The 126,384-nt window shown below is 43.9% G+C and overlaps 2 protein-coding genes across 2 annotated transcripts; one reads left to right on the top strand and one right to left on the bottom strand.

Annotated features, from left to right (window-relative positions):
* The first annotated feature begins 9,139 nt into the window (after positions 1 to 9,139).
* Positions 9,140 to 19,318, top strand: PGAM5 (PGAM family member 5, mitochondrial serine/threonine protein phosphatase). The gene is given in 7 exon segments (XM_030217696.1): positions 9,140 to 9,300; positions 9,302 to 9,316; positions 11,417 to 11,595; positions 13,259 to 13,384; positions 13,664 to 13,752; positions 16,833 to 16,966; positions 17,619 to 19,318. Coding segments are annotated over 7 exon segments (828 nt in total). The 5' UTR covers positions 9,140 to 9,166; the 3' UTR covers positions 17,770 to 19,318.
* A 7,476-nt stretch (positions 19,319 to 26,794) lies between these two features.
* On the bottom strand, positions 26,795 to 126,117 carry ANKLE2 (ankyrin repeat and LEM domain containing 2). Its single transcript, XM_030220213.1, is given in 24 exon segments — positions 26,795 to 31,302; positions 41,784 to 41,915; positions 61,028 to 61,189; positions 61,191 to 61,329; positions 61,332 to 61,497; positions 61,499 to 61,773; positions 61,776 to 61,796; positions 64,063 to 64,156; positions 64,158 to 64,251; positions 65,379 to 65,485; positions 66,563 to 66,741; positions 68,702 to 68,768; positions 69,066 to 69,097; positions 69,100 to 69,153; positions 69,156 to 69,186; positions 73,108 to 73,170; positions 73,173 to 73,224; positions 73,226 to 73,296; positions 75,848 to 76,041; positions 77,604 to 77,738; positions 77,741 to 77,770; positions 77,773 to 77,793; positions 86,074 to 86,562; positions 125,323 to 126,117. Coding segments are annotated over 24 exon segments (3,033 nt in total). The 5' UTR covers positions 125,537 to 126,117; the 3' UTR covers positions 26,795 to 31,091.
* Between the last annotated feature and the right edge of the window lie 267 nt (positions 126,118 to 126,384).

Below are 126,384 nucleotides of genomic sequence, written 5' to 3'. Positions count from 1 at the left end.
GAATAGCTAAAAGAAAAATTATTGGGGGGGGGGGGTAGGAGGGATGCCAGTTTAGTTCTCATTCCACTCTTATTTCTTGTAGTTCTATTGGACTCAGACTGGGTTTTGGTTCCACGGGTTTACATTCATAATACCTGGGGATTTCTCCTTAATCTTGTTTCTCTCCCTACATGCACACACTTTAGCTGAGCTATTGTAGCAGAAGGACATAGAGAATGTCTCCCTTTGGATATTGGGCCAAGACGGCATGTTGAGTAGATGTGCGTGAGGGTACTTGTCGGTGCATTGCAATTTACCTGATAGATGCCTTCTTTGAGGCAGATGGGGAAGAGAAGGGGAAAGACCCAACAGCAGCCTCCAACTTCGGGTAGTTCCCAGTTGATGAATCAATCTATGCTTGATACCTTTCAAGCTCCAGCACGAGCATGGTCAAGAGAGGAGACTGCTTCAGCCATGCCGGAGGTGTTATCTTTTGGCAGCAATGCTAGCTCCACAATCCAGAAGCTCTTTTGTGGCCGGTCAGAGGAGCAGACAGGTAGAGAGAGTTCTCTTTCCCTTGCAGCGCTGGGGAGCTCTGTCGGCAGCCCTCGCTGTTGCAGCCCCTGAATCCATTGACAGTGAGTACTGTGCCAAAGGGGGAAGGGGCTCCTGTGTAACTGGTGAGCAAACTGGTTTAAGTTGATGGTTGTTACAACGGACACACTGTGGAATGCTCTACAGACTTTGAACTCCTTCTTGAGTAAAGTGGTGGTTAATTTTCCTTCTGACTTAAATTCGTTATCAGGGATGTTGAACATCCAGGCCCAAGCTCTGGACCAGCAATCTGCCAAAGTGGTTCCTTTAGAATCTAAGGTTTCTGAATTACAGGGGATTTGTGGAGCACTTATTAAAGACAAGAATTTTACTTCAAAAGAAATGGAGTTTATGGAGAATCAATTAAGGAAAAACACTTTAAGGTTCTTTAACTTTCCAAGGTCAACACTGATAGCACCTATTGAAATGTCCAGGAAATATTTCAGAGAAGTGCTTGAATTGCCACCATTAACAAGAGCATATTACCTGGTTTTTTTTTTTTTTGTTTTCTTTTACCAGGTATTAAGGAAGGAACAGGCCTTCAATGGCCAAACTTAACAGATTTCCTGGAGTCTTCTTTACATAAAGAACCACACTGTCAGTCACATTTGCTTTGGAGCCAGACAGAGATACTGTTCTGAAATAATGTTTTTGGTGTATGGATCAGAATTTTCTGGTTTCTAAGGTTAGAGTTTTCCCATATATTTCTAGAAACTGAATGCACAGGCTCTTGGGATGAATTTTCTTCATCCTTTTCCTTGTTCATATTGTACACTTTTTCAGAGTAATTCCTATATTTTCTCTGAATCCAAGCAACTCCTAGAATTAGTGGTTTCTAGGGAAGAGTTCAAAATACAGATATGATCCTACAGTCTTTCTTTTTTGTGGGGAAACTTTGTCAATGCTGATATTGGTAATTTTCTGACTTTCGTTCTTGCTTTTTGATATTATTTTTCCTTAATCTATTTTATCTTATATCTTTGTCTAATTACCTAGATTTGTGTATAATATTTATTTATTTACTAGGATTTATTTACCGCCTTTTTGAAGGAATTCACTCAAGGTGTTGTACAGTAAGAATATTTAGAAGGGTTCAAGGGGGCGGGATAATCTAGTGGGAAGGGTTGGGTGGTGGGGTAGTATTAATGGGGGAGAGGGGAGAACTCTTGTAGGGATGGGAAATACAGGATGCAGGGTTGAGATCCAGTTAGTGAGATTTTGTATTATATATTGGTTGTAATTGACCAATGTACTTTTGATAGAGGGATGTTATAATTTTCAAATTTTCAATAAAAAATTTTAAAGTAAAAAAAAAAAAAGAATAGATCAAGCATGAGCAATAAGCAATTACAGCAGTAAAAATATTCAAATAACAATACAAAGTATGGCATGGTATACTACTTACAATGTCAACACAATACGTAATAGAACATTTTAATTGATAGTGAAGGGTAAAGCAAAGATGGAACGTATAGATAGGTAAGAAAGTAAGAAGAGTTAGAAAGTAAGGTGACTGATTTAAAGGAAGTTGCACATGAGGTCAGAGAGATGGTTAAATATTATCTAAGCTAGGTTAGGAGTAGATAAACATGTCCTGCTGCAGTATGTGCAGCCCGTGTCACTCTTGTGTGTATGCGTGAGACTAACAAGTTAGTTTCTTCTTCCATTAAAGGCTTGGTTGAAGAGCCAAGCTTTCACCTGCTTCCTGTGTTAAGCGGAGCCTTTCAGGCAATGCATTCCAGAGTGTGGGGGCTACTCCGCTCGCTTGCGGGTATCACATCGTGTAATGTCTTTTGGAGAGGATGTGGTTAGTGATAGTCCCCTTCTTCCTATTTTTTTTCCTATTTCATCAGTTGCATTTGTAACAATGTGATTGTATAATTTTAAATTAAAATAAAACAAACAAACAAACGGGAGAATGTCTTTGGAAACTGACAACTATGAGCCTCTAATGGGCTGCCAGGTATCACTCCATGCTCCAGCTGAATAATAGGGTCTTGCTCTGGACAGATGTGTGATATTTTGCCTTCATAAACTGGTTGCAGTTCATGCTGTAGGTAGAAATACACTTTCCAAAATGTGCAAGCACTGAGCTCCTAATTTTCATGAAATCCAAACGCACTACACAGCAGGAGCCTCTCTGTTTTAGACTGAAACAGTTTCACCTTTAAAATATTTCAGAAACATGGGCCAGAGCGAGCAGGTGGTTACATGCAAATGCACCATACATATGTATTTATACTGCCTTTCTCTTGCTTTGTCATAATACAAGTGTGAATTATGGCAATTTAGCACCTATAATCAGACTGTGAGCAGACAAAAAAATAATAGTGAATGTTATGTTCCCATTAAAATAATCCACAGTGCCCAGGGCTGATTCACAACACAAAGAGGGCCTTTTACTAAACTACAGTAACATTTTGCACTTTCTGCATGTTAGCTGCAAAAACACTCTGCAATAAATGGGGGTGGGGTGGGCATCTGTTCTGCATTTACTGCAACTATCACACAAGTACCGTGTTACACGCAGTGCTGGCCCAATAATGAAGCAGTAGCACATCTCCCTGATCTGTTCCCATCCTCTAATAAGCCCTCTGATCTGACCCCCCCCCTTTTTAACCTTTCAACCAGATTTGAACCTCCCCTTCAAAATGCTCCCCACCCACAATGATCAACTGAAGCCCTGACCCTTCACAAAGCCCATCTCCCTCACACCCATCTGACCCTCCCCCAACCCCAACTCCTCCAAGCACCCCCAGGACTTACCTGGGGGTTATCCCTGGTGTTCTAGCAGCATAGGGTCCCCCTCTGCACCTGCCATGTCTGGCTCTAAATGCAAAATGTTGCTAATGACACCTAGTGGTGCCCTTATATGGAAGGCTGACCCCTAACAGTAATTGGTATTGGTGTGATTTTGCACGCAGAGCCAGATGGGGTGGAATTGCTCCTACCCTCCCTGTACCCCTAGACCACTATGGATGACTCCACCCCACCAGGTCTTGGAGAAGTCAGTAAGCAGGGGGCAGATTGGATAGAGGGAGGGGCTTTGTGAAGGGATGGGGGCTTCAGTTTAAAATTTGAGTGGGAGGGAATTTTGAAGGGGGAGCAGAAGGGGAGGAACAGCTACCTCGGGGGGGGGGGGGGGGGGGGGCTTATTACCAGCACTGGGGCAACTGCACACACATGCTAGCTGCTTAACACAGCTTAGAAAAAGGGTCCCAAATTTGTTCACTCGCAGAATCCTTGGCCTAATACAGTACACAGTATAGATATGAAGTTCCTTCCCTTGCAAACAAGCTCCTTCTCCTCCAACAATACCTAACCTTGTTCCCTCAGTGATGTCTACTAATTGTTCTTTTAAACTGGCTCTATTTTATTCTCTAAGGGGTCAAAAATGTAATGGTGCAAAAGAACACCTAGCTGGGGCTCTCAAAGTACAAGCTGCATCTTTAAAGATAAGCACAGGCAAAATAGGTTTGAAATTATCTCTCATGTAAAGAGGGGGTCATAGCTGCTGGGGGAAAAAAACCCCAAGGATATGCAGATTGTGACTTAGCCTTAACCACTTTGTTTTAGAAGTGGAGGAGTGGCCTAGTGGTTAGAGCACCGGTCTTGTAATCCAGAGGTGGTCAGTGCAAATCCCACTGCTGATCCTTGTGATCTTGGGCAAGTCACTTAACCCTCCATTGCCTCAGGTACAAACTTAGATTGTGAGCCCTCCTGGGACAGAGAAACATCAAGTGAATGTAACTCATCTTGAAAAAGGTGTGAGCAAAATCTAAATAAATAAATCTAGACTTTCAAGTTTAAACTCTACTCCAGTAGCAGAAAGGGTAAAGTCTTTAGCTGCTCATACTTTGGGGCTAATTTTTGAAAGAGAGAAATGTCTAAAAAGTGGCATAAAGCAGCATTTGGACATTTTTCTCACCAAACATCCGAATCAGTATTTTCAAAACCCATTTTCCAGCCATTTTTCAATGCAGTTTGTCTGCAGTGTGTCCAGATCTCAAGGGGATGTGTTAAGGAAGGGGTGTTTTACAGGTAATGTCCTGGACTAAAACTAAGAGATTTGAGATAGACCTGTTTATTAACGATTAAAACATTTAAAAAGTGCCCTAAATGGTCAGATGACCACTGGAGGAATAAAAGAATTATCCCTCTTACTCCCCCAGTGGTCACTAATACCCTCCCACACCCCCAAAATGTGAAAGGAACAGTACATATTAGCCTCTATGACTGCCTCAGATGTTATAGCCATTCCTATTAGAGCAGCAAGCAGGTCCCTGGAGTAGCTTGGTGCAGTACACTGTGGAGAAGGGGACCCAGGCCCATATCCCACTCTACCTGTTACACTTCTGGTGGAAAGTGTGAGCCCTCCAAAACCCACCAAAAACCTACTGTAGCCACATATAGGTGGCACCTGCAGCCATAAGGGTCATTGTAGTGGTGTACAATAGGTTTTTGGTGGATTTTGGAGGACTCCCCATACAATATAAGGGAGCAACGGTGATATATCTACCTGGGAACTTTTATGTGAAGACCACTGCAGTGCCCCCTAGGGTGTCCCACTGCTCTGCTGGGATATCTGTGTGGCCAGTCTACTAAGAATGCTGGCTCCTCCTATATTCCAATGGCTTGATTTTGTGCATTTTTCACTTGGACTTTATTTATTTTTTAGAAAATGGACCAAAAATATAATTGCATAGAGCACAAACATCTTGCATGTGGCCATAAAAAAAAAAGATGTTTTGCTGTTTCAAAAATGGCTATATTTGCTATTTGGATACTGGACGTTTTGAGGAAAATGTACAAAGTCAGACTTAGACATCATATTGAAAATGCCCCTCTTTGTGTGCTGCAGCCCCCAGAAGCCAGAAAGGGAAATGAGTGAATGGCTGTATCAGGCATGCCATGCTAAGCAGCATTCATACATAGTCCACAGTGCCCATGTATCTCTTGCTCTCTTTCTTCTGGCAGTGACAAAACATTTAGGGGTTAATTTTGTACAGGATGTTTAAGTGAGAAGTCCAAAACAGGTGCCTACCTTTATAAACAGGTTCGCAGGACCAGCCTCTGCAGCATTCAAATACCATGCTCACCTTCACACCTGATCTGAAGTTAGCAATGCATATTTATTTATTTGCACATTTATACCCCACGTTTTTCCCCCAGTTTGCGGGCTCAACGTGGCTTACAATGCACTGAATGGCTATTGCCAAATCAGAGGTGATATGGTTACAATCAAATTAGATAGACTAGAAGATACAGAGAAAGTAGATAGTAGGGAAAGGTTAAAAGAGACTAAAATGGACCGTAGATATGTTGGGAGGAAGAACTACAGGTTAAAAGTTGAATCCGCGGAGTAGGCTGAACCTCTTATGGCTGGAAGAGAGGTAAATCAACTGGATACACCAAGATGACCACTCTAAGCATGTACCTGCATATAAAAAAAAATTATGGTCATATGCAGAAAAACCTTTATAAAATAATCCCCCTTAATATGCCCTACCAAAAACCTTGTGTGTTCCTAGAATGTATTTTGAACACCAAATGTCCGAACTGTAGTTCAACATGTTGACTGCTCATTGTCTCTAATAGTGAGCTTCCAAATTGGTTTAGGAGACAGCCCTCTGCCCTTGTTTACCTTCCATATAATTAATATATGTGTGTGAAAGCAATAACTAAAGCTAGTCACAAATCTAATAAGTTAAATAAAAGGTTATCTCCTATAATTTGTTGACTTTTATGTCTATATATCAAATAGACTAACACAGCAATCACACTGCTATTTACGCTGGATTCGTTCACCACTTTTCATTAGTAGCTTGTGCAAGTTTGTCCTAATTAGATTGTAAGCTCTGTGGAGCAGGGACTGTCTCTTCATGTTCAAGTGTACAGCACTGCGTACATCTAGTAGCACTATAAAAATGATAAGTAGTAGTAGGATATTTTGCTGTCTCAGCAAGATGTACAATCTAAGGGCTAAATTTACTGAAGTGCTCTACTGTGTTAGCATATATTATTACTAAATAGGTCCTTTTGCATATGATGGGATCGACAACAAATAATGGGCTCCTTTTACTAAGGTGCATTAATAGATTTAGCACACACTAAATGCTATGAAGCCCATTTCATTCCTATGGGCATCTTAGCATTTAGCATGTGCTAAATCTGTTAGCGCACCTTAGTAAAAGGAGCCTAATGTGTGTAAATGCTTAGTAGAGCACTTCAGTGAACCTATCACCAGGGCTTTTTTTGAGGGGTTCTTGGGGGTACTGAGTAACGGCACCTTTTCCATTGTCTGCTAAAATTGACCCATGATCCCCAAGTTTTAATGAAAGAGCTCAGGTTCTACACAACAATTCTGCCTTGTCATAGATTCTGTGACTGGTTGCAGGGGGCCTGGCTATTATGGGGTGGGTCCCTCAGTGTTCACCCCACCCCTGAAGGATGGCCTGGCATTTGAGTACCGGCACCTTTTTCGCTAGATAAAATGCACTGCCTATCACAGAGCATAAGTTGCTTTTCTTTCCCAGATCTCAGCCTACTGGTTCAAGCCACTAAACCAATTAGTCCAAAGCAGTACAATTTTCACATTGTATCTGAAAGATTGCAATTCACCTCTGGCAGAAAGCAGAAGGTTGAAGATCTGATGTTAAATATAATTTTCAGCCTTTGCTAGCATTTTAAAATAGTAACAGAAAGGACTGGCCCAAGGTTATCCGATGCCCTAGGCAAACCATCATCCATGTACCCCCACCCCTCCTACCTAGTCTATCATCTCCCCTCCCCTATCCCCCTCAGGTCTCCAGTATCCCCCTTCCATATCTATCCTTCCTTACCTCCTTCCACCCCAGTAGGCCAGTATTTCTCCTTCCATACCCCTCTCCTCAGGTGTCCAGCATCTCTCCCCTTCCACCCCACCCCCCTAGGCGTCCAGCATATTTGTTCTTCCTTTGCCACCTTACCTTGTGTCCAACATATCTCAAGCCTCTTCCCTTTTCCTTGACCAAGATATCTAGCAGTTCTCCTCAGGTGTACAGCATTTTCTCCTTCCCACCCCAGGCATCTCTCTCTCTCTCTTTCCTTCCTTCCAAAGGTGCCCAACATCTCCAATCTCTTTCCTTCCCTCGGCTGTTGCCAGAACTAGAATGAAGTCTACATATTAAAAGAAAGGAAAATGTGGCAAGGAGCCTTTGATCAGCTGTGCACTCAATCCCCTCTGAAGACCTGGTAGATCTGGAATGTGTGTGGACAGTCAAAGGCCTGCCTCTGACAGTGGCTTTAAAGGGCTGTGCCACTGCTCCCTGAAGCTTAGTCTGCCTGTTGCTGCTCCTGGTTACAACCTTGCAGTGCAGTAGGTGAAGCTTATTTAAAACCCACTTGTCAGTTTATTACTACCCAATTTCATATGGCAGTTTTCACAATGTTTGAAAAAGGTGGAGTGGAGGAGTAGCCTAGTGGTTAGAGCAATGGGCTAACTAGGAAATCCTGGCTTCAGATCCCACTGATGATCCTTGTGACTTAACCTTCCATTGCCTGAGGTAAGACTGCATGCTCTCGGACAGAAATACCTACAGTACTTCAATGTAAGTGGCATTGTACTGTTACAGAAAACATGTAATCTAAATCCAAGTTCAATTAAAAAAATAGTATAAGGTGATTCCTTTAGTGGACAATGACCTTATATTTTGCATATGAGCAAGGTCTGGACAAACGATCTCAGACTGCAGTCCTCCAACCCAGTGGTGTAGCCAAGGGTGGACTTGGGTGGGCCCAGGCCCACCAGTAGCAGCACACCTATGATGTGGCTGGCAGAGATTCCCATGCTGAAAACTCCCAACAACTGTCCCTCCTGCATATAAATAGCAGATATTCGCCTGCAGGAAGCAGCGACTGATACATACTGCTCACACCGGCCCCAAAGCCTTCCCCTCTGACATATTCCTACCTATGCAGAAACAGGAAGCTGCATCAGTGGGAAGGATGTGGGACCAACATGAGCACTGTGTATTAGTTGCTGCTTACTGCCAGTGAAAATCTGCTATTTAAAAGGTGTGCAGGAGAGGGGGGATATTTGAGAGACCATATGGCATGTAGGCAGAGAGGATGAGACCAAATCACCTGTTGGATGGGGTGGGGTTCTTCTGCCCACCCATCTTGGGCGGCCAGGCCCATCCAAAATTGGGTGTCTGGCTACGCCCCCCCCCCCCCAACCTATGGGAAGAACAAAAAGCCAACTGTCAAATTCCTGTAACTCTAGCTTAAGCCCATAACGATTTACCACACTGCACGCATGAATTTGTAGTTCTGTAGTCCGACTCCTTAGCCCAAGAAAGGGATTCGGAAGAACTACAGTTCCATGCATGCAATGGGGCAAAACCTTCTGGGCTTGACCAGCTGTGAAGTGATAGCTGGCTTAGTTCTAAGTGGAAGAAGGGTTGCGATGTTTGTTTATATAACGCACTGCCGGGAATTCCAAGATCCGAGCTTACTTCCGCACTATCGTCCCTGGGCCTCTGCACCGCCGTTTGGCGCTTAGGATTGTCCCTGGCCGCGCGCCGTAGTCCGACCCGGACCGACAGCGCGAGACATGTCCGTGCGCAGAGCGCTGCAGCTACTGGCCGGGGGCTCGGCAGCAGCGGCGGCGGCGCTGCTGGCCGCGGTGGCCGTGGGAAAGCCATGGGCGGAAAACGGGGAGCCCCGTAGCAACAATGGAGGAACCTGGACAATATTGGGACAAGTAGGGCCCGAAGCGAAGCGTAGCCTACCCTTCTTTGCGGCGCCCACGTGCCGGCCGGGAGCCCCTTCACTCTCCCCTGCTTCCGTGACGTGGCGCTAGTGGGGGCTGGGGGTGATCTGAACACTGAATGTCACTTGCACCCGTTACCGTTACTACCCCAACCTCCTCCAAAGCAGTTTGTGGTTTCGGCTTTTGCTAGGTGGAAGAGGGCGGGCAGCAGGGTTTCCAGAGCCCCGGGAGCTCTAAACTCAGGCGCTTTCTCATCTCTCTCGCGCTTTTCTTTTTCTTTATAAATCCCAGCAACTTTTGCTGCGATTTTCAACTTATTAGCCCCCCCCCCCCACCCCAGATGTGCTGAGCGCCCCTATCCAGCTATACCAGCAAACTGGGTCCTGAAGGTGCTGCAAGACATTCAGGATTTCTACAGTGAACATGCATGAGATCTGTTTGCATTACAATGGGGACAGTCAGTGCATGTAAATACATTTCATGCATATTAATTGTGGAAATCCCGACTAACTAAACCGTGTGGTGCTGTGCTTGCTGGGTATGGTGACTTATCAGGTTTTCAGGGGGTTATGTGTACCTCAGAAGTGGTTCTGTTAGGGGTAAAGATGAGCAGCCAGTGGAATTTTGTACTATGATACTAATCCTGGCCCAAGCTCCAAAGTATTCCCAAGGCAGGGCTTTGGTTATCAAGGTGTAGTAAAAAAATGGAAACCTTCCCAGTTGCATTGTCTAGAAATATCTGGCTGTTGGGTACGGTCTGCTTCATCCAATATTTATTAGGGCTGTACATTGATTAAACATTTTAATTGTATGAGCCAGTGGACACCATCTCCTCCCATCTCCTTCCCCTCCATGGTTATCTCATCCCTTTCCTCCATCCGTGCTCACTGTTTTTTTCCCTTTTTCCTCCCCCCTCCCCCTTCTATGGCCACCATCTCCCTTTATTCTTCTATCCCCTATTTCTAGTATCTGTGCCTCAAACACTCCCCACCCATTTCTCTCTCCTTTTTTCTCTTTCACCCGCCGCTGTCCCCCTCCCCCTGCATCTCTCTTTTCCTTTTTCTACATTCCCCCCTCCCCGCCCATGTTCATCTTTCTCTTTCTTTTATCTTGGCCAGACAGGTTGCTAGCACCTACCACTCCCCCATGGACCTGGGAAGTGGTAGAACAGCGCTCGTTTTTTGTAGCTGTTTCATTGGGACATCACCAATACACAAAGGGGTTAATTTTCAAAGCACTTTTATTTATTTCTTTGTTACATTTGTATCCCACATTTTCCCACCTATTTGCAGGCTCAATGTGGCTTACACTGTACCGTAGAGGCGTTCGCCATCTCCGGTAGAGAAACAAATACAAAGAGTTGTTGTGGTCGAATAAGGTTCATGTGTTATAGACACATTGGGGAATCGTAGAGAGGAAGAGTTATGCAGAGTCTTATTACAAGCTTTGGTTTCGTTGTGTTGCAGGGTTTAGGCACTTAGGTTGCGTATGCCTTTTTGAACAGGTTGGTTTTTAGTGATTTCCGGAAGTTTAGGTGGTTGTACGTTGTTTTCACGGCTTTTGTGTGCTTATGTAGGAGAAGCTGGATGCATAAGTTGATTTGTATTTGAGTCCTTTGCAGCTTGGGTAGTGGAGATTTAGGTATGTTAGTGATGATTCGATTGTGTTTCTTGTTGGTAGGTCTATGAGGTCTGTCATGTAACCCGGGGCTTCGCTGTAGATAATTTTATGGACCAGGGTGCAGACTTACAAAGTGCCATACTATGTAACTTTGTAAATCTAAGTGCTTTGAAAATATGCCTCTTAGAATCAGACGACCAGTCTTTTGTGATTAGCACCGTCTCCGTTCAGTGAGATGTGTTTTGGATGTTGTTGACCTCTGACGCAGGCACTGTTTGCCAAAACATGGCCATCGGGTCTTTTATGTATGTGCCACAGACGCTGGTTGGAATACAGTTATTTCAGTTCTACAAGGGTGTCACTCCATTGATTTGTTTCCTTGTCTTACCCATGGGGACCTTATCTTTCATTGTTTTGCTACTGATGTAGGAATTTACAAGGCCTATAACTGTGAATCTTGTGGTGTTTTAGGCGGGAGCCACAGTCGCTTATTAAACTGAAAAAGCGAAATCAGGAGACTGGTGAAGAGGAGCTAGAACCACAGCTGAACAACTACAGAGCCAAAGCAACAAGGCACATCTTCCTCATTCGACACTCCCAGTACAATCTGGCGGGCCGTAACGATGAGGACCGAATGCTGACATTGCTGGGTATGCAGGACGTGTGGGAGCCCTTCTCTGGGACTTATTGCATATCCTTCTCTCATTCTGTAATCTTGTGTGCACATTTTTGCACTTATCCCCGGATTCTATATAGCGCGACTTAGGTTGCTTGTGCAAAGCCGGTTGTATTTTGGATCTGTGCTTGCAACTTAGTTAACAAGCCAATCAGTGCCGATAATTGCCTATTAACAAGCAATTATTGACACTGATTGGCATTAATTAGAATTTACGCGCACAACTAAGAGTATTGTGTAATGTGATGTGTGTAACTTCTCAATCACATAGTTGAAAAGGGGTGTGTGGCCATGGGCATGGAATGGGCGGGTTGTGGGCATGTCTAAAATCTATGCACATTATAGAATACACCTGGTCCGGGTCTAATTTAGGTGTCGGCATTTACACCGTTTTACTTAGCATAACTGCCCGCAATTAAATTTAATCGCACTGATTGGCACTTGGTATATTCTATAAATCGTGTGGAAATTTAGGCATATTCTTTACGCATACATTTAGGTATACTTTATAGAATACGCCTAGGTGGGGTTTTTTTTCAGCGCTGATTTTTATGGTGCCATATATAGAATCTGGTCCTTAGTGTGCAAAATAGCGTACACAGTTGATAGCAGTGCTTCCCAATCGTTTTTGGATGTGACCCCATAATTACAGCTAAATAAAATGTTGTGACCCCCCCCTGGAGGCGCAGAATAAAAATGTACCTGTGGAGAGCCTGCCTAGGTCGTGACCCCCAAAGACAGGTTTGGTGACCCCATTTAGGGTTCCAACCCACAGTTTGAGAAGTTCTGGGTTACTTTCATAATTGCCTAATTAGGTGCACATTGACACAAGCAATAATCGGCAGTTCCGTGCACAATTACACTTGGGCACTATTTTACAATGTTAGCCATTGGCGGAAAGTTCTACAGTGAGTAACTGAGGGAGGGACATGGGCAGGAGTGTGCCAAGCACTTATGGGTCTTTTTACAAAGCTGTGGTAAAAGGGGCCCTGCGTATGTTTCTGATGCATGGCAAGGCCCATTTTACTGCAGCGGGTAAAAGGCTGCTGATGGGGATGGACAGAAGTCTGCTGTGAACCAATTTTGTGCTATGACCTCCAGAACTTGTAGTATCAAAGACCAGTAAAGCCACCTCTGAATGTCAGTATTGCCATGTTGAATTGTCTAGAAATATCTGGCTCTTGGGTACGTTCCAGCCTTTGTTTGTATTAATTTATTTGAGTATTCTGCATTGTATCTGACTTAGGAGTGGAAGAGTAGACTGATGGCTAGTGCAGTGGACTGAGATCCTGCGGAACCAGGTTCAGTTCTCACTGCAACTTCTTGTGATCCTGGGCAAGTCATTTAACCCTTCACTTAACCCAGGTACAAAAAAAAAAACCCATAGATTGTGAGCCCACTAGGGACAGAGGAAGTATTTACATATAATGTGTACAGTGCTGTGTATGTTTATAGAAATGATTAGTAGTAGTAGTACTTAGGACTTTGCTTTGCAATTTGTATATAAATTGGGCACTCTGCCTAGGACCCGTTAAGCTCCTAGTAAGAGGCGTGGCAGAGATCTCAGAAGTATAAGGAGGTCACATTATAAAACAGCTGTGCATAAAGTTCTTCCTGGTTTTTGTTTCCTGCCTCAGGCCGACAGCAGGCTGAACTAACGGGACAGAGGCTGGCCAGTCTAGGGCTGAAATACAGTGCAATCGTGCATTCCTCCATGACCAGGGCAATTGAAACCTCAGATATAATCAGCAAATACCTTCCAGGTGTGTATCTGGCATGCAGGTAATATATGCAGTGATGGGATCCAAGTAATATATATAATGGGAAAATGCACATCTTGGATGGAATATCATTCTCCTAACAACCTTCTGCACTTGAAAAGAACGTTAACATGAAGAGTGGGGTGGGTTGTTGTGTTTGTATGCTTATATGTGATTTTGGACAAATGCTTAAACTTCATTTGGACTTCAAGTGGGTTTACAGGCTATCTTGGCAAAGTTTTTTTCTTGTGCTCTTACCGTGTGCTTCTTTTGACTGTGCAGGGGTGAAGAGAACAAGCACAGATCTGCTGAGAGAAGGCGCTCCGATTCAGCCTGACCCTCCCATCTCTCACTGGAAACCGGAGGCCGTGGTAAGGGGCCCCTCTTCCACAGGCACTTCTATGAGGCCCCAATGCTCAAAACTCCAGTGCTGTTTCGAATAGCGCCTTAAATATACCATCAGAACAATACCTTAATGCTCAACATTAATGAGATGCAAATATAGGCGCGCTCACAGCATTGAGCTTTAGGGAGTGCAGTGGGAGGATTGTGCTTTGGCACGGGGGGGGGGGGGGGGAGGGGGATTGTGCTGGCACATGAGCAAAAGAGTTCCATGGTAAGCTTTGCTCCCGTGTGCATGTGCCTGGTAAAACCTGAACAGGAAACACACATTGGCGTCTGTTTTCTGTGGCCTAAATATAAGCATTTAACATTTTTTTTTCTAGCTTGGATGCTTATATTTAGATGCAGGTAACAGACGTCAGTGTGTGCTTTAATTAGTGTCCAATGTTCCCGTAATAAGCCATATGGGAACAGATTGATGTGAACATTGGAAACTAAAGGGTTAACTGAGCGGTTTTAAATATTTTTTTAGCATGGATGCTTTAAATTTAGATGCAGGAAACAGACACCAGTGCTTTAAGGGCTTACACAGGCTTCCTTCTGATTCCAAAAGCAATCAAAACTGGCAGATTTTGCAGAAAGAATCATGAGAAATCCTCTCTTCCAACACTGTAGTGCCTGCTCCGACCTGACGTTATTTTTTACACTGGTAAGTTAGGTTTGTTTCGGGCCCTCTTTTCTGAGCATTGGGGAGAAATACAAAATTAACTCATTTACATGAGCTTAATTACATTTGCATGCTCTGCACTAGTGTCTGGCACGCTCGTTTCCCACGCTAGATCCCTCTTAACATTCTGCGCAGGTAGATGCGGGTGCTGGTACGCCATTAGCGCTTACATTTACTTTTGAGCATCGGGGCCTAAAGTGACCTGTCTTTGAAGAGTGAAGCGTGCTGTGAAACTTTTTGGTCATGGCAATGAATGGAATAAATGCATACCAAATACCGTAAAACAATAGCATGTATACAGTCTGTTTCAGCTGTTCAGAATCCTTTCCTGATGTACATGGTATGGTTTCAGAAACATGGATGCAGCCATCTCAAGACTAAATAGTTTGGCTGCACATTCATGGCCGAACAGACTACATGAAAATTGTAAAAGGGGTGAAGTTACAGAAGTGTTATTACTATTACAACTGGGTAAAGTGAGGTGCAGAGAGAGAAGGTAACATGCCTTAGACCGCGGATGGGGGTGAGGAGACTTGAAGGCCCCAGGTGTCCCCCTGACGATTAGCTCAGTGCTTTAAGCACTAGCTCACATTTACTTATTGCAGTAGCATTGATTGTGTAACATTTTCCTCTGTCTTCGTGTTAGGACACACAAGAAGTCTTGCAGGACTAGATCTGCTTTTCTGAGGGACTGAAGGTTGTGGGAGAAGTTGTGAGTGGCATCCGTGTGTCCCTTTCGCATGACTCTTGTCTACATTTAAGAACTGGCAACCAGAACAAAATAGGCGATATGCAGTGATTATTGTGTTTTATGTTTAAATCTATTGATTGCAAACTGTACAAAGTACACAAAAACAGTGATCAAGAATAAAACATAAACATGCATACAGTTTGTATGACGTTTATTGTCCCCCACTCAACCTCTCCCCCAACCACAGTATACTAGAATGCATAATGAAATAAAACTCCAACCCTCCCATCCAAAACTAAAAACTGAATCAAAAACTTATAATAACTCAAAATGAATTTTATGATGGCCATATGACAAGAAAAGCCAGTTAAGAAAAAATAAACCCCATTGTGCTATTGTAGAACAAAGTAAAAGAAAAAGAAATTAAACAGGGAAACTGGTTTCTTAGATTTCCCCGGTGATTATTGTGTTTTTAGTAGGTGCAAAATAATTTAATTGTAGGCTTTCTGTTAAAAATGGGAAGCTCAAGCAGTTCTGCCTGTGTGAGAGAGTGAGTTTTCCTGTGGCACTACTGAAGTGACTTCTCAGTGTAATAATGTCTTGTGGTGCCACTATGACTATTCTGAGCGTGGATATTGGAGTATCAATAGAAATCAAACAAAATAAAACATGGAAAAGAAAATAAGATGATACCTTTTTTATTGGACATAACTTAATACATTTCTTGATTAGCTTTCGAAGGTTGCCCTTCTTTGTCAGATCGGGTTCTACATGGAACGTTGCTACTCTTTGAGATTCTGCTGTGGAATCTTGTCACTCTTTAGCATTCCGGAATCTTGCTATTCTTTGGGGTTCTACATGTAGAGAGGTGTGGTAGCCGTGTTAGTCCACTCTTAAGGTTATCAATAGAAATCAAACAAAATAAAACAAGGAAAAGAAAATAAGATGATACCTTTTTTATTGGACATAACTTAATACATTTCTTGATTAGCTTTCGAAAGTTGCCCTTCTTCGTCAGATCGGAAATAAGCAAATGTGGTAGACGACAGTATATTTATAAGTGAAACGTCCAAGCATTTAATTGAGAGTCTAACAGGGCCCTGTGGGCCAACACTTTACAAGACCAGGACACTGTACCAGTGATTTCATAGTAAGAATCCTGAAAGGTAACTTTAAAACAATACAGGTACGTAAGACCTTTGAAGTCAGAATGATTGAATATTTTGACACCCAACAGACAGGACTTAAGGATCTGGGTTTTCTAGCCCATTATAGACCATAAAGTTGTATTTCTCTGTTTATCACCCTTCTCTCTCCTATCCACACCCATCCTGTTAGACTATCAATGCAATGCTTTGATGTTCCCATGCATACCTGTCAATGAAATGCTTGGATGTTTCACTTATAAATATACTGTCATCTACCACATTTGCTTATTTCCGATCTGACGTAGGAGGGCAAACTTCGAAACTAATCAAGAAATGTATTAAGTTATGTCCAATAAAAAAGGTATCATCTTATTTTCTTTTCCATGTTTTATTTTGTTTGATTTCTATTGATAACCTTTAAGAGTGGACTAACACGGCTACCACACCTCTCTACTTAAGATATTGGAGTAGAAACTTGTTTGGGCTTGAGTATGTGAACCTACCCTGCTGTGTTTCTGCCTGAAACTTTTCCTTTGCTTCCAGCAGTATTATGAGGATGGTGCACGCATCGAGGCTGCCTTCCGGCGCTACATACATCGGGCGGACGCAACGCAGGAGGAGGATAGCTTTGAGATTTTCATTTGCCATGCCAATGTTATTCGTTACATCATCTGCAGGTGCGATGGCAGAAGAACTAAACAACGGTGATATAATGAGGGGGCCGAGGATCTGAGGTTAAATGACGCTGGCTCCCTATCACTTTCTTTCTCAAATGGAAGACATTGGGCAGAATTTGTGTGGAATGCTGTGCTTAGGGTGGCTCTCCAGGGTCTGTGTAGATTCTCATTGAACTGGGATGGATTGCGTTAAACAGAGTAGTTCACATTTGTTTTTTGTTTTTTTAAGAGCATGCGGGTAAGGGAGGACTATACACACCTGTGTGAGAGAAGCAGCTTTCTGTGTCTGTGCATGTCATGTTTGGCTGGTATAAAGACTGGGCAGTCACTGCCACACTAGGTATAGGATGACAGGAATTAGGTGGTAGATGTGATGTTAAACATTCAATCATATAAGAATAGGAACTCGCAGAAAATCGAACTGGCATTTTAGTAATCACTCCATTTACTATATGTCTAGTGAGATGGCTCCTAAGGCAATGTTTTAGCAACTGGAGAAAACAATATTCTCAGTTGAGCTGCAGTACTTTTTAACAAGACCAGTATAATGATGTCATGACCATGGGATCTCAATTAGTGCCTGGCATTCCATTCTTTCTGGATAATATTTATTTTGTTCAGCAAGGGCTGACCAGACTCCTTTCTCTTGCAGGGCTTTACAGTTTCCCCCAGAAGGCTGGCTCCGGATGTCCCTAAATAATGGCAGCATCACTCACCTGGTCATCCGACCCAGTGGCAGGGTGGCATTACGTGCACTGGGGGACACAGGATTCATGCCTCCAGATAAAATCACTCGAACCTGAGAATGCATCGTTACCACTGTTTGCCACAGAACGGATCTTATATGCAGCTGTACAGCGAGATACCTAAATCCCTGAAATCTTTTCTTTTCTGCCCTATATTGCTTCCAGTAGTGGATCTGTGGTTTCTTTAGTATGCAGAGCGAGTAGGCAAAGGTTCTGTTCATTGAGATAAATGGCATGAAAGATGGACTCTGAATAAGTATAGTAGACTCTTGGGTTTTGTATCCCTAAAGATAAGTGAAGGAGCTGTTCAGGCTGTTTTCGGTTATTCTATGGATTGGCTAGTGCATGGGGAAGGTGGTATCTGAAGGTCAGGACTGGGTGTTCCTCCTCAGGTAAAGTCATACAGTAGATGTGTCCTTGTCCCACTCCACATTCCACTGCCAGAAGAAAGTGTATGAACATTTCCAGAAGCTTCTGAATGCTGAGCATCATTTCAAATGTATTTTGTGTAGGGAGGGCAAATCCTGACTCTCTCTGTCAATAAGTGTACAGAATTATGTGGAAGTCACTTGCAGCTGAAAGGTTTAAATAATATGCTGTTGGTAATCCACTGCCTATACTGTATTTGAAAGTGCTTTGTTAGGGGTACTGCATTGGGTGGTGGAGTTCTGGCCCTTTTGTTAGCAGTGTGTGACACAAGCTGGAATGAAACTCGTGTCCTTTCTGTCCTCTTTGACACATTTTTGTAATTGATTTTACCTTCACTCTGCAATATATATATATTTTTTTTATAGAAGAAAATGAGTATCTGTTTTAAAGATATGATAGGAAAGTTTGTCTACAGCCATTTCAAATTTGACATGAAAGGGTCTTTGTTTTATTTAACACCTCCCGGCAGAAGCTGCTGTTAGTCAAGTAAGTCAGTCCAACCTGGTCTGTGCAAGGAGATACCTAGATTTATTTCCAGAATAGAAACATTTACATGCGGCAAAGCTTTAAGAAATTTTTTCTTTTAAGAAGTCATACGGTCAACTTGGTCAAAGAAAAGGTTGTTCTGTGTTGAGGGCTAGTAGCCTAAAATAACCAATGGTAGCTTCCACCCCTGTGACCTTGTCACAAACATCCATAATTCCAGAGTGAAACAGTTCAACAGTCTCCCATTAGAAAGCTATGGTAAACTCTTAAATATTGCCCGGTTGGTGTATTACAATTATGATGATTTTCTATGTATTTTACTGGTTCCAAATTGAATCTTGTTGCAGAAGGTGAGAGATGTGATGGTTAGCATAATGAATTGTATCATCTTAATCATGACTATGCTGGGGTCTTGCCACTGCAGATGCTTGTACAGTACAAACTGGAAGGAGTTTTATGTTTGTTTTTTTTAATTTATGCAGTTTTTTTTGCAAGTGGAATCCAGGCATAAAACTTGCCACTAGAAGTATAGCAGATAAAGCCCCAAATCAACAGGAAAAATGGTGATTTATAATGCTGTGCTGTCAGTGTCAGGTAGTATCTGATTCTATGAATGGAATTTATAAGGCACCTTGATGTAGCTTGAGTGGTAAGGATATTTCTTTTCATGTAATAAAGGGACCGCATCCCATCCCTGTTAATAAGAGCCTCCTTTTAGAGACTAAAGCAGATGACTGAGTCATGAGAGTGCGCTGAATGGATGTTTAGTTATATTTGGTTAGTCTGGAAAACTGGTCAGCTGAGCTATAGCCATTTGCGAGGAGGTGATGGGATTGGGGACAAAAGCTGTGATAATTTGACTATTTCTGCATATTGCATTTTTAAAACCCTTTTTCTAAGGCACTCTGCCTTGTTCTTCAGCCATCCCACCCTGTAGCTTGCTTTCTGCCATACCCAGATTTTAGGCTATGCAGTTTCCATTTTCTTGACAGCTTTTTCTCCGCTTATGGATCCTGATGGTTTGTGAGAGGCGAATGAATGAATGCAGAATGCCTGAGTTTACTACTCACAAGCTTCAGACTTCTGATGATTCAGCCATCTTCCTGTTTGCTGTCAAAGCTGTAGGGTCATTATTCAGTAGAAAGATTTTCCCTAGGTGCAAAAGTGGGGAGAAAGGTGTTTTTTTTTTTTTTTTTGGAAGGACCATTCTGTTGTCCCTGGGACCTATGAGTACCATGGAAGCGTTACTTTTTTTTTTTTAAACTCTGTAGACATGCACATGTCCTAAGTACTCTGGGCAGAGCCCTTTGGGGTAGTTTTTAACCTTTCTGAGATAGTATTTTTAAAGTCTTAGGAAGTAGAGTGGATGTACCATAAATTTTGATTTGTTCACAGAACAGGGGGACATTAAGTTCTGGATGCTCTGTTCTCAGATTGGTGAAGTACAAACATAGATTCCACAAGTAATTATGCTTTTAAAAGATGGATTCCAGTACCACTGTCTATTTTCATCCAGTTTGGTGTATTTATTTCTCTTGAGAAAAAAAAACACTGAAAGTACAACTCTGGCCAACCAAATAGAACTATGCAAAATTTAAGGTGCACCTGGGGTGACTCTGCCCCCCCCCCCCCCTTCACCAGTTTCTTAATTTTCTCAAGTTTTTCTTAACCTTCCCATTTACCCTCACTCACCATGCCCCCCTCCCTCTTTTTCTATCAGATGTCTAGTTCCAAAGTGATACCAGAGTGGCTTATATAGTATTCACTCCTGTTATCGTATGGCTGTGCGTTCTCATTTCAAAGGATGCCATGTCCTGCATCAGGCCTTTCCAACACTGAATGGGCAGTTTCTCCTTTCAGCCAGCATTTTAATATGACATTTTGTTTTAACCAGCATTACTTGCACAGATCTACTTTTTGTCCTCTGTGTTTGCTTATTCCACTTAGGGGTTTCATCTCCTAATAGAAGTAGTCCTTATCATTTTTTCTCTACTTAATAGTCTTCAACTACTGCTTCAGCTTCCCATCCTCCAAGAGAGAGTGCACTAAGGTCCCTACCTTGACTGTGCACAAGTAGTCTGGCCACACCTTCAGTCCCATAGGCCCTGTGCATGATCTTATACCACATTTCTTGACAGTCACCTCCCCAATCTGATCAAACAGTTGCTCTAGCTAGTCTCCCTCCAACCCCCTCCACCGTGTCATTAGTACAACCTGCCACCAGCACCTGCAGATAGCCAATTCCCCTTTCCTCAACTTGCACCAGAATTTACACATGGAGGTAAATTAAGGAAGATCCCCCAGAAGCCCTAGCTTTCATCCTGTCATAATAATGCTGCACCTGCAGATACTGCAGTAAATAAGAGGTAGGACATTTCTATTTCTCTTTGACCTGTTAAGGTTGGAAATTCTGTTTTGTTTATCTTCAGTAAGTGTCTCACCTACTGCACTCTTTCTCCTACCACATCTGAAACTTCTACCCTGCCCTGTGGGAAAATCTGGCATGCCTAGTACATGTAAAACTGGAGGAATCTTATGCACTCTCTTCTGCTAACCCTCCACCACTTCCATGCCATCTGAAACAGCAGCTGCCTCCCACCTGCCCCTGATGTCCATTCCTCAAGTGGCTGGCATTAATAAAAGAGGGTCACACCAGTCTTCCAGTAGGCCTTCAGGGAGCATTTGTACTTTTACTTACCCATGTATACTTCATGTATTCACTACATTGGCCACATTGTACAGCCAGAGATCTGGTAGCCTAATACTGCCTTTGTCTGGAGCTAGCTTGGGTATCTTATCCTCACATTCCTTGAGTTCCAAATGAAGGTCCAACTTATCCGGCCTCATTATATATATTTTTTTATCCATACAGGCATCATTTTTATAATGTACAGAAGCTTTGGCAAAATCATTTTCATAAATGTTATCCAGGCAAACAGAGCAGGAGACTATTCCACTTGTGGCAAATTTGCCTGATTTTGGGCACTGTATCTGTATTGGTCATCTTATAGATTGATAGCTCCTTCTAAGGTACATGCCTAAAGCATTTCATACTCTCTTTTACCTATCGCAATTGAAAATCATGCCAGTGGTCTTCCCATAATGTTAACACCTGTGCTTTCATAGCGATTTGTAGTCCAGAAAAGCTCTCAAAACACATTGTAATCTGCATAATTGTACCTATATTCTTCCTCACTTGCCTTACAAACAATACCATATCATCTGGAAATACATTTATATGGTACTCCACCCTCCCTACCTCTATTCCTTGTATTTCCAGGAACACTGTGATCATTATGGCCAGGGGCTCTAAGGAAAGGATAAAAAGGGAGAGAAGGTGCATCCTTTCTTTGTGTCCCTCTTGAGGTCAAAAGTTTGTTTCCAGTTTCTTACCAACATTGCCGCCAGGCTGTTGTATAGCACAGTATGAAAGAGATTTGCATGTACTGCCTCCACTGCATGTAGGTCTATCTTGTGGATATTCATTGTGGCTGTCAGGAAAACCTAACTGAGGTGCCTCCAGGGTTTGGAACCACTGGTATATCACCTTGAGACCCACCCCATAAAAGCACCCTGTGTTCCAAACATCCCTAACACCCAAATCAAGTAATCCTAGAACATCTTACGAATGCCTTTTCTGCATCCAAACTCCCCAGTACTTCTTTCCTCTAAACTGCTGTGCTGCCACAGCCCTAGCCCTCATTGGATTAGAGGACGTATACCTACTTTCTACAAATCTAATTTTGATCCATGTGAATCAACGCTGGAAGGAGTTCATTCAATTGATTATCCAGCACAGTTGTTATGTTCGTAATGTCTTGATTCAAAAAGATTTATGGCTGTAAGACCCTTGCTATTCCAAATCTTTCCCTGGCTGTGGTAGTACCACCACATGGGCTTGGTTAAATATTTTGAGTTCATCCCATTTGGGCACAAGGTTTTTGCCAGCTTTAAGGCATCTACCTCTCCATTATCATTGTCCATGTCATATCCCTCCCCCCCCCCCAAAGCACACCCTAAACACTCTGTTCTGATAAAGGGACAGGGTCACCCTCCAAACTCTTATCAGGCAGATCCATACTGACCAAGGAGTGATTTTTAAAAAATTATATTCCACACTACCAATTATAGGTAGGTTACAAAATAAAACATACATAATTATAATAAAAATACAAAACATATAAAGTTTATTATAAAAGTAAGACTGCTGTGAAACTTGGAGCATTTGTAGTCACTAGTTACTATAAGTTTGGGAACAACATTTTTAATATTAGCATATAATCTAGTCACATGCATCTTATATACCACCAAATAGTGTGGGAAGTCCACTTCACCGTGGGGCTCTGACAATATTGAAGTCCCCAATACCGTTGCACTAGGTTGCCCAGGAGCACAGATGTTGTAGAGGAGAAGCTTGATCTCATACAGGACCCCCAGTACCATCACATGCCGCCACATCTTGAATAAGGTTATGTATGTGAACAGGAACCCTCTTACGAATCAGGATGCCCTTCTCTCCCCTCCCCTTTTATAGAATGCTGAAAGCAACTCTCCTACCTAATCCCCACTTGAGTTTCTTCTGCTCACACATTAGATGGGAATGGATATAGACTTTATATAGGAGATCCACCATCTTGAGACTTGTTATGGACTTTGCTGTTTTCAGTTTAATTAACCACCACCACCACCACCCATTTCTCTTCCCCTTCCCTTATACATCAATAATTTCTCAGAGCTTGTGTCTCCTTGTGCAGTTGTCACATTTTTTTTTCTCCAAAGGTCTCTCAGCTAAGCCTTTGTTGAGTTAATGCATCCACACCTGTTGAGAAATAGCAGCCACATCACCCACTCACCTTTTCTCTGCTAGCTTAATCCTATATCACATTTCCTCCCCTCTAACCCCTTCTCCATCATTCCCATCTTGTCTGTCCATACCAGAGATCGCTCCTATCCATGCCTTTCCTAGCAGGATCACACCTCTGTCATCCTCCATTCACCCTCTCTTAACTTTGCTATCTGCCTCCTCCCATATGTAGAGGTCTAATGGAAGTTTAACTTATTCCAGTTTGTTGAATATGTAGAGAATTCTTGAGATTACACGTACATAGGTGTGTGTGTGTGTGTGAGCTTGACCTCTAATCCTGAGCAGTAACAAGTCCTCAGATACTTACATTTTAATAGTGCTGTGACTTTAAATACATACCTTCTCAAAGGCAAGTTTACAGTTATGCAGGAAGCAGGTGTGTGGCACACTTCTACACAAAGCATTCAGCCATTATAAATCGCTGGAAAACCGAACATGGTGAAAATCATAATTTCCTTTATGAGGAACTTTGGCCACCTTCAATTTGTGTTAGGCCTTGTTAGCCAGCATTTATCACTCTCAAAGTACAAGATCCCTCTGTTAAAGCACAATTCTTGGAGCTAGAATCATAACTACTACTTAACATTTCTAGAGCGCTACTAGAGTTACGCAGCACTGTACAGTTTTAACAAAGAAGGCCAGTCCCTGCTCAAAGAAGCTTACAATCTAAAGGATGAAATGCCAAGTTGGGCAGTCTAGATTTCCTGAATCATCCCATTTCTGATTTGGAGGGTAAGGCCCTGCCTCATGCAGCAGGCAGTTGAAATGAGTTATCGGTATTTGGACTTGTAAGGTGCAAAGTCTTGTCATTAAAGGGCTGTATAAGTGCACTCAATGATTATGATTACAGAACCTGTACCTGAGCTGGACAGAACACAGCATGCCTCTTTTATTCTTCATGCTTCTTAGGGTTAGGTTTATTTCTTGAGTGTTTGTCTTTGTCACTGCAGAAATCAATGTAAGCAATTGGATTAAATAATTTATGGATTTTGTCTGATTTTTTTTAAAGATTTGGTTTTACCATACAGTTTAATAGCATTGCACTGGGAGGGAAAAACAAACTGATAAACCACCTTTCTGGAGCAATTCCATACAAGAGTTGGTGACAGCAGACCCAGCATATTAGTCTGCCCCAACAATGCAATTAGCACTGACATGCCTGTCATGGGGAGACTAACAGGGCTTGTGGCAAAACTTAAGGCTTTCAAACAGAAGGGTGAAATGTGGAGGAACTGAAAGCCTGGGTGGCTCTACTATACCCCACTATTCTTAACTCATTAACACAACCTACTGACTCCCTCCAAACTCACTACTCCATCTGATTTACCCCATTAAAATACCTTGCTGGTTCCTCCCCTCTGTCCCCTCAAAAAAAAATGGTTGGGGGAAAGCAGTTTGATATGGTAGCAGGTTTGAGGATTAGTAGGATTGTGAGCCGTGAGGGGGTACATTGTTAGGCTGAGTGGGATGCATTGGAATGTGTGGGGGGAACCCCCACTCTTAACGGCATCAAAGTACCTGGTTGATGCATCCAGCCTCCCAGACAAGTTTTCTTCTTTCATGAATTAAGGAAATGTAACCTCTAAAGCACAAACTCCAAACCATCTGAGAAAGCAAATGGTGCTGCCTCAGTAGAAAGAACCCCCCCCCCCCCCCCCCAAAAAAAAAAAAAACAAATAAGTCTTTTCCCCTTCTGCTGCAAGGAGAACCATGCTGTTGTTCTGTTTCTTGACAACTCCCAGTACCTTGTAGAAACTCCTACATCAATTTAGGGCAAGAAACCAAAAGGGATAAACCTGTAGTGCATCAATTGCTACATTCTCCTTCCTGGACAATTTCCAAAACTAAAAATATTTCCATATTTTAACCTATGATGAAGCATGGGGAGCTTTACATATGCACAGTAACTGGTGACAGCTAAAGACCTGCATGGTCCATCCAGTCTACCCAACAAGGTGGCCACAGCCATGCACACCACAGTGTGTGGGCCCCAGCCACCCAAGCTCAAACACTGGTTGTCAAGTCTCCACCAAACCAACCAGTGTTTAAGCATACTTTGAAAGAGTGGAGGAGTGGCCTAGTGGTTAGGGTGGTGGACTTGGTCCTGGGTAACTGAGTTTGATTCCCACTTCAGGCAAAGGCAGCTCCTTGTGACTCTGGGCAAGTCACTTAACCCTCCATTGCCCCATGTAAGCCGCATTGAGCCTGCCATGAGTGGGAAAGTGCGGGTACAATAAAAATAAATAATAACAGTTTTTAGCCCTGGAAATTTATTCAGGTAATTGCTGATTTAAAATACCTTGAAAATGATCCTCTTCAGGTAAAAGCCTTAAGGAAGGTACAGTCAGTTGAATAATCCAATCTGTTAAATTTAACTTAAGTCTACCAAAACCTATTGGAATTATATATACACTGTTCAGTCTAACTGGTAGGTTACTATATTCATGACACTTCTAATAAGCAAATTCCAGCATCAGCTCAGTACCAACCAACTATTCTATACTAGATATTCAGAAACACAGGAGATCTCAGGGACCAGGAAAAATGCTAACAGTCTCAGTTGTACTGGGCACCATGGACTTGAATGAAAGAATGGCAAAGCTCACCTTGAGATGGTGCCTGTATAACCGCTAGGGGGGGGGGGTCAGAGGTGTTAATTTTTAACTCAGGCATTCAACCTGATAGGAACTAAGGATCACTCCAAGGCACCCCCTCCCCCAGAAACCAGGCAGACCTCAGGTAAGAACTGGGGTTGGGTCATCAGGATGTCAAGAGGAGATGCCTTTGGTTTCTGCACCTCCCCCCCCCCCCCACCGGGTCTAAGCTGGCACTTGTGCATGCCTCCGGGATAGGTGCAAAGAAGACAGTGATATATTTTGTTCTAGACGTGTCTTCCCATATCAAAATGGGAAGAAATGTGTATTTTTGTGGCCCACTCCCCTCAAACGTCTGTGGAGGATATACATGTACAAATAGTGGCTTTCTACAAATGCCATTTGCATGTGTATGTATAAATGTTCCATTTACATGTCTGCTTCTAAAATGACCTTAATACTATATCTGCTGCTAGTCAATTTTCCCCATACCTACCTCAAATGGAGAAAAAAAAAAAAACACACAATACTACTCTCCGAGCACCAGAGGCTGCTCTCCTTAAGAGCACCAGTAAATCAGAGATCAAGATCAAACCTAATGTACCCTGGCTTGTGTGAGAGGTTCATTCTGCACTAGTGTGTGCTGGACAAACCTATTTGGAAAATCAGCTCCACACACCCAAACTGGTGTAGAATCTAGAAAGAAAAATAGTATTTTGTGCACACTTTATTTATTCTAACATTTGTTTTAAACCATATCCAGTATTTAAAAAGAACCATTAACATGCACAATTGGAAAGACCACAGTACATCCAACATAACTGTCCATTAACAGGAAAAAGGAGAATCAGCAAATTTGAGTTGGCACTCTAGATTTAAAAATATAACAAAAGTTTATACAAATATTTATACAATATTTATTTAAAAAAAAACGTGACAGTTGGCAACATCCCTTTTTATGGAATGAACTGCTGAAAGTTGCAGACAGACATTCAGCTATTTTAGCAATTCCTCAACAGTGTGGCCACAAGCTACCACAACCCCTACAGATGGCTAGTTTCTTTACTAAACGAACAAAAAAGTAATAGTAAAATTCAGGCCCATTAATTCAAAAGCCTGAAATTTCTTGTGCTCCTGATGTGGAACTACAAAACTACTTTACAAAGAAAATGGCCCTGAATTTAGACCTTTCATCTCACTGCAGAGTGTACTAAAGACAACTCAGACTCGTGTTGTGCATGAGGTGGCAAAGCTTTGCTGTGCTTTCCAAAGTGCCTTGAATGCTTTTTAAAAATTCCAATCGGTGCTATATAAAACTTTCCTAACACCACCTCTTACCTATCTGCTTACATGAGATGGCTGCAGTGATTATAAAATCCCCTTGTGCTCTGCTCAATTCACACAGCAATACAGAAAGAATGGACTTTAAAAATGGTCTTTGGATGGATCAATTCCACCCTCTATGCCACCAGTTTTTTTTTTAAACACTGCACAGTTCAACATTCCTTTGGAGATTTTAAGAATGGCTGCTAGTTTTTAGACTCATTACTTTCATATAAATATATGATTAAAACATTTGCTGCTACATAAGATACCCTAAACAAACTACACTTTGAAACCAATATTCAGGAATTGGTATATGTAGGCCAAGAATATATACATGTTTCTGTTTTTAAAAGCTATCCTCTAAGTACTGTGCTGTTATTTCATAACTAGCTGGCAGTTACTCACCCTTTTTCAATTACAGCATTACTGTTACTGTTCCTGAAGCAATTCTCCTGTTAGAAGCAGCCACCTTAGTAAGTCAAAAGTTAACAAAACTAGAGGCCCTGTTCACTAAGACACGCTGTAGGCATGCAAACTTTACTGTACGCTAACAATAGACACCCACAGGAATATAATGGGTGACTCTTATCAGCGTGGGGTAAAATGTTTGCGCGCCTACAGCGTGGCTTAGTAAACAGGGCCCTAGGAGTTCAGACTGATCCATAAAGATTATGTGGTAACGAATATTAATCAGCTGTCATTCCGGATGAAATTTTTTTTTTACTGCTTCTAGGATTTCAGGGAAGCAACAGAAAGCTGCTTAAAGGAAGTCACAATTGATGAGCAGTAACTATACTTAATTTGCATACAGTAGGTACATTGCAGCTTGTTTTAATTACTACACAAAGTAGAGGCCCTTCAAAAGTCATAATCAGCTGCAAGATGATAGAGCAAACTGATCATCTACATGCTGCACAGCTGCAGAGGCAGTGACCTGGGTGGCTTGGCCTAGTACATGCTTCAGTATCAGTGCTCAGAATAGCAAGAACCCAAGATTTGACAGAAACTATGTGACACTAGGAGATGCCATCACAGCATCTAATATCACACAAATAAGTAGAATCCATCCATCAGTACTTTCTGTAGCTTCCCATAGCTATATATATGTATATTTTTTTTAATTATAAAGTTATGAACTTATTTTCACTGCTCTGTCTCCCCCTTCCCAGATATTTGCTGCTAGGTCTAAGGATCTTTATGGAACTGTACAAAAAAAAAGTCTTTCCAACACTTTCCAATTCAGAAAAATAAGGATTGCTTTTCAGAAGGGGAAAATCTGTTTACACACTTAAAAGCAAAAAACAAACAAACAAAAAATCAAAACAAGCTAACTTTAAAATACATATTATACAAAAAGGCACTAAAAAGCATCAAGTGCAATCTAAAGTTTGTACTAAACACAGTCTATATTTAGGACTGAGGCAAGGCTTGGGTCTGCAGTACTGTTCAATTCACTTTACAAGATGCAGTTAACAGATCTGCTGAACCAGCATGGTCCCGGCTCTTCCAGTTTAGCAGGGGCAATAGTAAAAGAAATGAAGTAATGCTTAGTAACAGTCTCCTAAGTTTTCTGTTTTTAGGTCAGTTTTTCACAACAGTAAATCCTCCCAGAGAGCATCTTCCCGCATAGTTAGTGGTAATGGAAAGTACCAGAGGGGAGACAACAACAACTATAATTAAAAGCCATCTTAAAAAGTATTAAGTTTTTCTTTTCTCTATCCCATTTAAGGACCACCACCAGTCAGAAAGCTGCTGCCAGCAGTAGATCCAGGGACCAGGAAAGGACATGTTGAGGACAATTCACGTAAATGGGTTAGAATAGTAGCATTTACACCTATGTGTCTGCACTTGTGTGTGCAAATGCTAGTATGGCGCGTAAGTGCTATTCTGCAAATATCCACTTATAGTGTGTATTGTATTTGCAAAGAGGACATATATGAGCTGTTACACTAGTATTCTTTAACTGAACAGACACTTATGTTCCTTTATAGCAGGGGTTCTCAAATCCAGTCCTCAAGGTTCCTGCTTAGCTTTCCATCAGTTTCCTGGGGGCTATGCTCCCGTGCCACGCATCTGCCTCCACAATCGAGCTTGATTTTCAGGATTTCCACAATGAATATGTATGAGATCTATTTGCATTCACTGCTTCCATTGCATGCAAACTGATCTCATACATATTCATTGTGGAAATCCTAAAAATCAAGCCAGGTTGTAGACATCAAGGACTGGATTTCAGGACCGCTGTATTAGAGAATAGGCTCCCAGGTGCCTAGTTGGAGGCACTTGATTATAGAATTGCACCCTTTATAACCATGTAAAAATATGCTTAATTTCTTGTTAAAAAATGGTAGGAGACAAGCTGGAAAACCTTTACCTTATTCGGCACTAAGTACATCTGCAATGAGGAAAATAAAAGCCTCTGGATTACAACAAAGAACAGTTTCTGACTGAGTTACACTGTGAAACATAATCCATCTTTAACAACAAAAAAAGCTTCTCATCTAACCAGCCTGTAGGCAAATACTCTTTGAACTCTATAGTTGCTTTGTCACTTGGAAACTATGCTAATGCTACTTCACAGAAGCAACTGCAACCTCACTAGGATGTCTCTTTCCTCCTTCTTCTACTGGGAATAAAAGAAAAAGGCCTTTGAATCTTCCATGTATATATGCTAAATGGACTTTTAGGACAAACCTGGCATAGTCTGGACCCAAAAGCCTCATGCTTATCTATTTAAGCACAACCATTTTATCTAACCGCAGCTGAAACTGGTAACCAATATCGAGTTTCAGTTATGGACACAGATAAAAGTGTGTGAGATCATTCCCAAAACAGACCTTCACCACCTCTCCTAACAGCATCTGCGCCACATACCTAAAATCTAGCACTAATCCTGGAAGAGAGGACTTAGTTGGGTAACACTTGCTGGAAATCCCTGCTAAATGTGCTTTATAATTCTTGATATTTTACCAATTCGGTTGTCAAAGCAAATCAGCAAATAAAAAAATTAAAAAGTTACTAGGCACTATACAGCAGGTTTCTATAATTTTGGAGCACTCCTCTGCTTGGGGGTAAGAAGGGTTTTGATCAGGTTCTAAGTGATTTTCTCCTTATGAGCTTAGGAGCCTGCTTTAAAAAAATGGAGCTTTGCCCAACTCCCTGGGAGTTGGACCCAACCATCTAACTCATTTTCCCCTCAGTCACCCTTATTGCAATGGTTTGGGTTGAGGGCTGCCAACAATGGAGAACTCAACCCCCCCCTCCCCCCTGCATTGCAAGGAATGCTTAGGTGGAAATGTATGCTACTAGTTTCATGTATGTCTCTCTAGTGGGTGAGCAACATGAGATGTGAAAGTGTCTGCAGAGGGAATGTGTTTCAGAGTTTTACTTCTGACTTAATGCAATATGGGTGCTTTGAAGGAATGACCACATAAATGCTGACTGCATTAGTTTGCTATGTAGGTTATTTGACCAACACAAGTGATACTATTTCTTATTTCTAGTGAACAAACAGTAAATGAGTCCAAGATACACAGTTCCTCATGAAATAAGTAATATGAAATAGCCAGAATGTCCCCGCTTTGTATCGAACAAGAAAGGCATACACGTAAATGAAAACCAAACAAAACCACACAAACAACAACCTCCAATCCTCCAAGAGCAGCAGAGGGGAAGAGGCACTAGAAAGAGGAAAAGTCAGAACGATGGCGGAGCTTTAACAAAAGGATGTGATTGGCATAGGCTGGACTGTAGCGACTGGGGCTGCCAAAGTCCGAGGGGCTGATGGGCATAGGACTGCTCCTGCCTGGGGTGCAGACTGGGCTGAGTGAAGAATAGACAGTCGCAGAACCAGACTTGGATCTTCCCTTCAACATTGCTGTGCTGGGCCAACTGCAACAAGGAAGAAATAAGACCAATGTTATTACTACAAGATCATCACTAATACACCAAGAATGGATTATTTCAGCAAAACTCCAGATAGGCAGTATTAGCAGAGGAAGGCTTCCCCACAACCATAGCTCTCTGAAGAATCTGCCTAGCCAGGACTTGGAAGCTGGATCCAGGAATCCAACCCAGGTTCTCAGCACAGTAGTTCACAGTACTGAGAGAGAAACAGAAGTATTATTCCCAAAATGTTTTAGAAAGTGCTAATGTTTCTTGTAAACTTTTTGAACTGGTAAAATCATTCTCTAGGGCTCCACAGTCAGAAGTGAAATCAAATTTGTCATCATATGCTTTTGCCTGCTTTTTTCAGTCAAAAGTTTCTTCTCTTTTGGAATCTATCCCTAAAAGTATATATGAGCAGGATAAAGGAGTTCAGCTTAGTAAGCATTGTTCAGTGGACCGTTATTGGTCATCATTTGCTGAAATTAATTTTGCTACTTTTATTTATTTTCTTTATTTACAGCATTTCTAGCCCACATTTTCCAATTAATTGTTGTTTACATGGAACTAAGAAATACAATAAGATAGGGGATTTGAATTACATAGAATCAGTTAATTGCTAACGGGCCCTTTTACTAAGCCATGTAATTGCCTATGTGAGCTCAACGTGCGCCAATTCCGAGTTACCTCCCGGCTACCGCGTGACCCTTGTGGTAATTTCATTTTTGGTGCGTGTCCGCTACGCACGTCCAAAAAATATTTTTTATTTTCTGGCGTGTCAGCTAAGCGCATCAAGTGGCATTTGATGCGAGTAAGTCATTACCGACCAGTTACCGCGTGAGACTTTACCGCTAGGTTGATGGTTGGCTGTAAGGTCAGACCCAAAATGGACGCACGGAAATTTTCGTTTTGCCGCATGTCCATTTTCGGCAAAAAATGTAAAAAAGGCATTTTTTTCCAGGTGCACTAAAAAATGATTTTGTTCGCGCCCAAAACACGCGTCTACACTACCGCAGGCCATTTTTCAGTGCACCTTAGTAAAAGGACCCCTAAGTTTGGTAAGGGTTCCTGTATTTTGGATCCATGTCGAGTAGACCTATTTAAGCCTATGCCTAAGGAGATGTTACTTTATGTAATGAATATAAAATCATTACAAGAAGACTGTTACCCAAAAAGGCTGAGGGGATTGTGTTGATACCTCTATTAAAAAGGAGGAAACCTGGATAGATCGCTTTGTAAAAACTATTGTCCAGTAGTGAATATTATTTATTTATTGGGATTTATTTTTATTTTTTTCCAAATTTGTTTTATTATTTTCCATTAGAAACATAACAGTATCCACACTTTATCTTTGTACAGAAATTAGAATTCCTCTTTCAACTAACATGTTTCCAACTAATACCCTCCCTCCCCTATTGTAGTCCCTCCTCTTAGGAAGTTTTGTGACCAATTCTCTTTAGACTTGTCCATGTGACACATCGATCTGGGGTGTCCGAGAGGTTAACCATTGTTCATAAGGGTTCCACGTTTTATGGTACTGCGGAATACGGCCAGTGCGTAAGGCTGTCAACTTCGACATCAAATGAATATAGTCCAGTTTCCGCAACACTGACCGCTGTTCCGGAAGTGTAGGTTGCTTCCATGCCGCCGCCAGCACCAATTTGGCGGCCACGAATAGTTGTACGGCAAAGCGGTGTATGGCATTAGGAATTCCTGTAGGTCTAAAATGGAGTAAGCAGTAGTCCATTCTCATCTGGTAGTTCACTCCTGTAACTTCACCTAGAAACTTCAATATCTCCCCCCAATACTCCTGCGCATGCTTGCATGCCCACCACACATGAATCATATCCCCCACTTCTCCACATTGCCTCCAACACAAAGCTGACCCTATTTTAACCAAGCGATGGGGAGTGTAGTACCAGCTGTATAATATTTTGTGACCGTTTTCAGTTAAGGCACTAGACACCGAGACTGCTAGCAGAGATCTAAGTGCCACTTTCCACTGGGGCTTTGTGTAGGTTTCCCCCATGGCTTTCTCCCACCTTGATAGGTATCGCTCCACTGGGTTAGCATGTAGAAGTAGTGCCCTATATATTCTTGAGATGCTACCCCTTCCTCCTCCCTTCATCATCCCTCCTCCAATTTAGTTTCTTGTAGCTTTAACTCATCCTGTGCTCTGCGAGCTATAAAATCCTTCACTTGATAGTACTGAAAAGCTTGCAGGGGAGAGAGGCCATGCTCCTGGCATAATTCTTGGAATGGCACCGTCTTATCCGTTTCCCACATTTGGCCTAATTCACAAAGCCCCATCTCCTCCCATCGCTGGAAAGCTTTATCTTGTTTGCCCGGTCTGAACTGGGGAGCAAAGCGAAGGAACATATGCCTATAATATATTCGCCCCGGGAAAAAGTGTCCCCTTATCTTACTCCACGTCAATAGAGGCCAGCGCATCATAGGCGGGCTTCCCTTATTTCTCCTAAATCTTCCCGCGATAACCAGGGGATAGCTCGCAGCGGGAAAGGTCCCATCCATTTTTGTTCCACCCTTGTCCAGGTCTTCCCTGTATCCTGAAGCCATGTAGCTATTACTCTAAGGTGGGCTGCTTGTAAGTAGTGTGTGAAGGAAGGAACTCCCATCCCTCCCCTCTCTTTCGATTGATACATGACTTCTCTTTTCACCCTCGGGGGTCGTTTTCTCCAAATAAATGAAAATACCTTGTTCTGTAGGCCTCGCAAAAAACTATCTGGGATGGCTATGGGCAGGGCTATAAAAAGATACAAAATTCGAGGTAATATAACCATCTTAACTGCATTGATCCTCCCACTCCAAGACAGTGTCAATCCCTCCCATCGATGTAGTTCTGCAAAGAGCCTTTTTACCATTTCTGGGAAATTTGATTGGAATAGCTCATCCAAACTCCTCGGAATATTGACTCCCAGATATCTAATATGTCGTGCAGCCCATCGAAATGGGGAAGTAGTCTGCAACTGTGCTTTTTGTGGGGCTGGGATATTTATATCTAACGCTTCTGACTTGTCTAGGTTAACCTTGAAGCCAGATACTCTCCCATACGACTGGAGCAACTCTTGTATCTTCAGAATTGCGTGTCCTGGCTCCCGGAGCATAAGTAGTATGTCATCCGCAAAGAGGAGCGCCCGTGTTTCCAGGCCCCCCACCCGTGGTCCCCTGATATCAGGGTGCGTTCGTATCTGAATAGCCAATGGCTCCATAACTATCGCAAAGAGCAATGGTGATAGCGCACAACCTTGTCGGGTCCCCCTATGTAGTTGAAATGGCTTGGAGAGTCTCCCATTTACCCTTATCGATGCTAAGGGTGCCTTATAGATCAGTTTAAGCCAGTGTGTGAATCGCCCGGTGAAACCCATCCTACCCAAGACTGTAAACAGGAAAGGCCAACTCACCCGGTCGAATGCCTTCTCTGCGTCAAGGGATAGCAGGCACATAGAAAGTTTATGTTCCTGTGTGTGATGTATCATGTGGAGGGCCCTGCGGATGTTATCAAAAGTCTGTCTTCCATGTACAAAGCCCGTTTGGTCTTCATGGATTAGTGTTGGGAGGTATCTCTGGAGTCTGGTCGCTAAAATTTTTGTAAAGATCTTATAATCTACCCCAACAAAGAAATCGGCCTGTATGATGCACATAATTGCGGGTCTTTTCCCGGCTTAGGGATAACTGTAATGCTAGCCAGATTCCATGTGGGGGGGAGCTCCTGACTAAATTCAAGCGAATTGAAGACCTTTAATAACAGTGGAGCCAACACCCCCCCAAACACCTTATAAAATTTGTTGGTGAATCCGTCGGGCCCCGGCGCCTTACCTATAGGAAGCTCCTTGAGAACCCGCAGGAGCTCCTCTAGCTCAAATGGTTGTGACAGGACTTGATCTGCACTAACTGCTAGTTTAGGGAGTTCTATGTCCGCAAAATAATCCTCCATTTCCTCTTCCGGTACCTCCTCCCCTGCCATATATAGTGTTTTATAAAAGTCCCCAAATGCCGCCTCAATATACTCGGGGTCTACGCGTGTTATCCCTCCCTCATCTTTTAGACTCACCACCACATTCCGGAGTGTAGTTTGTTTAAGTTTATAAGCCAAAAGCCGGCTGGCTTTATTGCCAAATTCAAAGTGGGACTGGCGGACCCGCTGAAGTTTTTCTGCCAAGTCCGCCAGCTCCAGCTCATTTATCTGTTTTCGCAGTCTATGTATTTGATCGATAATCTCCACTGCCGGCCGGGGCCCATCTCGGTGAAGTGCGGTTTCCGCTTTCCCCAGTTGTCCCCGCAGTTCGGCTTCTTTGGCTCTCTTTGTTCTCCCTATGTGGGTTTTTAATGCTATCAGATGTCCGCGCATGACTGCTTTGAAGCTCTCCCAAAGTACTATAGGAGTCACTTCCCCAGTGTCATTGAACTGAATGTATTCCTTAATATGTCGCTCCAGGCTTAGTATGTTAGCGGGCTCTTGGAGCAAAGTATCATCTAGTCGCCAGCCCCCGTTTTCTCGTCGAGTCTTAGGGAGGATTAGTTGTAATAATATGGGGGAGTGATCTGTCCATGTACGGGGTAGGATTTGCTGTGAACCTATAAGCCCCTGCATCGCAGCCTCTCCTAGCCAGAAGTCTATCCTCGATGAAGACTGGTGCACTGTCGAGAAATAGGAATAGCTGCGCTTGGTATGGTTTGCCTGTCGCCAAAAATCGACCAGGTGCCAGCGCTCAATAAATTCTTGTAGCGCCACCCTATCTCTCTGGCCATATCCTGTGTGTCGTGAGGAGTTGTCTAAATGGGGCTGTAGCGTTAGATTAAAATCCCCTCCTATCAGTAATGAGCCCTCTAAGTGTTTTAGAATTATCTGGTCTAGCTCACAAAAAAAAAAGATCCCTGATCTGCATTAGGTGCATAAATGTTAACTACTGTATATACCTGCTCTGCTAAGGAAAAAATCACTAAGATGTAACGTCCCCCTTTATCTTTAACAATTTTTTGTATCTTCCAGGGCTTAGCTCCGTTAAATGCTATTAATACCCCTTTATTTTTGACGTTATCCCTATTGGATGCAAAGTATATACCAGGGAATTTCTTATGTTGACACAAGTGTTCATGCCTAGGTAGGAGATGTGTTTCCTGTACCAGGGCCACATCTGTCCGAAGGCGGAGTAGCTCCCTGAACAGGAGCTGCCGTTTTCTAGGAATATTCAACCCTCGTGCATTAAGCAGTAGAAAATTTATTTCAGCCATGAGTTATCCAAGATAATCATATAAATTGCTTAAATTGAGTGTCCCCTCCTGTGACTCTCTCCCTTGCTTTCGAGTCATGGTCACGCTCCTCACAGTATTCGCTCTCTCCCTTTTGTTCCCCTCTTCCCTCCCCCCACCCAACCATCCCATCCCTTCTTCTTCCCCTCCCTCCCTCCCCATCTTCCCCCCAAAAATTCTGTAGCTGCCCACGTTAAGTAACGTGGGTAGTGTAAGGAGAAAGTGGAAGGCGGATGGTGCCTCTCAAGTGCCCCCACAGGTTTCATTGTACTAATTAACAATCCTCGACTGGCATTTTTGTTAAAACTATAACCCAACAATATTTATACAGTGCCTCACTTTGTATAACTCTATTAACTTTTGCAAACTATTTCAAACCTTTTTTCCTGACTTTACGTCAAGCAGTGTCCTGTGCCCAACAGTCTTATAGTCATGTCTCTTAGTAGATTGATTAAGGGCAAAGTCAGGTTATCTTAGCAGCCGATTGCTGCCGCTGTAGGCGTCGTGTTCCCTTCCCCACTCTCTGCCATTTTGGGGGAGCATCCGACCTTCTTTGTGGTGGTTTCAGTGCCTTTAGTGACTCTCCCAAGTTTTCTTCTGGCAAAATCTCCTTGGCCTCCATCAAAGATCGGATTTGTTGCATCTTTCCCTCCTTGTAGAAGACCAGCGCGAAGGGGTGTCTCCATCTGTAGCGGATACCCATCTCTTGTAATCGCTTGGTGACTGGTTTTAATCCGCTCTACGCTTTAGAGTGGCTGCCGCCAGATCTTGGTATATTTCTATTTCATACGAATCCCATTTAAAGTTTGGGGTCTGGCGCGCTATGTTTGCCACTTGTTCCTTCAGCTTATAATCTTTGAAGCACACAATGATATCTTTGGGCAGATTCGTTCGCGGAGTTCCGAGCGCTCTGTGAGCCCGCTCTAGATGAATCGCTGATTGTTCCAACTGGGTTCCGCTCGTAGCCAGGAGATCCCGTACTAGCCTCTGGATCGTGTCCTCACAATTTGAGTATGCTGGTGTCTCAGGCAGGCCCCTAAAGCGCAGATTGCATCTCCGGCTGCGATTCTCTAAATCCTCCAGTTTGTCCAGGATTTGCTGTTGGGAGGTCTGCAAGTCTCCCACTTGTTGGTCAAGTGTGTTCAGTGTTTCATCGTGGGAATCCAACCGGGTCTCCGTATCTTCTAGTCGGGCCCCCAGCTCTCGTATTTCCCCTCTGAGATCTGTGCCTAAAGTTGCCAGATCGCCCCACATGGCCTTCAAGTCCACTTTGATTTCTTGTAGCCATTGTTTCCAGTCAGGCTATTGGTCCTCCTCCGAAATTTCTGCTTCCATACCTTCTCTCTGGGGCTCTGCAGTCGATGTGTTTGCCATTTGCTGTTCTTGGGTGTGCGCCGCGGCCGCCATTTTGTTCGCCGCTCTTGCTGTCCCCGCACCCGGGAAGGCGAATCGCGAAAGATCCACTTCTGCACTTCGCGTTCGGCACAGCTGTTCGACCCGCTAAAGTGAGCAGTGATATTTAGCGGTTTTACGGAGAGTTCCCGCGTTCGCGTCGAGTATTATTTCTGTTTTTTCCCTGTGGGTCACTCGGAGCTCTATCTTCAGGCAGCCATTCCGCCGGTGACGTCACTTCCTCCATTTATTGGGATTTATTAACCACCTTTATAAAGAGATTCACCCAAGCACTGTACAGAAGGTACAGATTAACATAAAACTTACAACTATTCCAACTATTGCCAAAATTATGGTGGCCATAGTTACCATACAGTTTCAATCCTATTTAGGCCAGTATCAATAGTTAGATCCAATGCAATCTGGTTTTTGTCCCATGTTCAGTACAGAGACAGTTTTAGCTGGACTCCTGTCAAAACTACACCTAATTCTGGATAAGGGGCACCAGGCTTTTCTGGTGCAGTTGGATCTGTCAGCAGCGTTTGATCTAGTGAACCATGATATTCTGCTACCCGGGCTCTTGGAGGTTGTTTTGGTGGATAAAAGTGTTAGCAGGGTTCACCAGATTTCTCAAGAAAAGCTCCCTGCAAGTTTTCTGGCAGAACCACCTCTCGTTTCCTTGGAATCCATGTGATCCCCTCTGGGATCACTGTGTTCCCCTATTCTTTAAAATTTTTATTTAAAGGATATGGGAAAGATTTTGAAACCTTGGGGTATTAAAGACTTTTCTTATGCAGATGTCGTTCTTTTGTTTCCATTTATTCCTGATTTGAATTCAGTATATGTTTGTATCAGTAGGGTTCTTGTGTTATTGATGTGTTATTAAAAAACAAAAATCAATTCTGATAAGACTAACATCTTTTGGGTTGTAATCTCATCGATTTGTAAACTGCAAGTGTTATCAAAGCTTGCTGGTGGGGTGATTTCTGTTAATGATGAAATCAAATTGTTAGGTATTTTGATAGATTCAAGGTTAACAAATGTCTGCACAAGCAAATAGTGTCATTTTTTTAAGCTGAAACTGTTGAACTCAATCAAAATATTTTCTGGACCCTTCTCTCTTTTGGATAGTTATTCATTCAGTTTATGGTTTTAGCAACTATTGACGACTGTAACATTGTATATTTGGGGCTCCTCAGATAAGCAATTGAAAAGACTGCAAATTACTCAAAACGTGGCAGGTAAATTGATATTTGGTGATGCTAGGTTTGAACATGCTACACCTTATTTGGTGAAATTACACTGGCTTCCATGTAAGGCTAGAATTGAGTTTAAATTGTTGACTTTGATTTTTAAAGTTTTACACAAAAAAGTCCTAGCTATTTTAAGATTTTGTGAATTTATAACAAATGAAAAGAGCCCTCAGATCATTTCATGATGTTAGACTGATAATTCTGTCATAATCTATATGTTGATTGAAGAAAACTTTTCATCAACTATAGCTGGGAAGGGATCTGAATTTTGGAACTTGTTGCCAATGAATATCAGAATTATATCAAATTGTGAGAGTTTTAGGCGATCTGTGAAAACATGGCTATTCCAGAAATGTTTTTATGTATTTAATGTTATAGAGATTTACTGATGGAGGTTTTTTTTAATTGCTTTTGTACTGGGATGTTGATTTGTATGAACTATGAAAATATTTGTAAAACTGATTGTGCTGTCTTGCCTTGAACTATTTTGGTTAAGCGGAATACAAGTTCTCAAATTAAACTGTAGGCCACTAGGCTGGCCCTCTGCTCTTCATCTGTAAAATTATTTAGCATAAATACATTTTACTGTTTTTAAACTGTACAATAGACTATCAGGCTTATTTTCTAAAGAGAAGGACGCCCATCTTTCGACACAAACCACAAGTTGGGCATCCTTCTCATAGGGCCACCCAAATTGGCATAATCGAAAGCCGATTTTGGGCGTCCTCAACTGCTTTCCATCGCGGGGACGACCAAAGTTCATGGGGGCGTGTTGGAGGTGGGACTGGGGCGTGTCTAACACATGGGCGTCCTCAACCGATAATGGAAAAAAGAAGGGCGTCCCTGACGAACACTTGGACGACATTACCTGGTCCTTTTTTTTTTTTTTTTTACGACCAAGCCACAAAAGTGTGCCCTAAATGACCAGTCGACCACCGGAGGGAATCGGGGATGACCTCCCCTTACTCCCCCAGTGGTCACTAGCCCCCCTCCCACCCTCAAAAAAAAATTTTAAATATTTTTTGCCAGCCTCAAATGTCATACTCAGGTACATCGCAGCAGTATGCAGGTCCCTGGAGCAGTTTTAATGGGTGCAGTGAACTTCAGACAGGTGGACTCAGACCCATCCACCCCCCTACCTGTTACACTTGTGGTGGTAAATGTGAGCCCTCCAAAACCCACCAGAAACCCACTGTATCCACATCTAGGTGCCCCCCTTCACCCGTAAGGCTATGGTAGTGGTGTACAGTTGTGGGTAGTGGGTTTTGGGGGGCTCAGCACACATGGTAAGGGAGCTATGTACCTGGGAACAATTTCTGAAGTCCACTACAGTGCCCCCTTGGGTGCCCGGTTGGTGTCCTGGCATGTGAGGGGGACCAGTGCACTACGAATACTGGCTCCTCCCACGACCAAAAGGGCTTGGATTTGGTCGTTTCTGAGATGAGCGTCCTCAGTTTCCATTATCGCCGAAAATCAGAAATGACCAAGTCTAAGGACAACCATCTCTAAGGATTTCCAGATTTGGGCGTCACCGACCGTATTATCGAAACGAAAGATGGACGTCCATCTTGTTTCGATAATACGGGTTTCCCCGCCCCTCAGAAAAACTTGGGCGTCCCTTTCGATTATGCCCCTCCACGTAATTCAACACCACAAAACTTTCATAGTATACAGATTTTAGAAGTCAAGAAGAAGGAATGATTTTAAATGAACTTTAAAGAGGGAAAGCTAATGAAGGGCCAACTACAATCATGTAAATCCACCCCCTCCCCAGCATAAGCTGCCTTACACTGCATTCCCTCCAGTGATTAATCACATCTAGACATTTGTTAGCATCTCTTCTGACCAAGCACAATCTGGTCAGTGCTACTACTAAAACATAAGAAAACCATGAGGAATCAGACTAAAGTACATCAAGTCCAGAACCTAGTCTCAGACAGTGTCTAGTCAGGGTCACAAGTGCCCAGCACATTACAAAATTATATGTAGATTTCTCATAGCTTATTTTCAGGATGAGCAATGGTTTTCCTAAGTTTACTTGGCTAACAATTTATGTGCCTGTGTGTTTTACTAATCTTTTGGAGGCTGTCTGCTCTAGGCCAAGTCATAGCAGCAGCTAAAAATGTCATTAAATGGAGCAGTGTTTTGCTCAACTTCTATGGCAGTGTTCCTCAACCCAGTTTTCAGGATATCTACAATGAATGTACATGAGATAGGTTTGCATACCAAGGAACCAGTGCATACAGATCTATCTCAAGCATATCACTATGGATAATCCTGAAAACATGACTGGATGGATGTGCCTTAAGAACATTAATTTTGTGTCTACTGCTCTATGGACACAAAATTAATGACAACAAACGCCAGCCGGGGATATTACCAATAAACAAAGCATCATTGTTTTGAAGAAAACCCAGAAAAAAATGTTATAAACCCAACCAGCAAGTGTGTTCTTTATAAACTGATATTGTGAAGGAATCTTTTCAACCAGAGCAGCACTGTGTATCCCTTTTTTATATCTAACTTTTTATTCCAAGTATCTTAAAACCAAGAGGAGCAATGCCACCTTACCTCTGCCTGTCTGCATGAGAATAGGATTGTATAGTGTTCTTCCACTTGCAAACAGAGGGATACTTCTGTGGGTCAACTTCTACCTCCTGCAAAGCTGCGAGAACATCACTGTCCAGTTTTGATGGCTCTATCCTGCAGGATAAACACATATTAACTACATGAAAGGAGACCTTGCTATTACTCCTCATAGGATGTGATGGTAAGTAATGTTTCTCATAGCTAATTTCCAAACAATCTAGTACCACAACTATGACATCTTACAAAATCTTTATTCCATACTACAAATTTTACATTAAAATCTTATGCAAATATAAAATCATTTGTGTATAGTGCTGTTAACCACACCTCATAAACATATGTCATCAATACACATATAAAATCAACAACCATTTGTAAGAAAAAAAACAGCCCACACCCTTCCACGCAACGAAAAATAAGAGTCTTAGTAAGAAAAGATGTACTTCTTATCTTGGCAGTCCTCCAACAGCTGATCAGGAAAAATTCATGCTGCTCAGCACCAAACTGACACAGTGCAACCGTTACGAGTCCATACTCCACAATCAGTATGCCTATCAAATTGAGTCACTGTCAGTGCCTATCCATTGAGTCACTACGAAGTTGTGACAGTACTCCAAACAATCGGGTGCCATGGTGTTCTGGCTTGAATGTATCACAAGAGCACTAATGCTAATACTCAAACCCGCCCTTAAAGTTCCCGAACCCAACATGGTCCATGTTTCACTCATCAAAGCATCATCAGGGGTCGGATATAGACAAACAGGCGGTTCAAAACTCCACACCAGGCTCACACACCACACGGCAGGTAGACCATAAGACGCCCACACATGCGTTCGGTAACTTTTAAGGATGGGCTCGAGTATCAGCATTAGTGCTTTTGTGATACATTCAAGCAGAACACCATGGTACTGGATTGTGTATAATATCTGGAGTACTGTCACAACTTCGTAGTGACTCAACGGATAGATAGTGACTCGATTTGATAGACATACTGATTGTGGATTATCTCTTGGACTCATAACGGTTGCACTGCGTCAGTTTGGTGCAGAGCAACATGAAATTTTCCTGATCAGCTGTTGGAGGACTGTCAAGATAAGTACATCGTTTCTTGCCAAGACTTATTTTTCATTGTGTGGAAGGGTGTGGGCTGTTTTTTTTTTTTTTGCAAAAGGTTGTTGATGTTATATGTGTATTGACAACATATGTTTATGAGGTGTGGCTAACAGCATTATTCAGATATGATTTTATATTTGCATAAGATTTTAATGTAAAATTTGTAGTATGGAATAAAGATATTGCTTTAACATTGCTTTTAACATTTAACATTGCTTTAACATTGCTTTTGACTCGTAACCACTCGCCTCCACCTACCCTCCTCTCTTCCTTCCCGTTCACATTAATTGATTGATTTGCTTACTTTATGTTTTTTTTGTCTATTAGATTGTAAGCTCTTTGAGCAGGGACTATCTTTCTTCTATGTTTGTGCAGCGCTGCATACGCCTTGTAGCGCTATAGAAATGCTAAATAGTAGTAGTAGTAGTAATATTGTAAGATGTCATAGTTGTGGTAATAGATTGTTTGGTATAATTTTACAACTATATTGAAATTGCCCATATATTTAGAGTGAGTATAGCTAATTTCCAGGGATAAGCAATGGTCTCCCAAATCTATCTAACTAATAATTATTTATGGACTGTCAGATGTGTGCCATGTGTTGGGTTAACCTTTTGGAGGCTGCCAAAAGTTAGACACCGGTTACAAGATGTGCGAGAATGATCTTATGCTTTTTGTGTCTTGGGAATCTAATTGGAACTACTTTTCTCATATTGGAGCATGCAGTTTCTAAGACTGCTTATTGGCTTACAGAGAATAAGTTAAACCAAAATTTGAAAAAATAAAATTGATGATGTTACATAAGAAAATCATGCTTGATTTACTAAAGGGAGTGCTTGGTGGGAGCCAAAGTGAATTATCGTAACCAGCTATCATTAAGTTTTTACTTGATTCAGCTTTGACTTTTAGGCCTCATGTAATGCAGGTGGTGAAATCTTACACTTATTGAGAAAGTTGAAGCAGTGGCGTATCAAGGGGGGGGGGGGGGGGGCGGTGGGGGCGGTCCGCCCCGGGTGCCAGTGGGTTGGGGGCGCTCCCGCCGCTCCCATGGCCGTTCCCCGCGGCGCTGCACATTAAAAAAACCGGCGAAGCAGCGTCGCAGGCAGCGCCTCGTGCCTTGCTTGTAAAAAAAAATCAAATCGCCTTCCAGTTCCTTCTCCTCCTCGTCTTGACGTCTTGACGTCGACTCGGGCCTTCCAATCAATTTGATTGGAAGGCCCGAGTCGACGTCAAGACGAGGAGAAGGAAGGAGATTTGATTTTTTTTTTTTACAAGCAGGGCACGAGGCGCTGCCTGCGACGCTGCTTCGCCGGTTTTTAACGGGACTGAGGTGGGGAAGGAGAGGGGCGAAAGGGACTCGGGTGGGGTGTTCAGAGGGGAGAAGGGGACTGAGGTGGGGTCTCAGACAGGGGAGGGGAGAAGGGGACTGGGGTGGGGGATCTCAGAGGGGAGAAGGGAAGGGGAGGGTAGAAGGGACTGGGGTGGGGGTGTTCAGAGGAGAGAAGGGGACTGGGGTGGGGTGTCTCAGACAGGGGAGGGGAGAAGGGGACTGTGGTGGGGGTCTCAGACAGGAGAAGGGGAGGGGAGAAGGGGACTGGGTGGGGTGTTCAGAGGGGAGAAGGGGACTGGGGTGGGGATCTCAGACAGGGGAGGGGGAGGGGAGAAGGGGACTGGGGTGGGGATCTCAGAGGGGAGAAGGGGACTAGGGTGGGGTTGTTCAGAGGGAAAAGGGGAGGGGAGAAGGGACTAGGGTGGGATCTCAGAGGGGAGAAGGGGACGGGTGGGGATCTCAGAGGGGAGGGGAGAAGGGACTAGGGTGGGGGTGTTCAGAGGAGAGAAGGGGACTGTGGTGGGGGTCTCAGGGAGGGGAGGGGAGAAGGGGACTGTGGTGGGGGTCTCAGCAGGAGAAGGGGAGGGGAGAAGGGGACTGGGGTGGTGGTGTTCAGAGGGGAGAAGGGGGCTGGAACTGGGGGCTGAAAAAAGGAGCAAAGAGAGAGAGGGGACAGATCCTAGATGGAAGGGGAGCGAGAGGGAGGGCAGACCCTGGATGGATGGGAGAGGGAGGGCAAATGGTGGATTGAAGGGGCAGAGAGAAAGGGCAGGCAGTGGATGGAAGGGACGGCAGAGAGGGCAGACACTGGATGGCAGAGAGAGAGATGAGTGAAGACAGATGCTGGATGGAAGGAAGACGTTGAAAAGAAGATGAGGAAAGCAGAAACCAGAGACAACAAACTGTAAATAAAATATATTTTTTTATTTTTTTTGCTTTAGGTATAAAGTATTGTAGATGTGTTAAATGTTTATAATAGAACATGTAAATAAGGTAATCTTTTTATTGGACTAATTTTAATACATTTTGACTGAACTTTCGGAGAACAAAACCCCCTTCCTCAGGGTCAGGATAGGATACTGTAACAGCACTATACTGTACTGACCCGAGGACGGAGGTTTGGCCTCTGAAAGCTAAATGTATTAGTCCATAAAATGGTTATTATTTTACTTTCTATATTTGTTTTATTTCTATTTGTTAATTTGTAAAGTGGTGATTGGTACTTGTTAGTTTTTTTCAAATTTACATCTGCTGTCTTTATATTTTGCACAGTACTAGGGGACAGTTTCTGTTTCTGTGGTGTTCCATTGTATGCAGAGTCTGGCATTGGGGGTTCAGTTTAATTTTTGTCTAAATAGAAAGTTTATGATTACTTATTCTATAGTGGATTAGGGTGTATCTGTGTTTGTGAAAAAGACATGGCTTTCAGTTGGCATTGACTGTGCAGGATCTACGATCTGTACTATTCTGTCTGGTTTCATTTTACAATAGGTGAATTGATGTTCTAGTGCTCACTGTAGGTTTAAGATGCTTCCTTTCCTTGTGTGACTCGTAGAAATGACTGCTTATGGTATGGTAGAATTGCTCTATAGGTCCTAGTGTTTTGTATTCCTCGGCATGCCTAGTACTGGATTTGGGGGGGGGGGGGGGGGGGGGTGTTAAAAATGACCGGCCCCGGGTGTCAAACTACCCTAGGTACGCCACTGAGTTGAAGTATTCTTACTTTGCAGGATTTTCATATGGTATTACAATAGTTGGCTTTACTTCTGTTGATTACTGTATTTTTCTTTTTATATTGGTCTATTTGCAGTTTTATTGAAGTCACTCCAAAATGTGCAAAACTTGGCAGCTCACCTTCAGAACCAAGCATTATAAGCACATTATTCCAGCTCTTATGGCTCTTCACTGGCTGCCTAGTGAACAAGTGAGCTAAATTTAAAATGTGCATGATTTTAAAGCAATTACTTTGGGTTTTAAAAGTTGGAATTGAAACCTCCCTTGGTTGTTTTATCATTTCCTGTGTTTATGGGACTTTTTTTGTTCAAAAATGTTTTAGTAGTTTTTATGCATTACGGAAACAATGATGTGTGTTCTTTCCAAAATGGTGCACATTTATACCAATACTAATATTCTCTTATCTTCTGCAAAAGCATTTCAGTTCTATACGGATAGCACATTGAAAATCCAGACAATTATTGAAGAAAAACAAAACCAAATGCATTCTAATTAAATATATGTGAAGAATTTCTTAAAAAGAAAGCCTTTAAAAGCTATCTAAACAGATCATATCTTGTAAGTGTTCTAATTTGGGATAGTAAAAGCATCCATACATGTGCAGCCAAAGAAGCAAAACTGGATGAAAAGGAACCTTTGAATGAAGACCCTTTGGACTTGGAAATCGTAATGATAATGAGTTCCTAACCATGACTGACTTAATTGAAGATGGCAGTGGCGTACCTAGGGTATTTAACACCCAGGGCTGATCATTATTTAACATCCCCCTCCAAAATCCAGTACTAGGCATACTGAGAATACAAAACACTCAGGACCTACAGAGCAATTCTACCATACCATAAGCAGTAATTTCTACGAGTCACACAAGGGTGTACCTAGGAAAAGGAAGCATCTTAAACACCTATTTTAATTAGTTTAGTTTTAATTCACCTATAAAACTAAACCAGCCAGAATAGTACAGATCGTCGATCCTGCACAGTCAATGCCAACAGAAAGCCACGTCTTTTTCACAGACACACCCTAATCTACTATAGAATAAGTAACCATAAATTAAAAAAACAGAAATTTTTAGACAAACATTAAACTGAACCCCCAAGAAGCCAGATTCTACACACAATGCAACACCACAGTAACAGTGATGTATGTCCCATAGTACTGTGCAAAATATAAAGGTAGCAGATGTAAATTTGAAAAAAAAAAAACCCTAACAAATATCAATCACCCCTTTACAAATTAACAAACAGAAAAAAAAAAAACCAAATATAGAAAATAAGATAATACTATTTCATTGGACTAATACATTTAGCTTTCAGAGACCAAAACCTCCTACCTAAAGGTCAATACAGTATATTGCTATTACAGTATCCTAGCCTGACCTGAAGGAGGGGGTTTGGATCTCTGAAAGTTAGTCAAAATGTATTAAAATTAGTCCAATAAAAAGATTACCTTATTTCCATTTTCTATTTATAAACATTTATTAACACAGCTACAATACTACTTTAACCTAAAGCAAAAAAAAAAATGAAAAGAAAAAGAAAAAAAGATTTATTTAGTTTGCTGTCTCTGGTTTCTCCTTTCCTCATCTTCTCTTTACTCTCTCCCTGCCACCCAGGGTCTGCCCCCTCTCCCCCTCTGCCCCTTCCAACCACTATCTCTCTCCCTTTCATCCAGTGTCTGCCTTCTATCTCTGCCCCTTCCATCTGCCATCTGTCCCCCCTCTCTCCCCCTTTCAACCACTGTCTGCTCTCTCTCCCTCCCTTCCATCCATGGTCTGTCCTCTCTCTGCTCCCATCCACCATCTGCCCTTTCTCTCCCTTCCATCCAGGGTTTACCTTCTCTCTTCCCCTTCCATCTACCCTCTATCTCCCATTCATCCAGAGTCTGCCCTCCCTCTCTCTTCCATCCATCCAGGGTCTGTCCTCTCTCTCTCTGCCCCTTCTCTTCAGCCCCATTATCTCACCTGCCCCTAGTTCCAGTCCCAGCCCACTTCTCCCACCTGCCCCCCTTTTCAGCCTCCAGTTCCAGCCCCATTATCCTACCTGCCCCAGCCCACTTCTCCCTCCTGCCCTTTTCAGTCCCCAGTTCCAGCCTCATTATTCTACCAGTCCCCAGTTTCATCCCCTGCCTCCATTCAGCTCCAGGTCCAATCCCCTTCATCTACCTGCCCTGCATTACAGCCCACCTTTTCAGCCTCATTCTCCCACCTGCCCCCTTCTCAAGACCCCAGTTCCAGCCCCTACTTTAGCTGTTAGTTCAAACTCCAGCTGCAGCCCCCAGTCCCCCACCCTCAACTCCCTTGACAGCCCCCTTCTTGTTTCTGCCAACCGGCGCCCTGCATTTTTAAAATCTTGAATTGGCAGTGCAGTGTCTGTGAAAGAAGCAGGTCACCTTGGGGCCTTCCTCACTGTGTCCCGCCTCCTCTGATGTAACTTTCTATTTCCACTAGGGTGGGATCCAGTGAGGGAAGGCCCGAGGCGACCTGCTTCTTTCACAGATGCTGTGCTGCCAATTCAAACATTAGATTTAAAACGCAGGGAGCTGAGGATGGGCAGGTGGAGACAGGGGACTGTGGAGAGGCAACAGCAACAGCCTGAATAGAGGGACTGAGCAGCAGGAGTGGTGCACTCCTTTTTTTATCTGCACCCGGGTGACTGCCCCCACCCACCTCACCCTTGGTACGCCACTGGAAGATGGAAAACCGGTTTACCCTAAGATGGAGCATTTTCTTTTTTCTTCCTATTTTAATAACATGTTTTTTATTGAAACATATAGACACGGCCACATAATATAGCAAACACCCCTCACTGTACTACAGATCAAGATGGTGTCAAATCAAAAGAAGGCTACAAAATATCCAACATATGAAATCTCACAATTTTTTACCCTCAATTAAAAAAAATAAATAAACAAACCAGATTTAATAAAACAAACTACAAAATTTAAAATGATCATTAACTGATATTGAAGCAACTCAATCCCAAATCAATCCCAACAAAGATCCTTGTTTCACTAGTTTACTGATCTGACTTTTACTATAAGATAGCCGCTGTTGTCTATTGTGGGATGGTGATGAGCAGGAACACCTGGGTCCTTCCATGAAGAGGCCAAGTAAGTTTAGCAGCAACTAACAAATGACGAACCAAGTGGATCTGCTGCTTACATAGACCACGTATGTCCCTGTTCAAGAGAAAAATGCCAGGGTTCCCAAGGTATGTGTAGACCCTTTTATCCACTGAATCTGAAAATGAATACTTTTCCAAAAGCCTTGCCTTCGATCAGGTCCACCAGATTATGTTGCCATAGTGTCGCTTGCTCCACAGTTCTTCCAGCATGAATTAGACATACAAGGATTACACTTACCAAGGCAGTCAGGAGTTAAATACCAACATTGATAAGCTTGAAATTGTTTTTCTCTAACACTGGAAGTGATCACTATTGATACCAAGACACTGTTTCAGGGAACCCATTCTACAGAGTATATGTAACACCTAGCTCCGTTCCCATTTTTGCCTATGGTCCAAGGTAAGATACCCCTAAGATTTCTAAGGTAGTTATAGAGCATTATCTACCAAATGCTTTGTAAATCGAAAGTCCTCACAAACTTCTTGCTAAAAAGGTATATGGTCCGTCAAACGAGACTTAAGTTGCTTCAAGGACTAAGATGCATCAGCTGCAAATAGGCATACGGTGCGATGGTGGAAGGTTTAATCTTTTGCAAGGGTTTGAAAAGAAAATCAAATAATCCTCATCATACAATGATCCCATCTAACAACCCATTACGCTCCAAGTTATGTAAACGAGGGCACCATCACTGGAGGGAATCCGGATTAAACATATGTGGCGGAGTGGCTAGTGGGTAGAGCATGGTCTTGCAAACCAGAGGCGGTGTTCAAATCCCACTGCTGTCTCCTTGTGATCTTGGGCAGTCACTTAACCCTCCATGCTCAGGTACAAACTTAGATTGAGAGCCCTCTGGGACACAGAAATATCCAGTGTACTGAATGTAACTCACCTTGAGCTACTACTGAAAAGGGTGTGAGCAAAATCTAAATAAATAAAATAAATACAGTGTGAGTTATAGCGGAGAACTTAAAATCCCTTATCGTACTCGGGTGTATCCCCAATATGATTAAGTATGCATATTAGAGGAGACATCCCATCTTATAGATCCAAGATGGAGCATTTCCATATAACATGTTGAAAGTCAAAGTACCTAGTTAAGCTCGGAACTCATTGCCAGAGGATGTGGTAATGGCAGTTAGCATATCTGGGTTAAAAATAGGTTTGGACAAGTTCCCAAAGGAAATGTCCACAGCCTTTGTTATCCCGAGGACACGGGGAAAGCAACTGTTTGCTATGGGATTGGTAGCACAGAATGGTGTACTAATTAGTTTCTGCCAGGTACTTGTACCTGGATTGGCCACCTGCTGGAAGCAGATGGCTAGATGGACCACTAGTCTGCAACAGTATGGCTATTCTTAAATTGAATACGTGCTTCTATAGGATGCCAGGAAGTTCTTAGAATAGGGGTCACTCTCTCAGTTTTATGGGCCTTCAAAATTAATCAAACTGCTGTGTATTGGAATTTTTTTTTCAATAGAAATTTGAAAAATCCAAATAAGCACTATAGCAATAATCCAAATGTCCAAGAATAAGGATCTGCAACAACTATTCTAAAGTCATTGGGTCTAAATAATTTTTAATTCTCCTTTCTGAAAGAATGTGCTCTCTTTGCAGATAGTATGCACGCTATGGACATAAAACCTCTCTCCCAAAATTTCAGGTTTTTTTCCTGTTTTGGGGATCTGGAGAAGACACTAAATGACATCTCAATAAATTTACATCCCTAGTTTTCTGAAGTTTCTTGTTTGAAGGATGCTCGACATTCAATGCTTTGAGTTGTAGAACACTTCCTATGTTAGGACTCTATTTGTGGAACCCAATACCTTTTCATATTAGATGGGAAAGGTTCAATTTTAGAAGGAAGCTAGTTGAAACTTTATTGGTGATAATACGAATGGCACATAACTACATATTAGAACAGCAAGATATGATACAACTGAACCAAATCACAGTAATATCAGAAAATCATCAACATTTTCTAGGTTAATTACCCTCCCCTCAACAGTTAATGTTTAGAGAAATTCATACTCCCACAATGTAGAAAGCTTGTGTTCTTATAACCTCCTATGCATACAGGCATTCCCCCGCCCAAAACCCCCTTTCCCTCCTAAAAAAATAAAAATACCAATACAGTCGGGTGAGTACTGCATGGTCATATCCCATGCTCTCTGAAATTGAGATCCTACTCCGGGCCCTTGGAGGAACAGACTGGATATATCTGTCCCACACCATCAAAAAGGCTTTCTTTATTTAAGAAAGTGGAAAGAGAGCACTATACTCTGAGCTCTCTCTGAGAAATAAGGACCCTGAGAAAGTCCTCCTAAACTCAGAGGAGAATGAAATCTCTGCTCCCAGGCATTTCCTATCAGATTACTTACAAACTATAAGAGATCCCTTTCCACTCACAGGACCTTCCTATAAGGATTAGAAATGAAGGCAGGCAGCCGGTTGCTCTGGTAAAGATTCAGAGATCGGAGTTACTTCAGAAGGCTGCCTCAGAATGGATGTTCTTTCTGTGTTTATATTGATGACCTATGGGTTTGCAAGGAACCACTATCACCACTTTTCTTTCTTGCCAGAAAGACAGCTGGTGACTTGGGTCCGAGTTTGTTTTGTGATTGGCATTCTAAGAGGCTGCTGGAACCAAAAAAAGAATGGTCCACCAGGGGCTCCTTCCAAAATGTGTCCTAAGGATTTTCTCAGGAATGTGGGTTATGCTACTACATGAAACCCATGGCTGTGGTCTCAAGAAAAATGAGGTCTTACCTGATAATTTTCTTTCCATTACTCCTTTCCACTATTCCAGAACCTATGTGGGTAGTTGAGACCATCAACCAGAAAAGAGCTGAGATCATACAGTCTAGCTCCTCAGTATTTACGTACACACAAGCAGTAAGAAAAACTCAGAATAAGCACCATCATCTTAAAAAACTCGCTAACCTACCACTAACCAGATGAGCAAACATGTGTGGACCTCTCTCATCTCTGGACTTGTAGAGAACAAGAGATAGGCGGGAAAGCACCATGCAAGGTGACTTCTTGTCATTAGTTGACCCATTACTTTGAACCAACTAAATATCTCAGAAATCTCAGGTGGCCCTCTGGAACAGCGGGAAGGACTAATAGAAGAAAATGATCAGGCAAGACCCAATTTGGGAAGGACTAATAGAAAGAAAATTATCAGGCAAGACCTAATTTTTCTTTCCATTCACATAGCTTACCACTATTCCAGAACCTGTGGGATGTTTAAAAGCAATCCCTAGAGTGGATGAGATCCTGGCAGCGGCACTGCTGCCACTGCCCTGAAACCGAAGCCCCAATCTAGCTTCCAAGCATTCTGCAACATCCACCCTGTAGTTAATGGCAAAAGGTATGCAGCGTCTACCACATTACTGCTTTTCAATATTTGCTGGAGACAGTAAGCTAGTCTCTGTCCAGGATGTTACTGTACGCCTCGTAGAATGAACCTGCAAGGCCTGAGGAGCCCGCTTCCTGCAAGCAATAAGCTGACGCAATAGTCTCCACCCATCTAGCAACTGTGGGCTTGGAAGCCATGAAGTCAAGCCTCTGCTTACCAAAAAGCACAATCTGTCCGATTTGTGAAACTCATTCGTGACTTCCAGATATATCTAATGAGGACTCTACACACATCAAGAAGCAGAATAGTAAGCCTCTTCATCTAATCCGTGAAAGGATGGAAGCTCTACAGATTGGCTGAGATGAAATACAGATACCACTTTCGGAAGAAAGGAAGGAACCGTGTACAGGGAGACCCCAGCCTTCGAAAAGTGGAAAAAGGGATCCCGACAAGAGAGCCTGAAGCTTGGGCTATGTGCCAATGTAGCAGCTACCAAGAACTCTCTCATTAGCATAAGATCTTTCAAGGATGCTTTCCCGAGTGGCTCAAAGGAGGCTTCTGAAGAGCCTGAAGGATTAAATTAAGGTGTACAAAAGGGAGGCCCGCAAGCAGCCGCTCCCAGCAAGAAATCGAATATCCAAGTGAGCTGCAAGAGACGTCTTCTGTAGCAGCCCCTTAAACAGGCCAAAGCTGCAATCTGAAATTTTAGAGAACCCAACACCAATCCTTTCTGAAGGCCTGCCTGGGGAAGCACTAGGACGTACGTGATCTGAGGAAAGAAGGGTGAAAGCCTGCACTCAGAACACCAGCCCTCGAACGTTCTCCACACCCTTACATATGCCATGGTTGTAAGGCGTTTCCGAGCCTGAAGCAAGATAGCAATGCCCAAATCAGAATATCCATTTCGTTTCAACGAGCCCTTTCAATGGCCAAGCCATAAGACCAAAGGTGCATGAGCACTGCAACTGCTTCAGTAGGACATGTACCTGCGGAAGACGGAGAGGATCCCGTCCAGCAGTTGAATCAGGTCCGCATTCCATGGCCTCCGAGAATTATTTGACCCCGGTGCAATGTGATCCTTCTCAACACATGGCCCTACCAGGGGTCAAAGGAAGACACAACATATGGTAGATACATTTCCAGGGACTGCAGTACGGCATCGATCCCCATCAAGTCAGGTTCTTTTCTGTGGATGAACTTGGGCACGTTGGCATTCCTTTTTGCCTACTGGACAAGTGTCCCAACTACCTGATGAAGAATCCACCAGACTGATTCATCAGCTGCCTCACTGAACGCATAAAATACATGTTTCTAAATGGTTAATTTCCCCCGGACAAGGGCAACATCATAGTGATCCCAATTCCCAAAAATGTAACGAATAAGATCAATGAACTCACAAATTATAGACCAGTGGCTTCAATACCACTATTGATCAAAATGATGGAGGGCTTAGTAGCTCAACAACTAATGGAATATCTAACAAACTTCTCAATCCTCCACAAATCACAATCAGGCTTGAGACCACTACACAGCACTGAAAGTCTTAACTACGCTGATAACAAAATTCAGAAGGCTGATGACCCAAGGCCAGAGAATCCTACTACTACAATTTGACATGCCAAGTGCCTTTGATATGGTACACCACACAACACTAAGGAGGAAATTAGGTCTTGCCTGCTAATTACTTTCCTTTAGTCCCTCCGGACCGGCCCAGATTGTGACTGATGGGTTGTGCACGCCTTCCAGCAGGTGGAGACTGAGAATTCTGACTGTACAGAGTATATCGTAACAAAGCAAGAGAAGAAAGAGAAAAGACCGCGTTTCTGTGCACCTGGGAACCTGAGCAGTCACCAGCACCAGATTAATACAAAGTCTGTGCCCAATGCTTTCTGTACCTTTCACATAATAGGCACTAACAGTTCTGCAGAAACCTGTCAAGATTTTTTTTTTTTAAACAATACCAAGGAACAGTAAAAATGGTCAACACAGCTCTCCATGACCAAAACTAAGTTATAACATGTCGGATACGAACCAACAGACCAAAGAATGCACAGAAACGTTCTGGGCCAGGTCCAGAAGGACTAAAGGAAAGTAAATTAGCAGGTCAGACCTAATTTCTCCTTCCTTAGCGTCCCTCTGGATTGGCCCAGATTGTGATTGGTGGGGAAGTTACAAAGCAGTAAATTCAAGGGTGGGACCCCAGCAAACCCACTGTGAGAACATGCGCCCTAAAAACTGCATCCTGATGACTCTGCACATCTAATTGGTAATGCTTCAAAAAGGAATGCAAAGAAGACCAAGTCGCCGCTCTGCAGATCTCTAAACACGAAACCAGAAAACGGTCAGCCCAAGAAGCCGCCTGCCCCATAGTAAAGTGAGCCTTCACTCCTTCGGCCACTGGTTTGCCCGCCAGGAGGTAAGCGGAAACTATCATCTCCTTAAGCCACCTAGAAAGAGTGTGTTTAGAAGCTGCTAACCCCCTCCGAGTTCCTCCAACCAACACAAACAGGTAATCCATCTGCCGTAATACTACCCCGTCCTTAGCAAATTCCAAAACGGAGAATGGCAGAAAGAGCTTGCAACCTCCAACACTCTCCTAGCTGAGGCAATGGCCACCAGAAAACCACCTTGTCAAATCCTTCAAAGTACAGGATGCCAAAGGTACAAAAGGTGACTGAGAAAGAGCCTAGAGAACCAGATTAAGGTCCACAAGGGAAAGATCATCCATGAAGGAGGCTGCACAAGACCTGCCTCCCTTAAAAACCAAATTACATCTGGATGAGAAGCCAGGGATTTCTCCTGAACGGGCCCCCTCAAACAGGATAAGGCCGCCATCTGAACTTTAAGCGAAGAGAGCGCTAAACCTTTTTCAAAACCCTGCTACAAAACATCCAGGCTCTGTGCCAACGAAGCACAAAAGGGAGAGATACTCAACTGGGCACACCACACCTCAACACTCTCCACGTCCTGATATAGTTAAGAGAAGTGGAGCGATGTCGGGACTGAAGCATGGTGGAAACCACATTCGCAGAATTACCTCTCTTAGTCAACTGCATCCGCTCAAGAGCCAAGCCATAAGACAAAATCAAACTGGGTCTGGATGAGCCACCGGGCCCTGCACCAACAGACTGGGATCCTTCGGAAAGCTGAGAGGAGACCCGTTGTAGCAGAGCAGAAGGTCGGCATACCAGGGCCAATCCAGTGTATCAAGATCACACGACCCTGGTGCATCTCTATCCTTTGAATTAGATGACCTATCTGGGGCCATGGGGGAAGGCATACAGAAGATCCGCAGCCAGGGTTGCAGAAGTGCATCGACCCCCTGTGCCTTGGATTCTTTCGGCGACTGAAGTACCTCGGCACTTTCGCGCTGAACACAGAGGCAAAGAGATCTATGACCGGAAGCCCCCCAGCGATTCCACCATGGCCCGAAACGCACCGTCGCTGAGGGCCCACTCCCTGGTATCTAGAGTGGTATGACTAAGGGAATCTGCCTGAACATTCTCTACTCCCACTACATGAACCACTGAGAGAGCCTCCAGATGTGAACTTCGTCCAGCTCATGAGCTGAACCGCTTGCCTGCTCCAAACCGAAGACTTCTTGCTCCTCCTTGCTGATTGACATAGGCCATGGCCCTAGCGTTGTCTGACATGATACAGACCGATATATCTTCCAGTAGGGACAAAACGCTTGGAGCGCAATCATATTGCCCTGGTTTCAAGAGATTGATCGAAACAGGTGGACTCCTCCTGCGACCAAAGACCCTGGGCATACTGTCCCTGACAGTGGGCTCTCCAGTCCACTAGGCTGGCGTCCGTCTTAACTACTATCCACTGTGGAGCATCTGGAGGCATCTCCCTGGAAAGAATGGACGTCTGGAGCCACCAGCGAAGACTGCCTCACTCCCTGTGCTGGTAGAGGTTAATTTCCTTAGGAGGGAGTCCACCCTGGAGAGGAGAGACCATTGTAGAGATCTCATGTGCAACTCTGGCCCATGGCACCGCCTGTACTGTCGCAGCCATGGAACCGAAAACTTAAAAGTAATCCCATGTGCATGGTAGTGAAGTCTGCAGAAACTGACGAATCAAGGACTGCAACTTGAGAATCCTGGCTTTGGTAAGAAACACCTGGCCCCTCCGAGTGTTGAAGCACACTCCCAGATAATCCAGGGACTGAAACAGCTGCAGATGACTCTTCTGCGAGTTGACCACCCTCTAATCAGTCAATTGTCTAGATAAGGATGGACCAAATCCTGCCCCTCCTGAGGTTCGCTGCCACCACCACCATTACACCTGGGTGAAGGTGAGAGGAACAGGACTGGAAAGAATCCTCGCGCCCCCTCTATGAGCTCCCCGACTGAGTCCTCTGGAAAAAAACAGGACCTCTGAACCAGAGCTGCTTTACCCGACAAAGCGACGAAAATCGCAACCCTGGCCCAAAAACAAACTGCACCCAGATGCTTCGGTCTCTCTTCTGGAAGTCTCGGACCTTTGTCTCCCCCAAACTACGGGCTAACTTATCCAGTTCCTCCCCAAATAACAAGGAACCCCCGAAAGCGAAAACTTACTAAGCTTAGACTTAGAGGCCGCATCCCTAGCCCAGCCCCGGTCAAAGAGACCTCCTAGCAGCTACCCCCAGAGCCACAGATTTTGGTGGAGGCCCGCAGCAAATCGTACAAAGCATCGGCCAGGAAGGCCGAACCCATCTCAGCATCAATGGCAGACAACTGAAGATCTATCAAGAGCTCTTTCTGACCATCAAAAAAACACACTGGCAACTAGGGAACCGCAGATGGCCACCTGTTATTGCCAAGCCGACACATAAGTACATAAGTAATGCCATTCTGGGAAAAGACCAAAGGTCCATCGAGCCCAGCATCCTGTCCCCGACAGCGGCCAATCCAGGTCAAGGGCACCTGGCAAGCTACCCAAATGTACAAACATTTTGTACAAGTATTCCCGAAATTGTGGATTTTTCCCAAGTCCATTTAGTAGCGGTCTATGGACTTGTCCTTTAGGAGACCGTCCAACCCCTTTTTAACTCTGCCAAGCTTTTTAAACTCTGGCAACGAATTCCAGAGTTTAATTACGCGTTGGGTGAAGAAAGATTTTCTCCTATTTGTTTAAAATTTACTACACTGTAGTTTCATCGCATGCCCCCTAGTCCTAGTATTTTTGGAAAGCGTGAACAGACGCTTCACATCCACCTGTTCCACTCCACTCATTATTTTATATACCTCTATCATGTCTCCTCTCAGCCGTCTCTTCTCCAAGCTGAAAAGCCTAGCCTCCTTAGTCTTTCTTCATAGGGAAGTCGTCCCATCACCGCTATCATTTTTGTCACCCTTCACTGCACCTTTTCCAGTTCTACTATATCTTTCTTGAGATGCGGAGGACAGAACTGAACACAATACTCAAGGTGCAGTCGTACCATGGAGCGATACAATGGCATTATAACATCCTCACATCTGTTCTCCATACCTTTCCTAATAATACCCAACATTCTATTCACTTTCCTAGCCGCAGCAGCACACTGAGCAGGTTTCAGTGTATTATCAACGACGACGCCCAGATCTCTTTCTTGATCCGTAACTTCTAACGTGGAACCTTGCATGACGAAGCTACTCTTCAACAACGCCTCCATACGGCGGTCCTGCACATCCTTAAGCACTGTATTACCTTGGTGACCGCATCCACCACAGGTGGTTTCAAGAGGGATTTGTCAGCCTTGGGGACCGGATAGGGACGTACCATTGATTAAGCTGGTCTAAAGACTGAGTCAGGAACATCTCACTGGGCCTGAATAACGTCTCTGATATCCTGATGCATAGGAAAGGTCTTGCCTGGCTTACGGACCCTTTTTATTAAAAGATCCACCTTACTGGGCTCTGAAGTTGGAGCGTCCTCTTCTTCAAACTGTACAAGTGGAGGAAACCAATGAAAATTAATTCCTGCAAGTCTTGTTTATGAAAGATTCTAATGACAGAAGGATCCTCCCCAGGAATAAAGGGATCAGCTTCTGAATCCCCTTGACCAGAGTCCCTTCTCTAAAATTGCCTGCCTGAGAAAAATCCTGTTCCTCCAAGGTTGGCAATTCTTGATCCGGGTCAGACGCAAGGTCCTCCTCCATAGCCCAGGATTCTCTGGACCTCTTAGCAGCTACTAACTGATCCTCTGAAGGTCTTTTCCCCGAAGCCACAGGAGAATTGCTGCAGCACAAAAACTTTATACATCTGCAGTACAAATTCTGGATGAAAACCACCATCCAGTCTTGTGGGACAGAGGAAAAGACCTTTAGTACGTGTCTGGCGTGAAAGGACCGGCAAAGAAGCAGGCTGCTCCGCCTGCCCCGGCAGGAGCCATCAAAATGGCGGTGGTTCCCACCAAAATCAGGTCCGTCCAATTTTTCCTTTACTGCTGCTGCATCTTTACCCCCCCGGAGACAGTGCGGCCAAAGGACCCGATTCCGTGGGACCATCAATGGCTGTGCAAAACTTACAGCAGCCGCTAGCGCCTAAGCTATAGGAAAGCTAATGGCGCCACTGTGCTTTGAAACTCAGAGTGTCGGCAGCGAAAGCAGCCGAATAATACACAGGTTGAAAGCCAGCATGTATGTGTACTCTTTACAGTGAGCCAACCAAGACGTCCACTTTGTTTTCTTTTTGTCCTCTTTAATTTTTTTATTTTTTATTATATTATTTTTTATTTTTTACAGAAACGGCTGCCTCTCCCTGCCTAGTGGCTCTTCCCTTGAAGAGGTTAAGGCACAACAAACAGCAGTGAAAAGGCTGTGTCAGGGAGGATTGTGTGTGGGGGGGGGGGGGGGGGGGGGGGGGGGGGAGACCCGGACAACCGGGTGTAACACCCCCGAGACTGGAACAGATCCCCGCGGACCTCAGCCTCCACAGAACAGGTTCAATTAAACAAGCCCAGGTGCACAGACGGGAAAGGAATGAAAACTCACCGATAAGGAGATAGAGAAGGAAAAGAAATTAGAGAGACTGAAGGGCTCACCACCTTCCACCTGCTGGAAACTGAGATTACTAGATCTTCCTCTACCTAGCAAGGGCTCTTATTGGCTTACTCTGTAGAGTCAGAATTCTTCAGTCTCCACCTGCTGGAAGGCCATGCAGAACCCATCAGTACAACATATGGGCGGTCCAGAGGGATGCTAAGGAAGACCCTATTTGACAACATGGGAATCAATGGAGCAGTTGCAACCTAGTTCAACAGATTCTAAAGAACCAGGTCATACCTAATAAAGATGGCCTACTAACTCTCAACCTCCTGGACCTCAGACTGCGGAATGCCACAAGGCTGCCCAATATCACTGATACTGTTTAACATAATGATTGCCCCACTAGGCAGGAAACTGAAAAAAACAACAGGATTCAATCCATTTATATATGCTGATAATGTGACCATCTATATACTGTTCAACAAACACATCACAGATATTTCGGACAAGGTTAAAATAGGCCTGGACCTCATGGAAAACTGGGTCATGACTTTCAAACAAACTAAACAGAGACAAAACCAAATTCCTAGCTCTATTAGCCAACACAATCCCATTTCCGACAAAACCTTCACATGCAACCAAAAGATATACCGAATACAATCACAACTTAAAACACTAGGAATAATTCTTGACAAACACCTCTCTCTTGAAAATTAAGTCTCAGCAGTCACAGTGAAAAGCTTTAAAACCCTATTGAAACTAAGAAGGATCACTACTTCCCTAGACAATCCTTCCATCTAATAGTGCAATCAATGATTTTGTCCCAACTCGACTACTGCAATGCAGCATACATAGGATGCACAGAAAACCTACTAAGATCACTGCAGACCATACAGAACACAGCAGCAAGACTGATACTCAAAAGAAATCAAAATATGAAAGAGCTACACCCCCTGCTTACAACCGCTACACTGACTCCCAATCAGGTGTTTTTCAAAACCATGTGCTATCATTTTCAAGTACTATTCGGAATGTCTCCTGATTATATGCTAGGCTTGACGAATTATCACCGAGGAATATGTGCATCACAGAAGCTAGAGGTTATCTACTACTTCACCTGACCAACTGCAAAAACAAAACCTACAAATCAATGTACATGACTGGATTAACTACCTGGGCTCTAAATGGTAGAACTCGATCCCCAAGACCATAAGAGAAGTAACGAGTACTTCTTCAAGAAATTTTATGGCTAATTACTCATGATACAAATGTCGAACAATGATTATAAAGAAATGATAATCAAAAATGAATGTAACATCTTCTAATTGATGATTGTAAGCCACATTGAACCAAAAACTTGTTTTTTGGATATGTGGGATACAAGAACGAACAAATAAATAAATAACTGACAAGAGGTGATAAACTACAGCTAGTAGCTGGGATACATCCATACAACTGTGACAGTCTGGATGACAGCTGGTCTCTCTCTGCTGCAAAATCTACTATGTTACTAGGAATAAAAGACTTTAGTCCCAGATTAGAGAGAGAGCCTACAGTGAGGCACTGTGTAAGGCAAAGGAACACAATGGACAGTAAATTCTTGCACTTACCCCAGAAGAAAGGGGCCACCGATTGAGTCGTTTCTAGGCGGTGTCTTCATGATAAATCTGGAAGAAGAGGCACATGTGGACTGCAGTTCAGTGCTGCTCAGTGACTGTGATGCCTTACCCTGAGCACAAAACTCTGGTATTAGGTTCTCTGTGTCTGGTAGTTGTCCTTCTGTCCCTTTGTCTGGCATCCTCACATTTCTTTACAGCATCACTGTTAGTCTGTACAGGAAGAGGGCCCCATCCTCGACATCTTTGGGAAATCCTCACCTGGTTTAACCTCGTAGCTATGATTTTCTCATAGCATGTTGGGTTCTATGCTCTTATCTGTTGTCCATACCACCTTTCCCAGGTTTCTTGTCACAACACTTGCCAGGCTCCTGTTCATCTTGAAAAGAGAGTTTCTCACATTCTGTCATGAGATTTGAAACGGGAGATAGCAGGCCCCCGTCCAGCCCCTTTGAAAGTCTCCTTTTCACTGCTCGCTTTCTCATTTCCTGGACTACAGAAGCCATTCTTGCTGGATGAAGCTCCCTTGTCATAGGGTCTGCCAGAAGGGGCTGCTGTTTCTATAATGCTGGTTTTGTGATCTACAGAAAGTATATCACACTCCATAGCTCCTATAGCACCCAGGCTAGGTTCCATTAAAGTCACAGTCTGGCTGTTGTTGAGTGCTGCATTCTGGCGGGTTTTCATTTCTTCCAAGCTCATGTCATCCTCCTCATCCAGAAATGCTCCCACAGAAATGAATTGCAACACTTCTTACTCTTGCCTGGAAGTGCAAAACAGATACAATAATGCATTTGCAAGATATGTAGTCCGCATTTGGATGGATTAGTTTAATTTTGATCTATTTACTTGTAATTCACTTCAAGCCTAAGCACAAAGTAGATGACAATAAAATATGATTATCAATAATAATTAAAGCACAATATAAAAAACTGAAAACAATAAAATGGCTCCCCAACCATGCTTCTTCTCCAAAGACCTGCTGGAAGAACCAGATGCTTCATAAATGGAAAGGAAAGGACCTCCAGTCTTAGATAACAAAGGTGTGCTCCACAACTCTGGACATATATAGCAGAACTTTTTATGCTTAGTCAATGTTAAATGGATCTCAGAAGTGGCAAGGCAAAGAAAAAACAAAAGTTGTGAAGAACAGAAGGAGCAAAATGAAATATATTTGACAATCCATTTCAACCAAATAGCTGGTGACACCTCTATGGACACATTTAATAAGCCCAGGATTATAAAATTTATTCTTGCCTCTTCCCCCAACCAATATAAACTTGTAGGATAGGGGTTACATTGTTATACATCTTTCCCCCAGTCAACAGGCATGCAACCATATTTTGTAGATGTTATAATAGCTTCAAATTATTTCCTGTCACCCCTCGATACAATGAGTTACAGTAGTAAAGTCTGCAAGTCACTAAGGAATGACCAATAGTCAGTTCAAGTAAATCAAGAAAAGGAAACAGCCTACAAATAGGTTCCATGGATTAAAGTAGGCCTATATCATTAGAATCATTTGTAGGATCCTAGATAAGGGAAAGGGAAATGGGACTTGATACACCGCCTTTCTGAGGTTTTACAACTACATTCAAAGCGGTTTAAATATACTAAGGTACTAATTTTGTACCAGGGGCAATGGAGGGTTAAATGACTTGCCCAGAGTCACAAGGAGCTGCAGTGGGAATTGAACTCAGTTCCCCAGGATCAAAGTCCACTGCACTACCCACTAGGCTACCTAGATGCCACCTCAGTGGTGTCCTTATAATCTTTGAGTGGAGGAGTGGCCTAGTGGTTAGAGCACCGTCTTGCAATCCAGAGGTGGCCGGTTCAAATACCGCTGCTGCTCCTTGTGATCTTGGGCAAGTCACTTAACCCAGGTACAAAATTAGATTGTGAGCCCTCCTGGACAGAGAAATATCCAGTGTACCTGAATGTAACTCACCTTGAGCTACTACTGAAAAGGTGTGAGCAAATCTAAAAACAAATATATAAATAAATAAACATCCTATGAAATGCTGGAGACTGATATTCTGCTAATGGACAGACTCCAACTTGCAGTCTTGCTCAACTTCTCACACCTATCTGAAACCTAAACGTCTCAAGATCTTGGTAGTGGTTTCTAGATATTCTTATGAAAGAACATTCTCTGATGAAATCTGTGTGTGTGTACTTAGTGTCTAACAGATGAAGAATAGATGTATCTGTACAATATCCCCTGAACATGGAAAACAATGGTAAGTGAGTGCATCTGAAAGAATAAGTAGTTAAGCTTGTAATGCTGAAGGGGGATATGATAGAGGTCTAAAAAATCCTGAGTGGTGTAGAACGGTAAATATGAATTATAGTACTTAAAAAAAATAAACAAAAGACTAGGGGGCTACTCAAATTACATGGTAATACTTTTAAAACAATAGAAGGAAATATTTTTTCACTCAAAGTTAAGCTCTGGAACTTGTTACCAGAGGATATGGTAACAGTGATTAATGTATCTGCTTTTAAAAATGGTTTGGACAAATTGCTGGAGAAAAGTCCATAATCTGTTACTAAAGAAGAGATGGGGAAAGCAACTGCTGGTTCCTGGGATCAGTAGCATGGAATGCTGCTACTCTTTGGTTCAAAAGTACTTGGCAGAATCCCAGATTGGCCACTGGTGGAAGCAGGATATTAGGCTAGATGCATCATTGGTCTGACTCAGTATGGCTATTCTTCGTTCTTATAACTGTTTCCACAATGGTATATAGCTTTAAAAGCCAAATAGTTCTAGATTCAGCTACAAGTGTAAATGAAGGTCCAGCCCAATTCCTGACTCTGGAGTGCAGTGGCCACTGTGCCACAAATCTGCAGTGCTTTCTCCCGTTTAGAACTACATGCGTTTAACATTGGATTGATACACTACAAAAGAAAATGTTATAAAAGTGCTCCCAGTACCTTCTAAATTACTTAAAGAAAACACATTTTTACCACTGTAATCCTCTGCAGCACCTCTCCCCCCTCTCCCCAATACAAGCTTTTTATTTCCTTACCAGGAGAATATATTTTATATTTGTTGCAGGTTTCATTTTCTCCTGTTCGTGGTTGATTCTTTTCATCATTTCCCACTTATTCAGGTAATCCATCCACTTTGCAGCCCATCCTGGGAAGACAGATCAACAAAACAGCCCAGAAATTCCCAGTATTCAACCCAGGGGAAACCCAGTTCATGAGCTAACTCCCTGCAATAAATCAAATAGAATGGATCATTGGTGGAGGTGAGAACAGGAGGAGCAGAAATACAAAGAGGTTACTGAAAATGAGCCAGATAGTGGGTCCCTGGAATCCTGTGGAAACAACTCATTAAATTACTCTGCTACAGGCCTCAGAATTAAAAGTTAACTCCCAGTAGGATTCAGACAGACATTCTTCCCATTTCCTTGCTCTTTAAGCTCAATCGGAACTGAGCTACAGAATCACAGGTTCTCTTTATCACTTGGGGTTTCCCCCATTTTATAATGTCATACTCCTGTTATCTAGATCAGTCAGTGTTTGGTTAGGGGCCACAGACCACAGCTCCTTCTAGATCACGGTTATTTTCCCCAATTTTATAATATCATTCTCCTGTTATCCAGCTCAGCCAGTGTTTGGCCAGGGGCCACAGACCAAAGCTCCTTCCAGATCACGGTTAAGGTTGGCTAGTAGGTGATGCTACTGTACAATTACTAACTCCTCCCTTGCACCTTCAGTTTCCAAATTTCATAAGTCTGGTACTGCTGAACAGTACAGTCATAACAAAACCACTGCCAGGAAGCTCTTGAGCCACTGCTAAACAAAAAATCTGGATAAATCCATGCACAAAGTATGAACTTCTTGTACAGTATGCAATGCACCCCCTCAGACAGGGCTGCACCATTTCAAGAATGAAAGGCGGGAAATCAGTTTTGACAAGCGAAGAGTCGTAAGACCAAGAGAGGGAGGCAGGTGTTCTAAGTCTGTCACTTCCTTTCCCCCTCATTACATAATAAAAGCAATGATACTCTGCTCTTTCCTAGTAAATGTTCATGGACTTGATATACCACCCTTCTGTGGTACAACCAAAGTGGTTTACATGTTCTAGTGATGCTGCCATGCAGTTTAGAAAACAATCTTCATGCCCAATGCCAGAGGTGGCAGTGTGTTTGAAAATATTACGATATATGTAGTGTATGGATGAAGGGAGGTAAGTATGAATTGTCAGCAGGAAAGTTCTCTTGTACCTGCTTATGCACACAGCCTGGTGCTCTATTAGTCACAGGTTCTGCTGCCAGCACCCCCAGTTTTCCCTTTGCATAAGTATTTCACTCTTTATATGGGGTTACATCAGTACCTTCCTACTCTTTCAACACCTCTTTCTGGATCTGATTTTCGGACACTGTGAAAGAAGCCCGCTCGCTCTCGAGGTGGAGTCTTCCAGATTCGACGAAATTCTTCTGCCTGGAAAAAAAAAAAGGCACATTTCTTTGTTTTAATATATGGTCCAGCTTACCTTCCTCCAGCACCTGGGGGCTTCCAGCCCAACTGGAACCTATTGCAATGCCTCCTCTGTTATTTCTTGGAGAGCAGGTGATACCAAGAGTCTTCACCTGTGGTCACCACAGCTTATCCCTGGCTCCTGCCTCTCAGCTCTTGAAATGAGTGTGCATGTTGGGAGGAGGGGTCAAGTCTGCAACTTCACATATATATTGTAACATGTTGCTCATTTTTAACTTGTCATGACTTATCTAGGGTTCAGTTCATGTGATTTGTGGTTCAAATAGTTTACATGGGGGTAAAAGGCAGAAGAGCCTGCACACAGTATGAAATTTACTTTGTGGTTTTAATAGAAATAACTCCATTTCTAAAAATTAATATTTAAAACTATTTGGAAAAGTGCATGCAGTTTTATCAGAGTTGCTGAAAAGGAAAAAAAAATATGCACACAGACCACAATCTGCCTCAGTTCTGCCACATGTCTACGCTCCTTCCCCCTCAAAAAAAAAAAAAAAAAGCCACTCACAAATTTTCTTTAAAAAGTTTCTGATCCTAAGGATAATTCATAGGAGTTTCTCAACCTAAGTTATCTGGAAGTAAATGTCAATAGGAGGTAAATACAGTGGACATGACAGGACTTTACTATAGCCATTAGAGAAGAACATTTCTTCCAGTATAGATATAAACTGGGCCACAGAAGGGGGGAAAAAAAACCTTTACTTAAATTAAAAATGTCTTTGGCCAGGCCAGTGGCTCAGCAGTAGCATTATACAAGACAATATGGAAGGTTTGATTCCTAAGTTGTCTGGGACTGCAGTGAAGGAAGCTTTTTGAGTTCCAGGAGGACAGGAAACCTCATTGTCATCATTAAGGCCTATGCCTGGTGGCTGAATTTAGAGTCCATGATATAGGGCAAAATGAAAAAGGAGGAACCACCAAGCCAAAAAATTAAATGAAGAGTCCTTTAAAAATCTTTGCCTTCTGTACTCTCAAAAATCCAGGTTTATTTGTAGAAGAAATCAAATCTTATGCTCTCCTTACCTTTGATGGGCTCATGGGACCTGCAAATGCCCGGACAGTCAGAAATGGATCTTTGGGGCTACCAGCATAGTTGGGAAGATTAAGGGTCACACTGTCCATCTGGTCCGGACACCAGGGCACACCAATCACTGGGGCAGAGGAATTGTCTTCAGCTCTCAGCAGTGGCACATAACAGTGACCTGAAAATATAGCGTATTTTATCCAATGTTCTTGCACTGTTAAAGTGCTACTAGCTTCTTAGCATAGGAGCCGACAATGTGGGTGCTTGAATACCCCCAATATTGAGAAAATTCCTTGTATGTGTCTAGGGAGGGGTTATTTCCATTGGGCTTAGTACCCCCAATAATTTTGAAAAGTTGGCTCCTATGCTTCTTAGGAGGGTATACCCAGGAGAGGGGTAGGAGTCTGACAAGATCACTTATTATTAATTTTTTTATACTGCTTCGCTGTATGTGATCATGATGGTTTACAACCTACAACAGTAATTAAAAAAAAAGTGCTACAATAATATAGGACAGAACTATAACATTCATACAAGTTTGTTCTAACATAATTAGAAATAAAGGAAGTTAGAAGCATCACTCATAAACATCTTACAGATACCTATAACCAAGCTCCCCCCCCCCTCCTAGGTATCAGACATTGACAATAAAACAAAACCAAACATGCTTCAACTGTTTTTGTTTTTGCATTCTGTCAAAGATTCCAATTGGAACCCGATTCCAAAGGGTAGGTGCCAGCCAAAAAGAAATACACTCACAAGTAGAGCCCAATAGGTTTGTACAGGCAAAATAATAACCAACTTATGATGTGATAATGATCTTGGAGCCCTTATTGGAGTATAGAGTGGAGGAGAGGCCTAGTGGTTAGGGTGGTGGACTTTGGTCCTGGGGAACTGAGGAACTGAGTTCAATTCCCACCTCAGGCACAGGCAGCTCCTTGTGACTCTGGGCAAGTCACTTAACCCTCCATTGCCCCATGTAAGCCGCATTGAGCCTGCCATGAGTGGGAAAACGCGGGGTACAAATGTAGCAAAAAAACCCCCAAAAACTACAGAGCCCAAATATAGAGGCATCTACTATAATAAAACTCACCCTCAACGTTCTGAGGACACTGACATCAGTGAAGCCAAGCCCTGACTTCCTTCAAAAAGGTTCGAAGGTTCGTGGTGGTGAAGCCACCAAAATCGCTCCAGGCCCCGCCCTCGAGGGCGGAGCAATGGCAGAACGAAGGGGTTGGCAGGGAGGGGGGGGGGGGGGGGGAAATTGCTCCCGCATCAAACATCATGACGTTGGGGTGGAGCAATGGCAGAACCAATGAAGGGGTTGGCCAGAACGGGGGGGGGGGGGGGGGTGTTGGCGACGAAAACCTTGCTAGCGCCCGTTTCATTTGCTCAGAAACGGGCCTCTTTTACTAGTGTTTTCATAAAATGCTTTATGCAGCAGTACTAATATAGTTTAAATTTGATATGGTAAGGCAGGGGTTGGCACCTGTGACATACCGAGAAGGTCTTGTGTGGCATTCATGGTGGTTGTCTGAGCAGTGGGGAAGTTGGTAGTGTGTTTCCAGCCACTGACACAGGACCCACGCACATGCCTCAGTTCATGAACTGAGACTGGACAGGGAGTGCTGGCATCAGCAGCTACAAGCACCACCAACTTTCCACCTGCTCAGACAGCATGGAAATCTCAGGCAACTAACCAGCTGGCAGGGCTTAGGCATGCCATTAGCCAAGGTATTAATTTTAAGGCAGTGGTGGTGGTGGTGGGGGGGGGGGGGCAGAAGAGGAAATGTGTGGTGGCACATGATTGTTTATTGTAATTCAATTTGGAAAAAGGGGCACGCAACCCCATGGTAGGGCATGACCAACCAATGAAATTGCAAATACAATGGTGTCACATGATCATATTATGGCATTACCCAACAAGCTGACTGCGGCATTCTGCAGTGTTTGCAGATGTTTAAGAGTAGAGGTAGATATCCCAGCACTTACTACATTTCCGTAGTCCAAATGGAATGAGATGACTTCTAATAATTCTATATGAAACAAAGACAATTTAACACCAATTCACTGATTCAAAGCAAAACTCCTGAAGAATCTGTATGATTTAGAGAAAAATGCACAGAACACATACAAACCTTTCAAATATTCCCTTATTTTCTCTTTCAGGTCAACTGATTTGTTTTTACTTCTTTCACAAATTACCTAAAGATAAAAAAACCAAAAAAGTTCAAAGAATTGCCACCATAGCAGCTAAAACTTCAGAGGCTTCCTCCAAAGCATTGTGTCTTTCCTCCTCCAGCACAGAGCTCCTTCTCTCTGCCCAACCCCCCTGTGCCAAACTTTATGTTAACAAGAATAGATCAGCAGATCTCAAACTAAATTCAGTTTCTGCTGTGAAGAAAAAGGTGACTTGTTACCAAAGGAGTTGCAGGATCAGAAAAGGGGGCATTTGGTTGAGAACAGTTGTCTCTTAGAAAGGAGAAAGAGTGTGAAACTCACATCTTCGGGTGTCTGATTGTACTTGTTCTTCATGATCTTACTGTGTCCGGATGGGAAGACAGAACATTCACCACCTCTGCATTCCCAACTTGCAAGCAAAATGCAATGGTGTATCAAAACCCTAGAACAGGGAATAGAGAAACCATACTTTCTATAAATACTCCAATAGCGATCTGATGCTGATTTAAAAACTAAAGCACCTTAGACAAATCACATATAAAAAGCAGGATAATCAGACTGCAGTTTTGTAAAGTTTAATGTAGACTGAAGGCAAGAAAAATGGTCTCCAGGCCTATTCCAGGGAGTCATACAATATGCAAAAGGATTTCCACATACACACCCCCTACATGCACTGAGGGACATAAAGTCAGGGCCTTGGTAGTGGTGGGTGGCAGAAATATATGACCAAAATTGAACAGGACAGAACAAACAATGCCGTACTATACACCTAACATAAGAGACTGGATCAACAACCTTTCATTGGAGGCTGCACCAGTGCAAGATGGACAATTATGCAAGACATCTATTCAACTACAATCAATGAAAAGTGCTTTGTTTTCTGGTCCGTCACTATGTTGTGGGTAATAAAGAAGATGACTGTGGAGAGCATGTAGGCAGGCTGAGCAAAGAAGGGAAGAAACATGGTTAAAGATATGACGGAAACACAGTGAAATGATAGAGGTCTGTGTTCTACTATTATCTACCAGTCTTATGTATTTGCTGTTCTCAGAAGAATACTGTACATGAGAAAAGAACTGCTTTAAAAAGAGTACCTTAAGTCAGATAGGAAAAACAGCAAAGTGGAAGGGTGATAAATGTAATAGTTCAATAATCTATGATTTTTACTTCACAATAGACAAACCAAAAAGAAGAACCACTAAAAAAAGTGAACACACCATAAAAAAAATATGTATAGTGGATAAATGGTGTCACTATACTGACGACATCTTTTTGGTTTGGAAGGTCTCAGAATCTGAGTTGCACAGGTTTGTCAACTGGTTAAATAACTGTGACGCTGCTATTCAATTCACTTTTGATTGTTCTTTTCATAAGATACATTTTTTGATTGTGTGTATCGAACAAAAGGGTCTCGCATTTGCGATAGAAACATATAAAAAGCCCACTGATAGGAACACCCTGCTTGAATACAACAGTTGCCATCCTAGGACCCTTAAAAAAAGTTTACCATTTGAAAGTTTACCGTTTTCACAATTTCTGAGGTTCGGCAGGATTTGTTCAGACGATCAAGATTTTAATAAACATTCCAGTACATTATTTAAAGATGTATTTTTGAGAGTCTATCCAAATTGTTGAAATCAGCATATAAGCGAGCCAAGTAGAACAACAGGACTTTACTTTTAACTCCCAGGAATAAGTTCTCTGATCATTCAAAGGAATATGTGTGGTACGATACACTAAGGGTGGGGATGAAGTTGCCAGAATTTTACATAACAATTGGTAGATTATGAAGACACATCCACTTTCATGCAACAAGACATTTTGGTTGCTTTTCCCAGAGGACACATCATAGTAACATAGTAAATAATGGCAGATAAGACCTGAACAGTCCATCCAGTCTGCCCAACAAGATAAACTCATTTTACATGGTATGTGATACTTATATGTATACCCGAGTTTGATTTGTCTTTGCCATTCTCAGGGTACAGACAATAGAAGTCTGCCCAGCACTGTTCTTGTATTAAAAGTTCTGAAACGTACGTCAAAGCCCCTTAAATTTACTCCAGCCCATCCATATCTATTCAGTTACGATCAGTGCATAGACCATAGAAGTCTGCCCAGCACTGGTTTTGCTTCCCAATTACCGGTGTTGCCACCCAATGTCCACTAAGGTTCCATAGATCCATTCCTTCTAAGAGGACTCCTTTGAGAATATTGGAAGACAGTAACCTCGCTGATAAGTCTAGTCCTACAATGTGGGTATCCATGCAAGATGGAACCCTGCCTTCTTCATTTTTAAGCCATCAATGATTAAAGGATCCCATCACAGACTGGCAACACAATATCTAACAGCAGCAAATTAGCCGTGGCCAGAGCCTGGAAGCAAAGGACCATCCCGGAGATGCAGGTGATATGTCATAAATTAATTTCAAAATTAACAGCTCTAAGGAGAGGCAGAATGGAGCCATTTAACAAAATGTGGCAGCCATATGAACAGATGAAATCGCATGAGTCAGCTGCACCATAATGTGGGAGTGGGAGGGGAAATGACATGTCTATGTTATTGCTGTTTCGAAAATGTTGATATGAGTGGGGAAATAAGCAATGTGAAATGGCATAGTGTGCGTCTGGATCTGCTGTATTTCTGTACCAATAAAAATATTAAAAAAAAAAAAAAAAAGAGGACTCCTTTGGTTTATCCCACACATATTGAATTCCATTAACGTTTTCATCGCCACCACCTCCTGCAGGGGCATTTTCGAAAGAGAAGGGCGCCGATCTTCTGACACAAATCGGGAGATGGGCTCCTTCTCTCAGGGTCACCCAAATCGGCATAATCGAAAGCCGATTTTGGGCGTCCTCAGCTGCAGTCCGTTGCGGGGACGACCAAAGTTCACGGGGGCATGTCGGAGGCGTAGCGAAGGCAGGACAGGGGCGTGCTTAAGAGATGGGTGTCTTCGGCTGATAATGGAAAAAAGAAGGGCGTCCCTGACAAGCATTTGGTCGACTTTACTTAGTCCATTTTTTTTATACCGACCAAGCCCCAAAAACCCCAAAAAGGTGCCCAAACTGACCAGATGACCACTGGAGGGAATCGGGGATGACCTCCCCAGTGGTCACCAACCCCCTCCCATCCTAAAAAAAAAAAAAAAATTTAATTTTTTTGCCAGCCTCTATGCCAATATCAAATGTCATACCCAGCTCCATGACAGCAGTATGCAGGTCCCTGGAGCAGTTTAAGTGGGTGCAGTGCACTACAGGCAGGCGGACCCAGGCCCACTCCCCCCCCACACCTGTTACACTTGTGCTGGTAAATGTGAGCCCTTCAAAACCCACCCGAAACCCACTGTACCCACATGTAGGTTGCCCCCCTTCACCCCTTAGGGCTATGGTAGCGGTGTACAGTTGTGGGGAGTGGGTTTTGGGGGGGCTCAGCACCAAAGGTATGGGAACTATGCACCTGGGAGCAATTTGTGAAGTCCACTGCAGTGCCCCCTAGGGTGCCCAGTTGGTGTCCTGGCATGTGAGGGGACAAGTGCACTACCAATGCTGACTCCTCCCACAACCAAAGGCCTTGGATTTGGTCGTTTTTGAGATGGGTGTCCTCGGTTTCCATTATCGCTGAAAACCAGGGACGACCATGGATTTTCCCACTCTGCAAATTGTGGGCGTTCTTTTAAATCGGTAGTTTTTTGCGCCATTTCAACTTTATCATGTGCAGTCCTTATGGCAAGGAACGCCAGACTGACATCAAGTAAGTTCTTTTGGATCAAATCCATTTAGTTTGTGTTAGAATTGTATCCTGTACTGCTATTTTTCACATCCTCTCCAGTCTTTTTGATTGTATCTTGCTTTTTCAGAGCATGAAAATCGTCAGTGTGCTTATTCCCCTGAAGAAGCCAATTTGGTGAAACGGGTCCCTGTTGGAACCGCTCCTGCTACTTAATTAAGTGATTGTTATACACATTTTTCAGTTTAGAAGACTTAAGAAGCTGTTTACATTTTGAAGTAAAATGTTTATGGAGGTTTTTAAGACCAATGACTGAAACCTGTAAGCTGTTTGGATATCAAAGGTACCTACCCAACCATACGAGTCAGACTTGACAGCCACAACTAACTGAGGTCTTTTTTTTCCTCCTTTTTGAAGAATTATTGAATATAAACAACCAAAAATAAATTTAACAACATTATATATAAGGATTCTTAAGGAATATCATGACTTGTGTGTTTACATCACTTGTTTCATATTCTGGAGTGTGATTTATCCACTATAAATATATATTTTTTTTTGAGTAATCTATGATTTGAAATACACAAGACTTGTAATTTCTGAACCTGTTATCAGGAACACTGGGAAACTCACCACTTTATCTGGGGTGTTCAAGTAAAGGTCAACAATGTATCGGATACGTTTCCTGTAGCATGACCCTCGTCGTCATCTGGGTACATGAGGCGCATGAAGACAGGGTTCTCCAATGTTCAGCAGGAGCTGGCAGATGCCAGGCTGGTTCTCTTTAGCAGCAACATGCATGACATTGTACCTACACCCTTCCTGAAGAATATGCAAGTACCTTATTACAAGACAACTGAGAACCGACAATGCAAAACAGGTAACGTCAGTGGCTAGTAAATACTCAGCAAGCACACAGGCAGATTTTAACACCCATTTCTTTAAAATTTTAGACAATTCAGATAAGCAAAAATAAAGACAGCAGAGCCGAGCATTTATGCTTTTGGCCATTAAGTTCCTCTGACTCCAAGACTTTTACCTCTATTGGAACCTTCTTTACCTCCATGTATCTCGGTGGGTAACCAAAATGGGAGGTACCAGAGTCAGGATCTAAGGCTTATCCCCCCAATAGTTCATCTAATGACCCTGACATTGTGACTAGTGTTCTCCAATGGATGGTCAGGGACCCCAGTTGCACCATCAAAAATGAGACAAGATTCTCTTATTTTATAAAAGAAACCTTGGCATAATGTTAACAAGTCACAAAAGAATTTAAGGAAAGAGGTTTACAGGTTCTCTAATGAAAACTTAATCACAATAAAGCAACTGACATTTGAAAAAGGAAAATTTTGGTCATACCTGCTAATTTTCTTTCCTTAAGCCCAACCAGATCAGTCTAGAACATGTGGATTATGTCTGTCAGCCAGCAGATGGATGCAAACCAATGCAAAAGAAATACCCCTTGAAGAAAAACTCCAGGGAAAAATAACTACTACTACTACTACTATTTAGCATTTCTATAGCGCTACAAGGCGTACGCAGCGCTGCACAAACATAGAAGAAAGACAGTCCCTGCACACAGAGCTTACAATCTAATAGACAAAAATAAGTAAGCAAATCAAATCAATTAATGTGTACAGGAAGGAGGAGAGAAGGGTAGGTGGAGGCGAGTGGTTACAAGTGGTTACGAGTCAAAAGCAATGTTAAAGAGGTGGGCTTTCAGTCTAGATTTAAAGGTGGCCAAGGATTGGGGCAGCTGTCCAGTTGAAGTGGCTTCTGCCCCTTATTCCTAGCTGTTCAGCTGAGCAGACTAATAAAAGAAACTTCCTCCAAAGTAGGAAAGAAGAAGAATCTTCCCCCTGAAGATTAACTTTCTGACCTGAGAAATGGAATGCTCCCCACCGCTTTACACATGGACCCAAGTGACTTACTCCCTGATGGGGTAGAAGGTGGCTGCTTTCTCAATACACCACCACTGGAGCTTACAAAAATTGGACTTGACAGCTGTGGACTGAGATACAGTTCCAACAGCAGGTCTTCCACTGCCCCGAGGAACTGCTGCACCAGGCACCACAGCTCAAGCACTTGTTGGCAGTTTCTGAAGGTGTCTCCATTTCATTGCAATCTTGTAGGACATGCTCCCTCTGAAGCACCTAAGAAATTTTCAGCAGCTCCAAGCACTCTCCCTAGTCAGCGCTATAAGTAAACAAAGGCTGCACTGCTCCCAGTGTGAAGAACTTTACACAGGAAGTCAGCGCTAACTGAACCTACTGCAGTAATAAAGCCCGTACTCGATGTGGCTCACAGTTCACCCCCACTCATTAATAGGACTGGAAGCTCGTCAAAAGTATAACCTGGTGCTGCTCCTGGAACTGGAAAATTACTCAAAATTTTGTTTACCGGATGTCACTCCCATCGAACTTACCAACTGGGGTGTGGGCAGGAAGGACAGACAAAATTCCCTCCCTACAAAAATAACCCCTTCAGCAGACATGGAACAAGGATCCTAAGGGACTCTCTCAAAACTTAAAATAAACACATACTTTCTTTTTTCCTTTTAAGAAAGGGGAAAAGTAATCAACCCCTAATAGACTGGCTGGAAATAGCAGGGGAGAGGCCTGGACTACTCCAGTATAACCTCAAGGAATGGATGTCCTAATTCTGCTCCATCTGCTCAAGCTCAACTGGGTGACCAGTTCTCCAAGTAGTCCCAAGAGTTATCTCACCAGCCAACCCCCAAGCTGCACGGAATGCCATCACCATCTGCTGGAGTTAGAGAATACTGTGGTGGCTGCATGGTGCCTTTTATAGTACCGAGCTTGCAGCTCATTGGTCTCTGTCTCTATCATCTGGCTAATGAGTATAACCAATACATTCTGTACTGATCTGGTTAGGATGAAAAGAAAACAGTTATTTTCTTCTTTGGCACATACAAAACTGCCAAGTTACCCAGTTTTGGGAGGGAGACACTTGATCAGTTCTGATTTCGAACCTAAATCCCTAGTGTTGTGTGGTAGTTGTAGCCCCTAATTCTACCCACCAACATCAGTGCTGCAGGTCTCATAAAACCACAGTACGCTGATCTCAAATCTCCCTCCTGAAACCAAGTAAATTGGTTGCTCTGCATCATTCTAACCCATCATGGTTTTACAGCTCTTCTCAGATACTTGCAACTGCTGCCCAGCTACTCACCCTGCTCATCTCAAGCTTTATATGATGACCTGTAAACATATTTAGTGAAATGAATTTCCTTTACAGTGACATGGTAGAAGCCATAACTTCAAGCTGCTGCTTAATTTGGGTGGATCCACCTAGGCCATATCTAGCCTTATGAAAACATCAGGTCTCCTTGCTAAGGTTAAAAAGTACTCACCTGCACAACTGTTGGGTTGTCCCCAGATCCAATCAGATAGCGGGGATTACTCCAGATCAGTTCTGAAAAGGCTACTTGATCACCCTTTTCCACAGCTTTCCGCAACTTTGCTGTCAGGTCCTGCGTGCGTGGACTTTTAAAACTGTTTGCTCTCTCTTTATTGATGGCTTCTAGTTCAGGAGAAGCTAGGCAATCTGGTGCATGAAAAATGTTCCATTTTGTAGCAGAGTTCATCAGAAAGCAGGAAAATAAATCTATCTTCATTCCTGAATGGTCACCTCTTTTACTACTTTATACTAGGTTCATGAAAGTACTCTAAAAATTTGTAAGTGTATTTAGATGCTTTAGCAATCTTGTCCATTTCACACAACGAATTGTCTGTTGGTCACTCCATGTACCTTGAGCAGCTGATCCCTGCTGGGGTTACCTCACAGAGGATCAATGCAGCCAAAGGAACCTTAAGGATCACGCAAACACATTATCATCTATATAATAATTTGTGCCTCAGGTTCTCTGGCTGGCTGTCGGAGTTCGTAACATGCTGATGTCAGCTCGAATCCAGCGTTTCCTTCCCTCTCAGTGTACCGCCCTCGCGTAAATGACGTCAGAGGAGGGCGGGACATTGAGAGGGAAAGCAAGAGAACGCTGGAGGCGACACAAGCCCAGCCTACCGCCGCTGTGACCTCAGGTAAGATGGACGGCTTACAGGCAGGGCGGCAGGAAGAACAGAGTCACTGGCCATGGATGGGATGGGAGGGCAGGGCACAGGAGAATCGCTGCACATGGATGGGATGGGAGGGGATGGCAGGGCAGAAGCGAATTGCTGGATATCGATGGGATGGGAGGGAAGAATTGCTGGACATGGAGGGGAGGGCAGGGGAGAGAGGAGAAGCAGAGGGACACTCCAACGTACTGTACATCAATCGCTGGACCGGATGGGATGGGAGGGCAGGGCAGAAGTGAATCGCTGGATATCGATGGGATGGGAGGCGAGGGGAGAATTTGCGGGACACGGACGGGAGGGGAGGGCAGAGGAGAATCGCTGGACATAGATGGGATGGGAGGGGAGGGAAGAATTGCTGGACATGGAGGGGAGAGAGGAGAAGCAGAGGGACACTCCAATGGAATGTACATCAATCGCTGGACATGGATGGGATGGGAGGGCAGGGCAGGGCAGAGGAGAATCGCTGCACATGGATGGGAGGGCATGGAAGGGCAGAAGCAAATCGCTGGAAATCGATGGGAGGCGAGAGGAGAATCGGTAGATATGGATGGGATGGGAGGTGACGGGAGAATTGCGGTTCATTAAAAACAATCGCCATTTAGATGATAGCCTTACTAGCGCCCGTTTCATTTTTTTTGAGAAAACGGGCCTTTTTTGCTTGTCTCATTTGTCATTGATAAGTCCAAGTACCTCTAACGAGGTTGATTTTCAAGTAATCCATAATGCTTATGCATTACACATCTTGTGAATAGCCTGAAAAACAGACTGAATTAAGGGGTACTGAAACAACCAGACTAAGAAGGCACTGCCATAACCAGCACCTTGAAGTGGTCATTTTTTGCGGAGGACATAGCTAGGCAAGGGAATGACAGAATACACATATTTAATACACATATGTTCTTTGGAAACATGCGTTGGGTGTATTTGAGACATATGACAAATAGGCTACTATACAGCCTTTCAAAACACTTCACAGCATTTAAAAAGATCGTAAGTGCTTGTTGCTGACTGTGGCACTTTGCAGGCTCTCACCTCTGTTGTATCCTGGTCCCTGTTTCGCTGGAGATGAAGGCACTGATTTGCTTGGAGAAGGGTAATAGTCACAGATCCCTCTGGCAAACTTCTCTGCCTCTTCTTTAATGGAGAAGGCTTTGAAGCGAGAGCCCTCATCGTCTTCACAGCCTGTAGTGCTTCCTTTTATCCTGATAAACGTGGACTTGCTCTGCAACAACACAAATTCCGTGCAGATCACATCCTCTTGAGGTGCTGCTCTCACTACATGCACATCCTGTACTTCGGTACAACAACAGAAGCTAAATGGATAAATCTCCAATCAGGAGAGACAAGGTGGTTAGCAAATGATCAGGTGTGGCATGAATAATGCCATCTATAATTAGACATTCAGGAGCTTAACTAGGACAGTAAGAGGAGGAAGTAAGCCAGTAAGAGGAGGAAGTAAGCCAGCACAATCCTGCACTATATATCAAATTGATGATCCCTCCGCTGTTCCTTCCACATCCAGGTCTATGTCCAGGGGTAAATTTCACTTAACTAAATAGAGAGAGAATAAATGGTGTACTGCACTGAATTTTGGATCAACATACCAAATTAGAATTATTTAAGAATATTTTCTGAAATCAATGGCTTGCATATGAGTTCTCAGTTATTCAGGATCATACAAGAATATAACCATTTTTTGAGAGGGGGGAATGGGGTGTGGTGTGGCATTTGAGGAAAGAAAAAGGAGAAAGTAGTTATGGATTCATCCAGTTTTCTAAAATTGTTAACTTCAACTGCAGATTAAATCTAAAACCTTTAGGGGGTTACTAGAAAGTCTTGTCTCATGTGGCCAGATGCGGCATCTTCTCATTTTGCATCTCCTGGGGGGGGGGGGGGGGGGAGTGGAGCCTGGTATATCAGGTCCATAGCTGTCTAGACATGATCTTGGAGGACAATCTATTCAGGAAAATCAGCAAGGATACATGATCATGACTACTAGTTCCAACATTCAAACACAACCACCACTGGCTTTAACTTTCCCAAATACAACTGCATTTCTAGAGGAGAGCCTTCTTCTGCTGAAGCAGCATTAACTAAGCCTTGCCCAAAATCTCCAGAGATGTTCAGTAGCTGAAACATGTTTTAGAGAGAATATAGCTGCATTCTAACTGCTTCAGAGTTCAGATGCAAACAATATTTATTACCTTACATAAGAACATATGCATTGACATACTGGGTCAGATAAAAGGACCATTCGGCCAGTATCCTGTTTCCCCACAGTGGCCAATGCAGGTCACAAGTTAACTGGCAATATCCCAAAGAATAAAAGGTAAAATTAGGCCTTACCACATCATTTCTTTCCATTAGTCCCGGCAGATCAATCCAGACACTTGAGGGTATTTCTGTCTACCAGCAGGTGGAGATACAGAAAACTAGAGCTCAGTACTCTGTTCAGTTGCCACCTCTTCAGTATAAACTATACAAAAGCTGGAAAAACTGAACCAAACTTTATACACATAAGTAACAGTCCGGTTCAATAACAGTCTTCAAAGTAGACACAGGCACAAAGTCTGTCCCCATCCCTTGGGCTCTGGCCCCGTCCCCGCCCCACAGAATCTGTCCCGGCACTGTCCCCATGGGCTTTGTCCCCATCCCCTTCTCAAGTGCCCAGTTGACTCTCTTGAGGTCCAAAACTGGTCGCCAAGCTCTGTCCTTTTGCGGCACCACAAAATAAATGGAGTAGAGCTCCCTGACGTGCTTCCTCTGAAGGCACGTGTTGCACCACTCCCAGGCGCAAGACTTCTTGGACTATCATCCAGATCAACCGCATCTTGAACGTGCTTTTGCACAGCGACTCTAGAAAGAAGTCAGCTCTTGTTTCAACTCCAAGCAATAGTCTTCTTGTACCATGTCCATAACCCACTGATCTGATGTAATATTGGTCGATGCCCCCAGGAAGCGCAACAAATGCCCTCCAACGGCGCTCCTGGAGGAATGGACCAAGCAAGACCCCATCATTGCTAGGCCTGGAGGGCATGCGTGCCACTGGGGTTAGAGGCCGCTGAGGACTGTCTGTTCCCGCGAAAGGACTGCTCAAACTGCTGAAAGCTTCATCTCAATTTCCCAGGTCTATACCTCCTAGCGTCTCGAAAATGTGCACGGGACTGGGAAGTCCGAGAGGATGACTTAGCCCAGTCCTCCAGGAATCTCTTACCCTTAGAATCCCACAAGTCTTTAACAATTCTTGCCAGATCCTCCCCAAAGAGGAGCCTCCCTGAAAGGAGAGTCTCGCCAGGAGAACCTTCAATGCAGCCCAACGTCGTAGCCAGAGCCGCCTATGCACCACCACCGCAAAGGACATGCCCTTCGTCAAAGTGTGGAGCACATCATACAGCAGATCTGCAAGGTAGGCTAAGTCGGCAACATCTGAATCAGATCCTTATTAGCCACAGCTCCCTGGACTCAGCTAAAAAAAGGTCATCCTGCCTAAAAAAACACATGCCACGGTAGGGTCATCCCTGTCCTCAGGCAGTAATTCCCCTTCCTCACGGGATGGCTCCAGAGAGCACAAAGTGGACACTAAGGAAACCAGAGAGATAGAGCATCCATATCCCTTCTGGACTCAATCTGTGCCCATTTGGCCCCCAGGCCTGAGGAAGCATCCCCAAGGTGACTACCCACCACGGGCAAACCATGCTGAGGTGTTTTGAGGAGGAGCGCATTATGTATCAATAACAAAAATTCTGGAAAAAAATGACTGCCTCCGGCTCCTCCAAAGACCCCCCTGTGCAAAAGCGACCCGAAGAACTGTTGTCCATAGCATCCTGCTCTAGAGCCAAACAGCTTGTTGCACACAGGCAGAAGACATGCGGTGAGGCACTCAAAATGGCCGCCGCTGCCACCGCGGGAAATGGCGTTATCCTTCAGACCCAACAGGTCCTCAAAATCAGACATTAATGCCTGTTCCAGTGGAAAGCTTGAGGACCGAGAGGAGGCGAAAGCAGGGTCCCGACAAGTGCTGCACCTCCCCACCCCCCCCGATGCTGCTTTCCGTGTCCTGCACTGGGAGCAGCGTTTTTCCGACTCAGCTGGCACTCACATGGCAGGCAATCACAGAATCCTCACAGTGTGCTTTAGTACTCACAGTGCTGCAGAAGGGATGAATCAAGGCAGCCTCAGGGGTGCTTCACTTAGGGTCCTCAGTGCCCAAGGACTCTCCAGACGTCCCAATGCTCCAAATAAGCAAGCCTCAAGCAAGGAGGGGGAAAACACCGGCCCTTCTACCGCATCGCTGCTGCTCTAAAAATAGCATTCCAAGTTTTTTTTTTTAAGTTGGTGTTCCAAACTTTGTTTAAACAATCAGTTGCGAAATGCAGCAAAGAGGAAGGGAGCCAAAGGAAGGAGAGGGGGAGACGGGAAGGGACCCGGCGCCACCAGGTATATCCAAGCCTGCCGGCAGCTCGACCCCCAGGGTTTCATTAACTACCACCCGCCAGGAACCAGCACCAATCCAGAGATCACAGGATATGTCTGTCGACCTGCTGGATAGAGAGAATACTGAAGAGGTGGCTACTGCACAGGGTACTAAATGGCAGAGATCTAGGTAGCCAGACATAACCCATAAATATCTGGATTAATCTGTGGGATGCTACAGAAACAGATTTTATGCTGCTCATCCCAGGAATAAGCAGTGGATGTTCCCAATTCCATCTTAATAATGGCTTAGGGACTTTTCTTGTAGGAACTTGTCCAAACTTTTTAAAACCCTGTTAAGATAAATCACTTTTCCCACATTCTCTGGCAACAAATTCCAGACTTTGATTGATTGTTGAGTGAAGAAATATTTTCTCTGATTTGTTTTAAAATTTATAACTTAGTAGCTTCATTGCATGTTCCCTAGTCCTCATATTTTTAGAAAGAGTAAGCAAGCAATTCATGCCTGCTCTACTCCACTTAGTATATTACAGACCTATATCATATCTCCCCCTCAGTCGTCTTTAGCCTTTGCTCAAAGGGAAGTCATCCCATTCTCTTTATCATTGTTGTTGTCATTCTCTGTATCTCTTCTAATTCCACTATATTTTTTTTGAGATGCAGTGACCAAAATTGCACACAATATTCAAGGCCAACCATGGAGCGATACAAAGGCATAATATTCTCAGTTTTGTTCTCCATTCCTTTATTAATAATTCACAACATTCTATTTGCTTTCTTAGTCACCACTGCACACTGAGGTGAGGATTTCAATGCATTGCATCACATAGCGATAGTTTGGGATCTTCTTCCCATGCATTACTTGATATTTGCTCACATTAAATGTCATCTGCCATTTGGATACCCAGTCTCATAAGGTCCTCTTGCAATTTTTCACAATCCTCTTGTAATTTAACTTTGAACAGTTTAGTGTCATAAGCAAATTTAATCATTTCATTGTTAGTCCCATTTCCAGATCATTTATAAATATGTTAAAAAGCATTGGTCCTTGGGGAACACCACTAGTTACCTTTCTCAATTCAGAAAATTGACCATGTACTCTACTCCTTTTTTTTTTTTTTAATCTTTTAATCAGTTCTTAATACACAAGAGGACACTGCCTCCTTTCCCATGACTCTTTTTGTTAACTTTAACTCTTTACTGGTTTTCCATCGAATACAATGCAGGAAGTTAACAAACTATTACAGCTAATAACCCAACTCCCATGTCACAGAAAGAACTTAACATGTATATCAAAAAGTATAAATTTCCTCAGGTGTTGTTCATGAGGTACTTTGCCAAATGCCTTCTGAAAATCCAAATCTTAAAGCCAGTCATCCTGAACGTGCCTCTCCTGGAGTAGAGAAGGACATATGGGTATACAACAAAGATTCTATCATCTATAAAACAGATAAAAGAAACAGTATTCTTGAATGGCATACCAATAAGAAAACCAAAACCAATCCCCTCCATGTGTGGGCATACTAACATGTGCCTGAGATTCCTCAAATACTAGAGAAAACCTTCTATTGGAGGAAAAAGCCTCAGACTTCCATGTTTAAATATAGAAGATACCAATAAAGAAAGCCATGGGATAGGGGGCAATGTTTTATTATAGATTGGGAACTGGTTAAAAGACAGCGAGGTTAATGGTCAGTTCTCTAAATGGAGGAAGGTAAATAGTGGAGTGCAGCAAGGATCCATACTGGGTCTGGTGCTTTTTTAAATATATTTATAAATGATCTGGAAACAATAACAGTGAATGAAGTGATCAAATTTGCAGATGACACAAAAAATTCAAGGTTGTTAAATCACACATGGAGTGAGAGAAATTCCAGCCTCCCAATGTCCTCCTGTAAAATTGGCAAAAGAAAGCACCAGAAGACTTCAGAATCGGGACAAAGTTCCTTTAATCACTCAACTTGGAAGACAGTCTTCAAGAAATGACCCGATAAGGGCTGTGTTTCAGTGCACAGCACCTGCATCAGGAGTCAAAGGGTGTACAGTCAGAATGTGTGGTAATGGGGCTTACTCCTCCGCATATGTAGAGAGATAAAAATGCTGTCCCTGGGACACCGCACATTCTGACTCTACAATCCTTTAACCTCTAACGCAGACGCTGTGCGCCAAAAACACGGCCCGTATCGGGTCATTTCTTGAAGACTGTCTTCCAAGTTGTGTGATTAAAGGAACTCTGTCCCGATTAATTTTACAGGAGGACATTGGGGAATTTCTCACACTCCACCTGTGATTTAACTATTTTGAATATTTGTTGAAATATACTCACAGTGTGGTGGCAGCCAAAAAGGCAAACAGAATATTAGAAATGATTAGGAAAGGAATAGAAAGTAAAACAATGAATACCATAATGCCTCTGCATTGCTCCACGGCAAGACTGCACCTTGAGTATTGTGTGTAATTCTCATCGCTGCATCTCTAAAAACATACAATGGAACTAGAAAAGATACAGAGGGGTAACCAAAATGGTTAAGGGGATGGAACAATTCTTCTATAAGGAAATGATAAAGACATTAGGGCTCTTCAGATTGGAGAAGAGATGGTTTGAGGGAAATATGGCAGAGGTCTATAAAAACCTGGGAATTAAACAGGTAAAAAAAATTGACTGTTTACTCTTTCAAAAAGTACATACCAGAGGGATACTCCATGAAATAACATAGTATCACATTTAAAACAAATGAGTAAAAAAATATTTTTTCCTAATGTACAGTTTCCAAATTTAATATTTGACATACCTCCAATTGGTAAATAACCATCTAAGTGGTTTACAATAATATTTATAAAATAGAAAAGAACTACAATATTCCAGTAGAAAAGAGGGCGTCCATTATGCATCTGTGTGTTTAGTTAAGATCAGGAATTCATTGTTAGACCAAGTGGTAAAGTGGTTAATGTAGCTGAGTTTAAAAAAAGGTTTGTTTTTTTGTTTAACTTTATTTTTATTATAATTTGAAACAAATTATACAAGCAAACACAGAGCATACAATATTGCAAAAAGGAAAAAAACATCCACCTGGATATTATATAAAGAATACAAAACATCTCTTCATCAAACCACAACAAAAAGGTGGCAGAATAAGGAAAACAGAGGAGTATTTGATGAGGAAATCAGAAAAAAAAATAATATAGTAAGCCTAGCACAACGACCTAATCCTAAATATTTCCATTAAATGCAACAAGAGGAAGGCTGAGATAGCCTTTTCATATCCAAACAAACATTCAGCTGTTCAGGAGCAAAAAAAAAAATACGGACAAGTTCCTGGAGGAAAAGTTCATAAACCATTATTATTATTGTTGTTGTTGTTATTAATAAAGTAGACCCGTGGAAAACCACTGCTTATCCCTGGTGTTAAGTAGAATAGAACCTTGATAAATTTTGAGACTCTGGGGGTCTTTTACTAAAGCTTAACTCGAGTTATCTGCAGATATGCCCATTTTATTCCAATGCTGCAGATAACTCGAGCTAAGCTTTAGTAAAAGACCCCTTCTATTATGTACTTGTCACCCATTGGTATCCCTATTTTGTTTTTTCCATTGGTGCACTGCCAAACGGGTAGAGTCGGTTTTAGATTTCTTGCAGTCAGTCACACTCTGAAACACCTCTCCTTGCAGCAAGTCATCATTTCATATACAGATTTTATATGTATATATTTAGTATGCTGTCTATATAGTTCACATTTGTGTGTGCTCTTTGCCATACTTTAGACTTTAAGGGGCCGTTTTACTAAGGTGCACTAATGGATTTAGCGCACGCTAAATGCTAAGAAGCCCATAGGTATAAAATGGGCTCGTTAACGCACCTTAGTAAAAGGACCACTAAGTTTGTCTGATTTTGTGTACTTTACAGTTATACCATAGAACAATTTATTCTGGTGTAAGTATTCTGGTTGGAATACATATCCTATTTTTCTAAAAGTAGGCATTACATAATTTAACAAGCAGATTTTTCTTTTTCTCCAACAGTATTGTTTCAAGTATTTTTCAAATTTGGGAGAAATTAACAATGTACTCTTTGGATACTTTTATGATAAATTATTTATGAAATGCTTGTGTAATTGTGGTATGATTTGTAATCTTTTATTCCACTTACTTCATAAATGCTTCACTGTTCTTACTTCTGTAATCGGAGGAAATCTGTATAAATGATAGCTAAGAACTTCTTACATCAACAACGTGTCTACATTTGATAGGCAATTCAATTGCATAAGAGTGATCTGTTTTATAACTAAGGTCTCTTTTGTTCTGGTACCCAAGACCTCAGGTAAGAGCACAATAATATTTTCAATATTATCTTCAATAATATCTTTTTATTTTTATTTTTTTTATTTTTATATCCTAACTGCAATTTTGCTATATTTGTTTTTTTTATTTTGTTTGCAGTCTTATGTTCTTTTTATCATTATTATTTGGTCATGTTTGTCATAATTTGTTTATATATTTGTGTTTTTATCTGGAGGAGTGGCCTAGTGGTTAGGGTGGTGGACTTTGGTCCTGGGGAACTGAGGAACTGAGTTCGATTCCCGGCACAGGCAGCTCCTTGTGACTCTGGGCAAGTCACTTAACCCTCCATTGCCTGCCGCATTGAGCCTGCCATGAGTGGGAAAGCGCGGGGTACAAATGTAACAAAATAAATAAATACCATGTGTAGGTTTATGTCAAAATGTAGCCACATCAGGTCTGTCTTCAATAAAGTAATTTCCTCCATTATGCCAGTGTTTATGTTAGGTATACAATTAAATGGACTCTTGGTCTGACTCTGTGGGGCAACTTGTGTTCTTATGTTTTAATTCACTAAAATGCCTAATGAATAGTAGACTAAAGTAGTCAATAAATCAAGTCAGATCTAATCAAAAACACTAACTACAAAATACATTTTTCTTATCTCAAAATTTCAAGAAATTCTTATGGATAAACTAGGATAAGCCAGATTTCCTGTCTTACAGGAATAAATTTCTCAGGATTAGTGAGTAAAATCTTAAATGTTGTTTATCCCAAAATGTAATAGAATTACCATTTCTTGCTAGAATATCCTCAAAGACTGGGCATACTCCATAATACAGCACAGGATCTCTGGAAGGTGTCTGTGAGTTGATGTCTATTGCTCTCTCAATGACAGTAGAACAGATCTTTTCTATATAAACCTCCTCCTCCTCCGGGGGGTTCAACCCCACACTGTACCCAAAATCTCCCTCTTCAGAAGTGTTTGCCAGCTGTGTCCGGTTGCCCCGATGTATTAGAGCAGTTCCAGATGCCCCAGCTGTTGCATACTGTTTGCAATATGCTGCACTGCTTCCTGCTGCTGCATTAGCAGTTGAAGGAACAGCAGAATCCACACCATCCTGGTGTTCCAGTAATGCTCGAGCCAATTTCTTTTCAAAAATAAACCTGGTGGTTGCGGTGATGGGCCCACATTTCAGTCCAGCCTGGACAATTTCTTCTCGAAGCTCGTCAGGGTTTAGCTGCTGCAACCGGGCCAAAATATCATCCATTGTTTGCACACCTGAAGGCAACAAGAGGAGAGGGGAAAAAAATATATATTTTTTTAAAGCTGCCAAATTCAAATATTTCTTGCATTTATGAAACAATTATGACATGTGTGGCAATAACAACCACACTATTCCTCCTGATCCCTTTCAAATGGATGAGACCAGTTGTCAGAATTTCTCTCTCAAAGTTTGAGAAGGTCTCTGAACTACTAGGAACCAAATTAGTACTCTGTTGCTGAAAGATTCAGACATGTGGATATAAAGTAACTTGTTGAAAGGCTGTACAGCAGGGGTCTTTGAACTAGTCTGTGGGCCAGATACAGCCATGGAGTTCACTTCTTTTTTTTTTTTTTTTGCCTGCCATACCTTTCCTGTCCACAGCCAAGAATTCTTTTCATACATAGCACAGGCAGCAAAGCTGGCAGAGTTCCCAGACACCACCAGCTAAAAATGAGGATAGTACAACATGGCAGCCAACTAAGCAAACTCCAAAGGGAGGGTTCCTCACTCCCCTCAGCAAGTTATAATAGAGACTCCACCAAACAGCCTCTCTGGAAAGGTTTGGGGAGCCTTTACATAGTAACATAGTAGATGACGGCAGAAAAAGACCTGCATGGTCCATCCAGTCTGCCCAACAAGATAAATTCATATGTGTATACCTTACCTTGATTTGTACCTGTCTTTTTCAGGGCACAGACCGTATAAGTCTGCCCAGCAGGATTCCCCGCCTCCCAACCACCAGTCCCGCCTCCCATCACCTGCTCTGGCACAGGTCCCTGGAGCAGTTTTAGTGGGTGCAGTGCACTTCAGGCAGGCGGACCCAGGCCCATCCCCCCCTACCTGTTACACTTGTGGTGGTAAATGTGAGCCCTTCAAAACCCACCAGAAACCCCCTGTACCCACATCTAGGTGCCCCTTTCACCCCTTAGGCCTATGGTAGTGGTGTACAGTTGTGGAGTGGGGGGTTTTTTTTTTTTTGGGGGGGGGGGGTTGGGTGGCTCAGCACACAAGGTAAGGGAGCTATGCACCTGGGAACAATTTCTGAAGTCCGCTGCAGTGTGCCCTAGGGTGCCCAGTTGGTGTCCTGGCATGTCAGGGGGGACCACTGCACTACGAATGCAGGCTCCTCCCACGACCAAATGGCTTGGACTTGGTCATTTCTGAGATGGGCGTCCTCAGTTTCCATTATCGCTGAAAACTGGGAACGACCATCTCTAAGGTCAACCTAAATGTGGAGATTTGGGCGCCCCCGACTGTATTATTGAAATGAAAGTCTTCGCTAAGATCGCTCCTTCCCTAACATGGGTTCCTTATATCTATCCAGCAGCCATTTCAAAAGTCAACACAAGTTATTGGCCGTTTTCCAAAATGCATCACACAGCGTATCTCAGCTTCCTACTTGCTGCCAACTTCAGAACCCATGTTGAAACAAGAAAAAATTGTGATTATTTCCAGAAGAGTAACCTGTAAAGTGGCTTGAAATAAGCTCTGCCCTTTAGCAAGTACTCGGGAACAAAGACAGCAACATTACCATCAATGTTACTATTCACATAAAAGTCTCATGCCTGTTGTTACCAGTTGAGTAAAATACCAGATTTGTGTGTGGTCAGCGAGCTTTTTTTTTTAATTTTTATTAAGTGTTCACAAATTACAAGGAATCAAAAGGATTAGCAAAGAACGAGAGGCCAATAGCTTAATTCAATGAGAATTGTACAGAGGACACAATATTATAGGCTGATTACAACATCTGGAAGAAAATACCTAGGGGTCCTTTTACTAAGCCACGGCAAAAAGTGCCCTGCGGTAGTGTGGGCGTGTGTTTTTAGCACATTCCGGACCAGTTTTTACTGCATCTGGGAAAATGGGCTTTTTTTTCAATGGGCCGGGTAAAAGGCCTGCGGTAAAACTGAAACCAGCACACGCCTAATTATGGCCTGAGCCCTTAATGCCGCCCATGGATCTAGCGGTAAGGGCTCACGCGCTACACATGCAGTGTACTAGTTGGTGTGCTCCAACTGCCGATTAACGCCAGAAATGCCACACACAGTAGGAAATAAAAAATAATTTGTCCTGGTGGTATGGGCGCACACCAACCCAAAATTACCGCCGGGGGGTGCACTAGCCTGGCAGTAGTCTTGTTTTGGCACGCACTGCATGTGCATAGAGCCTACTGCGCCTTTGTAAAAGGGCCCCCAAATGATTAAATCATGCTTCAAAAAAATATACCGAATTGAAATAACTAGGCTAGGCTGTTCTACAGTTCCTACTGAGCACAAGATGTCAGAAAATGAAGACTCCAGCTTGGGATCAGAGATTGGTTTTCAGGGTACCCATAATGCTGCTGAACACCACTGCAGGCTATACATATAGAACTGGGGCAGTCTGTGGGTGGAGCAAGGGCAGCCCTGTCAGTTATCTAGTTAAAAAAAGAGAGAGAAGTAAATGTAACTGCCTCATCCAAAATATGAACAATGAAAAGTACTTTTCCTACTTCAATAACTGGCCTGCATTTATGATTATTTTTGTGATGAGGTACTTCTGTGAAAGTGAGGCAGCTTTGCATGTATGTGTATGCTATAGGTGATTTCTAGGTTTTTCACACTTCTGCTTTCACCAAATTTCTTTATTATTATTAGGATTTATTTACCACCTTTTTGAAGGAATTCACTTAAAATGGTATACAGCAAAAATAAGTCATTCACAGAGAATTGACTAGTCGAGCAGTAAAAAAATTCATAGCATGGCATACAGCAAAAATAAGTCAAACATAAGACAATTGACTACTAGAGCAGTAAAAAATATTTGTAGCATGGCATAGTATGCTACATTACAATGTAAACAAAACACACAACAAAACATTTTAATAGGCAGCAAAGAGTGCAAGTAAAGATGGGAAATACAGATAAGAGTAACAGGACTTAGAAAATAAGGGGACTAATTAGTGTATGAATACAAGTTGCTCAAGTACATTATTGCTAAGCTTGTCGGAGCTTGTCTTTTCCTGGGGGCGACTAAATGAATTGACCTACTTCCAACTGCCACCCCCAGCTGCTAATTAAATGCCTCAACATATATTGTCTGAATCTCTCATCAAGGGTTCTTTTTACTGCCACAGTGAAATGTAGGCCATCACTGCAATATAGTTTTTGTTTTGCCATGTATTGCCCCATCCTCCAATGTACTTAAAACCTTCTTTGGAACACCAGGCTTTGAGCCACTTATTGACGTTCTCAGTATTTTGTAGTCTTTCCTCTCCCTTTCCATAAGTAGGTAGAACTTCAGCTGTACCAAAGGTTTTAACTCCTCTCCCAACTCCTGGAAAACTCTCTGTGCTATAAAAGCAAGGTATTATAGGCTACAACGTTTGTGCCCAGGTGGATAACACCTTAAGTCTCTTCTCTGATTATAGTCAGTATTTGCCTGGTACTCCTGCTAGCCGAGGATCCTGAAAGGCATTTTACTTTCTGGGCCCCTTGAACTGTGTTACAAAGTGCCTCTGATAACTGAATCCCCTAACAGTAACAATTTTCTGGTTTGAGTTTTATTTGTGCTTTGGGAGTGTCTTTTCTCTTGATCCATTTCAGTTCTATTTTCTTGAGCCTCACAATGCTCTAGTGCAGTAAAAAAAAATATTATGTAAGGATAGCAGTTATGAGGGTGGGTGCTTCTGTGTCATATGTCTTAATCTGTTTGAGCCTACTCTGACCCATCTATTCCTGGGTTGTTTTATTCTTTGAGGCAGCGGTTGTAAATTGGTAAGATTCTGTGTAGTATTGGAAGCTGTTTAATTGCATCCAATTCTTGCCTAAGTTTGCTTAGCACCTCTTTTAGGCTAGATGGAGCAAGACCTAAGCTGCCAGATGCTCTGCCTTGAAATTAAAGCACTACAGTTAATACATTTTTTTTCTCCTCCAAAACCAACAGGCAGAGGCGAGCCATGGCACTTCCCACTCTCAGCCCCGTGTCTGGCGAGACCTAGTCTGCTGTAATCAAGTTGTCAATATCTGGGATGCATCGGGGAAGGCCTTAGAAGGACTTCTAAGCCGACTCGTATGATCGACGAAAATGGAACTCCTGATGCCGAAGCAGAAGGCTCCTCAATGGAGAGCACCACCAATGCCTCAGAAATACGAGTACTGAGCTCCTTTTTATGAAACCACCTCAGTACTTTCGGGTTATCCTACTACTACTTATTTCTATAGCGCTACTACATATATGCAGCGCTCTATCCCCCTCCTCAGGAGGGAGCTGTTCCTCCTTTAACAGCTCCTTCAATGATGGCTTGTCTGAATAGACTGAGGCCACATTAGATAAAAAGAGAAAAGCAGAGATTAGATAAAGAGAGAAAAGCAGAGACCCATCCAAGAGTGGGCAGATAAGATTACATGAGATTTCTTAGGAACAACGGGGCGAGAAACTGAAGAACCTTGTAGCAATCAGTGTCCCTGTTCAGTAAACAGGCCTGGTGTAAGAGCAATATAAACTCCAGAGAAAACAAAGATCCCAATGCATCTGAATGCCTCTATCAGGCCCTGGAGGTTGTAAAAGGTAAAATTATGTCTTACCTGATAATTTTCTTTCCATTAGTCCCTCAGATCAATCCAGAGACTTGTGGGTTATACCCCTCCTCTAGCAGGTTAGAAAGAGAGAACTCAGAAGTTTGCTACAATAGAGCATGTGCAGCCAGCCTCACTTCAGTATAACGATACCAAAGCAGTAAGAACCATAGAACACTCTCCTGTCTCTGCAAAAGCAGCATAAACTTGGAAGAAACTCTCTGAGCTGCTATAAGTCAGAAATGTAAATATAAACACACCCTAACAGCCTTACCCGTCCAGAGACAAAGGAACGTGAACAGAACCGACTGAAGTATACTGAATCCGATCAGAGATTACGAAAGCGAATTCCAGGGAGGGGCTCTGGATTGATCTGAGGGACTAATGGAAAGAAAATTATCAGGTAAGACATAAATTTACCTTCCATAGCATCCCCAGATCAATCCAGAGACTTGTGTGATGTACCAAAGCAATCCTCATCAAGGGCGGGACCGGCCTACTCCGGCCGGCAACACAGAAGTCCCAACAAGCGCCTCTCGACGCGCAGCAACATCAAGACGGCAATGCATAACAAAAGAATGCCAAGACAACCAAGACGCCGCTTAACAAATGTCCTCCAACAACACCAGACGACACTCCGCAAAAGAAGAGGCCTGAACGCGAATAGGGAAAGAATCCCCCAACAACAGGTAAGCCGACGCAATAGCCTCCCTAAGCCACCGATCGACCGTGGCCTTAGAGGTCATGTTCGCTTTCTTATGACCTGCGAACAGCACAAAAAGATGATCTGCTTTCGAAATGAATTAGTCGCCTCCAAATAACACTTCAGAGGTCCCCTAACGTCTAAACCCCGTAGAGCTCGAAAATTGTGAGGGAAATCCTCTTGCTTGAAGGATGGATGGCAACACCACTCCCTGGTTAACGTGAAAACGCATGACTACCTTAGAAACCAAGGACGGTACCCTTCGAACTGTCACTCCCACCTCCGAAAAAACGGAGAAAGGGGCTCTGCACGAAATGGCCTGAAGCTCAGACACCCGCCTGGCTGAAGCCATTGCCACCAGAAACACAGTCTTCAACTTGAAAACATTCAAGATCTTTACTCAGGGGCTTGAAAGGAGACCACTGAAACGCCCTAAGGACCAGGTTCAAATTCTAATCCAGAACCCAAGGAGGTCTGAGATGCCCTACACCGCGAAGAAAACAAACGAACTCCGGAAGAGACACTAAGGAGTGGCTCCCCGAACGACCCCTCCAGGAAGCCAATGCCACTAACTGACCCTTTAAAGTACTTAGTGACAGTTCCTTAACCATCACTTCCTGCAAAAAGGCCAGAACGGACCCAAGAGGGTCTGATTGAGGGGAAATGCCTGCCAAGGAACCCCAAGCCACAAACGACCTCCACATTCCATCATACGAAGTAGAAGTGGAACATTTGCGTGCCTGTAACATGGTCCCAAAAACCGCCTCCGGCTATCCTGGACACCTTAAATGCGACCGTACAAAGGCGAGGCCATAAGCCCAAATGGAGCATGATCTTTCATGACTACCGGCCCCTGATGGATAAGACCCGGCCAGTAAGACAGGTGGAATGGCTCGTCGATCAGGAGGTGAATCAAGCCCGCATACCAAGGACATCTGGGCAAGTCCGGCGCAATAAGTATTACCGGACCCGGAAGATGAGAGATTTCCTCCCCACTACTTGACCGACCATCAGCTACGGAGGAAAGACATACAGAAGCTCCAACGGCCACGGCTGAAGAATAGCGTCTATTCCTTCGGACTCAAACTCTCTGCCTCTTAACTGTTGTTGCTCACAGCTTTATTAGTAGTAACAGTGGGATTTGAACCGTCTACCTCTGCATTACAAGATCAGTGCTGCTACCACTTGGTCACAGCTGCACTTTGCTGAAGAACCGGGTCACCTTGGGATTGTAGAATCAAGCCATGAAATCCATTACTGGAGTCTGCCAGCGATCCGAAATCTGGCTGACAGCCGGCGGAGACAGCTCCCACTACCCGGCATCCAAGCGATTGTGACTGAAAAAGTTGGCCTGTACAGTTAGCATTCCCGCTATGTGAGGCGCCGACAACCGAACGTGACGCTTCTCTGCCCCAAGAGACAGCATGGATGCCTCTTCAGCCAGCGGAGCACTTCGAGTTCCACCCTGCTGAATGACATACGTTACCGCTGTTGCATTGTCGCAGAGAACTCGGACTGGTTGAATTCTCAACAACATCTCGAAAGCTAGGAGCGCCAACCGAAACGCCCGAAGTTCCATGAGATTGAACTGCAACCTGGACTCCGAGGGGGAACAACTCCCCTGAGCTGAGTAGCCGAGAACCACACGCCACTCCGACGTGGCGAGAGGCATGCCTCGAGTCAGTATCCGACCTGAGCCAACACCGCAGAGCAAAAGAAGCTTGCGGTGTCCATGGAAAACGAATCAAAGAACCTTGGAAAGGAAAGAACAATGGCTGAGTAGATACCATTGCAAAGGCCGCATGCGGCTCCGGGCCCAAGGAACGACCCCTGAACATAGTCAAACGCTGTTGGAGCCTTCAGCCAAATGGGGGAAGAAACCTGGCACAGCTTCGCCCGTCGCTGTTCCCGGAAGAAAAACTCCGCCCTGACGGGTATCCGTCGTACTACCAGGTACACCAGAGACAGATGGTGTAGCAGCATATGTCTGTAGTACCATTGCATGCTACGAAAAGCAAGCTACAGTGGGTCGTGAAGCCGCACCCTAGAGCTCAGTGCTTACTCTCAGCTGATTGCAACCACTATTAAGCTATCTCTACACTGAAGTAGCTCCTGGGCCACTCCTCATGAAATTTAGGTACCCCATAAGAAGCAATTAGAGGTACCGGGAACGCTGCAGTACCAGGCAGCTGAGGCTAATATGTAAAAGTGTGGCCTGTATTAGTGTGCTAAGAGAGAGAGAGAGAAGAGCAAATTTTAAAACTGAAGAGTTCTGAAAACTGTTCCAGTCATGTAAGAACTACTTGGCCAAGCAAGCCATAAGAGATAATGAAATAAAATATGCCCCACTGGAAATCTAGCTGAGCCCACAGTATCTAATAGGATGGAAAAACTAGCCTTGAACCTATAACCTTCAGGCTGAAAGGCCAGCAGCCCTCCTCAATAAATGCCTCTATCAGGCCCTGGAGGTTGTAAAATGGCAGCTGTGCTCCGCGTGCGATCAGAGGCTGTTCCTCACTGCCAGTCAGCCTTGACAAAATGGCACCTGTTCCCGCACTCTCCTGCATCAAACTGTGAACCGACTCTGCTGGAGAGCCCAAAGTCCTCAGTATATTCAGATAATGCGCTAAATCCAAAGACAGGCTGCTGCCAAAAGCTTCCCCCCCCCCCCCATGTCCCACGGGATTCCTGGCTTGCACACACTGCAACGCCCCAACGCCAGCTGGTGGGTCCCACAGCAGGAAAAAACAACTGCCTCCGTGGGAGTTGTCATTCACTCCGACTGGCAAACTCACAGCAAAATGCAGTCCCAAGCAGTGACTCAGGATCCCTCATCTACACCAAACAGAACTTGCAGCCCTCCAAGTGGTTCTGAGTCAAACTTTAGTCAGACTTACCACTGTTGGCTGATCACCCAAGTCTTACCCCAGATTAGGCAGAATGAGAACTGAGACTCTCTGTCCCATGCTCTCCAGTATACCTTTTTTTTTTTTTTAAGGTTATTGTGTTGGAAAAGCAGATCTTCACAGGAAACCAGGGGGGGGGGGGGGGGGGGGGGGGGAGAAATTCATGAGGCACCAGAGACTGGAATCTGAAAACCTCCAGATATGACCCTGCAGACTTAAGCCAACTGCAAAGCTCAACTCAGGACTTCATTGACCAAGAGGGGCATAATCGAACAGGCATGACCATCTCTAAGGGCGCCCATCTCTAAGGACATCCCGGCGAAGGGGCGGGGAAACCTGTATTATCGAAACAAGATGGGTGTCCATCTTTTGTTTCTATAATACGGTTGAGGATACCCAAATCTCAACATTTAGGTCGACCTTACAGATGGTTAACCTTAGAGATGGTTGTCCCCGGTTTTCGGCGATAATGGAAACTGAGGAGGCCCATCTTAAAAATGACCAAATCCAAGGCATTTGGTCGTGGGAGGAGCCAGCATTCATAGTATACTGGTCCCCCTCACCTGCCAGGACACCAACCGGTCACCCTAGGGGGCACTGCAGTGGACTTCACAAATTGCTCCCAGGTGCATAGCTCCCTTACCTTGGGTGCTGAGCCCCCCAAATCCTACTCCCCACAACTGTACACCACTACCATAGCCCTAAGGGGTGAAGGGGGGCACCTACATTTGGGTACAGTGGGTTTTGGCTGGGTTTTGAAGGGCTCACATTTACCATCACAAGTGTAACAGGTAGGGAGGTATGGGGCTGGGTTCGCCTGCCTGAAGTGCACTGCACCCACTAGAACTGCTCCAGGGACCTGTATACTGCTGTCATGGAGCTGGGTATGATATTTGAGGCTGGCAAAAAATTATTATTATTTTTTTTTTTTTTAGGGTGGGAGGGGGTTGGTGACCAAGGGGAGAGTAAGTAGAGGTCATCCCTGATTCCCTCCAGTGGTCATCTGGTCAGTTTGGGCACCTTTTTGAGGCTTGGTTGTGAAAAAAAATGGACCAAGTAAAGTCAACCAAATGCTCGTCAGGGACGCCCTTCTTTTTTCCATTATCGGCCGAGGACGCCCATCTCTTAAGCACACTCCAGTCCTGCCTTCCCTACGCCTCCGAAACGCCCCTGTGAACTTTGGTTGTCCCCATGACGGACTGCAGTTGAAGCCACCCAAAATCGGCTTTTGATTATGCCAATTTGGGCGACCCTGAGAGAAGGATGCCCATCTCAGAATTGCTCCCTGCAACTGGACCAGGAGCAAATCACTCAGAACCAGAGACTGAACAGGATGTCCATCCACCTGCTGGAAATAGAAAGTACTGGGGAGCTGGACTGGATGCCAAGAGATACGTCTCAGATCAGTTTTCTACCTCCACCTGCTGGATGATGGACACAACTATCCCACAGGTTCTGGAATAGTGGGAAGCTATGTAATGGAAGCAGCTTTGAATATCAGTTGGACAGATTTTAGCAACCCATCATCAGTTTCTATTATGCAGTTACTGCCCCTTCTAAACAGAGTCTCATAAAAAAATTCTCTTAGCCCTACTTCTTGTGAAGTACCACGAACACATAAAACTGTAGTTTCTTGGACAGCTGCTTTCAAACATTATCACCTGCTCTAAAAGCAGAATTCTTATAGGCCTAAGCCACCTTAGTAATATCTGCTTTCCTCTCATATCTTTTGTATGTTTTGCAAGACCTCTAAAGAAGGCTCTTTAACATCACTGCTCATTGGACAGAAAACAGAGGGTAGGATTAAATGGCCATTTCTCTCAATGGAGGAGGGTGAACAGTGGAGCGCTGCAGGGATCTGTACTGGGACCGGTACTAGTTAACATATTTACAAATGATATAGAAATCAGAACGACGAGTGAGGTGTTCAAACCTGCAGATGATACAAAACTATTCAAAGTTGTTAAAACAAGAGTGGACAGTGAAATATTGTAGGAAAACAGGGCATCTAAATGGCAGATGAAATTTAATGTGGACAAACGAAAGGTGATGCACACTGGAAAGAATACGAATCATAGTTACTTGATGCTAGAGTCCACCTTGGAGGTCAGTGCTCAAGAAAAAGATCTGGGTGTCGTTGTAGATAATACACTGAAATCTTCGGCTCAGTGTGCGGCGTTGGCAAAAAAAGCAAATAGGATGCAAGGAATTATTAGGAAAGGGATGGTGAATAAGACTGAAAACACTATAATGCTTTTGCATCGCTCCATGGTGCGCCCGCACCCTAAGTATTGCATTCAGTTCTGGTTGCCATATCTCGGAAAAGATATAGAGAAATTAGAAAAGGTTCAAAGAAGAGCAACCAAAATGATAAAGGGGATGGAACTTCTCTTGTATGAGCAAAGGCTAAAGAAGTTAGGGCTCTTCAGTTTCGAAAAGAGACGGATGAGGGGAGATATGACTGAGGTCTACAAAATCCAGAGTGGTGTAGAACAAGTAGAAGTAAATCGATTTTTCACTCATTCCAAAAGTACAAAGTCTACGGGACACTCAAGGAAGTTACATGGAAATACTTTTAAAACAAATAGGAGGAAATATTTTTTCACGCAACGAATAGATAAGCTCTGGAACTCTTTGCTGGAGGATGTGGTAACAGCGGTTAGCTTATCTGGGTTTAAAAAAGGTTTGGACAAATTCCTGGAGGAAAAGTCCATAGTTTGCTATTGAGGCAGACATGGGAAGCAACTATTTGCCCTGGGATTTGTAGTATGGAGCGTTGCCACGATTTAGGTTTCTGCCACTACTTGTGACCTGGTTTGGCCACTGTTTGGAAAACAGGATACTGGGCTAGATGGACCACTGGTCTGACCCAGTATGGCTACTCTTATGTTCTTAAGATATGTCACTGTGGCAACAAGCCTTAACTGGATTCTATCAGGTTACTGATTTATTTTCTAATAGCTGGGTCAATCAAATTAAAGGACTCTCTATTCTTGAAGGCTCTTTTGTGTTTTGTTTTTGCTGCTAATAGCTGCATTGAAATTTTTCTGCTCTGCATGTAAGCTCCCCACCCTTTTACTGTTTATCCCTTGTTCAAGCAGCATAGAAGCCAAAATACAGATACTGTGCAATTCCCCATCTCTTCTAAATGAAACAGCAATACAAAATGCAATTTGTTACGAATAGTCAGACTTTCAAATGAGGAAGGTAAAATTATGTATAATCATACCTGATAATTTTCTTTCCATTAATCATAGCTGATCAATCCATAGACTGGTGGGTTGTGTCCATCTACCAGCAGGTGGAGATAGAGAGCAAACTTTTGCCTCCCTATATGTGGTCATGTGCTGCCGGAAACTCCTCAGTATGTCGATATCAAAGCTCCATCCGCAGGACTCAGCACTTAGAGACACGAAGGGACACTCTGCCCAGCTCACCACCGCCGAAACGGGGGAGGGGAATTAACCCAGCTCATCCCCACACAAGTGGGGGAGGGGAATCCGTCCAGCTCATCCCCGCGGAGCGGGGGAGGGACACCACACCCGCCGATGCGGGGGGATCTGGCTTATCCTGCAACCGCAACCGCGGGAGGAGCTGACTGACCCTAACACCGCCGAAGCGGGAGGGGTACAAAGCTGCCCTACAGCCGCACGAAGCGGGAGGGAGTGCCGGCAGAATTTTAAGTCTCAATCCAGCCCCGTAAAACGGAGGGGAGAGGAATGCAGCAGCTCACTGTAACACAAACTCGTCTTAACTCTTGAAGAATCCAAGTGAAAAAACTTGAACACGAAGTCTTTCTGAAGTAACTGAAGACTAAACTTGAACCTGAAATGCAACCAGAATAAAAACAGTACAGATATCTGGGAGGGGCTATGGATTGATCAGCTATGATTAATGGAAAGAAAATTATCAGGTATGATTATACATAATTTTACCTTCCATATCATCAAGCTGATCAATCCATAGACTGGTGGGATGTACCGAAGCAGTACTCACCCAGGGCGGGACATTGAAATCCCTGACCTCAACACTGAAGCTCCAAACCGGGCCTCCGCCCGTGCAGCCACAGTCAAACGGTAATGCTTGGAGAATGTATGAGCCGAAGCCCAAGTTGCCGCCTTGCATATCTCTTCCAAGGAGACGGATCCGGCCTCTGCCATCGAGGCCGCCTGAGCTCTCGTGGAGTGAGCCTTCAGCTGGATAGGCGGCACCTTCCCCGCGGCCACATAAGCCGCTGCAATGGCTTCCTTGACCCATCTTGCCACTGTAGGCTTAGCAGCCTGCAGACCCTTACGAGGACCTGCAAACAGGACAAACAGATGATCCGATTTCCGGAAATCATTGGTCACTTCCAAGTATCTGATGATGACTCGTCTCACATCCAGATATTTAAGAGCAGAGTACTCCTCTGGGTAGTCCTCCCTACGAAAGGAAGGGAGACAGAGCTGCTGATTCACATGGAAGCGAGAAACAATCTTGGGCAGGAAGGAAGGCACTGTGCGAATAGTCACTCCTGCCTCAGTGAACTGCAGAAAAGGCTCTCGACATGAGAGCGCCTGGAGCTCGGAAACTCTTCTGGCTGAAGCGATAGCCACCAAAAAGACTGCTTTCAACGTCAGGTCTTTCAGAGATGCCCTCGACAAGGGTTCAAAAGGCAGCTTCTGCAATGCTCTTAGTACCAGGTTGAGATTCCACGCAGGCACCACTGAGTGCAGAGGAGGGCGCAGGTGATTAACTCCCTTGAGAAAGCGCACCACATCTGGCTGCGAAGCCAGGGAAGCACCCTTCAGGCGGCCCCTGAAGCAAGCCAGAGCCGCTACCTGGACTTTAAGGGAACTGAGCGACAGGCCTTTCTCCAGACCTTCTTGCAGGAACGCCAACACTGAAGCAATTGGAGCAGTGAAGGGAGAAAGTGAGCCTGCTTCACACCACGCTGCAAAGATACGCCAAACCCTGGCGTAAGCAGTAGAAGTAGAGCGCTTCCTCGCTCTCAGCATAGTGGCGATGACCTTGTCTGAGAAGCCCTTCTTCCTCAGACGCTGCCGCTCAATAGCCAGGCCATAAGACCAAAGGGGGAGGGATCCTCCATCACCACGGGACCCTGATGTAACAGGCCCTGCTCCACTGGCAGCCGCAGAGGATCGTCGACTGAGAGCCTGATCAAGTCCGCATACCAGGGACGCCTGGGCCAATCCGGACCCACCAGGATTACCCTGCCGGGATGCTTTGCCACCCGGTCTAGCACCCTGCCCAACATGGGCCAGGGCGGGAACACATAGAGAAGCTCTTGTGTCGGCCACTGTTGGAGAAGAGCATCTACTCCCAGGGATCGAGGGTCCCGTCCTCTGCTGAAAAAGCGCGGCACTTGGCAATTGGCCGATGACGCCATCAGATCTAGGCTCGGCTGGCCCCAGCGCTTCGTGATGTCCAAGAACGCCTGAGCAGATAGCTGCCACTCTCCGGGCTCCAAGGTATGGCGACTGAGAAAGTCCGCCTTGACATTCATGACTCCGGCAATGTGGGCCGCTGAAAGCTGCTCCAGGTTCGCTTCCGCCCACTGGCAAAGATTCATAGCCTCCTTGGCTAGAGGGGCGCTCTTGGTACCTCCCTGGCGGTTGACATAGGCCACAGCCGTGGCATTGTCCGACAGGACCCGTACAGGCTTCAACACCAGTACCGGGATGAACTCCAAAAGCGCCAACCGAATGGCTCTGAGTTCCAGGAGGTCGATAGACCACTTTGCCTCTGCAGGAGACCAGAGCCCCTGCGCTGTCCTTCCCAAGCAGTGGGCTCCCCAGCCCGACAACGAGGCGTCCGTCGTGACGACAATCCACTCTGGGGTCACCAGAGGCATTCCCGCAGACAACTTGTCTGTCTGCATCCACCAGCTCAGCGCCTTGCGCACTGCTGGGTCCAAGGGAAGGCGCACAGCATAATCCTCCGACATCGGAGTCCAGCGCTGCAGCAAAGAGTGTTGAAGTGGTCTCATATGAGCCCTGGCCCAGGGCACTACTTCCATCGTGGCCGTCATAGAGCCCAACAGCTGCACATAGTCCCAAGCCCGAAGGGGAGAGGCTACTAGGAACTGGTCCACCTGAGCCTGAAGTTTGACAATCCGATTGTCTGGCAGGAACACTCTGCCCACTTGGGTGTCGAATCGAACTCCCAGGTACTCCAGGGACTGAGTCGGGCGCAGCTGGCTCTTCTCCAAGTTGATGATCCATCCCAGGGAGCTCAAAAGAGCAACTACCCGGTACACAGCTTTGCCGCACTCTGCATAAGAGGGGGCTCGGATCAACCAGTCGTCCAGATAAGGATGGACTTGTACCCCTTCCTTTCGTAGGAAGGCCGCGATGACCACCATTACTTTGGAAAAGGTCCGCGGAGCAGTAGCCAACCCGAAAGGGAGGGCTCTGAACTGGAAGTGTCGTCCCAGGACTGCAAAACGCAGAAAGCGTTGATGAGGAGGCCAGATGGGAATATGCAGGTACGCTTCCTTGATGTCCAAGGATGCCAGGAACTCTCCTGCCTTCACTGCCGCTATAACAGAGCGGAGAGTCTCCATGCGAAAGTGCCGCACTTTCAAGGCCTGATTGACCCCTTTGAGGTCGAGGATAGGCCGGACAAAACCTCCTTTCTTTGGTACCACAAAGTAAATGGAGTAACGTCCCTTGCCAAGCTGACTTTCTGGCACCGGAACGACCGCGCCCAGGCGGATCAGATTGTCCAAGATCTGCTGCACTGCCACAGCTTTGACCGGAGACTTGCAGGGAGAGAGTACAAACCCGTCTTTTAAGGGTCGGCAGAACTCTAGTTTGTAGCCGTCTCTGATGACTTCCAGCACCCACGCGTCTGAAGTTATTGTGGTCCACTCGCCCAGAAACGAGGACAGCCGTCCTCCAATCTGCACTGGGGCGTGGACCAAGACCCCGTCATTGGGTACGAGACCCTGGGGGAGGACCGGAGGGAGCACCTCCGGGACGGCGGTCTCTGCGAAAGGAATGCTGCTTGGGGGAGAAATTCCTCTTGAAGGAAGAGGGGGCAGAGGAACCCGACTTGCCCGGGCGGTACCGACGGGCTTCCTGCAACCGTCCTCTGGAGGTACCGGGACGAGTACTAGCCCGAGCCCTGACCTCTGGTAATTTCTTGCCCTTAGACGTGCCGAGATCGGTCACGATTTTGTCCAGCTCGACCCCAAAGAGCAGCTTGCCTTTAAAAGGCAACCTAGCCAGGCGGGATTTAGAGGCGTGGTCAGCAGACCAATGTTTCAGCCAAAGCCACCGCCGCGCAGAGATTGTCTGAGCCATGCCTTTCGCTGAGGCCCTCAAGACATCATACAGCAAGTCTGCCAAATAGGCTAAGCCCGATTCCAGGGCCGGCCAATCAGCCCTCAAGGAATGATCCGAGGGGGAAGCCCGCTGCACCATAGTCAGGCACGCCCTGGCCACATAGGAGCCGCAAACTGAGGCCTGCAAACTTAAAGCAGCCGCCTCAAAGGACGACCTTAAGGCCGCCTCCAATCTTCTGTCTTGGGCGTCCTTTAGGGCCGTGCCACCTTCCACCGGCAACGCCGTTTTCTTAGTCACCGCAGTGATTAAAGAATCCACGGTAGGCCACAGATAGGCCTCACGTTCACTCACAGCCAAAGGATAGAGGCGGGACATAGCCCTAGCCACTTTAAGGCTCGCTTCTGGGACATCCCATTGAGCCGAAATTAAGGTGTGCATGGCATCATGCACGTGGAAGGTTCTAGGCGGGCGCTTCGTCCCCAGCATAATGGCAGAGCCAACAAGGGCTGAGGGAGAGACGTCCTCCGGAGAGGAAATCTTCAAAGTGTCCATGGCCTGTAACAACAGGTTGGGCAAATCCTCTGGGCTAAAAAGCCGCGCTGCAGAGGGGTCATCCGCTCCATCCGAGCGGGGATCCGTCTCCTCCAAGGAATCCGCAAAGGACCGTTGGGAGACCTCAGACACGCTGCCCTCATCTACATCGGAGGAGACAAATTCCTCCAAGGCCTGGGAATCAACCCGAGGGCGTTTACCTCTGGGAACCTCAACCTCTTTACCAGACGAGGGAGCAGGGGCAGCGTTGTGCATGAGGAAGGCCTGATGCAGCAGCAAAACAAACTCGGGGGAGAAACCCCCCAGACTGTGCACTTCCGCAGCCTGGGCAACAGCCCTAGACGCACCCTCAACCGGCGCTCGCAAGAGCGGGGGAGAGACATGCTGCGCATCCAAAATGGCGTCCGGCGCGAAACTCCGCGAAGGAGCCGCGCGGGAAGAATGGCTCTTAACTTTAGCCGCTTCTGTGCCGTCGCCCAAATTAAGGGCGTTCATGGCATTAATGTCTCCAACCTCAAGGGCGGCCCAAGAAGGAGCCGTCCGAGCCGCGTGGCCGGCCAAGATGGCGGAGGCGAGGAGCGGGGGATGGGCGTTTATGGCGGGAAAAACCGCCACGCCGGAGGAAGGACCGGGACATTCATCGGTCACGAAACTGTCACCCAACAAGGGCGAATCAGGCTTTAAGACCCCCGCATCCCCTCTAGAAGCGCTCAAGCGACCCGGGGAGCGACCCTTTGCGCCCTCGCCCTCCGACGCCATATGCCACGAGGAGAAGAATCGGGGAACCCCCTGCCCGCTATAAAAAGGTAAAAATTACCTGCTGTCCGCTCCGAGTTGTAACGACCTGGTGTCCCAGTGAGTAGCTGCAATAGACGCTTAAATAAACGTCGAAATAAACGCCTTTAAGGACGTTCAAAATTTTTTTTTTTTTTTAACGGAGCCAGCGGGAGGGGGGAGAAAAGGAGGGACCTGGCACCACCAGGTTTGCACTTGCTCAAAGAGCCCTCAACCCCAGGCACTCAACAAAACCTAAAAATTAGGCTTGGAGGCCTAGCCAGAGCTGCTGCTGTGTGTGACCACCACCTGCTGAGATAGAGAACATACTGAGGAGTTTCCGGCAGCACATGACCACATATAGGGAGGCAAAAGTTTGCTCTCTATCTCCACCTGCTGGTAGATGGACACAACCCACCAGTCTATGGATTGATCAGCTTGATGATATGGAAAGTTGTGTTAAGTCTAGTACAACAAAAATGACAGAGGCAGGTGGCACCTTATAGACTAACCAATTTGAGACATGAACCAGAGCCCACTTCGTCAGATGTATGAAATGTAGTTCAGGAGGTAGGTTAATATATATGAAGATGCTGGGTGGGGGAATGTGGATATATAGTACAGAAAAGGCATTGAAAAGTGCAGGGCAGGATGTGGAAAGGGAGCAATAACACCATACTTCAGTTAGCTGACAACTTGTGAAAGAAAACAGACAAGATGGCCTATGAACAGTCAACGCCATTCACATCTGTAGCAAACCATGAATCCATTGTCCCTATTCAAGCACCGATGTGATGATATGAAGCTTTTCATTTCCAGTTCAGCAGTTTCATACCCGAGTGTCCTTTTGAAGTACCTTTGCAAAAGTATAGCAATGTCAAGATCAGGTAAGTGTGTGTCCCAGGAAGAAAAAGCTGACACTACTGCCACCTACTCACACCCACCAAAAGAGACATTCCCAGTGGACACCTCCAGATGGTTATAGCAGAGACTTGATTTTTAAATAGAATGTTTTCAATAAGGGCCCAATCAGATATGATGTGAAAAAGTTTCTCCCTTTCTGACTTCCCCTATTATTGCAAATATGTCACACTGAATACTTTCTAATCTTTAAAACAAAAGATAATACTGTATTAGACAAAAAGAACACAAGTAAACACAATTTTTAAATTACTACATCATTTATTTAAGGAACAAAGTTATCCAACATCCATATCACCCATGTGAAAAAAACCTAACTGTCCCCTAAACTTATAGTTGTTAAAGGAGGTGCAACCAGTTATTAATTGCAACAAAACACTTATAATTTGATAACAACCTTCCACATTGTCGTTCAGGAATCTTAGCCCACTCTTCTTAACTACTTTAACTCAGATGTCTTTGTAGGTTGTCTTATATAAACTGCTCATTTCACATTCTACCACAGCATCTCTATTGAGTTCAAATCAAGATTTTGACTAGGACAATCCAAAACTAATTTTGTTTCTCCTCAGCCATTCAGATATAGATACACACTTTTGTGTTTTGGATCGCTGTCTTACCAGTAACCTAATTATGCTGCAGCTTATGGACAGATGACTGGATATTCTTCTTAAGATTTTTCTGGTATAAGAGCAGATTCATGGTTCCTTCAATAATGGCGAGTTTTCCAGGTCCTAAGGAAGCAAAGCATCCTCACACCATCACACTACCACCATGTTTGATTGTTGGTTTGTTGTTGTTACTGTGGAATGCAGATTTGCTTTACACCAGACACAATGGGACCTGTGTTGTCCAAAGAGTTCCACTTTAGACTTGTCTGTCAATAAAGCATATCCCAAAAGGCTTGGGAATCATCTACGTGTGTTTTTGCAAATGTGAGACAAGCACCAATGTTATTCTTAGATAGTAATGGTTTTCACATTGCTACTGTCCCATGAATCCCAAAGTCAACATGGATTTAGTAAAGGGAAATCTTGCCTCACCAATCCACTACATTTCTTTGAAGGGGTGAACAAACATGTGGATAAAGGTGAGCCGGTTGATACTGTGTATCTGGATTTTCAGAAGGCATTTGATAAAGTACCTCATGAAAGACTCCAGAGGAAATTGGAGAGTCATGGGATAGGAGGTAGTGTTCTATTGTGAAAGATAGAAAACAGAGAATAGGGTTAAATGGTCAGTATTCTCAATGAAGAAGGGTAGTTAGTGGGGTTCCCCAGAGGTCTGTGCTGGGACCGCTGCTTTTTAACATATTTATAAATGACCTAGAGATGGGAGTAACTAGTGAGGTAATTAAATTTGCTGATAACACAAAGTTATTCAAAGTCGTTAAATCGCGCGGGAGGATTGTGAAAAATTACAAGAGGACCTTAAGAGACTGGGAGACTGGGTGTCTAAATGGCAATGACGTTTAATGTGAACAAGTGCAAAGTGATGCATGTGGGAAAGAGGAACCCAAATTCTACATCATGCAAGGTTCCACGTTAGGAGTCAAGGACCAAGAAAGGGATCTAGGTGTCGTTGTTGATGATACGTTAAAACCCTCTGCTCAGTGTGCTGCTGCGGCTAAAAAAGCAAATAGAATGCTAGGTGTTATTAGGAAAGGAATGGAAAACAAAAATGAGGATGTTATAATGCCTTTGTATTGCTCTGTGGTGCAACCGTACCTCGAATACTGTGTTCAATTCTGGTCTCCGCATCTCAAAAAAGATATAGTGGAATTAGAAAAGGTGCAGAGAAGGGCGACAAAAATGATAAAGGGGATGGGATGACTTCCCTATGAGGAAAGGCTAAAGTGGCTAAGGCTCTTCAGCTTGGAGAAAAGGGGCTGAGGGGAGATATGATAGAGGTCTACAAAATAATGAATGCAGTTGAACGGGTAGATGTGAAGCGTCTGATTATGCTTTCCAAAAATACTAGGACTAGGGGGCATGCGATGAAGCTACAATGTAGTAAATTTAAAACGAATCAGAGCAGTTGTTTCTTCACTCAACGTGTAATTAAACTCTGGAATTCCTTTTCAGAGAATGTGGTAAAGGCAGTTAGCTTAGCGGAGTTTAAAAAAGGTTTGGACGGCTTCCTAAAGGAAAAGTCCATAGACCATTATTTCTGGGATAAGTGGTATAAAATGTTTTGCACTTTTTGGGGATCTTGCCAGGTATTTATGACCTGGATTGGCCACTGTTGGAAACAGGATGCTGGGCTTGATGGACCTTTGGTCTTTCCCAGTATGGCAATACTTATGTACTTATGTAACACAAATCATTTTCTTCTCTACTCTAAGACAGCAGATGTACAGATTAGCAGGACCCAAAGAAGTCCAAAACAAGTGAAGTCAGAAACAACACAGTTTATACTTAATTGTTCAACCACCCTTAGGATTCACCTTTGGGTTTAAAAAGCAAAACCATGTGCATGTAAGGACTGGATAAACGAATTAAAGCAAAGTTTAAAGCAAATGCCCTTAATATGTAATACTTGATAGCAATAATGAAACAGTGTTAGAATATTCACATAACAAGAAGCCTGAGGCAACAGATTTATTTTCCACTGAACATAATTAACCTTGTATAAAATTGGTGGCTAATACTATGCTGAACTATACAATGTTGGCACATTTAGATTAATGCTAGAGAGAACTTCTGCATGAAGTCATTATTCAATACAGCTCTGTGAAATAGCAGTAATAAAAAAGGGCATTTTTATAATATACCACTGAAATCCACAAAACAAAAAGAGCAAATTCCCACATGCTATCTTTTTCTTTTAATGTAGGTATAGGAAAAAAATAAAGATTTTAAATGCTCCCAGGTTTCAACCTAATTCATGTTTAATGTAGGATATAAACGTAATAAATAAGTAAACAAATAGAAACTCCACTCTGAATGTTGAGCACCTGATTCTCATAACATGCGTGGCCCATTACCAGGAGAAAAAAAAAAATCTCTGCATGAATATAACAGTGCTAGGGTGTCCCTTTAATCAGCTCCTCCAAATGACACATTGATTACAATTTATAAACAAATTACTACTCTACCAATGAAAACTTATTCCGTTATTATACTTTGTGTACATCCGTATGCTGCACAAGTTGGTATGTTTGAAAATATAAGTGAGATTAAATAAAAATGCTACTAACAATAAAGAACAAGTGGATGCAGCAGCTCATAGGTTTGATTTGTATTGCGTGTACAGAGATGACAGCTCTGCAACGACAGGGAAACAGAGACTACCCTAACTGGCTTCAACTCCCTCCCTCCCACACCACCATCCATCCACCTGTCCTCCAGCCCTGGACGTCCTCCCTGCACATACCTCAGATAACTCTGGTGGTCTAGTGGCTTGCTTCTGGGCAGGAAAGGTCACCATGCTTTCCTGCCCCAAAGCAAGCCACTAGATCACCAGGGTAATCTGAGGTATGTGTGGGGAGGGAAAGCAAATGTCCGTTAGCTTAACGGTTCTTTGGGAACTCTGGAGGACCCGGATCCATCCCTATGGGTCCCCATGGTCCTGGAGTGGATCCCTGCAGTATCTGTGGGATTCTCACTATCCCCGTTCCCGTGCAGCTCTCTATTAGAAACTGGTTGACAGGCACCAGAGGTGGTACAGTCAATGGATTCACTTGGAGGAAGGAAACGTGGGTAGCGGAGTGCCTCAAGGATCGATTCTGTTCAATATATTTGTAAGCAACATTGCCATAGGGTTAAAAGGTAAGGTTTCTTTGCAGATGATACCAACATTTGTAATAGCGTGGACACCCCAGAGTGAGTAGAAAACATGAAAAGGGATCTGCAAAAGTTAGAATGGTCTATGTTTGGCAGTGCAAATTTAATTCAAAGAAGTGCAAAGTGATGCATTTGGGGAGTAGAAATCCAAGGGGGCTATAAATCCTAGGATGTGAGAGGCTGATATGCACAGACAGGGAGAAGGACCTTGGGGTGATTGTGTCCAAGGATCTTAAAGCAACAAAACAGTGTGACAAGTGGTGGCTGTACCCAGAAGGATGCTAGGCTGCATCAAGAGAGGTGTAACCAGAACAAGAAAGGTGTTATTTGATAGCCCTGTACAAGTTGCTGGTGAGGACCCACCTGGAGTATTAAGTTCAGTTTCACGGAGAGGGTGTTCGATGCTTGGAATGCCATCCCGAGGGAGGAGGTAGAGACAAACGGTGACGGGATTCAACATACCAGATCTCTATTTAGCAAATGGATGATATAAAGGCTGTGCTTAACACAAGACTATCTCTACTTCAGGAAGCAGGTGAAGGCTTGGCTGTTCAACCAGGCCTTTAATGGAAGAAGTAACTAACTCGTCAGTCTCTCTCTCTCTCTCTCTCTCTCTCTCTCTCACACACACACACTCGGGCATACTGCAGCAGGACATGTTTATCCACTCCTACCCTAGCTGAGATAATATTTAACCATTTCTCTGATCTCATGTGCAACTTTCTTTAAATCAATCACCTTACTTTCTAACTCTTCTTATTGTCTTACCTATCTATATGTTACATCTTTGCTTTACTCTTCACTATCAATTATAATGTTCTATTACATATTGTGTTATTTTATTTATTTTTATTTTGTTACATTTGTACCCCGCGCTTTCCCACTCATGGCAGGCTCAATGCGGCAGGCAATGGAGGGTTAAGTGACTTGCCCAGAGTCACAAGGAGTTGCCTGTGCCGGGAATCAAACTCAGTTCCTCAGTTCCCCAGGACCAAAGTCCACCACCCTAACCACTAGGCCACTCCTCCACTCCAATGTTGGCATTGTAAGTAGTATACCATGTCATACTTTGTATTGTTTTTTTTTTTTTAATTTATAGAAGTCTTTATTGAACAATGGTAAGCAAACACAACCAAAAACCATCTTTACATAATACAAATAGGTTATACAATCTCACCACCTGACCAGGTCATTTTAGTCAATGTATCAGACAAACCAGCAAACAAAGTAACAATGTCATATTAGAAGCTCTGTGTACTTCAAACTTTTATTAACATTTTCTTTTCAGTACTAAAACCCATAAACCCCCACCCCCTTCCGTCCCGATACCTCCCCCCCCCCCCCCCATAACCATACTATTTATTCTTTCAGTGCCTAGTCCTGACACTAGATACAAGCTCTTTAGAAAAGTTGTCCCAAATGGATTGCCATCTATTCATCTGTTGTTTCCGTTCAGCCAGCAACCTCTCCATCTCACAGATATATCTCAGCTTAGCAATCCACTTAGTTAGTGAAGGAGCCCCTGCCTGCTTCCAGTGGGCTGCTATAATCACCCTCGCAGCCCCCACTGCCTGCTGTACCATTATTTGTTGAGGCGGTTTTAATCCTGGCGGCTTAGCAGTGAACAAAAATAACCCAAAAGACCAAGGGATCTCACAACCCATCCACTTTTGCAGCCTTCCATGAACTGATTTCCAAAATGCTCGAATTTTTACACAGCTCCACCACACGTGTCCCATAGTTCCCCTCTGACCGCATCCTCTCCAACACAACCCCGAGGTGCTAGGGAATATTCGTTGGATACGGTCCGGTGTGAGGTACCACCTAAACAGTACCTTCACTGCGTTTTCTTTGAGTGGCACGTGCGTAGACACTCCTGCCGCCGCTCGCTCTATTCTCTCCCACTCGGTCCCCCCCAGGGTCACTCCCAGCTCCTTTTCCCATTTCATCCTATGCAGGGTATAACCAGGAGCCTGTGCTATAATATTTCGATACAGGTATCCAATCAGGCCCCGTGAAACTACAACTTTACTACATATCTCCTCCAAATTCAACCGCTCTCTCTGTATTACTTGCCTAACAGCCTTTGTGTTGAGGAAATGGTGGACCTGACGATATGCAAAACTATCCCCCTCCGCAACAGAGTATCTCTGCTGCAAGGTCGTGAACGGTAGCATGGAGTCATTTTCAATTAATTGACCCCAAGTTCTCAATCCCTCACTGTACCACCTAGTAAAGGGCCCCATGATACTCCCAGGCAGAAACAGAGGATTAAATGCTATGGGTGCCATCTGGGTCAATACACAATGTCCCCCAGGAAATAGACTGTCCCAATAATGGAAAGTGACACATATGGACGGACACACTTCCTGTCCCAGAGCCCGAAAGGCCACAGGCAACCACATGAGCGCCCCCAGCGGCCTGGACCCCAGTGAGTGCTGCTCCAAAGATATCCATTGTCTGTCAGGATATTCATGAAACCATTCGATAGCGGCCTTCCCCTGAGCAGCCCTGTAGTACCAATTGAGATTTGGAACCCCCAGCCCTCCCTTTTTCCTACTTTGGTAAAGAAGCTGACGCGCCAAGCGTGGTCGCTTGCCTGCCCAGACGAATCGCACTATAGAGTCTTGTAAAGAGGCAAGAAATCATCTGGGCATTAACACAGGCAGCGCTTGAAATAAATATAACAGCCTGGGCAGCACGTTCATTTTAACTACGGCTATCCTACCAAACCAGGAAAACTCTTGTGCCCCCCATCTTTCCAGGTCTGCCTTTATGGTATTACCCAACCCCTTGTAGTTAGCCACAAATAACTCAGAGAGGTCCGAGGTTATATTTACCCCTAAATATCTAATCCTCTTAGTAGCCCATCTAAAGGAAAACGTTGCTTTCAGGGAATCCACTTCCTCCGCCAAGAGTGTAACATTAAGGGCCTCGGACTTTGTCATGTTGACTTTAAACCCCGACACAGCAGCATATTCTTCTATAAGACGCATAAGAATAGGGAAAGTAGTCAACGGACGAGAAACGTAAAGCAGGATGTCGTCTGCAAAAAGGGCCAACTTATGCAAGGTATCAGCTATTCGAACCCCTGAGATGCCCGATTCCAACCTCATCTTTGAGGCAAATGGCTCCATGACTAGGGCAAACAAGAGCGGTGACAAGGGGCATCCCTGCCTAGTCCCCCTATGTAACATAAACAACTCTGAGTTACTCCCATTGACTCGTATACATGCCTTAGGAGCATCATAAAATGCCTGGATCCACCTCCTAAACTGATGCCCAAACCCCATTACCTCCAACACTTTATACATGAATGGCCAGTGGACTCTGTCGAAAGCCTTCTCAGCGTCCAAGCTAAGAAGGCACAAAGGTTTCCGACTTCTTTTTGCCAAAAACATAAGATCTAATGTACGCCGAATATTATCCATAGCTTTACGATGAGCCACGAATCCCACCTGATCTGGGTGAATGAGCGTCGGCAGCACGGGCGCAAGTCTATTCGCCAGCACCTTTGCCAGTATTTTGACATCTGCATTCAACACCGAGATGGGCCTATAAGAGCCACACTCAGCTAGGTCTTTCTCTGGTTTAGGCAGCACCGCGATCCAGGCCTCCATCATAGATGGGGGTAATTTCTCCCCACCTCCCACTTGGTTGAAAAGGTCAGCAAGTAATGGCGCCAAATCAGGGGCAAACTTTTTATAAAATTCGTTAGGGAGTCCATCCAACCCTGGAGATTTGCCAGCTGGCAAACCTTTAATAGCCTCTTGCACCTCAATTGGAGTGACTGGCTCATCTAACAGTTCCCGATGTCCTTGAGCGAGGGAGGAAAGCTCACCATCTGCCAAATATGAGTCAATAGATTCCAAAGAAGGGGCAATCTCCTGAGCATATAATTCTTTATAATATTCCATAAAGCGTTTACGGATCTGCACTGATGTTGATAACATTGTGCCTCTATCATCACGCACTTGCTTTACCGTACGATCCACCTTTTGTCTACGTAGCTTTATAGCAAGAAGACGGCCTGCCTTATTAGAGAATTCATAGGCTCCCACCCTGCGCCTATCCTGCACCCATCCAAGTTGTTCCGAATATATAGAGTCCAGCATCGTCCGCTCTTCTCGCAGCTGTTGTAAAACCTGAGGGGACCTCTGCGCCTTATGCTGCCCCTCCAGTTGTTGTATACGCTCCAGACAGCGTGCTATTTGTAACCTACGCACTTTAGAACGCTTACTGGCGAGTTTTAAAAAATAACCCCTTGATACCGCCTTCATGGCGTCCCATACTACGGCTTGCGAGGGCACAGAGTCTATATTAAGCTCCAAGTACTCCTTCAACATTTCTCGATAGCCTACCCCCACCTTTGGCTCCTGCAGTAGGCTAGTGTTCAAGGCCCATCTCCTATCTTTGCTTTCGGCCCGTATACTTGGCAAGGATACCCACACTGGAGCATGATCGGAAATAGTCGCACTGCCCAACCCCGCGGTCGGCTCCCTTTCTGCCAACGCAACATCCACAAATATATAGTCTATACGCGAATATGAATCATGAACACCCGAGTGAAATGTATAGTCCCTCTCCTCCATATGTGTCAGTCTCCATATGTCCAAGGTTCCCAAGGAATGTACCAAAGATTCAAGAGCTAATGTCTCTTTTTTCCCCCCTTCAGATTTGGCATTTCCAGAACGATCCAAGATAGGATTCATAATTGCATTAAAGTCACCCCCAAGTATTAGAGAGCCCCTTACAAACCCTGCCAATGAGTTCTTTACCTTAGCAAAAAACTCTACCTGCCCACTGTTGGGAGCATACACAGAAGCTATCGTCAAGTCCACCTGCTGAATTTGAACATGCATAAAGATAAAACGCCCTCCCGGATCTTTCTTAACTTGTAGTACCTGCGCCCCCACTGATGAGTGTATCATGATCGCCACTCCACATGTTTTTGAAGCTGCCATGGAAGCACAGTAGACCCCAGGGTAACCCGAGCAGGACAGAAGCCTTTCATACTTGCGGTTGAGGTGTGTCTCCTGCAAGAGAACCACGTGCGGCTGGAGCTGCTGCAACTCTTTATATAGCTTTTGCCGCTTTTGAGGCATATTTAGGCCCTTCACATTATATGATAATACTTTTAAGTCCATACTCATCATCTATTGTGGCTAGTACTTGTATCCTGAATATGTTGCATTAATTCACCAGTCCTGGCAACTATGTTTCCCGTAACCAGCATCGGACCTACCCCTTGCACCCTATATCTTCTGTCCCGCTCCCACCTCTGATCTCTCTTCCTTGTCCCCTCCCTCTGCCCCCCCTCCAATAGAGAACCCCTTGAAACCCTCCCCCCTCCCCCCTCCCCTTCCTCCCCCCCTGTCATCAACCCACCAGTCAGTGTCAGCTGTCACTGAATGGGATTACAGAGAAAGCAAGCCACAGACCCGAAAAGCTACCCTTCACCCCTCCCCCGCAACAGTCCCACACCCCAACTTTAATATACATTTAGCAAATTCTATCAATTCACCCACTACCCATCCATCATATCAAATTATGTTACCATCTGAGCATAAACCAGCGTCCAGACTGAAGAGCATGTCCCAAAGCATTCGAACTGAATTTTACAGCAGACTCGTGCTAAACACCTCAGTCACGTTACTTAGGAGCCTTCTGCCCAACTCTCTTCCATTTCTGTAGTTTTGCTTTCGTGGACGATGCCATCTCCGTTGGTGGGGTCGCCACGCTAGTCAGACCCGCTTCATGAAGGCTCTTCCATGCATCCGCTACCCGGCGAAACCGGAGCTGTTTACCTTTTAGTTCAAAGCATACCGCAAAAGGGAAACTCCAGCGATATGCAACCTTCTCCTTCTGCAGAATCTCCAGGACTGGTTTCATTGCCCTTCTCTGGGCCAAAGTATATAACGATAAGTCCTGGAAGACAGTTACTCGCGAATCTTTGTATTCCAATGTATTGTTTTGGCGTGCCCGTTGCCAGATTCGGTCCTTGAAGGTGTATGACGCGAAGCGCACCACTATGTCTCGCGGCCGATTTCCCACTGCTTTACCCAGAGAGCGGTGCGCTCGCTCGATCATCATTTCAGCAGAAGCACAGGTCTCACCCAGAATTTGTTCGCATAAGGTGCGTATAACAACCGGGACGTCCTCTCCGCCGCTGCTCTCCGGTACCCCACGAAATCTCAGGTTTTGCCGACGACCCCGATTCTCGAGGTCGTCCATTTTATATTGTAAATCCTCGGCTTGCTCCGTTAACTGAGAAATGCGCGATTCCATCGCCGCACTTGTTTCAGCCTGCTCCTCCGTTCGCTCCTCCAGGGCCTCCACGCGGCCACCCAGCTCCCGTAAGTCAATGCTGATGGCGTCCACATGTTCCAAGATCTCCTGACGGGAAGCCTTAATTTCTTCCCGTATCGCTTCTAGGCATCTCGTTAAATCTTTAGAGTTTGATTTCTTTTTTTGTGTTAAGCTTCGTTGGTCCACTTGAGAGGACGCTGTATCTGAATCGGACGATCTTCGTGGCTCTGGGGACGCATGGCGGGACAGGCCCTTCGCCAACTGCCGAGTAGAATGCCTCTCCCCCTCTCGGTGTTGCTGCCCCGATAATTTACTCATCGTGATCAGCAAAGCTCACTCTCTTCTGCCAATCGAGGAAACGGCAATATTAGAGTGGATGGGCACGGATGGTGGCTCAATGGTGCGGGAAAGTGCAGGAGCTAGATGTTCAGGCAGCCATCTAGCCTCGTGACGTCACTTCCTCCCACTTTGTATTGTTTTTGAATATTTTACTGCTGTAATTGTCTGTTGCTCATGTTTGATCTATTCTTACTGTACACTGCCTCGAGTGAATTCCATCAAAAAGGCGGTAAATAAATCCTAATAATAAATAAATAATAATAATAATAATAATAATAAAAAAAACTTAAATGGCTGCATGTGTGTGGATGTGAGTGATGCTTGCATGGTGACTCCAGCTGTCAAGAACTAAGGCCGGTGCTGGGCAGACTTTGTAGGTCTGTGTTCTGTATATGGCAATCTACTTTATGATAGGTTGGAAAGGGCTTCAACAGCAACTTCAGTAGCCAGAACTGAGGACAGTGCTGGGCAGACTTATGATCTGAGTCCCGCAAAAGACAAGACGGATTTGGATAGGCTGGAGTGGGCTTTGATGGCAACTCCAGTATCTGGAACATAAGGACAGAGCCGGGCAAACTTCGACAGTCTATATTCCAGAAACACCAAAGACAGACCGTGATCAAGTATATAGTATGTTCACTGTTGATTTAATCATGAATTGATAATGTGTGACTATTGGGCAGACTGGATGGACCGTTCAGGTTTTTATCTGCTGTCACTTAATATGTAACTATTTTCTACCTATTATCAAAACTAAAGAACCCTAGACACCCTGTTGTTTCTAGCATCACCACCATCGCAGTAGAACTCCACCTTCAGACCCTCTGCTAGCAATACTCCCTACTACCTTCTTCACATCACTTTCCTGGGGAAACACCATTCTATTGGCCATCTCCCAGAGAATACCATCCTAGCAACCACAGATGGGGGGTATTTCCCTTTTCAGAAATATCCCTCAATGAAGACAGACTACAAGCTATCTGGAACATCACCCCAGATGCTGCTAGAGCTGATCTGGCCACATTGTCCCCACACACAACTATTTGAAATCTGAAGAGGACCTGTACTTGAAATGCATATTATATATAAGTACTTATTTTTTGTACCTGGGGCACTAGAGGGTTAAGTGACTTGCACAGAGTCAAAAGCAGCTGTAGTGGAAATCAAACTCACTGGACCCACTCAAACTTCTGAAGAAATTCCATCAAGAATTTTAACAAGCTCCATCCATCATCAAATTATGCAATTATCAACGGACACATAAGAACCACATTCTACTGGAAACCTGACTGCCACACAAATCTACATACTTCCATCTTTCATCCACCACTAGGCCCACTGTCTATAGGTATGCCCTGAATTTGTTCTGACTTCTAAGAGAAATTCCCATCTAGAGAGACTCCCATCTGGAGAAACAACAAATATGTTTTGAGATTACATTACCCACCCAATGAAATGAGAAAGCAGATCAACAGAGCCAAATAATCTTCTACCAGGACCATCCCAAGAGAACAGAATGCCTTTGGGTAGTCACCCATAATCCCAGCTAAACCAGTACAACATTAAAACCATTGTCCAGCCCACCCTGGACAATGATGCCACTCACAGATCTTGGGTGGCAGCCCTATCCTGGCATACAGACAGCCCCCTACCCTCAAATGGATACTCACCAGTACCACAAACTGAACAACACAGACATCCACTCAGGAACTAGAACCTACCAGAAGTCCAGATGTCAATTCTGTCCCCACAGTCACCCAGGCAACACTATCACAGAAACCAACATCATCAACTACAACACCTGGGGCTCATTCACCTGCTCTTCCTCCAATGTAATATATGCCATCTTCTGCCAGCAATGTCTCTCATTTGTCTACATAGGTCAAGCCTAAGAAAAGAATATATGAACACAAATCTAACATTAGAAATGGCAACACCAGTAGGAGAACATTTGAACCTTCCAGCACACTATCTGACCTTAATGTCATATTCTTATGCAGGAACTTCAATTCAAACTGCTGAACTGGAAATCACCAAAAAGCTTCACATCATAAGAACATAAGCGTTGCCATACTGGGACAGACTGAAGGTCCAGCCAGCCCAAAAGAGTAAAACAGATTTTAAGCTGCTTACCCTAGAAATAAGCAGTGGATTTTTCCAAGTACATCTTAATAATGGAAGAAGGAACCGTCTGAAAATAACAAGAAACAGCATAAGGAGTGTCAAAGCAAATGCAAGGCGCAGATTAAGAAGGCCAAGAGGGAGTATGAAAAAAAGATAGCATTAGAGGCAAAAAAACATAGTAAAAATTTTTTTCGGTATATTAAAAGCAGGAAGCTGGCAAAAGAATCGGTTGGGCCGCTGGATGACCGAGGGGTAAAAGGGGCGATCAAGGAAGACAAAGACGTAGCGGAGAGACTGAATGAATTCTTTGCTTCGGTCTTCACCGAGGAAGATTTGGGTGGGATACCGGTGTCGGAAATGGTATTTCAAGCGGACGAGTCGGAGAAACTTACTGACTTCACGGTAAACCTGGAGGACGTAATGGGGCAGTTCGGCAAACTGAAGAGTAGCAAATCTCCTGGACCGGATGGTATTCATCCTAGAGTACTGATAGAACTGAAAAACGAGCTTGCGGAGCTACTGCTAGTGATATGCAACTTATCCTTAAAATCGAGCGTGGTACCGGAAGATTGGAAGGTGGCCAATGTAACGCCCATTTTTAAAAAAGGCTCCAGGGGAGATCCGGGAAATTATAGACCGGTGAGTCTGACGTCGGTGCCGGGGAAAATGGTAGAGGCTATTATTAAAAACAAAATTACAGAGCACATCCGAGGACATGGATTACTGAGACCAAGTCAGCATGGCTTTTGTGTGGGGAAATCTTGCCTGACCAATTTACTTCAATTCTTTGAAGGAGTGAACAAACATGTGGACAAAGGGGAGTCGGTTGATATTGTGTATCTGGATTTTCAAAAGGCGTTTGACAAGGTACCTCATGAAAGGCTACAGAGGAAATTGGAGGGTCATGGGATAGGAGGAAATGTCCTATTGTGGATTAAAAACTGGTTGAAGGATAGGAAGCAGAGAGTGGGGTTAAATGGGCAGTATTCACAATGGAGAAGGGTAGTTAGTGGGGTTCCTCAGGGGTCCGTGCTAGGACCGCTGCTTTTTAATATATTTATAAATGATTTAGAGATGGGAGTAACTAGCGAGGTAATTAAATTTGCTGATGACACAAAGTTATTCAAAGTCGTTAAATCGCGACAGGATTGTGAAAAATTACAAGAGGACCTTACGAGACTGGGAGACTGGGCGGCTAAATGGCAGATGATGTTTAATGTGAGCAAGTGCAAGGTGATGCATGTGGGAAAAAAGAACCCGAATTATAGCTACGTCATGCAAGGTTCCACGTTAGGAGTTACGGACCAAGAAAGGGATCTGGGTGTCGTCGTCGATAACACACTGAAACCTTCTGCTCAGTGTGCTGCTGCGGCTAAAAAAGCAAATAGAATGTTGGGTATTATTAGGAAAGGTATGGAAAACAGGTGTGAGGATGTTATAATGCCGTTGTATCGCTCCATGGTGCGACCGCACCTTGAGTATTGTGTTCAATTCTGGTCGCCGCATCTCAAGAAAGATATAGTAGAATTGGAAAAGGTGCAGCGAAGGGCGACTAAAATGATAGCGGGGATGGGACGACTTCCCTATGAAGAAAGACTAAGGAGGCTAGGGCTATACAGCTTGGAGAAGAGACGGCTGAGGGGAGACATGATAGAGGTATATAAAATAATGAGTGGAGTGGAACAAGTGGATGTGAAGCGTCTGTTCACGCTTTCCAAAAATACTAGGACTAGGGGGCATGCGATGAAACTACAGTGTAGTAAATTTAAAACAAATCAGAGAAAATGTTTCTTCACCCAACGTGTAATTAAACTCTGGAATTCGTTGCCGGAGAAAGTGGTGAAGGCGGTTAGCTTAGCAGAGTTTAAAAAGGGGTTGGACGGATTCCTAAAGGACAAGTCCATAAACCGCTACTAAATGGACTTGGAAAAATCCAAAATTCCAGGAATAACATGTATAGAATGTTTGTACGTTTGGGAAGCTTGCCAGGTGCCCTTGGCCTGGATTGGCAGCTGTCGTGGACAGGATGCTGGGCTCGATGGACCCTTGGTCTTTTCCCAGTATGGCATTACTTATGTACTTATGGTTTATGGACTTTTCTTTAAGAAATTATTCAACCCATTACACTAGGCTGCAACAGGAACAATAGATTCATAGCTTACTACAGGTGTGAATGGGCTTGAATGAGAAAAAAAAAACAGAGGATGGCCACAAAGTAGTCATCATAGTTGTCAGCTAACTGAACTATGCTAACATCGCTCATTTCCACACCTTGCCCTACAATTTACCCACCTCCTTAACTACACTTTATGCATCTGAAAAAGCATACTCTGGTCCTCAAAAGTGTATACCTCACAAATTGATTAGTTTATTTATTTGCTACATTTGTATCCCACATTTTCCCACCTATTTGCAGGCTCAATGTGGCTTACATAGTACCGGAGAGGCGTTTGCAAACTCCGGTGAGAACAAATACAAAGTAATGTTATGGTAAGATAAAGTTCATGTGGCATGGCCACATTGGGGAAACGTACATCGTAAGAGTTGAGTATTGTCCATTACGTACTTTAGTTTTGTTGTGTTGCGGGGATCAGGCATTTACGTTGGATCGGTGGGGTATGCCTTTTTGAACAGGTTAGTTTTTAGTGATTTCCGGAAGTTTAGGTGGTCGTACGTCGTTTTCAAGGCTTTTGGTAGTGCGTTCCATAATTGTGTACTTATGTAGGAAAAGCTGGATGCATAAGTTGATTTGTATTTAAGTCTTTTGCAGCTTGGGTAGTGCAGATTTAGATATGATCGTGTTGACAATGTGTTTCTAGTTGGTAAGTCGATCAAGTCTGTCATGTATCCCGGGGCTTCACTGTAGATAATTTTGTGGACCAGGGTACAGATTTTGAAGGCAATGCGTTCTTTGGTTGGGAGCCAGTGTAGTTTTTCGCGGAGGGGTTTTGCGCTTTCAAATCGCATTTTTCCGAATATAAGCCTAGCTGCCATGTTTTGAGCGGTCTGGAGTTTCTTTAGTTTGTTCTTTGCATCCTGCATAAACTCCATTGCAGAAAGGCAATGTGCAGGTCAATGATTAGAGGTGGGAGGGGGGTGGGAATTTGGGAAGGATGGAAAAGTTGTGAGTAATTTTCTTTTGCACTTGCGTGAGAATTTGGTGGAATGAGAGTTACAAATGTTTACATGTTTATAGAAGGTTAAGTTGTAATCTGTTACTATGGATAGTTTGTACTTGATTTGCAACAGTGTACATTCCATTATCTTTGACTCACGAATAAACAGAAATTAAAATAAATAAACTCCATTGCAGTAGTCAACGTGGCTTAGCACCATTGATTGTATCAGGTTGTGGAATGTATCCCTTGGGAAGAATTGTTTCAGGTGTTTGAGTTTCCACATTGAGTGGAACAGTTTCTTTGTTGTAGATGCCGTTTGGCTCTCTAGTGTTAAGTTGTGGTCTATTGTAACTCCGAGGATTTTCAGGCTGTCTGATATAGGAAGGGTGTAGTCTGGGGTGTTGATGTTTGTGGGGTTGTCCGCGCTGTGTTGGGATGAGAGGATGAGACAGTGAGTTTTTTCTTTGTTGAGTTTTAGTTGAAATGCATTTGCCCATGAGTCCATGATGTTCAGGCTGAGCTTGATTTCGTTGGTGATTTCTGTCAGATTGGTATTGTATGGAATGTGTATTAGGACATTGTCTGCATATATGGAAGGGTTAATACCTTGGTTGGATAAGGACTTGGCTAGTGGGGTCATCATTAGGTTGAAAAGGATCGGTGATAGAGGTGATCCTTGTGGTACTCCACAGTCTGCTTTCCATGGTGGTGATATGCTTGAGTTTGATTTTACTTGGTAGGTTCTTGTGCTTAGGAAGCCCTTAATCCAGATGAGTATGTTTCCACCAATCCCGAATTTATCTAGTAATCTTATTAATATGTTGTGGTTTACTATGTCGAATGCACTGGACATATTGAATTGGAGGAGAAGGATGTTTTTGCCTATTGCTATTTCCTGTTTGAATTTGGCTAGGAGAGTGATTAATACTGTTTCAGTACTGTGGAGGGGGCGAAACCCTAACTGTGATTCGTGTAGTATTGAGTGTTTGTTTATGTAATTTGTAAGTTTATTTATTTGTTGCATTTGTATCCTACATTTTCCCACCTATTTGCAGGCTCAATGTGGCTTACATTATGCCATAATGGCGACTGCCATTTCCGTATTGAGAAATACAAAGTGGTATTGCATTAGAGTTCATAAATGGTAGAGTAGATTACAAAGTGGTATTGCATTAAAGTTCATAATGGTAGGGTAAATTATAGAGTAAGTTAGACAATCAAATATAGAAAGTTAATTTCCGGCATGAGAAATAAAGTGGTAGTGCGTAACGCATAGCGTTCATTAGTGACAACATAAATGAAGCAGTCAAGTGTAGAGAGTTCAGTTTTGTCTAGTTTTGGTAGAGTTTCGTTGTCTAGCATTTAGGATGGATCATTGTGGTATGCCTTTTTGAACAGGTTGGTTTTCAGTAGTTTTTGGAAGATTGTTAGGTTGTGCATTGTTTTTATCACATTTGGTAGTGCGTTCCATAGTTGCGCGCTTACGTAGGAGAAGCTGGATGCATATGTTGATTTATATTTAAGTCCTTTGCAGCTGGGATAGTGGAGATTCAAGAATGTGCGTGATGACCTTTTTGTGTTCCTGGTCGGTAGGTCTATGAGGTCTGACATATAGACCGGGGCCTCACCGTGAACGATTTTATGGACCAGGGTGCAAACTTTGAACGCAATTCGTTCTTTTAGTGGGAGCCAATGTAGTTTTTCTGTTAGGGGTTTGGCGCTTTTGTTTGTTTGGTTACCATGCTTTCCATCAGTTTGACTGCCAGTGGGATCGATGCTACTGGACGGTAGTTGTGATTTCATTTGTTTTTTTCTTGGTATCTTTTGGTATTGGCGTGAGTAGAATATTGCCATTTTCCTTAGGGAAGAGACCTTGCTAGAGCATGTAATTTAGGTGGGATGTGAGGTCTCCTAAGAAGCAGTTAGGGGCGGATTTCATTAGGTAGCTGGGAGAACCTGCTGATCGCCTAGGTGACTGTTTCGACGGTAAGGGGGGCGAAGTTTAACCAAGTCCAGCCAGGTATTCCCCAGTGGTTGGGGCCAGCTCATTAAGGAAGTTTTCGATGTCAGTGGTGTTCTGAGGTAGCATGTTGCGTAGGTTTATGATTTTTTTCACTGAAATACTTTGCAAGTTCATCTGCAAAAGGGATGTCTGTGTTCATTGTAGTGACTTGGTTGGTGTCTAGGAGCTTGTTCACCAGTTGGTATAGTTTCCTTGAGTCTTTGTAATCTGTCCCTATTTCAGTTTTATAGAAAGATCTTTTGGTCTGTCTTATTGCGTATTTGTATTTTCTTTGTATTTGTTTCCATGTGTTAAGTGTATGCTCATCTTTTGTTTTCCTCCATGCTCGTTCGAGTTTCCTGGTGTGTGTTTTTAGTTTTTTCAAATCATTGTTGAACCATTGTATCGATTTGCGTTTACGTGAGGTTCTAGTTCGTAAGGGTGTTATTTTGTCTAGTATGCTTTTGCATCTTTTATCCCATTCTATGAGGTAGTTAATGGAGTCAGTTTGTATAGACCATTCGTTATTGTATATCAGTTGCCAGAATGTTTTCGTGTCTACTTGACCTCTTGTGCTGTAGGTTGTGTGTTCTTGTGTTCGTTGTGAACCCTTCTTCCACCAGTGTAGGGACAGGTTTAGTTTGTAATGGTCGGACCATGGTGTTTCTGTCCATTTGATATCAGTTATTGTTAAGTTTTGGTCTGTTGAAAGTTTGTATGAGATGAGATCGAGTGTGTGCCCTTTTTCGTGGGTTGCTTGCATTTGTGGCCATTTGAGATCCCATAAGCGGAGGAATTCCTTGCATTCACGTGCGCTGGCTGAGCCTGGATCTTCCAAGTGAAGGTTGATGTCTCCTAATACTAGTATTTTGGAGTTGGTTGCACATGTGCTTGAGATGAAGTCCATGAAGTTAGCCTGGCCTTCGTTCCAGTTGCCTGGAGGTCTGTAAAACAGGACACAGTTCAGGTGATCGTGTAGGGTTTTGTTGTGGATTCTAATTGAGGCAATTTCTAGTTGAGGTGTTATGGACTTGGCAGTGGTTTCGGTGGTGAAATAGGATTGATAGATTAGTGCTATGCCTCCACCTCTTTTTTCTTTCCTGGTCCAGTGTGTGATTTTGTATCCTGGGGGGCAAAGGTCTAGGATTATAGGGTCCTTTGGGTCATGGATCCAGGTTTCGTTGATGAAGAGTAGGTCAAGGTTTTCTGACATGATCCAGTCTGTTAGCATTGCTGTGTTTGGTGATGTGTGGACTTTTAATAGTTGACATTTCTTTATTATAGTGGGTTTGTTTGGACCCTTCTTTCTCTTCTGTTGTGATTGTCTGAATGTTAGTGTTCTTCTTTTGTTCAAGTTGTTACCGGTTTGATGCGGTGTGGTGTGTCTGATTAATCTTTGATGATTGCGTAGTATGGGTATGATATTACTTTCTGCAAGTGGGGTGGTCAGTGTTAGGGAGTAGATTATTAGGAGTAATTTGGGGGTATTCATTTTGGTTTCTATTCCCTGTGGCTACTACTAAGACCGTGTTCTGATGATTGGATGCGTGATAGGATTTTATTCTTGGTTTGGAATCTGGTGGTCTAATCTTGTGTGTAAGTTTAGCTAGCACTTCATCTGCAGAGATCAGTATTGGGTTTGGTTTCAGTGATAAGTTAAAGAGAAGGGGAGCTGGGGGGGGGGGGGCAGTAGCTCTGAATCAGGGTCCTCATTTGATCTGTCTCACAGCAACTGATGTTTCACACCCTCCTAGCCCAGGGATGCTCCAGCTCCTTTCTAGTTTTGTCTGGAGACAGAGGGGAGGCACAGGGAGGGGGGCAATGCAGAGTACTTTCAAGGTTGTTAACAGGGAGGTGTCACAATATCTGGCTGGCTGGCTGTCTTTGATTGTTGGCCAGTTGGCTCAGAGGGAGAGGTTGTTCATGGTCAGGGAAAGGTATTTGGAAGACAATGGTAGGGTACTTAGCTTTATTGCGCTTTGGAATGTGTTAGGCAGGGAATGCTAGCACTTGACTACTGGTTTTAGCCTTTACAGGATCTTTCACAGTCATGTTGAAGTACCACCTGCCTATTATTTTAATACTTATATGTAGCAATCTAAAGTCTAGTATATGCAAGAAACAACTTTAAAAAACAAAACTCATCATGCTTACAGATTTCTGACGCTGAAATTAAAGTGTCTTAAATTAACTGGGCTGTTACAACACACAGGCTAGTAATCTAATATTCCCCCCTCCCCTTCCTCATGACAACCAGGTCTGCCTCCAACAACACTGAGCTGATTTATAGAAATCGTTATCTATAAGCTAACAAGGGGACACTGAGATGAAACCAACGTGAATAGATTTAATAAAAGCAGAGCTCCTAAATTTAGGATCCTAAGTGCCTAGATATGTCCCCTATTTTCAACCAAACACAAGATCCTACATTTTCAGCTAAAAATTCAGCAATTTAACTGGGCAGAGGAGAGACTTCGCGCCTTCTGTCTCGCTGCACCCTACGCCTGGAATAAACTTCCTGAGCCCCTACGTCTTGCCCCATTCTTGGCCACCTTTAAATCTAGACTGAAAGCCCACCTCTTTAACATTGCTTATGACTCATAACCACTTGTAACCACTCGCCTCCACCTACCCTTCTCTCCTCCTTCCTGTACACATTAATTGATTTGATTACTTTATTTTTTGTCTATTAGATTGTAAGCTCTTTGAGCAGGGACTGTTTTTCTTCTATGTTTGTGCAGCGCTGCGTACGCCTTGTAGCGCTATAGAAATGCTAAATAGTAGTAGTAGTAATAGATATAGATATGAAAAGCAGCTGTAATATCCTTTGAGCAACACAGCTGTACAAAACCATGCCCTTCTTCTAAAACCAGAAAAGTATTCCATTATTTATTTCTGCACTATAACTTCTAGCATTCTTATTGGTGGCAGAAAACTGGAATCTTTGCATTTAATAACACCTTTTATTCTCTCATTCTGTCCTGACTGGAGAAGCGAAGTGTTAGCTCCTTAAATCCAGTGGAAACACGTATGACATTAGTCTTTTCTTTTCCTTCCACTCTTCATTAGCGCAGAATAAAAATTATCCAGAGATGGTGTGGTACACGAGTTTTCCAGAGACCTGATCATACCAGAGGAAGACACCAGAGTGACCTGGAAACCTCCTACACAACCACATCTTCGGAAAATTCTTATCTCGGTTCAATAGAGGCCAGTGTCCAATACCCAGACCCCCGCAATCATATGGCTCCCCAAACAATTCCCAGCCGGCCACCGTCAAAGTGACATCATGACATTTCGGGGGGGGGGGGGGTGCCCAACAGTGTCACAAAGCAGGGTAGTAATCTTTCACACAAGTTATCTCGAGGGGCACAACAGATCGGGGGCGCTCTCACCTCGGAGTCCAGCCGGCTCCGGGCTAGAGGAGGCCCAGCTCGTCTCCTCGCGCCACGGCAACCGCGTGGCGCTTCCCTCGTCGGTATGATGGTGGTGGTGACGACGGCGGCGGATAAGCAGCCAGCCAAGCAAGGTGAACAGCAGGCAGCTGAGCAGACAGTACAGGACAGTGGCGTGCCAGCCGGCCAGGAACAGCCCCTCAGCAGCCCACATCACTCCCGGCCGCCACACACACACAGACAGCAGAATACGCCCCACGGTACTACCTCAGCCGCTAAGAGAAGGAGCCGCCCGCTTTCGCACGCATTTCAGACGCGCCGGCAGCTAGCCAGGACCCCGCCGATGGGACTGCCCGTCCACTGCCTGAGCATGGATGGGAGAAGAGAGCAAGGAGCTTCGATCTCCTTGGAAGGGGAAAAAGGAGAAAAGACGCTGCGGCTTGTGGCATTGCTTGAGCACTGAGGGAGAGGCGGCTTTTCGGCGTGGTTTTTTTCCCACATTTTCTTTTATCATCGCTGCAGAAAGTATGTTCACACAAATTTCGGGATACCGATGCTTCAGTTTAGCTTCCAAGTATTTGGTAGTGTATTAAACCTGTATTGATATGATTCATGTAACTATTTATAAAGGTCTAATTTGAGACTTTTGAGTTCTACTATGCGCTATTTCAATCTGCCACAACTGGCTCTCTCCCAAGTTTCTGTTTTCTATTAGGGACTTCTAACATAAATATTATTTTTTAAAAATTTAACATCAATAGATAATTGTGATTGTTGTGTTATTCCTTATGTGGAAATAAAGTCAACAACCAAGTTGTAGGTAATACATTAAGGGGCCCTTTTACTAAGCTGTGGTAAAAAGTGGCCTGTGCTAGTTTTGGCACATGAAATTGGCATACGCAGGGCCACTCTTTAGCATGGCGGGGAAAAGGCCTTTTTTTTTTTTAATGGAGCAGTAAATGGCCATATGCTGATATTGAAATCATTGTGCAGCTATTTTTATTTATTGAATTTTTATCTCCCATTTTCCCACCTATTTGCAGGCTCAATGTGGCTTACAGA

The sequence above is a fragment of the Microcaecilia unicolor genome, chromosome 11 (assembly GCF_901765095.1).
Source record: "Microcaecilia unicolor chromosome 11, aMicUni1.1, whole genome shotgun sequence".
In the NCBI taxonomy this organism is placed as follows: Eukaryota; Metazoa; Chordata; class Amphibia; order Gymnophiona; family Siphonopidae; genus Microcaecilia; species Microcaecilia unicolor.
The sequence above is the reverse complement of the archived record's forward strand: the minus strand, read 5'-3'. Positions and strand labels throughout refer to the sequence as shown.